This window comes from Lepidochelys olivacea (assembly GCF_965140295.1).
Source record: "Lepidochelys olivacea isolate rLepOli2 genome assembly, chromosome: 5".
Classification (NCBI taxonomy): Eukaryota; Metazoa; Chordata; order Testudines; family Cheloniidae; genus Lepidochelys; species Lepidochelys olivacea.
Window position 1 is genome coordinate 133,469,920 of NC_140415.1, and position 123,482 is coordinate 133,593,401.

Below are 123,482 nucleotides of genomic sequence, written 5' to 3' on the forward strand. Positions count from 1 at the left end.
CAATTGGATCTTTGAGCCCCAGCTCTCGGCCAGAGCAGGGCAGTACACAGCTAATGCTTCTGGCCTGCAGTCGGGCAGGGTAGCAGTAAGTCTATAGGCCTATAGCCCTCAATCGGGGTGGGACCCTAATCGGTTAATGGCTCTGGCTTGCAGTCAGGCAGAGCAGTAGTGAGTCTGTCTGTCCCGGGGCACCCAATCAGGGCCGGGCTCTGGCCTGCAGTCAGGAAGGCTAGGGGGAATTAGCTCTCTGGTGAGAGAGCCAGGAAAACCCGTCTGGCATCCTAGTTCAGGCAGGCATCAGACCAATGCAGGCCTCCTGGCCGAAAGGTGGGGAGTCTGCAACCCCGAGTGGCATGGGGACGCAGGCCCACTCCACTGCGTCCCAGCCCACTGGGTCAGCTGGGAAATCCGGCCACAACACACTGGCCAACTTGCAGTTTGTAACACAGCCAAACCTTATTCGGCTTCCCTGGGCTCCTTCCTACACTCCCAGTCAGCGGGTACCTGGTCTCCTGAGGTCTCTTCCAACCCTAATCTTCTATGATTCTATGATTCCGAGGTTGTCATTCACCTCGCCGTGGCAGCCCCAACAGCTCCTTGGTGTCCCCGGTTTCTGGCAGCTCCGGCAGTCCCTCTGGGTCTCTGGCAGTGTAGGGGCTGCCCTTGTGTCTGGGCTCCAGCAGCTGGGGGGAGACGTCCTGCTCCTCTGGCCACTCTGGCCCAATTGAGCTGGAGGGCCAGCCTTTTATAGTTCCGGTTCCTGTCCCGCTCCTCTGCTTCCAGCGGGGTGACCGCAAGTATCCCAGTTCTGCCCACCAAGGGGCGGTCATGCTTCTCTCCCCATCCGTCATGGAGGGAGACCATGCCCCCTCGCTACACATTGCTAAACTATTTAACCAACACACAGGTAAAAATCAACAAATGAACGTCAGGAAACAACATAAAGCCCCCCCTCTCCTCCCAAAAAACCCTAATTGATAAAAAACATTAAGTTATACAGTAAATACAAAATCCCTGGTAGTACCAGTCACACTTTGGGGTCAGTAACACTGCATCCTAATTAAGGCACATGTTATTCAAACCAATCATGTTCAATGTCTGGGTACTAATACTAAATCCGAACCCAGCAATATTTAATAAATTGGTTACTGTCCATTCAGTAGGTTATCTAAAACACGACATTCATAAAAAAAACAACTAACCCTATGTCAGCTACTGGTGTATCACAAAGCAGTAACCAAAGAGTGACAATCAGCAGTAAGGGTAACCCTGCAACATGAATAAGCAGTACCAAGCAGTAACTAATTACAAAACATTTATATATAAAGGCCTCATTTGTAATGTCACTCCTCCAAATTTCTGTTTTACTTCTCATAGACATAGCACAGTGCCTGCTTCAGCACTTCACAGCACTCAGACGACTGCCCGGTAATAACCCCAGGTAATAACCCCAGGTAATAACCCCAGGTGCCCTACGAAAAAGGTGTTGCTCTCTGCAAGACCACAAGGGTCGCACTACAGCAGCAAATTTAAAAAAAAATGGTTATGCTGAATATAAGATGGTGTCATATGTACATATACGTCCCATATACATATATACCCATACACACTACAAATATATACACCGTATCCATATTATTCATATATATTAACTATTTGGAAGTGCCTCTAAAGCTCAATAATAAAACGACATTCCTTAATCAAAGTCCCAGGCCTAACATTCCCAGGCCCACCATAAAAAACTGCAATCAATCTGTCCATCAGTCATAAAAAAAATGCAAAAACTAAGAAACAAATGGGGGGGCATAAACGTATAAGTGGATGGATCTAGACTGTTCTCAGTGGTAGCTGATGACAGTGTTAGGGGGCTTATTCCTTCACCCACTTACTTCCCTGGTCCTTCTCGCATGAACAGAGAGCAACAATACCCGAAGTCCAAAGGTGCAAACAATTCGATGTTTATTGGGGTGAACTTCCAGCAAGCATGATTCCAGTTTCCTTCCTTAGTATCCTCCTTCCCAGCTCTGACACCACAAAGCCTTACACCTGTGTCCCTGTTCCCATTCCTACCCTTAGCCAAACATGATTCCAACTTCCTTACTCCCATTCCCTGTTCCCATTTCCCCCTTTAGCAAAACATGATTCCAATTTTCTTATCCCCATTCCCTGTTCCCATCTCCCCCTTTAGCAAAACATGATTCCAATTTTCTTACCCCCATTCCCTGTTCCCATCTCACACACCCACATGCCCATGCCCACCCACACCCACACCCAGTCACTTCCTCATTGACTACATTAGATAGTCAATGATTACTATACTATATAGTACTATACTATACTATATATGATTACTATATAATCTATACTATAGATTATATAGTAAAACTTGAAAGTTCTGCTTAGCTATACCTTAACCAATCATTTTCCTGAAATTTAACTAACCAATCCTAACATATTGTAACATGATTATGTAACCAATTATATCCCACCACCTCAATTAGTTTACACCCAGCAAAATTAATTATACAGCAGACAGGAACAATCACAGAACCAGACAGAGATTATACAGACAAACAACAGCAAAGTGGGAACTATAATGACAAAACAATACAGAAGTGAGGATTTCACATCCCAGCTATTGATAAGTGAGTTCTTGCCAGACAGGATGCTATCAAACTAAGTTTCCTTTTACATTTTCTAGGCACTTCCCTTTCTCTGGAGGTGATAGGAATACAATCCTGTCCTGATAGTGCCTAACAGCCCAATAGCACCTTATTTCAATGTGACTAGTTTGGAATGTGAGGATGTGACCGGTCGCTTCCCAGCTTATGGCTGCCTCTGCTGCTTAGCCAAAGGCCTTAGCCTAAGAACAGGGCCTCAGACTGTCACAGTAAGAGCAGGCCCTTACACCAGCAGACAGTGATTTTGATTCTTTCTTTTATACCTCTATCACTAGCCAAGTGATAAGAATACACCTAAATTCTTAGAGTACAGGCCTTTGCAGACAGGCCTGAATATCTATATCCTAACAGACAGAACGAGGAGTAATGGTCTCAAGTTGCACTGGGGGAGGTTTAGGTTGGATATTAGGAAAAACTTTTTCACTAGGAGGGTGGTGAAACACTGGAATGCGTTACCTAGGGAGGTGGTGGAATCTCCTTCCTTAGAAGTTTTTAAGGTCAGGCTTGACAAAGCCCTGGCTGGGATGATTTAGTTGGGGATTGGTCCTGCTTTGAGCAGGGCATTGGACTAGATGACCTCCTTACGTCCCTTCCAACCCTGATATTCTGTGATTCTAGGATTCTAAGTGGTAAAGTAAGGTAACCACATAACAGTGTTTAGCCCACTGGGTCATCTTCAGTCTATGCATTATGCTTTTCTGGAACGACGGGTACACATCCTCCCCATAAAAAGAGAAAAAGTGGGGGAATGTAGTCGGGGGCGGCTCTACCAGTTTTGCTGCCCCAAGCAGCCACCGCCGAATGGCCGCCGCCAAAATAGTGGCGGATCTGCCGCGAAATTGCCGCTGCCCCCCAGAAGAGCGGCGGGGCTCCCGCCCAAAAGCCGCCACAGCGGGAAGAGTGGTGGAGCTGCCACCAAATTGCCGCCCCGGGACACGACGGCCGCCCCGTTCTCACTGCCGCCCCAGGTACCTGCTTGGAAAGCTGGTGCCTGGAGCCGGCCCTGAATGTAGTAGGAAGAGAGCCTGAAACATAAGGCCTTGTATCAGAGGCCTGGTATGAGGCCTGAGGCCTGAACTAAAGTAGCTGTCAAAACTTTGCTGCCATAAAGCAAAGTTAAGCTGTGAGCAAGGTGCTCACGGACTCTGGCAAGAACAGGGCTGATATTGCAGAAACACATATTCCTAAGGTACAAAAATATACACGCAACCACATTGCAGGAGGGTGGTACCAGAACACCTCAATACCAACACATTCCCACAAGATAAAAGGAACACACTGACCCATCCTAAAGATAAGGTCAGGATGACAGTGAGATGTACGAGGTGATGGGTGGTAACCAGCTATGTCAGAGGCTGTCAACTAACTACGTCAGAGGGGCAGTACGTAACTTGTTTTTATTAATGTATAAAATGGAGTCTCAGAGGGAGTGTCTCTGGCTGGCTGAGGGAGGAACAGAAAGTCCTGCCGTTCACTAAGCTGGTACATTGTTACAGGCATACATGTCTTAGTGGTGCGGTACGGTCTGCGGGATATTAGTACCGTGCTTCGTCGACAATAATCCCGGCTGGGTGCCTTCATACCTTAACGGATCTTGTGGTCATGGGATGGTTCACCCGAGGTCTGCTGTGCCAACTGTCTGTGCAGAGCTGGGACAGCACACAGGGCAAACACAGACACACAGCCAAACATCTTGCCACACATTTTGTTACAACATGTTAAATCCAACCTGGGCCACTCACAAACAGCCTGCAGGTCACCCCCTGAGTGTCTGTGTATAGCCCCAGCCCTGGGCCAGCAACCTGTCAGCAACACTCCAGCCACACTCTGGCTTCCCCAGCTTGATCTCCTACTTGCAGGGTGGCCCCACCAGACTCCCAGTCCCAAATTTTTACCAAAACATGTGTTCTGCATTGACCAGCCATCTCCCGGGCACTTCTGATTTTAGAAGTGCTTTGCCCCTGTAAGCGGTCAATATTCAACAGTTTGCTACTTTACTAGAGTTACCAAACAGTTCCATTTAACACAACACTGGATTAGTTTTGATTAAAAAATAAAACTAGTTTATTTAACTACAAAGAGAGATTTTAAGTGAGTACACATACACAGTATTAAAAGTCCAAAATGTTTACAAGTGAAATAAAGAGAAAACGCTTTCCAGTTGGTCAAACTTAACAAGCTAGACTTGGTTCAAGGTAAAATCCTTACCACATGTTCCCAGCAAAAGGACCAACAAAATTCTCAAGTCAGGATCTCCCCCAAAGTCAATGGGCTGGATCCTTTGTTGTCTTAGGTGAAAGAGAGAGAGAGAGAGATGCCTTGGGATGTTTTTGTCTCTCACTTTTATAGTCCAGTCTCCCTTTGAAGTGGATTCTTTTGAGGATTACCCTTCAAAGCAAAGTTTATTCAAACAGTAAAGAAGGCGATGTGGAGTCTAATGATGAAAGTGGCTCCATGCTCCTCTCCCCTCTGTGTGCTGAAATGTGGATTTGCCTTGTCTCCTGCCATTTGCCCCTCTTACTGTCTCAAGGACCCTATTTACTACTTATATGTAAGGCTACAATTTAGTCATGGGTATTTAGTCATGAGGCTGCTTCGGCCAGCGGGGGACCGCTGCCTGGGGCCACTGGAGCAGCCCCTGCTCCTGCCAGCGGGGATCGTGACTTCCGCAACCTCTGTGACAGACATGGAGCCCTACGTATATGCAAATTGAGGTAAGCAGATGTTCTTTTGTTTAGGAGAGACCTATTTAACAACTTTTGCCTAGTCAAGGCTGTGTGGGCTTGAACATGTGCTAACACCATCTTACAGGGGGAATTCATAACTTCACATATAACGTTGCTGCACACATTTCACCAGGATATTATTGACCAGCAAATTATTAGTTTTCAAATAACACCTCACAAGGAGTATTTTGTACAAGGATTATCACAATGACGCGTAGGGCGTGAATACAGAGGTGCTTTCGTTCACAGCTATAGTTTCTTCTGTAAACAGAGAAGCTACTGTTCTGTGGGATGTTTAATATCAACTTTAAAAAAAACATGGTGGAAGTGAGCTAAATGCTGAACCGTCCACTCTTGCCAAGACTAAGTTATTTTCTTAAATAAACAACTTGCTTTTTCCAAAGTGATACTAAAATCAATGGGAGGCGCTGGACATTTGAAATTCAGGCTACTTATTGATGGGGCTACAGATGGAGTTGGGCTACTACCTTAAGCCGTGGATTTAAAAAATAAATAAATCTTGGCTTTTATTCATACAATAATACTTCACATTTATTCTGAGCTCTTGGCTGACAGGCTCTCTTTACAAACCTGAATTAGTTAGGCTTCAAGCCCCTTTGACATCCATTTTAAAGATGGGTGAAGTGAAGCACAGAGATATTTAAGTCATCTGGGGAATAATCATGAGTGAGTATCTTCTGACAGCAAATCAGTGACAAGGTTGGGAATGAAACCCTGGATTTCAAAACCTTCCACAGAGTAAAAACTTCCCGCTGAAGCCATGTGGGAATTACTTTTATCCTGTGGTGTGAACTCGGGCTCCACACCACCCTTTCCTCCAACCGCTGAGCTACAGTATCTCTATACTACAGCCATGGCACTGCCATTCAAATCCCCAGGGGACTATCTGGCATGGTCACGTATTTTTAATTGAAATAACCCAAATCAGTCATGGTCTTTGGAAATCTCCTGAGATTGGAGGAAACGCCACTAAAACGAGACATCCCATCCCAAAGGCTATAAAGGAACCTGAGATAGACAATAGGCTGGAGGTTGCCTTATCTCTTTTCTCGTGTTTTGGACTGAGAGTAAGCTGCGTTTCCTAGGATGGATGCTTCCTTCCATGACATTAAAGAGTGTGGAGTGGAACAGTTTCAGAGTAGCAGCCGTGTTAGTCTGTATTCACAAAAAGAACAGGAGGACTTGTGGCACCTTAGAGACTAACCCATTTATTTGAGCATGAGCTTTGCATCCGATGAAGTGAGCTGTAGCTCACGAAAGCTTATGCTCAAATAAATGGGTTAGTCTCTAAGGTGCCACAAGTCCTCCTTTTCTTTTTGAGTGGAACAGCGTGTCCCTTCACAGCCCCTCTTCCTAAGGAAACAAATCGCAGGTCCCTTCCGTGCAGTTTTTAATACAAAGACTTTTCTCTGAGAGATTTATTGTAGCAGCTTTGCAAGAGATTTGTAGCAAGTAGTGTTCCATCTGTAGTCTTACACCCCCAATGCCACAGCCACAATTCTCCCAGAGCGAAATGATAGAAGATCACAATGGCTGCTAATGTATTATGATGACACTGTCTCCGCAGGAAAGATTGCACTTGGCTTTCAGCATCTCATTTGGACGACAGGAAACTTTCCTGTCAAACCGAAACAAACAATGCCGTCCTGGTCACGACTGTGAGATCAAGTGAAAGAACCTTAAGCAGCAGTGGCGAGTTCATTTTGAGGCGTGTTTTCTGGGGGCTCAATTTCTCAGTGCGCTGATATTGGAGTCTTCCAGTGCTAGGCTGCAGATTTGAGCAGGGCTAAGGCTGATAACGATTTAAACATCCGACAGGTGTGAAAGGAGCTGTTCTCTTAGGGCAGTTCTTCATGCACAGGAATCCGGTGCTGGAGTGAAACCCATCAGCTTTTTAACAATGCAAAGCAACACTACACAGTACTTCAATACAGGAAGGGAAGATCACCGAGCTTTGCTGAAACTGCAAGGGAGCAAGGGTGAGGTAAGGCAGCTAAATGACAGTGTCACTTCATAAAACTGGAAATGGCCCAGGATATCCACCTACTCTTTTTAAAAGTTCTGCGGGGCCTTAATGATCACAAGTGTGTAGGACCTCCAGAGTACATCTGGCCCAAAAGAAGGCACCTCCCCCAGCACAGGGCACCAAGAAATCAATTCAGAAAGGATGAAGGAAGACTTCCTCTCTGATTGCTTGCGCCACTTCTTGCAGCACCCTACCTCTTCTTTGGAGGCCTCCAATCCAAGTACTGAAATGGTCCCGTCCTGCTTAATGTGACTTGCATAATGACAGGTTTCAGAGTAGCAGCCGTGTTAGTCTGTATCCGCAAAAAAAACAGGAGGACTTGTGGCACCTGAGAGACTAATAGATTTATTTGAGCATAAGCTTTCGTGAGCTACAGTGCATCCGATGAAGTGAGCTTCACAAAAGCTTATGCTCAAATAAATCTATTAGTCTCTCAGGTGCCACAAGTCCTCCTGTTCTTTTTGCTTAATGTGAGGAGACACAGCACCATCGCAGCACTAGCTCTAGGGAATGCAACTGCAGGCTTAGTTCTGTGCCTTGGGCTCCCCAGAGTGGTCACTGGCTTGATAGTCCCCTCTGATGCCAGTCAGGCAGTGCAGAATAACTCTCAGCCCTAGGGCAAGGTCTTTGATCTCCTGACTAACCATGTGCAACTTGTTTCGTCAGAGGCGAAAAGCTTGTGGGGCTGAAGTGTAAGGAAGGTTAAAGCTCTCAGAGTTCCTAGTGAGAGGGAGACCAATTTGAACCCTTCTCCAGCTGAGTCAAATTCACCACTGGCACAGCCATTAGCAATTAGGGTGCTAGCCTGGGACCCAGGTTCAATTCCCTTCTCTGCCACATCTTCTCATGTGATCTCGGGCCCGCCACTGAGTCTGTCTCCATTCCCCATAACAGCACTTCCCTACTTTAATGGTCTGTTGTGAGAATAAACTAGAGATTATGAGCTGCACAAATACTATGGCAATGGGAGCATTAAAAGTACCTTAGATAGGTGGTGAATATGGCCTACAGTCTGATTTGCAGCATATTGACCTGACTCTCTTCTCTGGTACAAGTCTGACTTCAGTGGACTTACTCTGATTTGCAATGAACGGAGGATCAAAACCTGTTTCTTGAAAGTTCACATTATGGCATGCTGTAGGGAAGAGACTTTATAAACAAAAAACGGATGAAAACCATCAAACAGCCTGTGGTGTTTACCCCCACACCAGCCCTGAAGGGGTTAAGGTGGCCGAGAAAGAAACAATGAACCTTCACAGATGCACCTGATGGGAGGCCCATGGCTTTATAAACACTAATTGCTGGGGGAGAAGTGGGGAAAGGATTATAAAGAGAGGATGTTTGCATAGATGCCAACTTTTCCCAGCGCTGGTGGGTGCACGACCCCCTGCCCAGCCCCGCCCTGACTCCACCCCTGCTCTGCCCCCTCCTTCCCCTGCCCCATCCCCATTCCAACCCTTTCCCCAAAGTTCCTGCCCCGGCCCCGCCTCTTTCCCAAGCACGCCGCGTTCCCTCTCCGCCCCCAACCCTCCTAGCGCTTGCTGCCGTGAAACAACTGTTTTGTGGCGGGAAGCATTGGGAGCTAGGGGGAGAAGCAGGGAAGGCGCGCTCAGGGGAGAAGGTGGAGCAGAGGCGGAGGTGAGCTGGGGCAGGGGGGTGGGGAGCTGCCAGTAGCTAGAGCACCCACAGAGTCGGTGCCTATAGATGTTTGTGCAATAGGGTGTTATAGAGAGAGAGAGTCTTTAATCACTCTCTGAGAGCAGAGGAAACAAAAACAACCACCACCACAACCCTGCAACTAAGCCCTGAGATCCTAGCCTTGAAGAAGGGAGAACCCCCAAGGAGTTGTGGGATAGAAAGCCTGAGAAGGCAGGGTAGGGAGAAGCCCAGGGAAACAGCAGCAAGGAGGGGGACTGTGTAGACCTTGGCTGCTGGTTATAGGACTAGGCTGGAACCCAGTGCAGAGGCAGGGTCTGGGTTCCCCTATCAGTCACTGGGAAGTGGCACAGGACTGTTGGAGGTGCCACCCTGAGAGCTGGTCCAGTGCGACTTTGATACAAAAGGAGTGGGGGGACTACATAGTGACCTAGCCAGAGACCTGAGTTGTAAATAGAGAGCATTGTGAATTACAGCGAGACCACTGCAGTGATGGAGTGACCACCAACAGGGGGTGCTGTACAGGGGTAAAGCCTCCATGCCGCTTCTGGCGAGGTGGAGTTGCTCTTGGGGTGGGTAAACCTGTTACATGGTGGAGACTTTCCAGAGTGGATTCCTAAAGTTAGATACGTAGGGTAGGATTTTCAGAAGTGCTCAGCATTGGCCTAACCTTCAGTGGGAGCAGAGTTAAGTCACTGCTGTGCTGTCTTGAAAACTCCATCTTTAATTCTATATATTTGCACATAACTAAGGGGACTGATTTTTAAAAGGCACTGCTATCATTGAGCTGAAATGGAGCTTAGATATGGTGGTACGTGCCTAGCTCGTATAACTTGAGCTTTCTCAAATGCTTCCTTCTAATCTTCTTGTTTTCCCCCTGTGCTTCCTGGAGTGGAAACACGTTGGAAACAGGTTACATTTTTTTTAAAAAGCGCACCTCTTTGTTTAGAGATCTGGAGCTCTGAAAGGCATTTTGTCATTTAGGGCTTTCTTTCTCTGTGTTGCTGTCTCCCTTTCTCTGCACCATATGAAGCATCAATAAATTCTAAGCTGTCATTTTGAGACTAGAAATAAAATGGAAATATAGACAAAACCAGTACTGCTTTGGCTGAGGGGAAAAGGGCCAGATTTTCTCATTCATATTAAGGCCCCTTTACACCAATATAGAAGGCTTAAATAAGGTATACCTTTTTAACAGGGAGAGTAATTAACCATTGGAACAACTTACCAAGGGTTGTGGTGGATTTTCCGTCACTGGCAATTTTTTAAATCAAGGTTGGCTGTTTTTGTAAACAATCTGCTCGACGAATGATTTTGGGGCAGTTCTCTGGCCGTGCTAGACAGGAGGTCAGACTTGGGCCAGTCCCTTCTGGGCTCGGAATCTATGAACTGCTCAGGGAGTTAACGTTCATTGGGAATTTTTCAGCTGAACGGTTTTTCCATCCCAAAATGCTGATTCATCAAAACAGAAACTTTTCATGGGGAGCATACCAGTTTTGACTACACTTTAGGTGTGAAAGGTTTCTGTGGTCCAAGATATAAGAGAGACACCCATGACAAAGCCCTGGCTGGGATGATTTAGTTGGGATTGGTCCTGCTTTGAGCTGGGGGTTGGACTAGATGACCTCCTGAGGTCTCTTCCAACCCTAATCTTCTATGATTCTACGACACTGCACCCTGTATTCCTCATAGTTGTATGATTATGATATGACATAATTATGATGCATTTTGTACTAGATGTGTCACGGAAGGTGTTATTGGAAAAGTTATGATCTGTGAATATGATTATCCTATTTGTATGCATGTATCCTTTTTGGAACTGCAGTTATGAATATTGATGATGTATCCGTATTTCTAATGTGGTTACACCTGGGTAACACCCACTAGGCAAAACGCTTCCAGTCTAGACAGCTGGTTGTGAAGGCCCTATTCAAGGTAAACATAGAATCATAGAATATCAGGGTTGGAAGGGACCTCAGGAGGTCATCTAGTCCCCTCATACTGGGAATGAGGGGCGATCAACAGGTTATCTCAAGTGCCTATACACAAATGCAAGAAGCCTGGGAAACAAGCAGGGAGAACTGGAAGTCCAGGTACAGTCAAGGAATTATGATGTGATTGGAATAACAGAGACTTGGTGGGATAACTCACATGACTGGAGTACTGTCATGGATGGTTATAAACTGTTCAGGAAGGACAGGCAGGGCAGAAAAGGTGGGGGAGTAGCACTGTATGTAAGGGAGCAGTATGACTGCTCAGAGCTCCGGTACGAAACTGCAGAAAAACCTGAGTGTCTCTGGATTAAGTTTAGAAGTGTGTGCAACAAGAGTGATGTAGTGGTGGGAGTCTGCTATAGACCACCGGACCAGGGGGATGAGGTAGATGAGGCTTTCTTCCGGCAGCTCGTGGAAGCTACTAGATCGCATGCCCTGATTCTCATGGGTGACTTTAATTTTCCTGATATCTGCTGGGAGAGCAATACAGCGGTGCATAGACAATCCAGGAAGTTTTTGGAAAGCGTAGGGGACAATTTCCTGGTGCAAGTGCTAGAGGAGCCAACTAGGGGGGGCGCTTTTCTTGACCTGCTGCTCACAAACCGGGTAGAATTAGTGGGGGAAGCAAAAGTGGATGGGAATCTGGGAGGCAGTGACCATGAGTTGGTTGAGTTCAGGATCCTGACTCAGGGAAGAAAGTTAAGCAGCAGGATACGGACCCTGGACTTCAGGAAAGCAGACTTCGACTCCCTCAGGGAACGGATGGCCAGGATCCCCTGGGGGACTAACTTGAAGGGGAAAAGAGTCCAGGAGAGCTGGCTGTATTTCAAGGAATCCCTGTTGAGGTTACAGGGACAAACCATCCCAATGAGTCGAAAGAATAGTAAATATGGCAGGCGACCAGCTTGGCTTAATGGTGAAATCCTAGCGGATCTTAAACATAAAAAAGAAGCTTACAAGAAGTGGAAGGTTGGACACATGACCAGGGAAGAGTATAAAAATATTGCTCGGGCATGTAGGAATGATATCAGGAGGGCCAAATCGCACCTGCAGCTAGCCAGAGATGTTAAGAGTAACAAGAAGGGTTTCTTCAGGTATGTTGGCAACAAGAAGAAAGCCAAGGAATGTGTGGGCCCCTTACTGAGTGAGGGAGGCAACCTAGTGACAGAGGATGTGGAAAAAGCTAATGTACTCAATGCTTTTTTTGCCTCTGTTTTCACTAACAAGGTCAGCTCCCAGACTGCTGCGCTGGGCATCACAAAATGGGGAAGAGATGGCCAGCCCTCTGTGGAGATAGAGGTGGTTAGGGACTATTTAGAAAAGCTGGACGTGCACAAGTCCATGGGGCCGGACGAGTTGCATCCGAGAGTGCTGAAGGAATTGGCGGCTGTGATTGCAGAGCCATTGGCCATTATCTTTGAAAACTCGTGGCGAACGGGGGAAGTCCTGGATGACTGGAAAAAGGCTAATGTAGTGCCCATCTTTAAAAAAGGGAAGAAGGAGGATCCTGGGAACTACAGGCCAGTCAGCCTCACTTCAGTCCCTGGAAAAATCATGGAGCAGGTCCTCAAAGAATCAATCCTGAAGCACTTGCATGAGAGGAAAGTGATCAGGAACAGCCAGCATGGATTCACCAAGGGAAGGTCATGCCTGACTAATCTAATCGCCTTTTATGATGAGATTACTGGTTCTGTGGATGAAGGGAAAGAAGCGGATGTATTGTTTCTTGACTTTAGCAAAGCTTTTGACACGGTCTCCCACAGTATTCTTGTCAGCAAGTTAAGGAAGTATGGGCTGGATGAATGCACTACAAGGTGGGTAGAAAGCTGGCTAGATTGTCGGGCTCAACGGGTAGTGATCAATGGCTCCATATCTAGTTGGCAGCCGGTATCAAGTGGAGTACCCCAAGGGTCGGTCCTGGGGCCGGTTTTGTTCAATATCTTCATAAATGATCTGGAGGATGGTGTGGATTGCACCCTCAGCAAATTTGCAGATGATACTAAACTGGGAGGAGTGGTAGATACGCTGGAGGGGAGGGATAGGATACAGAAGGACCTAGACCAATTGGAGGATTGGGCCAAAAGAAATCTGATGAGGTTCAATAAGGATAAGTGCAGGGTCCTGCACTTGGGACGGAAGAACCCAATGCACAGCTACAGACTAGGGACCGAATGGCTAGGCAGCAGTTCTGCAGAAAAGGACCTAGGGGTGACAGTGGATGAGAAGCTGGATATGAGTCAGCAGTGTGCCCTTGTTGCCAAGAAGGCCAATGGCATTTTGGGATGTATAAGTAGGGGCATAGCGAGCAGATCGAGGGACGTGATCGTTCCCCTCTATTCGACATTGGTGAGGCCTCATCTGGAGTACTGTGTCCAGTTTTGGGCCCCACACTACAAGAAGGATGTGGATAAATTGGAGAGAGTCCAGTGAAGGGCAACAAAAATAATTAGGAGTCTGGAACACATGACTTATGAGGAGAGGCTGAGGGAACTGGGATTGTTTAGTCTGCAGAAGAGAAGAATGAGGGGGGATTTGATAGCTGCTTTCAACTACCTGAAAGGGGGTTCCAAAGAGGATGGCTCTAGACTGTTCTCAATGGTAGCAGATGACAGAACGAGGAGTAATGGTCTCAAGTTGCAGTGAGGGAGGTTTAGATTGGATATTAGGAAAAACTTTTTCACTATGAGGGTGGTGAAACACTGGAATGCGTTACCTAGGGAGGTGGTAGAATCTCCTTCCTTAGAGGTTTTTAAGGTCAGGCTTGACAAAGCCCTGGCTGGGATGATTTAACTGGGAATTGGTCCTGCTTTGAGCAGGGGGTTGGACTAGATGACCTTCTGGGGTCCCTTCCAACCCTGATATTCTATGATTCTATGAACCCCCTGCTCAAAGCAGGACCAAGTCCCAACTAAATCATCCCAGCAAGTCCCAACTAAATCATCCCAGCAAGGAATGATCACGTCCCTCGATCTGCTGGCAAAGCCCCTACTTATACATCCTAAAATGCCATTGGCCTTCTTGGCAACAACGGCACACTGTTGACTCATATCCAGCTTCTCATCCACTGTAACCCCTAGATCCTTTTCTGCAGAACTGCTGCCTAGCCATTCGGTCCCTAGTCTGTAGCGGTGCATGGGACTTTTCCGTCCTAAGTGCAGGACTCTGCACTTGTCCTTGTTGAACCTCATCAGATTTCTTTTGGGTCAATCTTCTAATTTATCTAGGTCCCTCTGTATCCTATCCCTACCCTCCAGCGTATCTACCTCTCCTCCCAGTTTAGTGTCATGTGCAAACTTGCTGAGGGTGCAATCCACCCCATCCTCCAGATCATTAATGAAGATATTGAATAAAACCGGCCCCAAGACTGACCCTTGGGGTACTCCACTTGATACCGGCTGCCAACTAGACATGGAGCCATTGATCACTACCTGTTGAGCCCAACAATCTAGCCAGCTTTCTATCCACCATATAGTCCATTCATCCAGCCCATACTTCTTTAACTTGCTGGCAAGAATACTGTGGGAGACTGTGTCAAAAGCTTTGCTAAAGTCAAGAAACAACATGTCCACTGCTTTCCCCTCATCCACAGAGCCAGTTATCTCGTCATAGAAGGCAATTAGTCAGGCATGACTAGATTAGTCAGGCATGACTTGCCCTTGGTGAATCCATGCTGACTGTTCCTGATCACTTTCCTCTCCTCTAAGTGCTTCAGAATTGATTCCTTGAGGACCTGCTCCATGATTTTTCCAGGGACTGAGGTGAGGCTGACTGGCTTGTAGTTCCTAGGATCCTCCTTCTTCCCTTTTTTAAAGATGGGCACTACATTAGCCTTTTTCCAGTCGTCCAGGACATCCCCCGATCGCCATGAGTTTTCAAAGATAATGGCCAATGGCTCTACAATCACATCCGCCAACTCCTTTAGCACTCTCGGATGCAGCGTATCTGGCCCCATGGACTTGTGCTCGTCCAGCTTTTCTAAATAGTCCTGAACCACTTCTTTCTCCACAGAGAGCTGGTCGTCTCCTCCCCATGCTGTGCTGCCCAGTGCAGTAGCCTGGGCGCTGACCTTGTTCGTGAAGACAGAGGCAAAAAAAGCATTGAGTACATTAGCTTTTTCCACATCCTCTGTCACTAGGTCGCCTCCCTCATTCAGTGAGGGGCCCACACTTTCCTTGACTTTCTTCTTGTTGCTAACATACCTGAAAAAACCCTTCTTGTTACTCTTAACCTCTCTTGCAAGCTGCAACTCCAGGTGTGATTTGGCCTTCCTGATTTCACTCCTGCAAGCCCGAGCAATATTTTTATAATCTTCCACTTATTTTAAGCTTATTTTTTGTGTTTAAGATCAGCAAGGATTTCACTGTTAAGCCAAGCTGGTTGCCTGCCATATTTACTATTCTTTCTACACATCGGGATGGTTTGTCCCTGTAACCTCAATAAGGATTCTTTAAAATACAGCCAGCGATCCTGGACTACTTTCCCCCTCATGTTATTCTCCCAGGGGATCCTGCCTATCAGTTTCCTGAGGTTGTCAAAGTCTGCTTTTCTGAAGTCCAGGGTCCGTATTCTGCTGCTCTCCTTTCTTCCCTGTGTCAGGATCCTGAACTCGACCATCTCATGGTCACTGCCTCCCAGGTTCCCATCCACTTTTGCTTCCCCTACCAATTCTTCCCGGTTTGTGAGCAGCAGATCAAGGAGAGCTCTGCCCCTAGTTGGTTCCTCCAGCACTTGCACCAGGAAATTGTCTCCTACACTTTCCAAAAACTTCCTGGATTGTCTGTGCACCGCTGTATTGCTCTCCCAGCAGATATCAGGGTGATTGAAGTCTCCCATGAGAACCAGGGCCTGCGATCTAGTAACTTCCGTGAGTTGCCGGAAGAAAGCCTCGTCCACCTCATCCCCCTGATCTGGTGGTCTATAGCAGACTCCCACCACGACATCACCCTTGTTGCTCACGCTTCTAAACTTAATCCAGAGACACTCAGGTTTTTCTGCAGTTTCATACCGGAGCTCTGAGCAGTCATACTGCTCGCTTACATACAATGCAACTCCCCAACCTTTTCTTCCCTGCCTGTCCTTCCTGAACAGTTTATATCCATCCATGACAGTACTCCAGTCATGTGAGTTATCCCACCAAGCCTCTGTTATTCCAATCACATCATAATTCCTTGACTGTACCTGGACTTCCAGTTCTCCCTGCTTGTTTCCCAGGCTTCTTGCATTTGTGTATAGGCACTTGAGATAACTTGCTGTTTGTCCTGCTTTCTTAGTATGAGGCAGGAGCCCTCCCCTTTCGCGTTCTCCTACTCATGCTTCCTCCCGGTATCCCACTTCCCCACTTACCTCAGGGCTTTGGTCTCCTTCCCCTGGTGAACCTAGTTTAATGCCCTCCTCACTAGGTTAGCCAGCCTGCTTGCGAAGATACTCTTCGTTAGGTGGAGCCCGTCTCTGCCTAGCACTCCTCCTTCTTGGAACACCATCCCATGCCAAAGAATCCAAAGCCTTCTCTCTGACACCACCTGCGTAGCCATTCGTTGACTTCCACGATTCAACGGTCTCTACCCCGGCCTTTTCCTTCCACAGGGAGTATGGACGAAAACACCACTTGCCCCTCAAACTCCTTTATCCTTCCCAGAGCCATGTAGTCCGCAGTGATCTGCTCAAGGTCATTCTTGGCAGTATCATTGGTGCCCATGTGGAGAAGCAGGAGGGGGTAGTGATCCAAGGCCTGATGAGTCTTGGCAGTTTCTCCATCACATCGTGAATCCTAGCACCTGGCAAGCAGCAGGCTTCTCAGTTTTCCCGGTCAGGGCAGCAGATAGATGACTCAGTCCACCTGAGGAGAGAGTCCCCGACCATTACCACCCACCTTCTGCTCTTGGGAGCGGTGGTCGTGGAACCCCCATCCCTAGGACAGTGCATCTTATGCCTTCCAATTGGCGGAGTCTCCTTCTGTTCCCTTCCCTCAGATGTATCATCTGGTCCACTCTCCGCATTAGTACCTGTGGAGAGAACATGAAAATGGTTGCTTACCTGTATCTGCACTGCTGGTACATGGACGCTCCCCTTTCTTCTTCTGGAGGTCACATGCTGCCAAATTTCTTCACTGTCCTCCTGTCCCCACTGCGCAGCCTGCTCTGAATCTCCAGAACATTGTGCTCGTAGAAGCATATCCTGACCTCTGTCCAGGAAATCTTCAGTTTCTCTTATGCAACGCAGGGTCAATACTTGTTTCTCCAGACCTTGAACCTTCTCTTCCAATATGGAGACCAGCTTGCACTTTGTACAGACAAAGTCACTTCTGTCCTGTGAAAGAAAGACAAACAATGGCACAGGAAGTGCTGGTCCCAGGTGAAAAGGATTTCTAGCCTGGCAGACTGCTTGTATCATCCAGTGCATACAAGTGTTGTGACATGCAGTGCAGGTCACAACAGCTGAACGCTCCCCATCCATATTACCTTCCTTCTACGAGCTTCCTCAGGAGTTGTAATAACTACTCAGAGAAGCCGGCAAGATATAAGCCTCAGTGGGCTCTCCCCAGGCAAACTCCCTCTGTTAGCCTCTCTGCGGTTCGCAGCTGACTGGCTTTTTATAACAGTCAGGCCCACTCAAGGCTCACCTGGAACAAAGCACTCTCAATGCACACTTTTCAAACAACCAATCAAGCACACGGTCAAACTGTCAAACTGTCCCCACAACAGACACGCAGATACTTACCAACACGTCGTTTGGCTGCCTGCTCTGTACACTGCATGTCAGATTTTGTGGAAGAGCAGTGACTTTACAAGGGAGCATTGCATAAGTTCCTCTTCTCTGCCTCCTTCCCCTCCCTCCCAGCGCTTCCCCCGCCGCCAAACAGCTGTTTGTCGGTGCTTAGGACTTTCTGGGAGGGAGCGGGAGGAGCAGGGAAGTGCTGTGTCTCCACTCCTCCTGCTCCCTTCCAGAAAGTCCTAAGCCCACCAAACAGCCGTTTGGTGGCGCTTAGGACTTTCTGGGGGCGGGGAAGGAGTGGGGATGCAGCATGCTCCGGAGAGTAGGTGAAGTGGGGGTGGGAAGAGGTGGGCCTGGAGTGGAGCGGTGATGGGAAGAGGCGGGCCTGGAGCATCCCCCACCAAAGTCGGTGCCTGTTCTTCTCCGGTTAAGCTGCTACTGCTGCTGCGAAGGTGCTTCCTAGTGTCCTTGCCTGCAGTGGACTGTGCCTGGGTGGGGTAAGCCAGGGGCACTTCCCAACCACAGTACAGTACTGTACTGTACAGTATATAATGCCTTTTGTCTGCCCCCCAAAATTTCCTTGGAACCTAACCCCCCACATTTACATTAAATCTTATGGGAAAATTGGATTTGTTTAACATTGTTTCACTTAAAGTTGCATTTTTCAGGAACATAACTACAACGTTAAGTGAGGAGTTACTGTCTAAATTGGTTTTCTAAGATTATTCCCAGGGCAAGTAACTGTGTCTAACTCTATATAATGTACATTATCAAGTGGAGTACACTTCCACAACAAATAAGCATGTAGTGGGAAGAAGATGGTGGTGGTGGTTCATTCTTTGTATTATTGTAGCATCTGGATCAGGGCCCTGTTGTGAAAGGCACTATGCAAACACTGTGACAGTCTGTAATCTTATGTTCACCCTTTTAACATGTCTCTGATCGTTTTTGTACAATGTATCTTGGGTGGAGCATTGGGGCATTACCCCCCAAACTGCAGGCCTTGGGCAGGTGGCCTGACTGGAGCTGCCCCCCACAAATACAGAAGTCAAACTGTGCCTATGCAAAGTATGCCTTGTGAGGTATCATTTGAAAACTCACAGTCTGCTGAACATTATTGTCCTGGTTAAATATGTGTGGCAACATTGTATGTAAAGTTATAAAAGTCTACTGTATAAGGCATGTTCCAAGTCTGGGAAAACAGATGCAGATCAGTACCCCAGAGGCAAAAGGCTAGCAAACACCTCAGCTATGTGTCAACATAATCAAATGGACTATTGCCTCGTTAAGTGGCCATTTTTTGGTAGGCAGAAGTGTGTGAGCAAGAAATTTACATAGTGGCAAAGAAACACCTGGGGGTTCTGTTCCCCAGACTTCCTGTCTCCTTCAAAGGGAAAAGAACTATAAGAGATGAGAAGAGAAGCCCCCCAAACCCTCCTCCCTTTCTCTCTGTTTACAGCATCAGTGGCACCTGAAGGAACACTGAAAGGGAGGAGAGGTCCTGACTGAAGGAGTTCAGCCAATAAAAGTGTGTGGTGATAAAAACCTTTTCTTTGAATTCATTTAGCTTGTTAAGTATTAGTTTGACTTTATTTCTTTGTAACCAATTCTGACTTTTATGCCTCATTACTTGTAATCGCTTAAAATCTATCTTGCTGTGGTTAATAAACTTGTTTTATTGTTTATCTAAGCCAATGTTTTTGGATTGAAGTATTTTGGCACCTCCATTTGAAATAACAGGGTTCGTGTACATTATTTTCTATTAATGAAATGATGGACTTTCTATGAGCTTGTATTGATTAGGGGGATGGGCAATACAAAATGCATGTTTCTGGGGGCAAGTCTTTGACTGGGAGTTTGCTGGTGTCACTCTGAAATATAATTCAGGAGTGGCTGGCTAGAAGCACTCATCATTCAGCTGGCAGTGATTTTGTACGCTGGAGGCTGTGTGTGAACAGAGAAGGAGCAGTAGTTCTCACAGTGAAGCAGTGTAAAAGACACCCCCGTTTGGAGAGTTGAGGGGACACAGCTGCCCATCAGTCCAGATTGTACCCTGGGTATTGTTGCAGACACACTGTAACTTCTCTGTGGGCAGGGACTTCCTCTTATGTGGGGTATGTCATATGACATACAGAGACTAGCTAGAACAGAAATATTTGCTGCTAGTCATGTTTAATCCTAACTCCACAGCAGCCTGAAGTCAATCCATGCAATAGGACTGTACTTGGTCAGATACAACTCTACACTGTCTCTGAATGTCTCTTATGTGGTGTATGCTTAAGAGTATGGAACAACTTTGGTGTGAGGAGCTGTGATGGGGTGAGCTCCCCCCACTAGCCCTGCAAGAGCTGAATTGAGCCAGGTGGACCCAGTCAACTAATTAGGCTGCAAACCAGGGAGCTTTAGGCCGCAGGCAGCTAATTGGAGAGAGGCTCACTTGTGCAGGAACAGGCAGGGCCTATAAAGCCAGGTAGCTGGTTGCTGACAGGGCTACTGGAAAAGGCCACAGGAAGGCAGGCTGCAGAAGTTACTCCCTGGGAAGAGGGAGGCCTGTTTGGGGGCTGCCGGAGATAGTCTGCAGTTACTCGCTGGGAGAAGGGTTCTTGGATCTGGTACATCCAGAGAGAGTAGGGGAACCAGAGTGGTAGGAAGCATTCCAGGGAAGGAACAGTGAGGGCCGAGAGAGGGAGCCCAGAACTGCTGAGCTGAGGGTCCCTGTCTGGAATCTGGAAAAGATGATGGGCCTGGGTTCCCCTATCAGCCACCAAGGGCATGGCATAGAACTGAGGCAGTGAATGGGAAGGCTGCCTAGGATTGCTGATGGACTGTACCCCAGAAGGGGGATCTCTGAGTGACCTAGTCAGAGGGCTAAGTCACAAAGGAGACACTGAGGCTCATGGAGCTGCAGACCAGAAGGAGAGACAGAGTAACAGCATGTACACTTAGGAAGGGGATATCTACCTCAGGTGCTAATCCCCAGAGCCACCAGCAGGAGGTGCCAACCAGCAGTGAGTGATGTGCCCTGTGAAAAGAGGGTTTCAAAACACTGGGACTTTTCAGCATGGAGAAGAGATGACTAAAGGGGTGGGGAGATATGATAGAGGTCTATAAAATCGTGACTGGTGGGGAGAAAGTGAATAGGGAAGTGTTGTTTACGCCTTCATATAACACAAGAACCACGAGCCACCCAATGAAATTAGTAGGCAGCAGATTTAAAACAAAAAAAGGAAGTACTTCTTCACACAACGCACAGACAAGCTATGGCACTCATTGCTAGGGGCTGTTGTGAAGGTCAAAACTAGCTAATACAACTAACTGTCTTCAAAAAAGAACTAAATAAGTTCCTGGAAGATGGGTCCTTCCATGGCTATTAGCCAAGATGGTCAAGGCTGCAACCCCATGCTCTGGGTTTTCCTAGCCTCTGATTTCCAGAAGCTGGGAGCAAACAGGGCATGGATCGCTTGATGATTGCTTGGTCTGTTCGTTCCCTCTGAAGTACCTGGCATTAGCCACTGTTGAAGGACAGGATACCTGGTTAGCTAGACCATTGGTCTGACCCAGGGTGGCTGTTCTTATGTAGTGTATTAAAAACTGTGGTCAAATTACAAGCTATAATTATATTATAAGGGGTTTTCTTGTCCTCCTTGAGGGAAGTATGCAATCTGAATCTTGTGCAGTAAGTCTACAAAGAGCCAACCTAGCGCCAGCAGGTGGGTTGTGCCTGTCTGCCTTAGGGAGCAGCCTGCTTTCTTCTCTTTGTGTTTTTGGTTCCTGTGCTGAATTCTAAGAAATCTAGTGCTATCTTGCAACCTTCCAGAAAGATTTGTTTATATTTTTATCTAACTTCTGTGTATAATGTGAAAATAACATCTCACTCTCTAAATAGGCAAGAGTCCTAAAGGTTGGGAAAAAGAAAGTGTTGTTCCTATTTCATAGTGGGAAATTGGGGCAAAAAGAGGATAAGTGCCTTGCCCAAAGTCAGACAAGAATTGATTCTAGGTTTCTTGATATGCAGTCTAGTGTCAACCATGAAACCAGTGCAGTGTTAACCACAAAATTATACTTCCTGCTAGAGGACTCCTCTAATAACTCAATTGTGAAAGTAACTGTGATAGTAAACTCATGACCATGATCGATGTAAATACTTAGATGAAATGAAATAAAGAATCAATGAGGATGTATATAAGTAGCGAAGAGACTTTTGTAAGCATCAGACAGAAAATAAGAATTCCTCCTTCTGAGGAGGAGACCTGGATAACTAGGGAGAAGTGATACCACTTACTATTAAACTAAGAACAGCTAAGATTTGTGACTCATGATTAAAGTTATGATTTAGACACGGAGGTCATGGCAGTCACGGATTCTGCGACTTTACTGGACCTCTGTGACTACTTCAGCTGTCAGCCACTGAAGCGGTGGCTGGAGCCATGGCTGGGGCTGGAGCCAGGGCTATGATCCCCAGATGGCCCCGTGGGGGGGCCGCTGCTGGAGCTGTGCACCTCTGGCCCCTGGTGGGGACTGCAGCTGGGGATGTGTGCCTCTGCCACAGCTTGTACGGTTATTTTTAGTAAAAGTCAGAGGCTCTGTGAATTTTTGTTTGTTTGCCTCTGATCTGTTTGTGACTTTTACTAAAAATAACCGTGACAAAATCTTAGCCTTGCTCAGGATCCATTTTCCATATGCCAACTTTTGTTGTGTGTAGGGTGGTTGTAAAATGTGTCTCGGTCTAGTCATCTGGCCTCTTTTTATTCACTAAAGGCTTGTCACCAGTGACCATGGAGCTTTCACACCAGCTACAATGGTGAGTCATTAGAACTCAACACCGGCCTATTCAGAGTGAAACTCCTTGGGCCAATGGGTTTGCTGAAGCTGGAAGAAGATTCCTCCTGCCCTTCAGACAAGAGGAGGAAGGAAGGGAGAGTGGAAATTCCCCAAGAAGGACCAAGGGACAGAAGTGACAAGGCAAGAGATTATAAAAAGACTCACAGGGAGAAGGTGCAAAGTGCCATTAACCCAAATGTCACTGCGGTGTTTTCTGACCAAGTGCATTCCTATTGCATGGATTGAATTCAAGCTGCCGTGGAGTCAGCATTAAACATGACTAGCAGCAAATGTTAGTGTTTTGGCTACTCTCACATTTACAGTTGTCACTTTAAATATATTTAACACATGTTAAAACACAACTAAAAGTCAAGAGTAGACCTAACCCTTCTGGGGCAGCTGGCTTCCCCAGAGCACTCCCCTCCATGCAGAGGGGGGCTCTTGCCCTTGTGGTCTGACACAACAATGTCAGAGCCAGCTTGCCATGGAGTCACAAAGCTTCCTTTCTCTTTCTTTAGTTGTGTGGTATCTGCTGCTCATTCCAGGCCTCAAGAACAACTTGGTTCCACCAACCATATGTTTTATACCTCCAGAGTCTGCATTGGAGTCCAGGAACTGTTCCTATCTCAGGGCCTCTGGGAACACACTCAGGGTGCAGTTCTTATGTTGGCACCCTGTCCTGTGGGTGATGGGCAGCACGGTCACAGCTCTGTCTCTGGAACCACTGCGGAGACCTTAGAGTCTCTTCCTTGCTTAGCCTTCTGGTTTACCTCTTCAAGGGGCTACATGGTAGGGGCAACATAAAATGCACAGACATTTTGCACAGGATTTAGCTCACAACTGCTCTTTCTTTACTAGCACAAGAAATACAGAGAGCTATACAAAAATAATAAACCCTACATGCATTTCCCTGCCTCAGTTTCCTCACCACTTCAAGGCATACTTTGGCTGACAGAAGTCAGGGTCCTCTGGCGCCATCCAGGGTCTTTCCATTTCAGTGCATGGCTTGGGTTCTAAAACATGGAGTCTTCTCCCCAACTTTGTCTGCTCTGCCCTTGGCTGGTCCTCCCCTTTCCTCCTCCTGCTCAAACTTCCGGTGTGATTCTCTGCACCTTCCCCCTGTGAGTCTTTTTATAATCTCTTGTCTTGTCACTTCTGTCCCTTGGTCCTTACTTTCTCCTCATGCCTGAAGGGAGGGAGGAATCTTCATCTAGCTTCAGCAAACCCAGTGGCCCAAGGAATTTCACTCTGTATAGGCCAGTGTTGAGTTCTAATGACCCTCCATTGTAGCTGGTGTGAAAGTTACATGGTTATTGGTGACAAGACTTTACTGAATATATGTAGACAGTGAGGCATTCGTGATACAGCAGTTTTTACAGCAACAGCTTCATCATATTTATCAGAATTTATAAGGTTTCCAAGATCATAGCACAGGGGCAGGGCTGCATGTAAACATAGGAATTGCCACACGAGATTCTGGCAAGCTCCATCAAGTGCTGGCCTCAGTTACTGGCTCTTCACGGGTACTGCCAGAAAACCCTCTCCCACTTCACCATAGACACCTCAGAACTGTTTTTTCAAAAGCTCCATAAATCTTTCTTGATGAGCAAGGACCCAGCACTGAACGTTCATCCTCACCTCCATTTAGAGGTGTTTGAAATTACATGGGTTTGACCTCTTTTCTCTCACAATCCCATTGGGCTCCCAGAAGCCAGTGTTTCAGGGAGCTGTGCTGGGTGAATATCTAACGTCCGGTGCAACTACAATAGTGTATTACAGAATTGGTATGGACATGGGGCAAAACTGGATTCACTACATTGTAGGTGCTTACTGTGACCGATGTGACAAATACAAGTAAATCTTGAGACTGTTGTGTAGTAGGAAGAGAGCCTGAGACATAAGCCCTTGTATTAAAGGCCTGGTATGAGGCAGGACCTGCTTACAGAATCTAGCAAGAACAGGGCTAATATTGCAGGAATACATATTTTTAAGAAGTGCTAAGCACAAAGTACTTATTCAAACACATTCTGATATCAAGTGGTACCAGAACATCCCAATATCAAGGATGGTACAAAAACATTTCCCAAGGATAACAGGAACACAGACACCTTTTAAGAGATAAGGTCAGGATGACAGTATGTAATAGAAATGTTTTGATTGAATCAATATGTACAAGGTGATGGGTGATAACTAACCACGTCAGGGGACAGTAACTGTCAGAGGCAGTATGTAATTTGTTTGTATTAGAGTATAAAGATTTATTTTAGAGGGAGTACCTGGCCTGGTGCCTTCGTACCCTAATGGATCTTGTGGTCATTGGGCAGTTCCCTCAAGGTCTGCTGTGTTGGCTGTCTGCACAGAGCTGGGGTAGCACACAGGGAGAACACACATACTCAGCCAAACATCTAACAACTTATTGTATTTAACTTTATGAATGTTAATGAATTGTTGTGGGCTAAGGATTGCATTCTACTCCATGGGGGTGCGTTATCACAGCTCCTTCAGGAACTGAAAACAGTGGTGGCTAATTACTGCAGTCCTTGGGAGCGCAAACTGCTCAGCGAAGTATCTCCCCCAGTGTAGTTTGCATATAGTTCAAGCCAGGTTTTCAAGAGATGCAGGAGACCAAAAACAAACATGAGGTAAAAAGAGCAAGCTTGATATGACAGAGAGGCCTTCTTTTTGATTTAACAAATGGACATGATGTTTTGCCTAAGGGAGGACCCCACCCTGGTGAAGGTTGGAAAGACTGGAACCTACCAGGGTCCCCATAGGATAGATGGACGACTTCTGGTACATTTAGTGGGTATTTAGACCATTGTATTGTTTTTTATATTTTTTTCTGGGTGCTTTTGTTCCTTAAATATATGTACCTTGCTTTGGAAGAGTTGTCCAGTCACTGGTAAACCACTGTCATTGTCCCTGGAGAAAAAGTGAAAATGACAGGGGCTGAACGCTAGTCAGCTCTGCGTGGGATAATTGCAGTGAGATGCAGCGTAGCTGTAGCCTAAACCTCCTGTCAGGAAGGAGAGGGATGGCTAGCGGCCTGAGATCTCCGAGGGGATTCCTTGAGATGACTGTAGAGGGGGGTCAAAGATGCAGTTACGCTGAAACTTACATTGCTGCAATCCTAAAGGCTCAGCTATGAGTAGCTCAGATCTCTAGTGTAGACATAGCTTCTCTCAGAACCCAAATGGCTTCCTGGCACAGATGTAGTTACTCTGGGAAGGATCCCAGCGAAAGGGTGATAATTGAATTCTTCTTGCCCTGAATTAAAACACATACACAAAAATCTAAAGTGTGATGCTAACCCTGGTCTACGCAGCTTGTGGAAGTGGGTCTATTTGCCCAAATAAACTATGTCAAGGGGGCCAGCAATATCCTCAGTGATGTTCTGGGTGGAAGAAAAGTATTTTCTCAACTGTGCCCCCATATCCTTGAACTTTCAGGTACATACATTAGGGGTGGGGGGGACGCGGGGGAGGTTTGAAATGTAAAGGCTATAAACCCTTCCCCCTGCTGTTGTTGTTGTTTAGTATATTCTACATACCCAGATGCTTTAGTCTGTCTCAATTACTTTCACTGATAGTATTAGACAATTACTAGAAATCCATATTTTTCCCAGCATCGAGCTTAACTTTTGGTTTTAAATCCTTCATCTTATATCTTGCTGCCTGCTCTGACCTTGTCTCAATAGCAAGTTGAGACTGGTCTGTCTGTTCCCTGGCTCGCCTGAATTGGCACTGCAGCTCTAACAGTGCCCCTTGAGTAACTGTCATTAGAAGAGCCACTTCAGCACAGCCAGCAACTGCAGATTTCACCAGCTGCAGAGACTACGTAGCGCTAGGAGGATAGAAAAGGAGGACTTGTGGCACCTTAGAGACTAACCAATTTATTTGAGCATGAGCTTTCGTGAGCTACAGCTCACTTCATCGGATGCATACCGTGGAAACTGCAGCAGACTTTATATACACACAGAGATCATGAAACAATACCTCCTCCCACCCCACTGTCCTGCTGGTAATAGCTTATCTAAAGTGATCATTAAGTTGGGCCATTTCCAGCACAAATCCAGGTTTTCTCACCCTCCACCCCCCCACACACAAACTCACTCTCCTGCTGGTAATAGCCCATCCAAAGTGACCACTCTCTTCACAATGTGTATGATAATCAAGGTGGGCCATTTCCTGCACAAATCCAGGTTCTCTCACCCCCCTCCAAAAACCACACACACAAACTCACTCTCCTGCTGGTAATAGCTCATCCAAAGTGACCACTCTCCCTACAATGTGCATGGTAATCCAGGTGAGCCATTTCCAGCACAAATCCAGGCTTTCTCACCCCCCCCCCCCTTTTTTTTCCCCCCGGGGACACACACACACAAACTCACTCTCCTGCTGGCAATAGCTCATCCAAACTGACCACTCTCCAAGTTTAAATCCAAGTTTAACCAGAACGTCTGTGAGGGGGGGTAGGAAAAAACAAGGGGAAATAGGCTACCTTGCATAATGACTTAGCCACTCCCAGTCTCTATTTAAGCCTAAATTAATAGTATCCAATTTGCAAATGAATTCCAATTCAGCAGTTTCTCGCTGGAGTCTGGATTTGAAGTTTTTTTGTTTTAAGATAGCGACCTTCATGCCTGTGATTGCGTGACCAGAGAGATTGAAGTATTCTCCGACTGGTTTATGAATAATTCTTGACATCTGATTTGTGTCCATTTATTCTTTTACGTAGAGACTGTCCAGTTTGACCAATGTAAATGGAGTAACAGTTGGTGGTACATTCATTTAGGCCTCATTGACTCTGAGGGGGCTCTGTGCAGCTACAGGGATCTCTTCATGTGGATGAACCTGCAGGAGCCAGGGTATGCATGCATGCATGCACATATGTATATAGTTTTCAAAGCAGCCACACCATGCAGTTTTCTTCCAGTGAAGGGTGTGGTTTAGAGTAGATGCCTTTAGTAGGTGGTATGAGGAAAATCTCTCCCAGAGAACCTTATGGAAAAACTTCCACCCGCTTCCCCCCTTCTCTCCCCCCCCCCCCCAAATCAGCATCACACAGACAAGAGCTGTATTAACAAGGAGAACCTTCAGTCACATTTTATCTCAGTTACAGAGGAGAGACTAGATTGGAATAATGGGGACAGGAGCGCATATACAGTGAGGGTTGTCAAAACTTGGTTTTTTATTTCTTCATATAATTTTGATGGATCTTTGTTTTAAGCACTTTTTTTATTTGTATCTAAATTTTCACAGTTGCAGGAAATTATGGGCTGGATGGATCAGACAAGGAGAGGCCAGGATAATTATTTAATGAAGTAGATGCTGTGATTCAAAAAGATAAAGCTTTATAACTGTTACAACACAAATTGTCATCACATGTCAAAATACACAAAGTATGGTTCTTTTTTCTTTCTTTGCTTATCTGTAAACTTTATCAATGGAACTATGTTTTCCATCAGTTTGTGCCTCTAGAGCAGGGGTAGGCAACCTATGGCATGCAAACTGATTTTCTGTGGCACTCACACTGCCTGGGTCCTGGCCACCGATCGGGTGGGGGGGCTCTGCATTTTAATTTAATTTTAAATGAAGCTTCTTAAACATTTTTAAAACCTTATTTACTGTACGTACAACAATAGTTTAGTTGTCTATTATAGATTTATAGAAAGAGACCTTCTAAAAACCTTAAAATGTATTACTGGCACACAAACCCTTAAATTAGAATAAACAAATGAAGACTCGGCACACCACTTCTGCAAGGTTGCTGACCCTGCTCTAGAGTGATGGTGATATTTACTAACATTTGCCAATAAAAATCTAATCCTTCCATGCCTATACATGTTTAGTACATGTTTCCTCACAAAATACACCATGGACCTGCCATTCAGAGAGGGTGTGCACTCCAGCTGAAGTGAATAGGATCGGAGGATGCCCAGCACCTTTGGTGAATGGCACCTTTGGCCAATGGCATTTTGGGATGTATAAGTAGGGGCATAGCGAGCAGATCGAGGGACGTGATCGTTCCCCTCTATTCGACATTGGTGAGGCCTCATCTGGAGTACTGTGTCCAGTTTTGGGCCCCACACTTCAAGAAGGATGTGGATAAATTGGAGAGAGTCCAGCGAAGGGCAACAAAAATGATTAGGGGACTGGAACACATGAGTTATGAGGAGAGGCTGAGGGAGCTGGGATTGTTTAGTCTGCAGAAGAGAAGAATGAGGGGGGATTTGATAGCTGCTTTCAACTACCTGAAAGGGGGTTCCAAAGAGGATGGCTCTAGACTGTTCTCAATGGTAGCAGATGACAGAACGAGGAGTAATGGTCTCAAGTTGCAGTGGGGGAGGTTTAGATTGGATATTAGGAAAAACTTTTTCACTAAGAGGGTGGTGAAACACTGGAATGCGTTACCTAGGGAGGTGGTGGAATCTCCTGCCTTAGAGGTTTTTAAGGTCAGGCTTGACAAAGCCCTGGCTGGGATGATTTAACTGGGAATTGGTCCTGCTTTGAGCAGGGGGTTGGACTAGATGACCTTCAGGGGTCCCTTCCAACCCTGATATTCTATGATTCTATGATCAGGCCCTATATATCTTCTTCACAAGGCAGTGTTGGCAACTCTTTTGCTTTTATAAAAGCCCCCGGAGGGCTGATTTTCCTGGGTCTCCCCTATACTGAAGTCCCGTGATCTACCCAAGAAGCTCAGCTTTCATTTAAAAATAGAAGTTTCTAGTCCACGTCTTGTGGAAAAGCTGGAAAATAGGGAGCTTTAGTGGCCAGGAGGCAATTTGTTTAATAAAATTCATTATTTTTTAAAAGTCCTGGGCCAGCTGGGGGCCTGACTCGGCGGGCCCGGCAACACTGAGAGGCGGGGGGCCACGCGACCAAAGCACGGACTGGGGGGTCAGGCAGGTGTGGGATTTGGGGGGCGGGGGGGGGCAAAGCAGGGGGGAGGCCGAAACGGGTCGCAGGCACGAGGGAGGGGCCAGAGACAGGCCGACGCTGAGGTGGGGGCAGACAGACGGGCCCCCAGGCACGGGGGAGACGCCCACAGCTGCCCCAGGGCAGGACACGGACACCTGCCTGGGTGGACAGCAGGCAAGCGCGGAGCCCCCCTCGGGCCGGAAGTGGACCGAGCCCTTTCTGCGGCGGACAGCAGCGCACACGCCCTATCTTCCCTCACGGAGGGCGGAAATGGCCGCGGCGCGCGCCAATCTGTGTCCGGGCGGGCGCGCTGAGCCGGCACTCGGCGCCCGCCGCACTTTGCGGTCTCGGCGCGGCCGGCGGGTTGGTGAGCGGAGCAGGCCCCGCCCCTTTCTCCTGAGCCGCCGCGTCGCGCCGCCGCCGCCGCCGGGGGAGGATGAGGAGCGCGGGGCGGCGCTGCCGAGGGACTCGAGCCGCAGCCGCGCTCCAGTGACCGACCGACCGAGCGACCCGCCCGCCTGCGCGGAGGAGCCGGGCGAGGCCGGAGCGGCGCCCCCACTGCCCTGGGGCGGGTGATCGCGGCGGTTGGATGCCCGGTGCCTAGCGGGGACCCCCGGCCCGGCTCCCCCGGGACAGAGACCCGCGCCCGCCATGGGATGCTGCAGCTCGGCCGCACACGTGAGCGGGACCCCCCCCCGCACAGAGCTCCCCCCCTCCCCCGCACTGCTCCCCCGTGCGGGGACCCGGCCCTCCCCCGTGCGGGGACCTGGGGGACACGGTCCCCCCCGTACGGCGCCACCTTCTTCCCAGATCCCCCCTTGCAAGGCGCTCCCCCCCTCCTCCCCCGCGGGTTGCGGGGCGCCCCTCCCCTCCCGGTGCCCCCCATCCCGGATTGCCGGGCGCCCCCCATTCCCTCTCCTCTCGGGGACCCAGGCGACCCTCCTCCACGCGGTGCCCCCCATCTCCTCACCCACTGGGACCTAGCCCCCCGATACGGCACCCCTTTCCCCATGGTGCCCCAGCTCACAGGACACCCCCGTCCCTGTTGCCCTGCTTCACACCCCGCCGGCTCGCCCCCTGGGTGGGCGGAAGGTGGGGACTGGGGGACACAACTTCATCACCTTGGGAGTAGCGCCATCTGTTCTGAATAACTTCTCCTTTTTCGCTTCCTAGGGCAGGGCTCTCCTCTGGGCAGAGCATCCCCACCCCTGGCCCCACTCTGCACTGGGCCTGGCCAGCCATCAGGTTCCCCAGCAGCCAGGGGAAGGGCTCCAGTCAGGCTGCAGGGCCAGGTCCTCTCCCCATAGCCTCACTGAGCCCTGTAGCTTCTTTCCTCACTCTGCCCCAGTTTGGTCTTTTTTGCCCTTGCTGCCTCTTTCTTCCTCCCCAGGGTGGTGCTGCCAGTCTCCTAGATGGGAGCCACAATGAATAGCTCCACCCCATGCTCCAGTTTGCAGCTCTGTCTCCCATTTTAACATTCCCTTTGAGCACAATGCTCAGAGTAATAACATGTTTCCAGGATAGAAATGTTGCTATGTCCTACATAAACACGGGTACCAAACTATAGCCTTACTTTTCCACAGCCCTGCATCTCTCCCCTCTTTAAAACTACATTCAATTAATAGATTTTAAAATCATGATTACATGGGGCAATTGCGATACTTTAGTTGAAGTGCTAATAACTCTAGTCTTCCTATGCCTTTGGTATTTCCCATCAGCAGGCAAAAGTCTGACCTGCTAGATGTTAGGTCATTGATTGTAGGGTTTTACAGCTACTGCCCCTGTTTGAAGGCAACATGAATGGTAGTGTGGGTGGCTCCCAAGCACTGTAGTCATAAATGTAAATTTCCTTGGTGATTTCATCTGTCTCGAGTTGACAGTCACAAAAGGGGAAGGTGTGTGTGTCTGAATATCCATTTCTTCTGCTCCTAATGACTCATCAATGGTATGAACTGAGTGTTCGTGTCCTGCCACATTCAGAAAGCTTTCTTACTAGGACTCTAAAAACACTGCTCGGAGCTTTCCAGTTGCACTAGGCTTCCCCTTTTCCAAACTGCTTTCATAACTATTTCACAGGCTCTCCTTTGCATTTTTCTTAGCCGTGGATCAAATCATCCATTCAGCATCTAGTCTGTGTACCTGGCATCATTATTACCCTCTTTGTTCTGTTCAAAATCAAAAAGGTTATCTATGTATCACCTTGGAGACCTTTCATAAAGAAGGAGAAGTAGAGAATAACTAATTGTTTCATGCTTGGTACAGTTATAGGTTTGCACTGTTTAAATTTTCCAGCTGGACTTGTATTTGTAAATCAGGGTTCAGGAGACTGTTAATACTATTCTGTTGAATCTTTCAACTGGATTTCCTTATGACTGGCAAGTTGTGTGGTAAATGAGTTTTGTGTGTCCTTTTATATTCATAAAAATCTCAAGAACAGTTGACTCTCAAATTCCTTAACCAGGGTCCTGGTGGATCTCTTCAGATAATCCAAAAGAAAGTGTCTGAATATTTTAGCAGCTGCTGTTTTACTTAATCTGTTGGTTGTTGGGTAGGATACTAGAAATTTAGTGGTGCCTCTGTCTCTACCACCCTACCTCAATACTTAGTGCCGGTCTTGGGTTCCTCTTTTCCCTTTCCTGCTGCTTCTGTAAATCATTCCTGCATTTCTACTCCATCTCCTTGTTTGAGCAAAGCTCCATCAGACTCTCTTGCTACTCCATGTTGCTGTCATCTACTGCCCCTTGACTCTTCCCCAGCCTGCTTTCTCTCAGATTTGACATGTGACTCCTTTTTCCTCTCATCACAACCTCCCACACTTATTCTTGGTGACTTCAACTTCTGAGTTGATGTCTCATTGGATTCATTAACTACACAAATCCTTGCCTTCATTCATTTGATCTTCAGCAGTGGATCAAATCATCCATTCAGTAGAAAAGCTGGTCACTTGACACTGACTTCACCAGCTATCTCTTCATCTCTGAGCTCTCATTATGCAAGTTCCCTCTTTCTAATAGCCACTTCATCTCTTTTAACGTAGATCACTTGCCCCCTTCCTCAGGCTCCACCTGTGCCTGATGTGACCTCCGTCCCTTTCAAGATGTCCATGCTCTCCCTCTAGCATTGATTTTGCTCTTCCACCATTTGTTTCCTCTGCTCCTGGTTCTATGCAGACACATCTCTGGAGAGAGTTCCTTGGCCACGTGGACTTATTTCATTGCAGTGTTTCTTTCTTCTTCTTCAGCTCTGCCATCTTTCTGGTCAAACAAACAGTCATGCATTTCATAATCCCTTTTGCTTATATGCAGTCTTTGACTCTGTCCTTAAACACTCCTCTCTCTATGCCATATCCCTCTCCATACAGGAATTTGCTGACTTCAAAGGCTAAATTGATAAAATCCTTACCTTCATTTTACCTTTCTCTACTCAACGCCTGTCATAAATATAAAGGGAAGGGTAACCACCTTTCTGTATACAGTGCTATAAAATCCCTCCTGGCCAGAGGCAACATCCTATTACCTGTAAAGGGTTAAGAAGCTCAGCTAACCTGGCTGGCACCTGACCCAAATGACCAATAAGGGAACAAGATACTTTCAAATCTTGGCGGGGGGGGGGGGGGAAGGCTTTGGTTTGTGCCCTTTGTTTACTGTGTTTCCTCTCTCTTGGGACAGAGAGAGGCCAGACAGAAATCCATCTTCTCCAACCCATTCTAATCCAAGTCTCCAATATTGCAACCAGTATGGGAAAGCCAGGCAAGGCGGATTAGTTTATCTTTTGTTTTATGTGAATTTTCCCTGTGTTAAGAGGGAGGTTTATTCCTGTTTTCTGTAACTTTAAGGTTTTTCCCAGAGGGGGATCCTCTGTGTTTTGAATCTGAATACCCTGTAAAGTATTTTCCATCCTGATTTTACAGAGGTGATTCCTGTACCTTTTCTTTAATTAAAATTCTTCTTTTAAGAACCTGATTGATTTTACATTGTTCTTAAGATCCAAGGATTCGGGTCTGTGTTCACCTGTACAAATTGGTGAGGATTATTATCAAGTCTTCCCCAGGAAAGGGGGTGTAGGTCTTGGGGGGATATTTTGGGGAAAGACGTCTCCAAGTGGGCTCTTTCCCTGTTCTTCGTTTAACACGCTTGGTGGTGGCAGCATACTGTTCAAGGCCAAGGCAAAGTTTGTACCTTGGGGAAGTTTTTAACCTAAGCTGATAAGAATAAGCTTAGGGGGTCTTTCATGCGGGTCCCCACGTCTGTACCCTAGAGTTCAGAGTGGGGAAGGAACCCTGACAACACCCCTTTCTGTATGTGTTCTGTCAGCTCTCTCCATCTCCAGCTCGTCCATCTGCCCAGTATCCCAATCCTCTTAACCATTCTAGCCCCCTGCATTCTTTCCTTCAGTCCATTGCTGTCCTCTTTCTTTTCCCTCCCAATACAATTATGGTCTAATCTCCTCTATCTTCAAAACTAACCATTAACCCCTGCTTGCCTCTCTACCTACACTACCTTCAAACTCATTGAATATGCAGTTTACAACAATTGCCTTGAATTCTCTCCTTCATCTTCATTCTAGATTCATAGAACTGGCAGGGACCTTGAGAGGTCATCTAGTCCAGTCCCTTGCACTTGTGGGAGGACTAATTATCTTAGAATCATAGAATATCAGGGTTGGAAGGGACCTCAGGAGGTCATCTAGTCCAACCCCCTGCCCAAAAGCAGGACCAATCCCCAACTAAATCATCCCAGGCAGGGCTTTGTCAAGCCTGACCTTAAAAACTTCTAAGGAAGGAGATTCCACCACCTCCCTAGGTAACGCATTCCAGTGTTTCCCCACCCTCCTAGTGAAAAAGTTTTTCCTAATATCCAACCTAAACCTCCCCCACTGCAACTTGAGACCATTACTCCTTGTCCTGTCTTCTTCCACCACTGAGAATAGTCTAGAATCATCCTCTCTGGAACCACCTCTCAGGTAGTTGAAAGCAGCTATCAAATCCCCCCTCATTCTTCTCTTCCACAGACTAAACAATCCCAGTTCCCTCAGCCTCTCCTCAGAAGTCACGTGTTCCAGACCCCTAATCATTTTTGTTGCCCTTCGCTGGACTCTCTCCAATTTATCCACATCCTTCTTGTAGTGTGGGGCCCAAAACTGGACACAGTACTCCAGATGAGGCCTCACCAATGTCGAATAGAGGGGGACGATCACGTCCCTCGATCTGCTCGCTATGCCCCTACTTATACATCCCAAAATGCCATTGGCCTTCTTGGCAACAAGGGCACACTGCTGACTCATATCCAGCTTCTCGTCCACTGTCACCCCTAGGTCCTTTTCCGCATAACTGCTGCTTAGCCATTCGGTCCCTAGTCTGTAGCTGTGCATTGGGTGCTTCCGTCCTAAGTGCAGGACCCTGCACTTATCCTTATTGAACCTCATCAGATTTCTTTTGGCCCAATCCTCCAATTTGTCTAGGTCCCTCTGTATCCTATCCCTGCCCTCCAGCGTATCTACCACTCCTTCCAGTTTAGTATCATCTGTAAATTTGCTGAGAGTGCAATCCACACCATCCTCCAGATCATTTATGAAGATATTGAACAAAACCGGCCCCAGGACTGACCCCTGGGGCACTCCACTTGACACTGGCAGCCAACTAGACATGGAGCCATTGATCACTACCCGTTGAGCCCGACAATCTAGCCAGCTTTCTACCCACCTTATAGTGCATTCATCCAGCCCATACTTCTTTAACTTGCTGACAAGAATACTGTGGAAGACCGTGTCAAAAGCTTTGCTAAAGTCAAGATACAATACATCCACTGCTTTCCCTTCATCCACAGAACCAGTAATCTCATCATAGAAGGCGATTAGATTAGTCAGGCATGACCTTCCCTTGGTGAATCCATGCTGACTGTTCCTGATCACTTTCCTCTCATGTAAGTGCTTCAGGATTGATTCTTTGAGGACCTGCTCCATGATTTTTCCGGGGACTGAAGTGAGGCTGACTGGCCTGTAGTTCCTAGGATCCTCCTTCTTCCCTTTTTTAAAGATGGGCACTACATTAGCCTTTTTCCAGTCGTCCGGGACCTCCCCCGTTTGCCACGAGTTTTCAAAGACAATGGCCAATGGCTCTGCAATCACAGCCGCCAGTTCCTTTAGCACTCTCGGATGCAACTCGTCCGGCCCCATGGACTTGTGCACGTCCAGCTTTTCTAAATAGTCCCTAACCACCTCTTTCTCCACAGAGGGCTGGCCATCTATTCCCCATGTTGTGATGCCCAGCACAGCAGTCTGGGAGCTGACCTTGTTCGTGAAGACAGAGGCTAAAAAAGCATTGAGTACATTAGCTTTTTCCACATCCTCTGTCACTAGGTTGCCTCCCTCATTCATTAAGGAGCCCACACTTTCCTTGGCTTTCTTCTTGTTGCCAACATACCTGAAGAAACCCTTCTTGTTACTCTTAACATCTCTCGCTAGCTGCAGCTCCAGGTGCGATTTGGCCCTCCTGATTTCATTCCTACATGGCCGAGCAATATTTTTATACTCTTCCCTGGTCATATGTCCAACCTTCCATTTCTTGTAAGCTTTTTTATGTTTAAGATCCACTAGGATTTCACCGTTAAGCCAAGCTGGTCGTCTGCCATATTTACTATTCTTTCGACACATCGGGATGGTTTGTCCCTGTAACCTCAACAGGGATTTCTTGACCATTTCTAACAGGTGTTTGTCTAACCTGCTCTTAAAAATCTCCAGTGATGGAGATTCCACAACCTCCCTAGGCAATTTATTCCAGTGCTTAACCACACTGACAGTTAGGAAGTTTTTCCTAATGTCCAACCTAAACCTCCCTTGCTGCAATTTAAGCCCATTGCTTCTTGTCCTAGCCTCAGAGGTTAAATAAAAAATTTTTCTTCCTCCTTTTTGTTACAACCTTTTACATACTTGAAAACTGTTACCTTGTCCTCTCTCGGTCTTCTCTTTTCCAGACTAAACAAACCCAATTTTTTCAATCTTCCCTTATAGTTCATGTTTTCTAGACTTCTGATAATTTTTGTCGCTCTTCTCGGGACTTTCTCTAGTTTGTCTATATCTTTCCTGAAATGTGGCGCCCAGAATTGGACACAATACTCCACCTGAGGCCTAATCAGAGCAGAGTAGGGCAGAAGAATTACTTGTCGTGTCTTGCTTACAACACTCCTGCTAATACATCCCAGAATGATGTTCTCTTTTTTTGTAACAGCATCACACTGTTGACTCATATTTAGCTTGTGGTCCACTAAGGCCCCCAGATCCCTTTCCGCAGTAGTCCTTCCTAGGCAGTCATTTCCCATTTTGTACGTGTGCAACTGATTGTTCCTTCCTAAATGTAGTACACCTCTACCCCGATATAACGCGAATTCGGATATAACGCGGTAAAGCAGCGCTCTGGCGGAGCGGGGCTACATGCTCCGGTGGATCAAAGCAAGTTCGATATAATGCAGTTTCACCTATATTGTGGTAAGATTTTTTGGCTCCCAAAGACAGCGTTCTATCGGGGTAGAGGAGTACTTTGCATTTGTCCTTATTGAATTTCGTCCTATTTACTTCAGATCATTTCTCCAGTTTGTCCAGATCATTTTGAATTTTAATCCTATCCTCCAAAGCACTTGCAACTCCTCCCAGCTTGGTATCGTCTGCAAAACTTTATAAGCGTTCTCTCTATGCCATTATCTAAATCATTGATGATGATATTGAACAGAACCGGACCCAGAACCGATCCCTGCGGGATCCCACTTGTTGTGCCCTTCCAGCATGACTGTGAACCACTAATAACTACTCTCTGGGAACAATTTTCCAACCAGTTATGTACCCACCTTATAATAGCTCCATCTACGTTGTATTTTCCAAGTTTGTTTATGAGACGGTCATGTGAGACAGTATCAAAAGCTTTACTAAAGTCAAGATATACCAAGTCTACCCCCCCCCCCCCCCCGCAAGGCTTGTTCTTGTTGTCAAAGAAAGCTATCAGGTTGGTTTGACTCCATTTGTTTTTGACAAATCCATGCTGACTGTTACTTATCACCTTATTATCTTCTAGATGTTTGCAAATTGATTGCTTAATTATTTGCTCTATTACCTTTCTGGGTACAGAAGTTAAGCTGACTGGTCTGTAATTCCCCAGGTTGTCCTTATTTCCCTTTTTTTATAGATGGGCACTATATTTGCCCTTTTCCAGTCTTCTGGAATCTCTCCTGTCTTCCATGACTTCTTAGAGATAATCGCTAATGTTTGAGATATCTCCTCAGTCAGCTCCTTCAGTATTCTAGGATGTATTTCATCAGGCCCTGGTGACCTCTTTAAGACCTCTAATATGTCCTAGTAATTTTTAAATTCTTCCAATCTAGCTTCCACTCTCTCTCCTCTGAAACTGCTAGCAGTTCTAAAGATCTGTTCCCGGTCAAGTCTCAAGACTTCTATTCCATTCCTACCCTCTTTGATAATATCAAAAGCAGCAGATGTCAATCATCCTGAGCACTCTCCCTGGAATTCTGCAGAACTGTCCTGTGATTGGTTTCAGAGTAGCAGCCGTGTTAGTCTGTATTCGCAAAAAGAAAAGGAGGACTTGTGGCACCTTAGGGACTAACCAGTTTATTTGAGCATAAGCTTTCGTGAGCTACAGCTCACTTCATCGGATGCATAAAGTCGAAAATACAGTGAGGAGATTTATATAGACACAGACCATGAAAAAATGTGTGTTTATCATACACATTGTAAGGAGAGTGATAACTTAAGATGAGCTATTACCAGCAGGAGAGTGGGGTGGGGGGGAGAGAGAACCTTTTGAAGTGATAATCAAGGTGGGCCATTTCCAGCACATTTCCAGGAGTTAACAAGAACGACTGAGGAACAGTTTGGGGGGTTGGGGGGGAGGGAGGAGGAATAAACAAGGGGAAATACTTTTACTTTGTATAATGACTCAACCGCTCCCAGTTTCTATTCAAGTGTAAGTTAATTGTATCCGATTTGCAAATTAATTCCAATTCAGCAGTCTCTCGTTGGACCCTGTTTTTGACGTTTTTTTGTTGAAGAATAGTCACTTTTAGGTCAGAAATCGAGTGACCAGAGAGATTGAAGTGTTCTCCAACTGGTTTATGAATGTTATAATTCTTGACATCTGATTTGTGTCCATTTATTCTTTTACGTAGAAACTGTCCAGTTTAACCAATGTACGTGGCAGAGGGGCATTGCTGGCACATGATGGCATATATCATCTGTCCTGTGATTATTCTCCTATCTCTCTGATTGTTCTCTTCGTTCTGTCCACCACCACTGTCTCTGGAATTACTTGTGAGCCCCTTCCTCTTTATTTTTTTTTTTTTACTTTACAGCTTGTTTTATCTCCTTCTATCTCAGTGGTTCTGAAACTTTTGTACTGATGACCCCTTTCACGCAGAAGACCTCTGAGTATACCCACATTATGAATTAAAAACACCTTTTTTTTATTTTTAAGACTATTATAAATGCTGGAGGTGAAGCAGCGTTTAGGGTGGAGGCTGACAGCTCATGACCTCCCACGTAATAACCTCGTGACCCCTTGAAGGGTCCCGACCCCCCGTTTGAGAACCCCTGCTCTATCTAATCCTGCACTACTGCATGCATCTCTGATATCATCTGTCCTTGCATGCCTCACCATCAGTTTAAGTTTAACATGACTAGTACTAAGCTCCTTCTGTTTTCTTTCACAACTTCTCAACTGCCCCTAGCTGTCTCTGTAGAAAACACCAACATCTTCCCTGTCACTCAAGACTTTAATTTGGGAAGTATTTTTTATTTCTCCTTCCTTACCTCACACACTTAAGCTATATGCAAATACTGTTGCTTCTTCAACCACAGTATTTCTCTGATCTGTCCTTTTGTTTTCTATCCCTTCAGCTAAATATCTCATTTGGGCCCTCATGATTGACTGACTTCATTACTGAAATGTTCTTCTTTCTGATCTTCCTGACACTCACATCACCCCTCTTCAATTCATCCAAAAGTTGCTGCTAACATAGGCTTCCTTGTCTGTTGTTCAGACCGTGTCATCCCTCCACTGATGCTCCATCCACCTAAGGTTTGAAATGGTCACTGAAGTCTTTGCATAACTGCTCTGCCCTTGTCTCATTTCTCATCAGCCCACCACCTTTGCTGCCCCATCAATGCCAACTTCATTGGCCCATTTATCAGCTTCTCATACAAATGTATCTATGCTGTCTCCTGTGCTTACATCTATGCACAAGGTTTCTTCTAAAGACCAGCTACAGTTATGATGCCATTGGGGACACTAACTTATGATGCCGAGGGGGGTGATGAGATGTAAAGAAGATTAATTAGTATAGCTTTTTTATTTACAGAAAACCTCTTAATTGTTATGCTGTGGCCCATCCCCACCTTGACCACTATACTAATTTTTACCTTTTATTTATTTGTCTGTAGAGTGTGAGCTTCTCAGGGGAAAGTACCTAGCATATTGTGAGTGCTAGGTGAAACTTTAACAAAGCCATGGGCCAGACTTGTGATATTTTTTTTTTTTTTGGTGGGCACTGTGAAGGGGGAAGGTGGTAAGAAAGGCACTTGGCTGTGGGAAAAAACACTTCATAACAGTTGTGAAAAAGTAGCTCTATGTTCAGACTACATGAAAGTATAGCAGAGTTTTGTGTAGCTTCACTGGGGTAGTAGTGGTGCCATAACAATTTCTGCTGTTCTCTGTTAAAATGGTCTTGGGGTTTATCCAAGAAAGCCCAAGCTTAAGCTGAAGGAAAATGTGGGTTTTGTGTTGTTTTATTATGAAGTTCTTTACCTTAATCAGGGAGAAAAACAGAATTTGCCGTTGAATCAACAGCTCCCTTTTTGACTCTCTGGTATTGGAGATACCACATTATTTCTTTCCACCCATTAATAGTTTTGTTTGTTACTGACTGAATTGTTGACATAATTCTGTACTTGTAAACTGGCTGATCAGAACTATGGGAAGTGTTTCCTCACAACATTATCAGAAAGAAAGCAATATATCAGAGTCTTAATATATACAGGTTTCAGAGTAGCAGCCGTGTTAGTCTGTATTCGCAAAAAGAAAAGGAGGACTTGTGTCACCTTAGACACTAACCAATTTATTTGAGCATAAGCTTTCGTGAGCTACAGCTCACTTCATTGGATGCATAGATGAAGTGAGCTGTAGCTCACAGCATCCGATGAAGTGAGCTGTAGCTCACAAAAGCTTATGCTCAAATAAATTGGTTAGAGTCTAAGGTGCCACAAGTCCTCCTTTTCTTTTTAATATATACACTGCAACTAGGAAGGTTGGAAATGTACTCTTTTCCTTATATCTTTTCATTGCATTAGATTAAGATTTGTGTGAGAAGGGCTTGGAATCTTTCAGGCAGTATAGTGCCATGAGTGGGATAAACAAAGAACATTTTATTCTATATACTTCTAGTTGTGCCCTTGGCTTTACAGATAAAAGAATACATTGCTGCAAAGGCCAGTGATGACAGGCTATGCAACAACTTCCCAGCCCCCTCAACTCTCACATGCAAGGTGTTTCAAAATAAAACGCTTGGAGTTAATCTCAAAGCAATTATTTTCATAGTCCTGTTGATAAAACTTGGTTTTCCTAATATATCTCTGAATATATGGATGATCTGTTACTTACCAGATGGAATGCTGCATAGGGAGTTACTCTATACAACGTTGACCTTAGTTACCACACAGTGGTGAGATATTTTGCAGTTATACTTGTCTGAAATGTTAAAAATAGTACAGCAGGTATATTTGTGTTCCATTGATCTTTTATCAGTTAATTCACCAGTTTATAATTAAACACAGAATTGTTTCATCTTAACTTATTAAATACAGAAAACTAAACTTAATGTAGTAATTAAAATTGCAAATTAAAATGTACATGCATCAGAAAATAAAAATACTAAAGTTCTTATTGTAGTGTTAACTTGCCCACTGTGTACATACTGGCTGCTAATGTATACATTTAACAGCCTAAATTGTAATAAAAAAGACTACAGACTTACACTGTGGCTGAATTATTGTTGATCTTCAGTTCCTTGCTTTCAGTTTAGTATAGTACATGGACCTTACAGTTGATGCGCTGTGACAACAAGTAACAGGTCCCTTCCTTAAGCAGCAGTCAGTGTGAAGGCATAGTGGTTATACACACAGCACAATACAATACTCAGCAAGTGGAACATGAAGTATAGTCGTAGCTGCAATGTATTGTTGAATAATGGATTTGAAGCATTTGTGCTGTTAGTCTTAAGATTTCAGATTTAAGTCAATTATATGTAGTCTCCCCTTTTGAGACAGAATGGGGCATGATCCTTTTAAGCGTGGCATTGTATAACTGGCGTCTGGAACTCAGCAAGTTTTATTTTCAGCCGCTTAATACATACGGCAAATAATGATCCATGGCATTCTAATTACCCTTTTGTGTGTGTGTGCATCTCAACTGCCCTGCATACGTGGGCTTGAAAAATTATGCCCATTAGTCAGTAGTAAATGGGAAGTTTTCCCTCATGAGTTTGGGGACTTATCCCATAAAATTCTGTGGAATGTACATTTTGATAAAAGTAAGTCTCCAGCCTTTTAAATGTAAAGTAGTGCAGTGATGTCCTCCAGAGTCTGCAAACCACACAACCACAGAGCCGCCGCTGCTGCTCACTTCTTCTGCAGCAGAACAAAATTAATGACTATTTTCACTGCAATTCAGTAAGCTGGGGTAATAGTAATGGCAAGAACAAAAACCTTATGCAGCAATAAGTCTTAAAATCCAGGTCTACAGACTCCGTCTCTCAGAGCTCTCTCTATGGCACTAAAAATGGCAGTTTAGATATTTGGGCTCTGATTGGGGCTCAGGTTGTGTAACCCACCCTCCTCCCCAGGCTTCAGAGCCCAAGCTCCATCTCAAACCCAGACATCTACATGGCTATTTTTAGCACCATAGCAGAACTGAGTCTGTAGACCTAGGCTCAGAGATTTTCTGTGTTGACATACCCAGTGAAACTGTCAGCAGTCAGTTTTATGCTCATGCTTGAGAAAGCTATGAGAAGCAGCAGAGGTGGGCACTACGTCTTGGAGGATGGGGACTCAAATGGATCCTGAGAATTGAGAAGAATAGCAGACTCTCTTCATAGTATTCAGAAAGTTTAGTCTCCCTTTCAACAGATAGAGGGGAGATGGTGCTTGAAACTTAGCCTCTGACTAGTAGGTGTCTGATAATATAAAAGATGGTGCCTCCAAGCAGGGTCCAGGGACAGTGGACCAGGGACCTTGCTCGAAATCCCAGTGCTGTTTGTTTTCTTAGACTATAGGTAATATTGGCTGGCCTTCTCACCAGGACATTCTGCTTCTTTTCCTCATGTATCTACCTCTGGTTAGTAAGTATCGGGTAACTTTTTTCCCCCTAAGTCCTGCTGCATGCAGTTATACAACGTATGCAAGTAACTTTTTAGTTCTGAATGCAAAGGAACGTTTTTAATGGTGGCTCTCCCCCCCCCCCCCCATTGTGACCATTTCTCACTGAGGTCTAGCCCTACGTGAAGTTTGACGTTACGGCATTCAAACCATGTCTGAATTATCTGTATCAGAAATCTTTGCAGTGTTAATTTTTTTTTAACCTTTTAGCCTTTGAGTTATCTGAGGAGGCTGTCTTCAGACTTTAAAACACAATCTGTGTATTGAGACCAGTCTTGGAAAGTCTTACCTTCAAATGAGAATTTTGCTGGAAATTATGCAAACTAGAAAAGATAGTCTTGCAACAATAACCACAAACGCTGGAATAAAAACCTATAATATGCTGTTCCCAACCTACCTTGTGTGTAAAAACATTGTGTCAACCTGTAGATTTTAAGCTTGGTGGTTTCTCAGTGCAGGTGCTGTACCCTGAAATTGTCCACTTTGGTTTGCCCCTTACGAAAAGAGGGCAAGCTTATGCTAATGGATCATGGTGCGGTGAAGATGTCAGCTGTCTTTCTACTTTTATTCCTTTCTTCTGAGGAAGTCTTCTCACTTACTATAGCTATACTTGTATAATTAGCCAAAAGGGCAAAATACACTTTCAATTAAATGCATTTCAGGGGTTACCAGTACTTTTTTGACTGACCTAATTATCTTTTGCAAGCTAACTTGAGTGCAACTATGCATCACACATCTTTTCTTCTTTGAATTTCTTCCACTTGGAGAAGCTGGTGGAAAAGGCTTCATTCTTTCCAACCTCTGCTCCTGGAAGCCAATTTTTACGAAGTGTGCTGCCATGTGTCCTTTGCCTATTGATCTGAATTTTTATTCGAACTACCAGTTCATAGTCAGTGCTTGGAAAAGTTTAATTGTACTGGTTCACCACATACTGTAGGGCACAATTCTATATTGGGGGAGGAATGAAGAAGTCCTATTAGTTCATCCAATCCATTTTTAATATCCGTGATTTTATGAAGCAGTTCTCTTCCATTGCATTTGATGTTATTGTATCAAACCTCCAGCCATCCTGGGAGTATTCGAGAGACACTGAATTTTTGACATTTTTAAAAAAAAAAAGGCAGAACTTCTTACGGATCCTTTTCAGGCTGTCTGTGTACATCATAATGGAGCAAAAAGGACACAAATCTTAACGCCTTTGTTTTTGAAGACCATCTTTAAATTTTTAAAGATTGCAAGTAGGGAAAAAAGCAAACACAGTTTCAACAGACCATACCCTATGTAGTACTAGAGCTGGAGATTTATCCTTTGCAGTATTTTGAAGCTGGGATTCCAAGCTGCTTTTCATATGGTAGTTCCTAACTGTAGCTAAAGATGATAGCTGCTAAAATAAGGGGTAGGGGGCATGTGAGCTAACCTGGTATTCAGAACGTACTGATATTACGGGCTGGTGATTTGCTGAATGCTGTGTAGCACTGGTAAGTTAAGAAGCCCAGCTTTCCAGTAATACTTGTTTCTGAGATGTTTCAGAGTACCAGCCGTGTTAGTCTGTATTCGCAAAAAGAAAAGGAGGACTTGTGGCACCTTAGAGACTAACCAATTTATTTGAGCATAAGCTTTCGTGAACTACAGCTCACTTCATCGGATGCATACTGTGGAAAGTGTAGAAGATCTTATTATATACACACAAAGCATGAAAAAATACCTCCTGTATTCAAATAAATGCAAGGTTTCAGAGTAACAGCCATGTTAGTCTGTATTCGCAAAAAGAAAAGAAAAGGAGGACTTGTGGCACCTTAGAGACTAACCAATTTATTAGAGCATAAGCTTTCGTGAGCTACAGCTCACTTCCTCAGATTCCTCAGCTGTAGCTCACGAAAGCTTATGCTCTAATAAATTGGTTAGTCTCTAAGGTGCCACAAGTCCTCCTTTTCTTTTCTTTTTGCAAATAAATGCAAATTAGTAGTATAACCCCCACATCCACCCAGCCTATATCCCTATTACAGGAAATGTGCAAACTTGTGCCTTCTTTTTTCTTTTGCAATGTTGTTTGCTGTCACTCAGATTTTGGTATTCATACAAGGCTTTCACCAAGCTTTTCTCCCTGCTTCCATATGCAGTTATATGGAACAATGCACGTGGCTAAGGCAAGCAGGATTTGGTTCATGGTGTTGAATTTGTGATAGTACATTCATTTCCAGGACAATATTTGTCTTACCACATGCTTATGCAAGATTACAACTTCACAGTAGGATCACCAGGTAGAGAAGCTCATCTTTGTTTGTGAGGGAAAGAGCTGTTCTGAAATAACTGCAAAGGCAGTATAGAAAGAAAAAGACTTTAAAGTTGCCTTTGTGTAGGTTTTCAAGACTGGATTTGTTTATCTTTAAGATGCATTGGTGAAGCTTCTAAAGAATTTGGTTTATAAATTGTTTATTAGGTGGGGGAAAATGCAGGATAGTTTCTAATGTTGGATATATAGTCTTGCTGTGGTGTCTGTATGTTCCTGTATCACCAAGATCAAACCAATGAAAACAGATTTTTAAAAAAATCTAAAATGAGTTTATGCCAAAATTGTATTGGAAATAATAGAAAATGCAAACTGTATGTTTTCCCCCTTAGAATGCTGCTGTCAAGGTTCCACGAAACTCCTTAGAACTGTTCCCTTGTCGTTTTTTTCTGCTAGAAATGTGAAATGGCTTGTTCTTTTCACTATGTTGAACTTCAAAGTCCACTCATAAATCGTCAGATTTTATTAAATGCAATTTCCCGTTGACAAACCAGTTTGAGTGAAGGACACCCTTTAAGCAATTTTATAGCAAATTGCTATAAGTGTCGATGGTGGATGGCAAGATCATTATTTCTTACAGCAGCACTGTGCAGGTTGAGGTCTTGCAATAGCTGTGATGTTTCATGTCCTCAAGTTCTAACTTTAGAAACTGTAAAAGGAGGAAAAATTTCTTTCATTTGAGACAGCTACTCATCAGACTCTAGGGGAACGCATAGGAGGAGGGGCAGCTTCCTCTGTGGAATTGTCCTAAGGTCTCTAATTTGATGGTTCTGTCTTGCTTTTTTCCCTCACCCTAATTTCACATTTTGATGAAGCTAAAAATAAATTAATTGGAACTAACTTGCAGATAACTGTTAAAGATATAATCTAATACTGTTCTAATAAGACTTCAGAATATTCTATTATTTAGGTCTTGTGATTTCAGAGCTGCAGTGGAATTCAAGGAGTCTGTGAAGTAGATTGTATTTACTGCTGATTATACAAAAATGTGAATGAAATAATTTATATTATTTCAGCTACAGAGAAAACTACTCTGAAAATAGGGTGTTTTCTTTGGTGTGAATAGGTCAGTATTAGAGATTGTGATTTGAGAACTATTGAAAAAGAGAAAAAGCATCTCAGTATTGATATTCGGATAGATTTTAAACACAAATGATTTACATGTCATGTGGAGTATCCTTACTTATGATGGATAGTTCTGTTTTCTAGCCAAATGCCTGCTATTTTCAAATAGGTGTTTGGAAGCACTTTAATTAAAACACTTTCAGTGGTGGTTAAAGGTATGGATTTTTCTCCCATAATAGGTCTATATTTGAAGCTGTCCGATATCAACAGGTATGCTGCTATACCTGTTACCGATTTGCCAGTTCTATTAGGTTTCAAGATATGTAATGGCTTTGTATGTTGTCATGGCTGCAGTGAAGGTACCTGTCTAATCCTGTGAAAACAAAGTAATCAATGAGTCTTAGAATCAACTGACTGCAAAGATGACTTAATTGTAATCCTATGGCATTGATCAATTCATAAATGGTTTGTAAACAAACTTTTTCAAGATTGTCAGTTTCATATTGCCTCATCGATAATATATTAATTCAAGTGTCAATTCATGCACTCTAAATTGCACTTAAATTATGTTGAAAATTTGCAAATACGGTGTAAGAAGTAGGGGACCACTTCATGAAGTAGTAGGTGTGGGATCATTGCATTAGTGCCTGAAGAAGAACAGAATGCAAGACATTCATTCCCCTCCATTACTGAGAATAGTTTTGTAGTGCTGTACAATCAAGACTGCTCCTTCCCTTCCTACCAGAAGTGTTGAGTTGTGTGAGCATGCAGAACAGATGCACATATGCAGTATAGAAGGTCTTATAGAAGGAAGAGAGAAGTATGGTCACCTAGTGGGTATGTCTACACTGCAATAAAACATCTTCAGCAGTCCTATGTTAGCTGACCCAGGCTTGTGGGGCTATAAAATTGCAGTGTAGATGTTTGGGCTCAGGTAGGAGCCTAGACTCTGGGACCCAGGGAGGGTCCCAGAGCCCAGGCTCCTGACTGAGCCAGAACATCTACACTGCAACTTCATAGCTGCACAGGCCAAGCCCTGCGAGCCCTAGTCAGCTGACATAGGCCAGCCATGGATGTCTTATTGCCGTGTAGACATACCCCAGTGACTCTTCCAGACTGGCTTTGTCTTCTGAGGTATTGCCTCAGGATGTGAAAGTCCTTCGGGTACAGACCCAAGCTCACAGGAGACCCTGTGCTCAAATAATAAGGACCCTATAATAGTAAGAGAATAACTTGTAAAAAAGCTCATGAGAATTCTTTGCTAATCTACAGACACAACAAAGTTACCCTAAGAAATATCATTAAGTGTTTATTGTATGTCTACACTACGAAATTAGGTCGATTTTATAGAAGTTGATTTTTAGAAAGTGATTTTATGCAGTCAATTGTGTATGTCCCCACTAAGCACATTAAGTTGTCAGAGTGCGTCCTCACTACCATGGCTAGCACTGACTCACGGAGCAGTACACTGTGGGAAGCTATCCCACAGTTCCCACAGTCTCCGCTGCCCATTGGAATTCTGGGTTATGCTCCCAATGTCTGATGGGGCAAAAACATTGTCGTGGGTGGTTTTGGGTACATGTCGTCAGTCTCTCCTCCCTCCCTCCCAGCAACTGCAGACGATCATTTCCTACCTTTTTTCCTGGGTTACCCATGCAGATGCCATAGCACGGCAAGCATGGAGCCTGCTCAGCTCACCGCTGCTGTTGCGAGCATTGTAAACACCTCGTGCATTATACTGCAGTATGTGCAGAACCTGGCTAAGAGATGGCAGCACGAGGATGATTGTGAGGAGGACATGGACACAGGCATTCCTGAAAGCATGGGATGTGGCAATTGGGACATCATGGCAGCAGTGGGGCTAGTTGATAGGGGGAGGGATAGCTCAGTGGTTTGAGCATTAGCTTGCTAAACCCAGGGTTGTGAGCTCAATCCTTGGGGGAGAGGCATTTAGGGATATGGGCCAAAAATTGGGGATTGGTCCTGCTTTGAGCGGGGGGTTGGACTAGATGGACCTCCTGAGGTCCCTTCCAACCCTGATATTCTATGATACAGTGGAATGCTGATTCTGGGCCCGACAAACAAGCAGAGACTGGTGGGACCACATAGCCTTGCATGTATGGGATGATTCCCAGTGGCTGCAAAACTTTCGCATGCATAAGGCCACTTTCCTGGAATTCTGTGAGTTGCTTTCCCCCGCCCTGAAGCACGGGAATACCAAGATGAGAGCTGCCCTGACAGTTGATAAGCAAGTGGCAATAGCCCTGTGGAAGCTTGCAACGGCTGACTGCTACTGGTCAGTTGGGAATCAATTTGAAGTGGGCAAATCTACTGTGGGGACTGCTGTGATTCAAGTAGTCAATGCAATCACTGACATTCTACTATCAAGGGCAGTGACTCTGGGAAATGTGCAGGTCATAGTGGATGGCTTTGCTGCAATGGGTATCCCTAACTGTGATGGGGCGACAGACGGAACCTATATCCCTATCTTGGCACCGGACCACTTTGCCAACCAGTACATAAACTGCAAGGGGTACTTTTCAGTGGTGCTGCAAGCACTGTTGGACCACAAGGGATATTTCACCAACATCAGCGTGGGATGGCTGGGAAAGGTGCATGACGCTCGCATTTTTAGGAACTCTGGACTGTTTGAGCAGTTGCAAGAAGGGACTTACTTCCCAGACCAGAAAGTTACTGTTGGGGATGTTGAAATGCCAATAGTTATCCTTGGGGACCCAGCCTACCCCTTGCTCGCATGGTTTATGAAGCAGTACACACGCAGCCTGGACAGTAGTAAGGAGCAGTTCAACTATAGGCTGAACAAGTGTAGAATGGTGGTAGAATGTGCCCTTGGAGGTTTAAAAGCTCACTGTTGCTGTTTGCTGACTAGGTTAGACCTCAGCGCAACAACAATATTCCCATTGTTATTGCTGCTTGCTGTGTGCTCCATAATATCTGTGAGAGTAAGGGGGAGACGTTTACGGCGGGGTGGGAGGTTGAGGCAAATCGCCTGGTTGCCGGCTTTGAACAGCCAGACACCAGGGCGATTAGAAGAGCACAGGTAGGCGCGTTGCACATCAGAGAGGCTTTGAAAACCAGTTTCATGACTGGCCAGGCTAAGGTGTGACAACTGTGTGTGTTTCTCCTTGATGCAAACTCGCCCCCTTCGTTGATTTTAATTCCCTGTAAGCCAACCACCCTCCCCCCCCTTCAATCACAGCTGGCAACGGAAATAAAGTCACTATTGTTTTGAAACCACACATTCTTTCTTTATTAATTTAAAAAAAAAAAAGGGAGATAACTGATAAGGTGTGTCCATCCCCAGACACGTTAACAGACTTTTCCAGTAGCTGTACTGGCCGCGAATGCATCCCAAGTCTTCAGAGAAAATCAAACATTAAACACTATTGCTTTTAAACCCTGTACTGTAGTTACAAATGTGCACTCACCAGAGGTGCCTTCCCCACCTTCAGGATCGGGGATCCCGCCTTGGGCGGGTATTGGCTCCAGGGTGATGAAAAGATCCTGGCTGCCGGGGAGAACGGATTCACTGCACAGTAGGCAAGCATTCTCCTCCTCCTCCTCCTCCTCTTCCTCATCCACAAAATCCTTCTCTGTGTTGCGTGAGACTCCCCCCTTGCAGGTGTCCATGGACAGTGGTGGGGTAGTGGTAGGATCCCCCCTAGAATGCCATGCAGCTGATCATAGAAGTGGCATGTATGAGGGCTTTGACCCAGAGTGACCATTTGCCTCCATTGTCTTTTGGTAGGCTTGCCTGAGCAACTTGACTTTCACACAGCACTGCTGTGTGTCCCTGTTGTAGCCTCTGTCCATCATGCCCTGTGCGATTTTGGCATATATATTAGCATTTCTTCTTTTTGATCGGAGTTTTGCCTGCACAGATTCGTCTCCCCATACAGCAATCAGATCCAGTGTCTCCTGTTCGCTCCATGCTGGAGCTCGTTTGTGATTCTAGGGGGACTGCTTGGTCACCTGTGCTGCTGAGCTCGCCACGCTGACCAAACAGGAAATGAAATTAAAAAGTTCCCGGGGCTTTTCCTGTGTACCTGGCTAGTGTGTCGGAGTTGAAAGTGCTGTCCAGAGAGGTCACGTTGGCAGGATAGCTTCCGGAGGCTAATAATGTCAGTTTGCATCTGCACTCTCCCAAATTCGACCCAGCAAGGTTGATTTTAGCGCTACTCCCCTCGCCAGGGAGGAGTACAGAAGTCAATTTTAAGAGCCCTTTAGGTTGATGGAACGGGGTTGCTTGTGTAGACACATTCGTTATAAAATCAACCTAACACGGCTAAATTCGACCTAACCCTGTAGTGTAGACCAGGGCTTAGTAATGACTTTTGATAAAAAACATGTATCGTCTTATTCACATACTAAAAGTTACTTTCTAACCTGCTGAAATAACTGACCACATGTAATGGGGTATGCTGTTTTGGGTGGGGCTGATAGGACAGCCAATATTTATTCGTCATTGCAATGTAATGAAATGTCTTAGTAAATTGGGGCGGGGGAAATCAGAGGGGCAGGGTGGAATGTTGTCTGAGGCCAGATCTACACTAAAAACTCTTGCCGATATGTCAGTTAGGGGTGCTTTTTTAATGATGTTTTTATACCAGCCGAAGCTCTGTGTAGATGCAGTTATACCAGTTGTTTGTTGCTTGCTTGTTTTTTTGTCCAGGAAACCAGTATAAGCTGTAGCAGCAGGAGAACATTTTTTGCTAGTAGAAATTGCATCTACCCTAGGTGGGTTGTCTGCCGTTTATAATTATACTGGCCAACCTTTTGTAATATAGCCTGGACCCAAGAGAGGGCCCAGAAGCCAGTAACCTCTTAGTTCTGATCTCAGTTTTGATAGCCACTGTATGGCCTAGGGCAAGTCAGTGTAACCTGTCTTTGTTATCTAGCAACTTGGGCTAATATGTCATACCTTTGTGATATAGGTGGGTATCAGGAGGTTTAATTAATGCATGTTTGTACAGTGCTTTAAAAACACAAAGCACTATGTAAGTTCAAGGTAAGGGCTGATGGATGATTTGGTGAATCATCACATGAATGGTGATTTGGCTTTCACCATTTCAGGCCGTTGCTTTGAGCACTGAAATCTTAAATCCTTGCACTGTGAATACTGTGTACTCATACACTTAAATAGTTAACCTGAGCTGCACCTTTCCCCTGTAGCACTTTCCACATAAAAGTGTATGGGTTTTTTAGGGACTGACTCATGGTATCTGCAGGGTAATGTGTGGTCCTAGAGTAATTGTTGTCTACTGAAGTACAACTGAATCACTGTTAAATATGGTAAGTCAAGTAAAGCATTGCCATTATCATTGACATGTAGCTATGAGGATCATGAAGTCCCTGTTCTAGGCCTTCCAGAAGCACTTGAACATCACCTTCATTCAGTAGTAGTCTCTGTAAATCTTTCTCACGCACGCGCGTGCACCCAGATTATCTGGTAATTATACCACACAAAAAACAACTAAAAGGCAAAGACTTTTCTCCTTGACTGGTGAGCTGCCTTTCTCATATACGACCATAATTGTCATCTGAAAATGTTGCCTTCCCCACTTCATTTCCTTATGGATGTCCAGCTGCTAGTTTAAACTCAGTGTGGCCAAAACAAAGTGCTTAAGCTTTTCTTCCCAGCTCTCCACCTCCCTCCTCTCTTAGTTGCTGTGGTCAGTAACTACCATCCTCTCTATTGCTCAGGCCCATAAACCTGTGTCTTTTTGACTCCGTCCTCTCTCTAGATACACCTATCCAGGCAGTGTCAGAATCTCCCTGCTGCTTCAGGCACAACATTTCTGTGATCTGACCTTCCACATTTTGAAAACTCTCAGCCAGGCCCTCATCAATTCATGTCTCAGATACTGCAACTTTCTCCTCTCTGATAAATGGGATCTCTGCCCCAGTTATTTTCATTCCAGACACTGCTGCAATTCAAAGCAAATTTGAAAAGACTAGAACTTCTGACAAACCCAAATCAGCCAGCTGTAATTGAGACATTGATCCCTGTTTACATTCCAAGAGCGATACCAACCTATATTGCTTATTTGTCAGATTTTTCTAACCAGCACTTTCACTCTCTCTCATGTCTCCACTTCTTCATGAGAGAAACGACCTGTAAAAAAATCTGCAAAGTCAGTGTTGTCCTTCTTCAGATCTCATCTCTGTCAGTTTGCTTACAAAACACTTGACCGTGTCTGAGAAGTTGGTGTGCTGTGACAAATGCATGTCATTTCAGTCTTAGGCCATCTTGCCCATTTGTATCGTATTTATCTGTTTTTTATGGTCTTACGCTTGGATCTGTTAGATTTGGATGGTGCCTAGAACAATAGGGGCTAGAGCCTGAAGATGCTACTGCAATAGAAATAATTAAAACTTGAACAGGATGTTAACAAATGGGGGTGGCAACTTTCTTGTCAATGTAGCACGAAATAAACAATTTGAAGAAATGATTAATTGGTCTGTCCTGGCTTTGGAATCTTTGACATCTCGTGTGACCTCTTCTAAAAGAGAGAACTTCCCCAATATATAATTCCTAGAGCAGACCTTTTAGAAAAACAGCCAATCTTGATTTAAAAATTGTTGGTGATGGAGAATGCGCCACGACCCTTGGTAAATTGTTTTAGTGGTTAATATCTCTCACCATTAAAAAATTATGCTGATTTCCAGTCTGAATTTGTCTGGCTTCAACTTCCAGCCATTGGATCATGTTATACCTTTCTCTGTTATACTGAAGAGCCCATTATTAAATGCTTATTCCCCGTGTAGGTCCTTACAGACCGTAATCATGTTGCCCCTTAACCTGCTCTTTGTTAAGCTAGATTGAGCTCCTTGAAGTTATCAGTGTAAGGCATGTTTTCTAATCCTTTAATCGCTCTTGTGGCTCTTCTCCAAATCCTCTCCAGTTTATCAACAACCTTCTTGTATTGTGAGCACCAGGACTGGACATAGTATTCCAGCAGAGATCGCATCAGTGCCAAATAAAGAGGTAAAATAACCTCTCCCAACCAAAATACCCTGTTGATGCATCCCAGGCTCGCATTAGCTCTTTCGGCCACAGCATCATATACAGAGCTCATGTTCAACCGATTATCCACCACAACCCTCAAATCTTTTTCAGAGTCACTGCTCCCCATCCTGTAAGTATGGTCTACATCCTTTGTTCCTAGATGTGTACATTTACAGTTAGACATACAAAAATGGATATTGTTTGTTTGTGTCCAGTTTTTACCAAGCCACCTTGATAACTCTGAATGAGTGACCTCTCCTCTTCAATATTTGCCACTCCCTTAATTTTTGTGTCATCAGCAAACTTCGTCAGTGATTATTTTGGTTTTTTCCAGGTCCTTGATAAAGCTGTTAAATAGCATAGGTCCCTGTGGGACCACACTGGAAACACACCTGCTTGATGATGATTCCCTGTTTACAGTTACATTTTGAGACCTATCAGTTAGCCAGTTTTTAATCCATTTAATGTGTCCCATGTTAATTTTATATCAATCTAGTTTTTTAATCAAAATGTCATGCAGTAAAAGTCAAACACCTTCCAGAAGTCTACGTATACTACATCAACACTATTACCTTATCAACCAAATGTTGATTTGTGTTAATTATATTACCTTCCTTTAATTCTTTATTAATCGAGTCCATTGCCCATTCCCTTATCTTTCCTGGGATTGATGTCAGACTGAAGCCTGTAGTTACCTGGGTCATTTTTTTTACTCCTTTAAAAAAAATTGGCACTATGTCCTGAGTGTGCACTGAATGGACCTAATTTGTAGGTCCACCACTTGATTCTGCAAGTGGGGCTAATACAAGAAAAGCATCTGTACAAAGAAAACTGTATTCCTATTTTGAATTCTGAGGTATGACTGTATCTATCTCATGCTCTAGGCACTTCTGCTATGCATTAAAAGAACAGTTAATCAAATAGCAAACCTAGCAGCTAATCCACCAGCAGTTCTCAACAAAGCTCCCACCTTACATAGATGAAGAAGACCAAGCTTTCTAGTTTACACAGAGCTCTTCTTCAAGTTACATGCTTTGTTCAGGGGCAATACCTTCTGTAAGCTAGCAGAACAAAAATAACATCATGCTATCATTTTAACAGGAAACTGTTACAGTGGGGCAAATGGCAAGGAAAAATATCAGTTTTTGCTTATCTTGTCTGTATGCTTCTTGCATCAGCAAATGCTGAAGAAATTTTAATCTGTCCATTCAGAAGGCTGAAATCAGTAGAAATGTGGATTGAGGGCTGCAGGCAAAGCTTGTCACTGCAATTTTGATGGTGCTTCAGTTATAATGTAGGCAAAAAGTGGAGGCCTACTGCAGAGGAAACACAATCTCAACATTTGTGTTAAACCTCGTGATGACCATAAAGTAAATATTTTGGACCCTTGAACATAAGTAACTAAGGCTAGTAATCATTTGCATAGAATAAGATACACTTTTCAAGATAAATACATGATCTGAATGTGTATGACATCATCTTGATATTTTTGGGAGTTGAAAATCAGGTCGTTAATTGTCACATACATTGAGTGTTCGTATTGAGAAGTCTTGCTTGACACTTTGCTTTTGTGGAGCTGTAAACCTGATTTAGCACAATTCAGGATGTAAGTAAAGATATGAAAACAGACTTAATTCATCCATGTAACCTTTTAAATGCCTGTTAAAATCATGGCTTTCATATTTCCTTTTAGAAAGATAAGGTTGGTAAGATAATATCTTTTGTTGTACCAACTTCTGTTGATGAGAAAGACAAGCTTTCAAGCTTACACAGAGCTCTTCTTCAGGTCTGGGAAATGTACTTAGAGCAATGTTTCTCAAATGCGACTGCCAGGGACTTTTCGTGGGGGCGTGCTTTGCCCCCCACCCCCATCATCAGGCTTTCATCATCCCTTCCCCCTCCCTCCTTCCCTGTTGCTTCTGGATGTGCTGCCCTGCACCACCTCTGGAGACAGATGGGGCACAGCGCTGCAGGAGCAAGGTGAGTTCTTCCCAAATCCCCTCCCCGCCAACGTGGGTCTGTAGGCTCCAGTGGCAGGACTGTGGGAGCCTGCCCATGCAGCCCCGGGCTCTGACCCCGGGGCGGTGGATACTGACCCCTCCGGCCACGTGGTCCTGGGCTCCAGCTGCGGGGCTTCAGCCTCTGGTTCTGGCTGTGTGGCAGCAGGTGCTGGCCCCTGACTCTTGTCCCTGAGTCCAGCCATGCGGTGGCGGGTGCTGGCAGCAGGCTCCAACCTCAGGGCTTCAGGCGCCAACCCCAGGTTCCAGCTGCAGGGCTTCAGTCTCTGGCCCCCAGTTCTGGCCTTGTGGTGGCAGGTGCTGGCCCCGGACTCTGGCTGTGCAGTGGCGCACGCTGGTCCCAGGTGCCGAACCCCAGTCCTGGGTGTGTGGCAGCAGGCTCCGACTGCGAGGTTTCGGGCTTTGATCCCTGTTTCCAGCCGTGCGTTGACAGGTGCTGACCCCCATCTCCGGCCGCACGGCCCCAGCCCTTAGGCGCTGATACCCTGCCCCAGCCACCCCAGCCCGACCCACAGCTCTGGTCCCGGGCTCCAGCCATGTGGTGGTGGGAACTGACCCCTGGCCTTAGCCACACAGCAGCGAGTGCTGGCTTCAGCCACACATCGGCGGGCACTGACTCCCGGCTCCAGGCTCTGGCTGTATGGCAGCAGGCTGTGGCCCCAGGCACTGACCTACAGCTCCAGCTGTACATCAGTGGGCTCCAATCCCTGGCTCCGGCCATGCGACAGCAGGGCTCATCACCCACCTCCCTGGCCCCCCGCCACCTCCTACGGCCCTATATCCATCCTGCCCCCCATCGTCCCAGGACACTGCTGCCTTCCTGGCCTCACATCCATCCCACCATTGCTTCTGGCCCCAGTTGCCTCCCCTTTCAACCCTTCTCTCCCCCCGCCCCCAATACTAGCTGTCTGGAAGGCTGTAAAAAGTGATGCTTGTATGTTGGTTAATATCACTTTTCACAGCCTCCCAGATAGCTACTAAGTTTGCTGTGAAAAGTGATATTAACAAATATACACACATCACTTTTCACAGCATTATTTTTATTATTGAATCTGGCAAAAAAAACCCTACACATCCAAATCTTTGTAATTTATATATGTATCTGTGCATATTTACTTGTTGTTCTTAAAGTGAATTAAGTATTTTAGGGGAAAGTGTCAGTGTGGCCACCAAAAAATGTGTTCGTAGAACCACTTTTAGAGCGTCACAGCTTAAATACAAGGCGGAACAATTGTTCGGCATAAGTTGTTAACACATTTCAAGAGACCATTCAAGGTGAATTGGCCCGTTAACACTCCTTCACTAATAGGGAGTAAAAGGGGTTGGAGAACAGCTGGGTGGGGTGGGGGAGGGGTATTTGTGGATTATAGATAAGGCTGCATTTTAGTTATGGGTTTTTCAGTAAAAGTCATAGACAGGTCACAGGCAGTAAACAAAAATTCATGGACTGTGACCTGTCCATGACTTGTACTATATACCCCTGACTAAATCTTGGGGGTAGGGCAGTCCAGGGGTGCCACCGGTGCTCGGGGCTGTGTGTGGTGACCCAGGGGGCACTATGGGTGCTTGGGAGGGGCTGGCTGGGGTGGGGGTGGGGGTTGGAGGGGCTGGCAGGCTCTCCTACCTGGCTCCGCACGGCTCCCCAGAGGCGGCGACATGTCTCTCCCTCAGCTCCTAGGCGGAGGTACGGCCAGGTAGCTCTGCGTGCTGCTTCCGCCCCAAGCATCGGCTCCCCAGCTCCTATTGATCAGGAACTGCGGCCAATGGGAGCTGCGGGAGCAGTGCCTCCGGGTGAAGGCAGTGCTCAGATCTGTCTGGCGGCTTCTCTGCCTAGGAGCGGAGGGAGAGACATGTCGCCGCTTCCGGGGAGCCCCCTGAGGTAAGTGCTGCCCAGAGCTCTCACGGTCTCCTGCTCCCCAGCTCCCAGCCTTGAGCCCCCTCCCAAACTCCTGCTGCTGCTGGAGAAGGAGGGCGCAGTGGCCCGAGTCTGCCCCAGCAACGGCCAGGATGGCTGGCCCAGGAGCGGTTCAGGCAGCCTCCAGACCAGCTGCTGCAGAAATCAGAGGTCCCAGAAAATCACAGAATCCATGACAAACTCACAGCTTTAATTATAGATTGTTATAATAAGCCATTAATCCAGTGTCTTTTTTTTTCAGTCCATGTTTTTTAGGGTCTGGCAAAGTTATGAATTTAAGCTCCCAGGCTTGTCTTTAGAAAGTGTTGTGTAGGTTTCCTTTGAGGATGTGGACTGAGAGGTCAGATGTAGGGTGATCATTTTGTGAAAAGTGTTTATCCACAGGTGATATGGTGCTTTTTGTCTTACTGTTTTCCTGTGAGCTCTCCTGAGAGCGTAAGGACTGTCTGGGTTCACTCACGTGGTTGTTGTTGGGGCATTTAGTGCACTGGGTGAGGTACACCGCATGTTGTGATAGGCATGCGTAGGACCCATGGATCTTGAAAGTTGTGTTGTGGGAAGTGTGTGTTTGATCATTGTAGCAGTGGAGATTTGTGTCTGCAGCTTTTGCATCTGTTGTCCTGGAAGGCTTTGGGGCTGTCCAGTAACTTAGCAAATGAAATGGATTACCTGTGGTAGCTGTGAGTAATTCCAAATTCTTGTCAACGCTCTTCCAAAGTACATCCAATGGCTTTTAAAAAATTGTATTACAAGATTTCATTTGAAACTCATCAGCTTCTTCTCTTTCTGTTAGCACTACCGGTAAATAAAAAATATTGTGAGATTTAGCAAAGCCAGAAAAGATCCCTGGAGAGAGCTTTAAAGACATTGAGCATGACATTACATGAACTTAATTTGTGCAAATATGACTTAATGCGAAAATCTCACTGCAGATGTTGTTTTAAGTGTAAGGGTCGCATCATTTGAAGACGGTTGGTTTGCATGGGTGTAGCTGAGGGCATCATTTGGCCTGCAAGCACCTCTTGTAGTGGTGATAATGAGAGAGATGAAAAGAACCCAGCTTGACTGTCGGGGCACGTCTACCTGCAGCTAGCCCATGACCCTCCTACCTCTCAGGATCCTAGCCCAAACCTGGAAGTCTACAGTACTATTAAACAGCCCTGCGGCCCGAGTCAGTTGGTATGGGCGCAGCCACAGGTGTCTAATTGCAGTGTAGACACCCTCAGAGCCCAGAGTGAGTTTGTGTGGTTGGCAGATAACTTTCCTGTGTAGACCAAATCTATGTCTGTATAGCTAAATTGGTCAGGGGTGTGAAAACCCCCCACACTCCCAACTGACATAGCTATGCCAACATAACCCCCAGTATAGACGCAGCTATGTTGGTGGCGCTTCCATCAATGTAGCTTAGTTGTTTGGGGAGGCGGTGTTCCTACACCAATGGAAAAAACCTTTGTCGGTGTATGCTACGTGTACTTTTCAGGGCTGTGCCAACATAGCTGTGCTGGAAGAGTCCCCGTAGCAGAGACATACTCCTAGGAAATGCAGCGTATTTGCAAACAGAGCTGACTTTATACAAAAGTCAATGAGGCAGTTAACAAGGAACCCCACACACTCAAAGCCATTTTTTTAGGGAGAGAACCACAAAGTGCTTGAAAGACTGACTCTTGCTCCATGTCTTACTGCCATGGTTGCAGTTGGCAGAGGCACTTGTGCTGGAGTCCATTCAGTACAAAAGAGAAGGAGCTGTTTGCAGAGTGTTTTCCCATTAGAGGCCCTCAACTTTGTAATCTATTCTCTCCCACCTCCCTGGTATGAAAACCCAAATCTCATATTGTAGGGACCATTATCAGTTACCCAGGCTATTGAGGGGAGAGGGGCACAATAGAAGCTGTTTTTGGGGAGAGGGAGAGTGTTGATCGGATTGTTTTTTATTGAGATTGGGGAGTTATGGTGGCTTGGAGATATTTAACAGCTGTTGGCTTTCGTTTTGCTGATTGTATTTTTAAATTTTGGCAGAGGCACCTAGAGCTGAGGGTAGGCACTTCTGTGTATATTGTTATAAATTGAAATAAATAATATATAGGCAAAGTACTGGAGAGCATTTCTGACTTGCCATCTGGAAGTGGTAAGAATATCTCTTTCAAACAGTTGACAGTGAAGTCTTACCCAGCTAAACACCTCATAGGCATGTTTTATGAACACTTAAAGAAAATCTTAGGAGAGATTTCTCACATTTAAAACTTCCTTTTTATTGGCAATCTGTTTGACCATGATATTGGGAACTTTGCTCATTGTTCACAGATTGCTAGGTGGCTTCTTAGTCAGGTCAGAACTTCTGCAGTAATTCAGTCTCTCCTGTGTCCTTCAGCGTGTTTCATCTGTCCACTTAGGTGGGAATGTCTCTCCTCATTCCTTCCAGTCCCACAGAATAAAGAGAAACTTACTGCTCAGTGGGAAGAGGGCTTTGCATAATTGAATAAAACTCTAGAAACTAGAAGGCAGATTTTATTCTTGTGGGGTTCCCCAGCTTGCCTTTTAAGGCTTTGTGTCATTGGGAGTGACATTATATGAAGAAGGAGAAGGTAGTGTTTGGAGTAAAGAGGTTCATGGCTCACTCCACAAGAGCAGCCTCTACCTTTTCAGCAGAGAGAGATGGGTATCCTTACAGTTTCATGGCACTAGAGTTGATGTGGGCAGCCTCTGTGGATGCTAACTTCAAAAGGCAAGTCCATGCTGCAGGATGTCCTTTATAAGGTACCTTTCTGGTTCCTGGTCTGGAGTCAAATTCCAGAGGTTGCAGTTCCCAGAGTCTGGGTCTGCTGGAGTTCTTATCTGGAAACTGAAATTTCTTCCAGGTCCATTTATGCCAGCCCAGACTGAGTGGGGTCACCCAGCCAGCTCCTCTCATGGAAGGCAGTGATTCTCCAAGAGCTGTTACTTTATTTTCGTGTCAACAGCCACTGATTAGAGGACTCAGGCACAGCCTGGACAAATGCAGAAAGACTTTAAAAATATTAACAGATACCATTGTAATGAAACTTCATTTCAAACGGGGTCTGTAGTTCGAATGCAGAGGATGAGGAAGATGCGGTTTTTCTTTCATTGTATCTAGTTTGTAGTTTTCTAATAACTTTATTTGTAAAGGGTATTTGTAAAGGGTATTTGTGTTTGCAAATCGAGCTAAAGATGAGTCTTGAATACCCCAAACCATCTTACTAACACATTTCCGCTAGTGATACAACAGCCATGTACGACAGACTTTCTGCTTTTGATCAGGCTGCAAAGCTAGGTGCTGGAGATGGCAAATGTCAGCAAAGTTTACAATAGCTCGGCTTTGGCAGTTCAGTTTCCTGTTCTGATTCTCATCTGAAACTCCAACAAACTCCAGTAATGAAAATTTAAGGTTTTGGCAGGTTGCCCTTCCTACACAAGAGGTTGGAATCTTCAGTTGTTTCTTTATATCCCAGTTTGTGCTCTCCCATAAAGGTATAGAAGGCCATTCTACACCTCTTCTGGACTACAGTCTGTGTTCTGTGATCCATGCCTTTACTGAATGGAAGAATAGCTCTCCCAAAGATCCTTTTAAATGCCTAAACTTTTGGTAGGGAGATGCTACAAGAAGTAGTTTCCTGGAAACGTACTGAAAGAGCTTTGTTGTCTCTGCAACTTTATTATTTTTAAAGTGAGGTGTACTTTTTTCAACCTTGGATCTAAATCAAAATTTTGATCTGTGAACAAAATTCTAGTGCTATACTTAATTTTGCTTTGTAGTCAATATGCATTCTTCCCCTAGCTGTCCTAGGGAAGAAACGTAGCTTAAACACCTCTTCATAATTTTTTAATTATAATGAGCCACTATAAGTAGAACAGACTTTATGAAATGTACACTTGTGGGCAGCAGGTAGCCATTTTTATAGTGCAGACGGTTAAGTCCAGCCTTTTATCCATTGAGGTATTTCTGTCATCTGAAACAGCAGCAGAGTCTCTTTCTTGAGAGTTTTAACTTAACTCCAGACTCCTTCCTTTTAATAAGTTGACACTACTTGCCTGAATTGCAGAACTCCACAGCTGCCTTTTCTAGGCAGATTTAAAAAACTGTTCCTCAGACAGCTATATTTTACGTTCTTTCTGTCTGTACTGTGCTGTTAATCCTGCCATGGAGGTGTTTAAAGCTGACAAGTTTGTGAAAAGCTTATCCTTTTATCCTTCTTGGAAAGCAGATTACTGTACATACGGTAGCTGTGGAAGGGTACAGTAACTAGTATTGTAGATCTCTTGAGTGACGATGCTTATTTCCCCTCTTCTGCTAGAGCCAGAAATATGAATAAGTGAAATGCTTTCTGAATTCAGCATTGCTCTTATCCACTCTCTTTTGCAGATTCTTATTGCACTTACCCTTGGACACATTACCTTGACTTTCTATTGAATGGTTCCATTAGCCTCACTGTAGTTTAAATAATTATTGTACATTTTACAGTATAGATGAAGTAATTTAAGGGTATGTCTTCACTACCCGCCAGATCGGCGGGCAGCGATCGATTCAGCAGGGATCGATTTATCATGTCTAGTCTAGACACGATAAATCGATCCCTGAGCGCTCTCCCGTCGACTCCTGCACTCCAGCTCCACGAGAGGCGCAGGTGGAGTCGACAGGGGAGCAGCAGCAGTCAACTCACTGCAGTGAAGACACCACGGTAAGTCGATCTAAGTACGTTGACTTCAACTACATTATTCATGTAGCTGAAGTTGTGTAACTTAGATTGATTTCCCCTCCCCTCCGTGTAGACCAGGGCTGAGTATCAAAAGATAAACCCAGATGAATATCAGTGCCCTAAAAACTACTTTTTGAAGCGCTTTATTATTAGCAGAACATATTTTATTGAATTGACTTCGTAACCATTGTCTTTATCCCTTTTTCTCACCCAAGAGCTCCAAACGAGAATGGAAGCCTCTGGAGGATCGCAGCTGCACAGATATACCATGGCTGTTGCTGTTCATCCTCTTTTGTGTTGGAATGGTGAGTAAAATAAGAAAGATTTTAAATGTTACATAGGCACAGACAGTTTTCACTCGTGAAGAAATCAGATTTTGAGATTAGAAATTTGGTAACTTCAGTCAGTGTCTAGTGTACTTTAGCATGGCAAGTATCAGTTACGGAACAAGAACTTGCTTGATTTTGATACGTTTTTGTAAGGCAGTGTCACTATGCACAGATCTAGTACTTTCACAGGGTCTCATAATTTGCTATGGACTCTGTCTTGCCACAGAATTGTGTGCATCGGAATCTAAGCTACTTTTAAAATAAGTTTCTAGCCCTCGTGGTTGTGAAGAAGTCACTCTAAACTTGGCCTATTTTTTTTTTTAAAGGCTATCATCCTAAACCTGTAGATGTCTTGAAAAAATAGCTTTGAGCATAGGGAACTGTTACCTTAATCTCAATAGGCTGCTAGTTCTGAAACTGAAACAAAAATGGCAATGTAAACCTCAAAATTGTTGATATCCCTGCTGATAACTTTAGCAGAGCCATCCAGTTAATACGCTTATTCCACAATCCAAACCTTCTTCCCAAGCTGCCCCAGGTGCCAAAGCCTTACTGTGTTTTACCCAGGTGCCAGAACACTTGGCTTCCTCCTGACAAGTGCTTGGATGCAGTTAGATGTTGTTAAATTACAAAAAAATAATTGCAGCCTAGTGAAAATTCTGTATCGTGTTTTTTGCCTTTTTTGTATGGAATTAGGGAGGATTGCTTACATTATTCTAGGTCCAACCCACCGCCAATTAGAGAATAACTCTCCCTTTCACATCCCTGGTTTGTGGGATGATGCTCTCTGCCTATGCATCTCAAACTTTTTTAATGTCTTTATTTTACAACCCTGGTGCACTGCAAGCTCATAGCTAACTTGCTCTTCACTTAGCACCCCTTTGGTATTTTTGCGATCCATTGACAAGTTTGATTTTTAACTCCAGTGCATATAACTGACTGTTTAATCCAGAAATGCCTAGTTCTATATATTTATTTGGGGTATTAGACCATACAAATTAGGTACACACAGTTGCATATGCCCCTCTTTGAAAATTAGATCCCAGATTGTGTTACGTTTCACCCTTTGCTGTTACCCGGTCTGTTGTTGGCAGTGTCCTGCTGATACAACTCCATACACACCTACAACTGCGAATTTTTCCTTTTGTATGGTGTACTATCCTACAGCTTTCTTGTCACACCAATACACTGTGCAGAGCAATTGTCATATCATCACTGCCTTGGGGAGTTGCAAATAAGTTCAGGCGGTTACATCCACCTTCCCTCACTTTGTGGCTAGATGGGAGTAGAATACTAAAATAGATGGAGGAGGATCCTGAAACTTCTCTGCTGTAGTGTAGAGTCACAGTGTGGAAACCGTTAAGAACCTGAGCATTATCCTACATAAAATTCTATTGCTTAAAAGAAACTAGAGCTTTTACATGAGTGGTGATGGATTCAAGAAATTGACAGTAGGAGCTGCAAATCAGCTTAATTATTACTAGCGATGACCTTTTACTCCTTCTTTGCTTTGATATCCAATGTTAAGTTTATGAATAAGCTAATTCACTATAAAACAGTGACCTGCACTTCATTTGGAATTTCTCTCTAATCAACTTGTCTCCTTCCGTATTGGTCCCTCCTTAGCACTGCGTTGTCTCCCCCTCCTAAGGCTTTAAAGCTGTCAATGTTTGACTTCTCCACACCCTCCTTCCAATTGCCTTTTCCTTCTCAGTTGATTCTGTTGGGTCCACTTGTAACTTCAGACGCTCTTCTGCACTTGTTTCCTTTGCCACCCGCCACTAACTCATTCTCCCACCAATCTCAAACTTTGGCTTACCCCTCTTATCTTCTTCCTCTGGCATCACTGGACACTTAGAGAGACAGCATAAGGACTATCTTTCTCTGCTCAGGATCTTGCCAGCCTAATTAGTTGTAAAGAGATAATTGATGCTTTCAGGCATGACCTCCTTACGCTGGCCTCTCTGCATTTCCCCTCCACCCCCAAACTTCCCCTTTAATATCCGATTTAAGCTCTTTGAAAAGTTAGTCAATAGCCCAGTGAGACCTGGGTCTCTCTTCTCTAAGGCCCCTTTTCCCTCTTTGCTCCACCACGTGCTCCTTTTGTGTGCTTCCACTGTTGTTTCTGTTTCTTTTTCTTCCATGTGTCCCCCATACCTGAAATGTCTTTCCTGGCCTGGTCTGCCCTGCCTCCCCTTCTGCTTAAAATGCACTTACTCCAAATAGGCCTTCTTTCCCTCAGAAGTGTTAACAAGATGTTTGAAAAATCTTACAAACAAAAATACCCTAACTATCTGGAAATTAACGAGCTGCAACCCAAACTTCACTAGTCATGCTGCATTTGTTGCGCTCCTTCCCTGCCCCCCTCTCCTTTACAGTTGTGTGCTATCTGCCTAGATTGTGAGCAGTTCACCTCAGGAACTTTGTTTTATGCCTGTCTTGTAAAAGCACCTAGCACACTGTTGAGCCTGTTCAGCTAATAAATAACTTTTAGCACATCTGAATCATATTTTTAATTAGTGTTTGCATTTAAATTCACAACCGTCTGTTATTCCCCACAGTGGTTCTTTCTTGATTGACTTAGACTTTTCCCTTTTAAATGGAAGGCATTTCAAAGAAGGGTGCAAGAAATTGGACTGCTTTCCTCTGAAATAGATGAATTACAGCTGACTCTTCCCTCATGACCAGCTCCAAGGAGAGCATTGTTAAACTGTGTTTCTGACACAGTTGCCATTGAACCTTTTATCTGTTTTTTTTCCCAGGGTTTTATTTGTGGCTTTTCAATAGCTACTGGAGCAGCTGCAAGATTGGTTTCAGGATATGACAGTTATGGAAATATCTGTGGGCAGAAGAATGTAAAGGTGGATGGAATAGTCAATAGTGGTTTAGACCTCACACAAAAGAAGTGAGTATATGCCTTTTCCAAACTAGTGGTTGATTGAACCAGAGTCTGTTCTCAGTTGGAAGTAGATTGCAATAACCTGATTGGGGGTGGGGGGGATATTCTGACTCTTTTAGTTAATGTGTTTAATTTTTCCTATCTAGTCCTTGTCTGAATTTCTCTTGCTTAAAACCTTCTCTAACAACCAGTAGCCTGCATTTGTGAATGTGCATTGTGGAATTTGTAATGTGCGTATAAACAAGGTAATCTGGAGTATCGCTTTCTTCTTGGCATCTCATTATATAGTTGTGTCCAGCCGTTTGGTACAGTTGATCATTGGGGCTTTACAGACTTACCAACATTTTCAAATGTTCCAGGGATGAATGAGGAAAGCCAAGAAACCTCTCTGAACAATTCAGAGGACTTTAGAAAGCAAAATATCCTTTAGCTTGGAAATCAACACTACTACACTGTATCGAGACGATAATTAATGAAGTCTGAAATAAGACTGCAGCAAAGGATAATGAAAAACTAAAAGACCTTATTAACTTCTGGAATAGTCTTGGTTCACCTGTCTTCACGCTAACAAACCACTCAATACATGCAGATTGTTTTGTAAGGACGCTTGACTGAAGGTTTGATTATTTGGAGGTAGTATTGGAGTTTTCTTGGCAACTTCATTTGGAAGAGTAATTTAATGTGAATAATCAGGAAAAGGATTACTCTTGTATGGCTAACAAGAACATCCGATTATGTCACATGGTTAAAAAAAATTAAGTGGTATAAATCATAATTTTTTTTTTTTTAAGAGCATAAGACCACTACTACCTGCCTGGGGATAAGAAGAAATTTTCCTTATGGCCAGATTATTCCATATCTGCACATGATAGAGTTTCTTGCACAGTCCTCTGAAGCATATGATACTGTCTGGCACACTATTCTAGATAGAGCTCTAGTCTGGTCTAGTATGGCAATTCCTATATATTAGCAAGTGATTTCCCCTGCCTCCCCCTCCCCCCGCCTTGTTTTTCACTGTCTTGAAATTGTTTCAAAAAGGGCCCCATCTGATCACCATCTGTTTCTATCCGACTGAGTTCTTGTAGTGTCAGAGGTACAATGCACGGGATTACTTCATACGCTCATCTAAATTTTATAGTAATGCTTTTTACAGTCTGGAGAAAATAAGCTTTTTCTTCCTAGCCTCTCTATCATAAACTAAGCCTTGAAGAAAGAGTTTCTTGCTCTAAACTTCCAGGGGATCCCTGAAGATATTTCCATTTGCCTCCTCTTATAGAGTAATTTTATCTTTAGCCTCCAATCAGAAGCAGACATGTTAAATTATCTGTAAAATAGCATTATCTCTTCCTGCTAAATCATAGTAACATGTAGGGAATGTAATGAGGAAGTGAAATTGACACTATTTGGGAAAACTTGAGCTATAATATGTGTTTGTGGGGGTGAGGGGTCCTCTGAGTGGAATGATTAGCTGAGTACACATCAGAGTCTGAAAGAGTATCCTGACTTAAGTTTTGTAGGGTTTTCACAGCCACATCTTTGCCTCAGAAATTGACTTTGCCTTTTCTTGATTACAAAAAGAACACAGCATAGTTTCAATATGCTTTGCGCTGGGAGACAAACCCTTGGAGTGCAGTGAGGATCTGACAGCCAGTTCCAGACCCATCTGCCTACTCTGAAGAGGTTCATTGCCTTTTAGAGCTTTGCCAGGATTATGGGGTTAAAATTATCTTGATGTGCTAGAGTAATTGGCAAACAAAATTAGGAACACATTGACAAGGTACAAGTTGTTCAAATGCCAGTCCTAACTGGTATTTGACCTGCTCAGTCTTGCTGCTTGGGCAGAATGAAGGTACTATATATCCTTCTAAAAAACTACAAGAAGAAATACCCTGCTTCAGAGAATTGTCATCCAGTGACTTTCAAATGCTAGCAAATTCTCATGATCCCCCAGAAGCAAAGACTTTAATGGGCTCTTTACTCAGTGCATGCAGGTAGCAAATGGACAAATGCGAAGTTTGCAGCGTACATGCAGAGAAAATACATGAGCTAAATTCTATATGCCCCACCCAGAATTGGTATGAATTGGGTGAACTTTTTAATTCATCTCTCCATTATTGCAATGAGATGCTTGTCGATTGCAGTGAACAGTGGTTCTGCACAGTGCTCATTTAAATGTCTAGAGATGTCTTGAGAGATGACAGGAAATCAATGAAATCTACAAAGTTAGGAACATACAAAATGCTCTAAGCCAAGACAGACTTGTATATTGTGCTAGCTTGCTGCACAGGTAAAGGTTAACTGTTTGTGGTTTTAAAATAGAAGAACACAGGATACTTGGAATGCAAAACAATATCTTTGCCTCTTCTCACTTTTATATTTAACTTCTGTTAACTATGCCATCCATGCCTGTTCAGTCATGGTGAAAAAGAATCGGGCATTTGCCCAGTAAGCCTATTGGTCATGTGAAGGAATGGTTGATTTGCTCTCCATTTCTTTCCTTGTGTGACTTCATCTTAATTTAAAAACATATATTATGGTAGCAGCTCAGATTCTTTTTTTTTTTTTAAAGTAAGACACTAAAATACACACACACCTACCCACCCACCCCCAGCCAAAAAAAAAAAAAATCAATGTTATTATGATGTAAACTTCAAAACCCACTTCATCAGATGCATGGAGTGGAAAATAGAGGCCGGTATAATACACAACACATATAAAAATGGGAGTTGCCTTACCAAGTGTGTGCTTGCTTCAGTAGCACATATACTAAAATTGGAACCATACAGAGAAGATTAGCATGGCCCCTGCGCAAGGATGACATGCAAATTCGTGAAGCGTTCCATATTTTCTTTTGGGGGGAGGGATAGCTTAGTGGTTTGAGTATTGGCCTGCTAAACCCAGGGTTGTGAGTTCAATCCCTGAGGGGGCCATTTAGGGATCTGGGGCAAAAATTGGGGATTGGTCCTGCTCCTGAGGTCCCTTCCAACCCTGATATTCTGTGATTCTAAGTGTGGGGTCAGTGCTAACGAGCCAATTCAATTAAGGTGGAAGTGGGCTATTCTCAACGGTTGACAAGAAGGGGTGACTACAAAGGGAGGAAAAATCACTTTTGTAGCGCAAATGAGGCCAACGTAATCAAGGTGGCCCAATTCAAACAGTTGACAAGAAGGTGAGAGCGTCAGCAGGGGAAATTAGTTTTTGTAGCAACCCGTCCACTCCCAGTCTTTATTCAGGCCTAATTTGATGGTGTCCAGTTGGCAAATCAGTTCTAGTTCTGCAGTTTCTTTTTGGAGTCTGTTTTTGAAGTTTTTTTGTTGAAGAACTGCCACTTTTAAGTCGGTTGGTGAGTGTCCAGGGAGATTGAAGTGTTCTCCTACTGGTTTTTGAATGTTCTAATTCTTGATGGCTGATTTGTGTCCATTTATTCTTTTGCATAGAGACTGTCCTGTTTGGCCAATGTACATGGCAGAGGGGCATTGCTGGCACATGACAGCATATATCACATTGGTAGATGTGCAGGTGAACGAGCCTCTGATAGTGTGGCTGATGTAATTAGGTCCTATGATGGTGTCCCTTAATTAGATATGTGGACAGAGTTGGCCAGGGGGTCTGTTGCAGGGGTTGGTTCCTGGGTTAGTATTTTTGTTGTGTGGTGTGTAGTTGCTGGTGAGTATTTGCTTCAGGTTGGAGGCTGTCTGTAAGCAAGGACTGACCTGTCTTCTAAGGTCTGAGAGACTCTGTCCTTGCGTCTGATGAAGTGGGTTTTAGCCCACGAAAGTTTATGCCCAAATAAATTTGTTAGTCTGTAAGGTACCACAGGGACTCCTCGTTGTTTTTGCTGATACAGACTAACACAGCTACCCCTCGGAAACCTGTCTACATTTAAACTTCTTAAATGTATGCCACAAGATATGCGCTTCAGCAGTTAACTTCGCTGTGAACTTGAACTTTCATATTCTGATTTCTGAATATTTAAACCTGTAGCTTTGATATTGCAATTTACCTTTTGAATGAAATTTAAGAAAAATTATAGATGTAGGCATAGGCACTACCGATGAAGAGTTTAAAATTCCAGATAGTTACTGGGGTTGGCCAAAAACTGGGCATGTCCACAATTACATCAATTTAATCAAGTATTTTTGCCTCTCTAAGTAATTCTCCTCCCTCTTTTCATAATCCAAAACATGTTTTAAGAATCAATAGAAAAAAATATGTTTTGGATTATGAAAACACTTGACAAAGATCTTGTAATTTCATTAATCCAGTATGTTGGCTGTTTTAAAGCATAGGTACAGTGCTACCAACTAAAAATTTACACATCTAGTATGTATAGGTTTATTATGGTACGATTAATTATTTTCCTATTCCTGTAGTGTAATCTTGAAGTAAGTTGAACCAGCCCAAGTAAGATAAATAATTACCTTTGTTTGCGTGGCTGACTTAACTAGTGTACTTTGGATTACTTGTATCCTGCATGTTTGGAACTATAATTTCACAGTTCTTTAGGCAGAACTGAAATGGGTTCTGTAGTGACTTACCATGGATCTTTATTGGTGCCAAAGGTCCCTGGATGCTTTAGATTTCTTCTGACATCTTTCACCGAGCCTTTCCAACACTGTAGCCAAACCTCACCTCAGAAAGGGAAAAGCCATGAAGAAAACAAAACTGAAACCAGCTTTGTGCTCAGTCAACTAGCTGCCATAAGTGGTCATTTAAATAATTAGAGGTGAATGAACTCTCCCGATCTGCATTGGGAACAGTCAGTTGGATTCAGGTAATCGTTTACAGGGCAATGTTAATGAGCTCACTGACCTGATTCTGCTTAGCCATTAAAAATAGCAGACCCTTCCTACCAACTCTCTCTAGCTCAAGACCTCCATGATATGAAGCATTAACAGAACACAACAGTGGGCTTGTGTACACTTACGTTTTATAGCGCTCTAACTTGCTGCCTCAGGGGGGTGAAAAATCACCCCCCTGAGTGCAGCAAGTCAGAGCTCTTTAAAGTGCTAGTGTAAACAGGCTCCCAGCACTCGGAGCTAAGCCCCTCGTGGAGTCCCAGGAACGCTGGGAGAGCTCTCTCCCAGTGCTCGCACGCGATCACACTCTCACTTCAAGGCGCTGCCTTAGGAGCGCTCCCGCGAGAGCGCTTTGAAGTTTCCAGTGTCGCCCTGCCCAGTGTTCTTAATAGGAGAATCTCTTGTGATGGCTCAGTGTAAAGAGGAAGAAGTCTGTCAAGATCCACTCAAAGCTGTGACATGTTTAAGTTGCAAAAAGAAAAGGAGGACTTGTGGCACCTTAGAGACTAACCAGTTTATTTGAGCATGAGCTTTCGTGAGCTACAGCTCACTTCATCGGATGCATACTGTGGAAACTGCAGAACACATTATATATACACAGAGACCATGAAACAATACCTCCTCCCATCCCACTCTCCTGCTGGTAATAGCTTATCTAAAGTGATCACTCTCCTTACAATGTATATGATGATCAAGTTGGGCCATTTCCAGCACAAATCCAGGTTTTCTCACCCTCCGCCGCCCACACACAAACTCACTCGCCTGCTGGTATTACCAGAGTGATCACTTTAGATAAGCTATTACCAGCAGGAGAGTGGGATGGGAGGAGGTATTGTTTCATGGTCTCTGCGTATATATAATGTCTTCTGCAGTTTCCACAGTATGCATCCGATGAAGTGAGCTGTAGCTCACGAAAGCTTATGCTCAAATAAATTGGTTGGTCTCTAAGGTGCCACAAGTACTCCTTTTCTTTTTGCGAATACAGACTAACACGGCTGTTACTCTGAAACATGTTTAAGTTGATTGGTCAAGTTATCAGACTCAAGTTCTCAGAACTGACGCCTTCTTTGTTCATTTCAACCGAGATTACTCCTGGCCACAGGAAAACTGGGATCACAGGGAAGGGAGCAGGGTCTCCAGATGATTTTTTAGACTAGAAGATAAAGAGCTCTTTTAAAAGTGGCTCCAAATCTTTCCCCATTACATTAAGGGCAATGGTTAAATTCATAATATCAGCACGTAGAGCCCTCTCAGTCACCCTACTCCATGTTTCATCCAAGAGACTCTTCAAGAGTACAGACAGGAATTCCAAGCAGCTCAGATCCATTAAATTAACTCTGGCTTTCCTGTACAAGAGCCTGTGAAATACTATCTTCTGGTCTGGATCCCTATTCTGCAGCCACCATAGCCTGCCAACAGTATGTGTCAGAGTTCTGGGATGTGCCTCCAGAAACAATCTATGCGTTCCCTTTTGATGTTAAACTATTTGGTTGCATCACCCAAAAAAGCACTTGAACAACTGAATAAAATCATCCCTAACCAGTCTCATCCAGGAACACAAAGTGACTTCAAATATTTTGTCACAATTGCAACTTCCAGTAGTATGAGAATTGCCAGTTGTTTCACTCTGCTAGGACCAGACAAGTCTTATGAAACACCAGTCAGAGAGGCAACGCTTGAATAAGTTGCTCTTCTGGACACAAGCCATGTCCGTTCATGAACTGGGGTCCCTCTTAGAGGAAGACAGAAGTATTTTACTTCAGGTAGGTTTCCTACAGAAGTCCAAGAGTCCCCCTATCTCAGGAACCCAAGAAGTGACAGTGTTAAACAGCATAGTGAACTTACGTTGCTTTTCTAATTCCAGAGTCAACTTTTCTAACTTAGGGCCTGATCGTGTGAGGTGCTGAGTATGACTCACTTAAGTCAGTGGGAGCTGAAGGGTGTTCAGCACCTCACAAGAAGCACTCAGTAACTCTCAAAAAGTATGATTTAAGGTTGTAGGCTCCACCATAGCTTCCAGTTTCATTCTGAAGCTACACTGAAAACTTTGCCTGTCAAATGTACTCTAAACCAAGGAGTACTTTAGTGTTTAGGTTATATGTGTCTATTTAATGATACATTAACAAAATGCTTCTGTCAGGAATGTAGATGACACCATAGAGCTATGCTATACCTGTAAATTACAGGACCAAGCTCAAAATTACATGATTTTCCTCATAAAATAATCTGTGTAATTTTCCCCTTCCACTGAAATTATACCTCTCTACTAATAGCAAGAACTCAAGTAAACAAAAAGAGTGGACTGTCTCTCCTAACTTGCTCTTGCCAAAGGATTCCTGATTCAGTTGTGCTGTTATTGTATTATTATTCATGGTATAGATCTGAGTGAAAGCTATCCACTTCTGGGAATAAGACTAGGATTACCACCTGTCTTGTATATTTTACTTTTCTAGTTTTTTTTTTTTTTAAATATTAGTATCTTCAATTCTAGCTACTCAAAAGTGTTTTAAATCGTGGAGATTGTGCTTTTGCTGAGAGAAATGGGGAATCAAAGGCTTAATACACGTGTATTACTATGTGTAGTTACCTTTGAAAACAGCTGCCAGATAGAATGTGAAGTTCACAGTTTCCAGTTGTGTCACAGCCCCTAATGTTTGTAGAGTATTGGATGGATATAGTATGCGGGGGAGACAGAAATTAAAAAATGATCCAAGGAGTGGAGGCTAATACCTAGGGAGACTGAAAGCACTACAGTTTCACTAGGAAAAAGAACATTCAGGGGAGAACATGAGCAGTTTATAAATACATTCAAGTTAATGTAAATGATGACAGGGATTGATTCCATTTCAGAAGGTAGGACGTGAAACTAGAAACTGAGAAATTGAGGCTAAATAGTAATAACTTTTGTACGTTGAAATTGGATAATAGAACCGACTACCCAGAGTGAGGCACCATCACTGCATATAGTCAAAATGATGTGAGAAAAGCCAGGAACAGTAGAAAGCCTATATGCAAAGGGTCAGATTGTATGACCTGTGGTATTTTCTGTCCCCACTATCTGACACTATGAATTAGACGTAGCCTGTTCTGATTATTTAACAATAAACATACATGTGGACATCTTTGCATTTCCCATAGAGGTCTATTATTAGTACTGTAGTTTCAGAAGTATTTCCTTAAGGAGTGTGGTGTAAAATTTACTGAGGATCTGACAATTTTCAGTCCCTCTTCACTTTCAGCAAAAAGTGCTTTTTATTGTCCCCTCCCCCCCCCAAGTTAATCTCAAACTATCAAAACCAGTAAAACTGTTTAAATGGTCTGTAATGGTATTTTTGCTAGTGCACTGGGCTGAGAAGCATTTCAACAGTTGGATCAACTGAAAAATGTTTTTGCTAGGGTACTTCATCGTGTACCTGTTACAAAACAATTTATAACTGTCTCCAAGTGTACTGTGAGATGAAATAGGCTTTCTGAAATCAGAAGAGATTTTTCATCGATGTTTTTAATAGAGTTCATGTTCTTAACGTTTTGAATGAATGAGACCAGCTCCAGAGTTAGGTTTTGAGATAAGACCTATATAGGAAGGAGATGTTTGCTAGGGAGTTGATAAACAATGCACATTTCACAACTTTGGGTGTTTTTTAAATCATGATGGAGTTCATGGAAAGGAGGTATTTTAAAATACTGCACTTACACGGTAGATAGATTTACCTGAAATAGCTGAACAATTTTTATGCTTCTAAATAAATACCAAAATGATCTATTCAATATTATGGACTAGTGGTGTGAAAAATCAATCTGAAACAAAAAGCTTGAGTTATTTGAGTTACGTACATTGATTAAAGCATCTTGAGCTTTCTTTTCTTTTCATTTCTTTTTATGGTATACATACAACCTTTGTGGGGGGTTTTCCACTTTGTATTTCAGGGGACAAGATTGGAGATTTTCACGTTAAGTTTCAAGCAGGAGTTAATGTTCACAACCTGTTTATAACTGTGGAAGCTCATTTATAATAGAAGTGCTGAGGCTGTACAAACAATGCCACTTGAATGTACTGAAGTCTGATCAAATGTATTAGAGTATTCCCATTGTACAATATCAGACTGTACATTCAAGGATCCCTACAGTGCATACATTCAACCTCTGATAGTTTCTTTCTGTATGTGCTTATGTCGCATTGCCCTAAAATAAGGAATCCTGAAATTATTGTTATGGTTGACATTATTTGTTGATGTCTTGGTAGAATTTTTCTGCTAGAAACAAATTTTAGTTTGTCATTTACAATATAAATAATTCAGCCACTTGTTTGTTTTTTTTCCTGTTGTAGGTATGTGTTCTTTTTGGATCCATGCAATGTAGACCTGGTACATCGGAAGATCAAATCCATTGCTCTGTGTGTAGCAGCTTGCCCAAGGAAAGAGCTAAAAACTTTGGCTGATGTTCAGAAATTTGCAGAAACTAATGGTATGAGGAAAGCACATCCGTTTTTTCCTCTGGAGCCAAATACGTTTGTTTAGTATTCATAGATATAGGAAAGATAAAGGTGTCTTAGACTTAGCAGAACTAAAACTGAATTGACAAAACATGATGGGAAATACCAAAGGGAATAATTTCTAGTATTCTTATAAAACTAAAACTAACAGTAGCCATTTCTCCTTGCCCTGTTATCTACATGAAGGTCCTTTTTAAAGTTCATTTTCTAAAAGAAGGAAAAAAGGCAAGACCTAACAGGAACTTGACCAAAGGGGTTTTACATTGAATGGACCTCTGGCCCTGCATTCTGGAAGCTGCTGCAAGCTACTGCTCCAGGTAGCCTTCCTACGCTGCTGAGTCTTCCTTGCAAGTATTGGATTGGTGAGATCAGTACCGCTATTGAACTGCACTGGAGCATAGTGTCTGCCAATGAGTGGGTAATAATCCTGTTTTCATTTAGTACTGCAGTGCAATTCCCTGTTTTTCAACATTCTTATTGTATTTTGTGTAAGGTAAGCATAAGAGAAACTATACTGTTGAATGAAACTGACTCAATTCCCTCCTCTCTCCCCTTCCCCCCACCCCCTCGGAACTGTGCTGCTTTGTTATCCATGGTGATATAGAATCATAGAATATCAGGGTTGGAAGGGACCTCAGGAGGTCATCTAGTCCAACCCCCTGCTCAAAAGCAGGACCCATCCCCAATTAAATCATCCCAGCCAGGGCTTTAGCAAGCCTGACCTTAAAAACTTCTAAGGAAGGAGATTCCACCACCTCCCTAGGCAACGCATTCCAGTGTTTCACCACCCTCCTAATGAAAAAGTTTTTCCTAATATCCAACCTAAACCTCCCCCACTGCAACTTGAGACCATTACTCCTTGTCCTGTCCTCTTCCACCACTGAGAATAGTCTAGAACCATCCTCTCTGGAACCCCCTTTCAGGTAGTTGAAAGCAGCTATCAAATCCCACCTCATTCTTCTCTTCTGCAGACTAAACAATCCCAGTTCCCTCAGCCTCTCCTCATAACTCATGTGTTCCAGACCCCTAATCATTTTTGTTGCCCTTCGCTGGACTCTTTCCAATTTATCCACATCCTTCTTGTAGTGTAGGGCCCAAAACTGGACACAGTACTCCAGATGATGCCTCACCAATGTCGAATAGAGGGGGACAATCACGTCCCTCGATCTGCTCGCTATGCCCCTACTTATACATCCCAAAATGCCATTGGCCTTCTTGGCAACAAGGGCACACTGCTGACTCATATGCAGCTTCTCGTCCACTGTCACCCCTAGGTCCTTGTCCGCGGAACTGCTGCCTCGCCATTCGGTCCCTAGTCTGTAGCTGTGCATTGGGTTCTTCCGTCCTAAGTGCAGGACCCTGCACTTATCCTTATTGAACCTCATCAGATTTCTTTTGGCCCAATCCTCTAATTTGTCTAGGTCCCTCTGTATCCTATCCCTGCCCTCCAGCGTATCTACCACTCCTCCCAGTTTAGTATCATCTGCAAATTTGCTGAGAGTGCAATCCACACCATCCTCCAGATCATTTATGAAGATATTGAACAAAACCGGCCCCAGGACCGACCCCTAGGGCACTCCACTTGATACCGGCTGCCAACTAGACATGGAGCCATTGATCACTACTGTTGAGCCCGACAATCTAGCCAACTTTCTACCCTCCTTATAGTGCATTCATCCAGCCCATACTTCTTTAACTTGCTGACAAGAATACTGTGGGAGACCACCAATATCACCACCTTAAGGCATTCTGGAATAATTATAACAGAGTTAAGCAGCAGTGTTAGAAAAGCCCTCTGATAAGTGACCAACTTTGGGACTTTAAAAGGTGAGGAAGCCAAATGTAAATATTTGGCAAAAATCCCTTCTCGTTGTTCTGTTATTCAGCTGTCATTACTATGGTTAGCGGTTTTTTCCCCTTAAACCTGGGCACTTGATCTTTTTGCATCTCATGGCAGAACACTTCTGCTCATTAGCTAATAGTGACAGTGTTACTGTTTTGAGCACAAAGCAGAGAATTGTTTGCCTGGAGCCCCTTTTGGTGAAGGCCTGGAGGTGCTGACTTCCATTAACTCTTCAATTTCAAGTATCTGAGGGTGGCTTTATTTTATTGTATTAATTTTGGCTACCTCTCATTTTTGATGTACAGTGGCCTTCTAGTGCAACTAAAGTGAAGGATTCAGTAGGAGAAATTTCTTCATCAGAGCCTCTTGAAATATTTAAACGTGGCCACTTAAGCCTAGTGTCTTTCTCTTGTCTGTGCATGACTGGTGTTGTTTTTCTGTGTAAGTCTAACTTGTGCTGGGAAATCAAAATTCCTTTATTATCCTGTGATAACTACAGTATATTCGGCATGACTGTCTTTGTTGAACTGAACCAAAGGCTACACGATTTGCTAAAATGTACTGCATCTTGTGCTAAAGGTCATCCAGGCTAACCAAAACTCCTTGGCACTTGCTGTATAAAAAACAAATGCTTGTGAAATGTTTTAAAATTGGCATTAAACGGAATTGCCTTGGTTCTTGTAAACTTAGGCCAGGGTATCTGAAGTCTAGCACTTATTGCAGGGAAGTGTCAGCCAAAAGTACTCAAGGGCTTTGATCCCTGTTTTCTAATCCATATTCGCTCAGTGTGACCTTGGGCCAGTCATTTAGGTTTGAGGTAAACTATTTTGAAGTTTCAGAGTAGCAGCCGTGTTAGTCTGTATCTGCAAAAAGAACAGGAGTACCTGTGGCACCTTAGAGACTAACAAATTTATTTGAGCATAAACTTTCGTGGGCTACAGCCCACTTCATCAGATGCATGCAGTGGAAAATACAGTAGGACAATTTTATATACACAGACAACATGAAACAATGGGTGTTACCATACACACTATAATGAGAGTGATCAGTTAAGGTGAGCTATTACCACAGGAGAGAAAAAAAACCTTTTGTAGTGATAATCAAGATGGGCCATTTCCAGCAGTTGACAAGAACGTGTGAGGAACAGTAGGGGGGAAAATAAACAAGGGGAAATAGTTTTACTTCATATAATGACACATCGACTCCCAGTCTTTATTCAAGACTAATTTAATGGTGTCCAGTTTGCAAATTAATTCCAATTCAGCAGTCTCTCGCTGGAGTCTGTTTTTGAAGTTTTTTTGTTGTAATATTGCGACTTTTAGGTCTGTAATCGAGTGACCAGAGAGATTGAAGTGTTCTCTGACTGGTTTTTGAATGTTATAATTCTTGATGTCTGATCTGTGTCCATTTATTCTTTTATGTAGAGACTGTCCGGTTTGGCCAATGTACATGGTAGAGGGGCGTTGTGAAGTTATTTTGAAGTTCTGTATTATTAACATTCTAACTGAAGTAGATGCTGAATCGAAACTGAGCTTTCATGTTGTAAATAAATTAGCACCCACAAAAAAAATGTAACCAGAGTACAAGATCACTGATGAACACTATGCAAGATGGTGAGAATAGTTATGAAATCTTGTCATCCCCTGCTGGTACTTCTGTTTAAATTATATCAACTGTTTAGGATCCAAAGCTTGATTCAGTTAAACTTGTTACTTGCGGGAAATTTACTGCCTGCATTCTAAATGTTATGATAGTGCTGGTTACAGCTCCATAGTTAAGGTTGAGTTGAGTCTGGGTTAAAGCAGATTCAACCTTTTTCTTAAGTATGAAGAATAGTGTGTCCATGCCAACATTATGGCATCCACCGAATTCAGGATATTTCTGAGAATTTGAAAGTAAATCCATTAACTAACCTAGATTGAAATTAATTCGGAATGGGGCCTTTAAGAAATTGTGTTTCTTTGGTGTCAGACCTTGTAATGTCTCAGATGATCTTCATAATGGAATCACACATTCTTCAAACTTTCTGCATTTTTTGAACTCCATTGAAATCTTGTGCATAGGCTACATCTGAATAACTGGATTGTAATTAAGCTAAATTAATGACTCTTGTATTTAGTTAGGGTTGTATAATATTCCCAGAAAAGAATTAGATTAAGGTGGAGGAACGTTGGAGTACGTATATGTACGTTAAGATAAAAAACATTACAGGGATATCGTAACTATCCCCAAACCAACTCTCAATTTCTTGGATTTATAACTTTTCAGATTAAATTGAAAATCCAAACACACTAATGTGTGAAAATGCACAGTTAAAGGACCCAAACAACTTGAACTCTGCCCTGTAGTGACTCCATGCAGTAATCGTACAGTTACCAGGGATGAACATAGTGCTTGTTGGCCAGATTGAATTAAAATAATTTTTTAAGACAATTAGATTTTTTTTTCATTTTCTTCCTCATCATGTCCCATAGTGTGTATTTAACCCTGGTCACCAAAAAGTGCCTTTATATATGCATGTGCTATGAAATCTCGGGTCAAAATTTCTGAAAGTAGGAACCTAAAATTAGCCACATGCATCTAAACAAGTGGTCTGATTTGTCAAAAGTGCTGAATGTGTGGCATCTAGCATTAACCTTGGTGGGAACTGCTGGCTGTTCAGCACTTAAAATTAGGCCACTAATGACTAAATGTGGATTTAAGAGCCTAGAATTAGGCTTCTATTTTTAAACATCTTGGCCTGGATCTCACTTGCAGAGGTCTGTAGCCAGGCCAATCCAGCAGAGGTCCAGGTGGATGCTACTCCTGGGGCAGTTACTGAAGTAAAAGACTAAAGGAGAAAAGTCTGCTGTAGGGGCTGACCCGAATGAAAATATTAAAGAAAATCAAGCTGATTAGGTCACATTCAGGCATCTTTCTGAGTTGAGGCTGAGGGTATTGCAGATTTGAGCACAAGCCAAGAGCCACCACACACTGTTTATATTACACCAGTAGGTTGAAAATTGAACTGAAATGGAAAGAGACACTGAATTAGTCGTCTTATCAGAGTTGGGTTCAGAAGGCCTAATCTGCTGACTTCATAGAGATTTCTTTGGGATGGGTCTGAAAGTAAAATGCACACAGCTATTGTGAAGAAATTGGAAGCAGCTGTAGATAGGGGAAACTATTGCCTCAGTGGTCTCTGGTCTGAGCTATAATGGCTTCTTCTTCTATACACGTAATAATCAAAGCACTGCTTTGAAGCACATCACTGGTACCTGCCCTAAAAACAGATGTGTTGGAGATAATGTGGAGTGAACTGTACATTTTTTCCATATTTTGTGGAAATGCGCAAAGGTTAGAAAATGTTGGTTTTCACTCCTGAGAACCGTTAAGAAAATCGTAGCCAAGGAATAATTATTACTGAAGCTCCTGGTTGTGCTGTTAGGTTTCCTAGTTAAAGGCATGTTGCCAAGGAGAAACTGATTTTACACCTCTTGGTTTCTGCCAGACCTCATATAGCCTAAAGCCATTATTTGAATATAAGTACAATTTTGAATGGCTGTAACAGATACAACTGATGTTTTGGTTTGATTATTTATGGTTGAGTAATACTGCACGGAGGTCTTGGGGGCACTCCTCCACAGTAGCCTAGAACTGTCTGCATCTGTCAGCACTGTCTGGTACACTTATACTGAAAACAAACAAGTCTTTAAAAAAAATCACAAAACATGTTTGTATTCTGCTCCTGGGAATGGGAGTATAACCAGTGAACCTCTCTCCCCGGATTGTGCTTGCATCAATGACTCTGTATTGCAAAGAAAGTAAGCTAAAAAGCCACACTCATTTTTAAGCTCCATTAGAAATCTGTGGGAGGAGAGAGAATTGCTGTGTACCAGGGGGCAAGGAAATCAGTAATATTTTCTTTCAAGCTTCTATCTACTGATAAAGAATGGAGAGCAGAAAAGACAAAAGGTCTTGGGCAGCATTCTGCCTTTTTTTAAATAAAGGATTGCAGCTGAATATAAAAATACATCTTTAAGGCTTCTCTGACTCACTGTAGGATAGATAAATATTTCTTAATCTCATTTTTGAATCCAGTTAGTTGCTGTGGCAACCATGATTGGATATCTCCGCTATTCCTCCTTTGCAGTCTTATAGATATTATTTATATACCTTTTATGAAGATGTAAATAATGTCTCGTTCCTTAGAACTCTCTTGTAGGCTCTAGAGAATACTCCCTTCTTTATTTGAATCCCAGAACTATTTAATAGAGAGCTTTAATTTCTCCCTTCCTCTGATGCTTCCTCTTTACTGGCGCCTACTATGTTCCTATGAGACAATTAGGAGTTCAAGAAACTCTGAATATCCAACTGCACCTATTCTCCCTCCCTTTAAAAGTGTATTTAATGTTTCTGAAAGATGCCAAGTGGCAGTGCTGGAGAATGAAGTCCACTGTATCAGTAGAGCATAGTAAGCAGTACAGTCTGTCTTATTCCACCTTGTCTGTGGCTTCAATCACTACCAGCTGGAACCAGCTGTAGTGAAAAGATAGTTCAGTGGCCGTGGCTATTTGATGGTTATCCTCTTTAATGTTGCCAGTAAAGAGTATCATTTATGATGGTGAGGTCTGTGATATTCTCATGTGTGCACCATTCCTCAGTTCACATAGGCCCCTGAATTAATGTTAGGTGAGAACTCCTGATTACCAGTGACCTGGAAGTGAAAGTCTCTGTATCTTATTACTGGACTCCTCCCCCATCTGGCCCAGCACCTCTTGATCCCATGACGGAGCATTAAAACCTGTGGCTTCTCTTTCTAGGAGTGGAAAGTCAAACTGCTTTCCTGCCTCCTCTTAAAAACACACACACAAATAGGAATCTCTGGCATAGGAGGTCTAAATTATGTGTGTTCTTAGCGCATACATTCTCGGTAAATTTGTTCCCTGTAGCAGTTTAGCATTTGACTGAGTATTATTGCAAACTGTCAGGTCCAGCAGACACAGAATGAAGAAGAGCTGGTCAGTCTCAATATGTTTCTTTTTCTGACTTTCTTAAACTTTGTGCACTTGCAAGGGCTCAAAAAAGTCGTCTTTGTGAGAACAGCCCTTGTGCTCGTCCTCCATAGGAATAATTTGTCTTAATCACATGATGATCTTCTCCTTGTCCTACAAACCTGTCTCCTTTATACAGAGAGTGGTTGGCAGTGGAACATACCTTACCATGTGAAATAAGCGCTCATGCACGTTTCTGATTTGGTGAAGTCTGGGGCAGATTCCGTAGCCATAATTTACTGCAGAACTGTGCTCTAGTATCTGAGGTTTCATTTCTTTTTAAAGTAATGTTACTAGCACTTGTATAGCTAGAGCAGGGAACTGATCCCAATTTTCTTAATTGGCTATTGACTCTGAAACCTAATGACAATGCAAATGGCACCCTGGTTAACTGTTCACTGCTGATCATTTTAGTAGACACATTGACTAGATTTAGCTGGGCACATGAATATGGGGCAAATGTGTGGATGTGGAAGGTGGTAGCTGTAAATACCTGCTGGGACGATCAAATGAATTAAACCCTGCCCAAAATTTACAAGAGCCTCCAGGCCTACCCATCCTGGGTACCAAAAGCCCAGGTTGCCACTATCCATCTGTTAATGCCTTCAGCTCCCTCCACCAACCTGTACTGTGAAGACCTGTCAAGTATCATCCATCTTGAGATTTATTCTTGCAGTTACAAGATCTGTCGTGATTTTGATGAGAGACAAACTCCCCCACAAAATAGTCTGTACTCAAGGAAGTGGGCACTGAGCTGCTTGTCTGGAGACAATCAGATGTATTCCACTTCACCTTCTGACGTACTGTTAATATTTCTGCATACTTATAACCATTATTAACCAAGGTCTCATAGACCTTTTTAGAGGCAACTGTCAGTCATTTGTTTTATGGATGAGTGACTGTGTGCCCTCTGAGTCTCACTTCAGAGAGAGCTAGGAATAGAACCCCACTCTCTAATATGACAGTTATAAATCTTTTCCTCTTTGCCACACTACCTTTCAGAAGAACTGGGCCAAATGACTTCATGTAACCCAGGCTACCAGTGTGGTTCTGTCTCCCTCTAGAGAAGAAACCATATATGGAAGGTCATGAATCTGCTATTTCCTCCATGCTCATGGTTATGGCCCTTTACTGTGTGAATTAGGGACTTGGGGTTTTAGATCCAGAGGTCCCAGATTCAGTTCTTGCAGACAATGCAAACAGGGATATCCTTACATTCCACTAGTCTGTCCAGACCACCACTAAACAATACTGTTTCCAGAGCCAGGAACAATGCTGATATACTCAACATTTTGCTATCATCTCACAGATAGTTGTATAACTCATCAGCAAAGTATACTGTGGTCCTCCAAGTGGATAGCAGCATTATTTTCCCCACTGGCTTTATTCCTATAACTCTCAGTGGTGTTACATGTTCCCAGAAAAAAATGGGAAGACCTTGTTTGCATTTTGTATAAAAATAAATGCCCCAAGGAGTACTGTACTGAAACACATCTTCATTTCTTAATTTCATTTCTCATTTCAGTCTGCTGCAGCATCATAGAAGGCAGATGGCCATGTCACATAATTTAGGTGCAGCTTCCTCCAAAGTTTACAAGGTCTTCAATATTTTGCATTCTCCACTGGAGAGAGGCTTTTCGGCACAAATGTTCCCCTTGTCCTCAAGCTTTTCCAGCATCTTTATGCAATTCATGTTAATTGTGGCAGCATTTTTAAGAGTACTGGGGTTAATAACTGCTTAGTACTTGAATGATCAATCCCAAGCAAAACAGAAGGCAGGATTTCAAAGGAAGAAATGTTTGCTTTCCAAATCAGAGTTCAAAGCTGGCGTTCTCAGTTTTTCCAGCTGTGGGCCACAGTAAAAGGGAAAGCTTGTCTCCTGGGTCACTTCCCCTCCTGATCATGGTCACATCATAGCTCTCTGGTGACTGGACCACGTGTTTATGAAGAAAAGTAATGTTAGGAAAGGTTTCAGAGTAACAGCCGTGTTAGTCTGTATTCGCAAAAAGAAAAGGAGGACTTTTGGCACCTTAGAGACTAACCAATTTATTTGAGCATAAGCTTTCGTGAGCTACAGCTCGCTTCATTGGATGCATACTGTGGAAAATACAGATGATGTTTTTATACACACAGACCATGAAAAAATGGATGTTTATCACTACAGAAGGTTTTCTCTTCTCCCCCCCCACCCCCGCTCTCCTGCTGGTAATAGCTTATCTAAAGTGATCACTCTCCTTACAATGTACATGGTACATCCATTTTCTCATGGTCTCTGTGTATAAAAACATCTTCTGTATTTTCCACAGTATGCATCCAATGAAGTGAGCTGTAGCTCACGAAAGCTTATGCTCAAATAAATTGGTTAGTCTCTAAGGTGCCACAAGTACTCCTTTTCTTAATATTAGGAAAGGAGCTAAAAATAAATGCTATATCTTCAGAATATAATTTAGTAGCAAGGAGAAAAGACAGCACCGAGAGCCATAGTCCTGTGGACCACTAGCAAGAACCCGGGACTACAGCATAAGAGAGTATTTTCATAAGCCTCAGAACAAGCAGAGCTCTCGAGTCCATCTTCTACAAGATACAGTTTGTTGGCACGCTCCTGATTACATCTCCAAATGTAGCACACCCCCTTGTGTAGGAAATAATGCATTTTGCTGCCCTTGATTATTTTTCAGTTGGCTGTTTAGATTCCAGCAGAAATGTTCCTAAACCAGTTGGAATTAATGGTGTTTCTGGTCAATGTGTTATTCCAAGTAAGGCTGATTAGGTCTAGAGAGCTTTTATCTCTTGCAGACTTGGAAGCTCATACAGTAGCTGAATCCCCAAGATGTTCAGAAAACAGCCACCAGAATAGCATCCAGTGTAGCTGCTTGTGGGACTGGGGAGAGGAAGGCAAAAAGAATAATCTCCTTTCTTCCTCCTCCTTCAAGCCACAAAGTGCATGGCCACTACTGGAACCCTCTGGCTGGTGGTTCTGTCTGTGTTTCCATCTTGCAAGGACAAGTGTTGGCAAGGACAAGTGTTGGCTCCACCTCCACTCCTCATTAGCCTTAAATGTTCATGCGCAGGGATATGGACAGAGGCCCTGCAGATATGAGTTTATGTGCAAGGGGTTCAGCCCACACTGGCTGTGCTCACTAGATCTGCTGTCATCCACTTTCGCTGTGAGATCTAGGCCATTGACGGCAGGGTGCTCTGCAGACAAAGGGAAGGGGACATGGTTTGGGCCTTTAGATATGAGAACGTGGGGTTGGGCCTTCTGTTAATACAAATATCTTATAGATCATTGCTAAAAATGAGTAACAGAGGGAAACAAAATTATTAGACTTCTAGGCTTGCTCGGATAACTACATCATAAATCAGCAAATGATTCTCCTTACTCCCTTCCCCGACCCTCATGTGCTGACTTTGGCATCCTTTAAAAGGTTCATGATATCTGAACTGAAAAAATGTTTCTTCTTTTATTTACAAAGTGTGCTGGGCATGTTGATGGCTCCTTTTCCTACTGCTAGCCCTCTTTGGCATGTCTATGACTGTTCATGCTCACGTTTAATTCAGAATTTTTATATTTCAGTACAGATGTTCAGATTAGATAGCTTTGCACTATTACAGAACCTTTCATCCAGAGAGCTCCAAGTGCATTACAAATAAGTTTTGCAACACCTCTGTGAGGTAGGCAGGTGTATTATAGCCACTTTTCAGATAGGTAAGCTGAGGCATAGTGCTTCACTTTTACTCCTGGGGCAATTTTGCGCCTCTAGAAATGCGAAGAATTTATGTTCCCCGCAGATTTCTTTGCTTGCCTGCAGAAAAATGACTTTCTGACAGGAAAGCAAAGGGAAGCCACAAGAGCGGTCATGCAACCCTTCCCAGCAGTATGTTTCAGGTACCCAGGGCAGCCACCAAAGAGGTAAACAACTGGGGGCAAGACTGGGGAAGACCCGGCTAGTGGCTCCTACCCTGAGCTGGGCTCAGCTGCTAGTCCCGGCTGGGCTGGGGAGGACAGGACTTCCTTTTTCCTGCACAGCATTCAAGGCCGAGTCAGACCCACTGCCAGATTTCTCCCCCAGCTGCAGGAAGCTCTGCAAGCTCCCTCTTCCCCCCGCCCCTGTGCACCCAGACCCCCTTATACCCAGACCCTCCCACCGAGCCTCACCCCCCCGATGAGCTCCAGTCCCCTAGCATCTGGACCCGCCCACCGAGATCCCCACACCAGACCCCCTGCAAAGCTCTGTCCCCCTCCACAGTCGGACCCCTCCCCCTGCTGAGCCCCAACCACCTTCACGTGGACCCCCCTGCAGAGTCCCATTACTCTTGCACCTAGAACCCCCCAACAAGCCCCTGTGCATCCAGATCTCCCTACTCCTGCACTTGGATCCGCCACTGAGCTGCCCGCACCCAGATTGCCCCACACAGAACCCTCTCAACCCCCACCTGGATCCCTCCACGCTAAGCCCCTCCATGCTTGGATCCTGCCTTGCTGAGCCAGGGTGTTTCTAGGCCAGTCCCGGTCTTTCCACTATGTCAGGGTTTGGTGCAGCCTCACCGCTAAGTACATGTCCCAGAGGGAGCTTCACAGCTATCTCCAACCTCTGTGCAGCCAGTGGCCTGTGCTCCCCAATTCCATGCTAGAACATCCACATTTATTTGACAAATAAAATTTGCAGAATTTTAAAATATTGTATGCAGAATTTTTTATTTTTTGGCGCAGAATACCCTCCGGAGTATTTATCTAAATGGCAGAACTGGAACAAGAACTCCTGATTCTTGATTGCCTCTTTCAGCCACCTGTCTTTCTTTAATGATCTGCTAAATACAGAGATGTTCATCTCTTCCTGAAAAATCTAATCCATACAATTGAGGCTCTTGAGACTGCATGGGATACTTTGCACTGGTACTCCCAGGCTGTGCCCCTTCTCTGTACAAATAGAGGACTCCTTTCTGCAGGGGTAGCAAATGGGAGGAAATGCTACTGTGTGGTGCAGCACCATTAAGCCCAGTTGATGCTGGCTCAGCAGTTTTAAAAACTGTGCTTACACATGGTTTGAACTTGATTGTAGCCAACCTGGTCTCCAATACTGTTTAACTGGCCAGCACGTGGAGAGGGATTCAGCTTTGTTAGAGCTGCTGAGCATCCATAGAGTTTGACAATATAAACATGAGAGCACTTCTCCGTACAGATCTTCAGCTAACTCACTCTTTAACCTCAATAGTTGGTCCTCTCTTTACTCCCTGTAAAGCACATGAATTGTAGTTTAAAAAGAAAACTGAATAATTTCTTTTCATCGTGGATAGGTTTGGCAGAATTTGATTTTTTTTTTTTGTATAATTTTGATGGATAATATCTGTTTGTATTTAAGCAGTTTTTTTCCCAGTGTTTAGCAATTTTAACTTTTCACAGTTGTGGGGAAACTAGGGGAAGGAGCGGCTCAGACTATAATTAGTTACTGACAGTAGGCGATTCAAAAAGTTAAAACTTTCTAACCATTAAACTCAAATCATCACCATCACGTCAACATATACAAAGTAAATATTCTTAAATCAAGCTGAGTTGTCAGGCAGCATTTTCTCACTTTGCCCATCTGTAAGTTTGGCCTGCTATCGATGGAATTATTTTTTTCAATTTGTGGGTGTACAGTGAAATTTATGTTTACCAATAAAAATCTGTTCCTTTGATGCCTAATCATGGATGTTGTCTCTATGCAATTTTGATGCATTAAGAAACAGTTGGGGGTGGGGGAGACTTATTTCAAGGAGTCCAGTGATTTATGTCCTCCTTCCTTTAAAAATGGACTATGAATTTAGCCTTTCTCTCTTGCATGATCAAAGGTGGTAGGAAGATGACCCAACCATGGAGAAAAGTGCCCATCTAATGCAGCGTACGGTGGGCTTGATTCAACGTTCTATTACAAAACATTTTCTCTAGTCTTTTGTAACTCTGAAGTCAATGGAGTTTTAGTAGTGGGAAAGTAATGTAATGGAGTGGAGAATCAGGACTATTATCCATTTCATAAAAAGAAAAGGAGGACTTGTGGCACGTTAAAGTCTTTAAGGTGCCACAAGTCCTCCTTTTCTTTTTGCGGATACAGACTAACACGGCTGCTACTCTGAAACCTGTCCATTTTAAGATGATTTGCTGGACAGGAACAGGAATATTAGATTTTTGATCTTGTAACATTTTTTTTCTTTCAACAGGATCAAATTTATGTAGCTATGAACTACAGTCATCTGAGTACACTACTGATCCACAGGCCTCTAAGCTTTGTCCTAAGCTCCCGGTTCCAGAGAGGTAAGTTTTAATGGCTTCTTGTCTAATTGTTCATTTGTTTGAAAAAGATTTCACAAAAACCTCACAAACCACAGTTTAGGTCTCTCTGTAACATACCTGTGTTTGTTTTTAGCATGTTAACTCTGTTGGTACAAAGCTCATCTTTAAAGAGACTCTGTCAACATAACACTAAAAAAAAAAACAAAAAAAACCACAACCTACTGTGTTACTAGTGCTATTAAAACTGGAATATTCAAACTACTATTTGATGTTCTATACTCAGTGTTGTGCAATGTGCTGCAATGTGTTTGCCACGCTGAGGGCTGGCTGCATTTTAGCGGTGCTGTTTGTACACAGCGTTATGAAGGGCTTCGAAATAAAAGGTGATATATGCACATAAAATATTACGTTTGTCATTTATGGTGTTTGCTTCTTGCACTTTACTCAGCCAGTTAAACTCGGTGGGTCTGTTTCATTTGCTGGTTCTCTGTTGTGTCTAAGTTTCCAGCACTGGGATGCTTAAACGGCAGAAAGAAGAGAAAAAGCCCAAATACCTGAAGGCACTCCTGTTCACGTATTACTACGTTTGCTCTAGTTTTAATGCTTAAAATTTCAACCAAGAGCTGCCTTGGCTGTTTTTGGTAAAGTACACGGTAGCGATTGTAACAAAGAGGATGCTGCTGGCATGGGGAGCCCAGCTGTGTGTTTGAAGATTAGAGTGCTGCCCAGAAGTAAAAGGGCAGTCAGCACTTCAGCTATACAGCAAATTTTGAGTTGTTCAGCAGTGCGATTATTTTAGGGCTCAGTCCTGCAAACACTTCTGTGAGTAGTCCCGCTGTCTTTAACAAGATTTCTACAGGGGTGTTTGCGGCTTTGGTCTTCTGTGTTTTAGCTGAAATTGAAGGGGCTTGACAATGCAAACAGTTGCGACCAGTCATAGGTCTTACTTCTTAAAGAACCTCAGTCTGATTATATCTGTTCACGGTCAGGCCATACATTCTCTGCATGGACATGAGTGTTTGTAAAGGAAAAACAGAGAAAAGTTCTGGAGAGGATATGTTGTATCCATTTTAGGACCTGTTGTTTTAAATGTCTTTTGTTGACCTCCATAACTTACCCAAGTTTTTAAATTGACTACGATAAGCAGCAACTCAAATGCTGACAATAACATACTTTTTCTGAATCTTTATTTGTGTTTTTTTTTTACTGCAGATCTGTAGCCTATGCAACAGACCTAGGCATAGATGCTGCACTACCTAACTAAAATAAATACAAATTCCAGTGTTGTTTTGCATACTCAAATGGCTTGTCAGTTTTAATTTTTGCCAGAATTGTATGTACTTTTCTTCCTAAACATTCCCATGTCATTCAATTGGATTGAATTTTGCTTAATAAGCAAGCACTCAGGTAGAATGGAGTGTCATGTCACTTTATAATACAGTGCAAATTCCTGGCAAAAATGCTTTTTAAAATAGTCAGAAGGAGCTGTTATGTCAGTGGAGGGTTTCTCCATTTTATTCTACAGTTATAAGTTAAAATAAAAATAAAAACATTCATTAAATTTTAAAGTTTCCCAAAGTTTGACTTAACCCCCCCCCCCCCAAAATGAAAGGAAATGCCCAATAGTTTGCCTTTAACTCACATTGTGTTCTAGATAAGGTGCCACAAGTACTCCTTTTCTTTGTGCTCGTGCAGTTATTGGAGAGAACAAGCACATTGTGAAGAAGAAATGAAACGGTCAGAAGGATGGAAAAATAAAATAAACTTCAGGAAGAAGGGTGTTGAGGAGGAAAACTCCCTGTTGTTCCCTTCCTGGAAGCAGCTCGTCAGCTGGTGTAAATTATATCATTCTATTGAAGTCAATTGAATAGCTCCGTTAAAGTCAGTGGAGCTATGGCAACTTACGTCAGCTGAGAACTGTCCCCTGCGGTTTCCCAGTTGATCGTTTTGGAGGTAAAGTGTTCCTCATGACCTGCAGAGGAACCCAGAGATCTTGGGGGACTCTGACATTTCAACTTTGGAACTCTGTCCTTACTCGTTTTGGCTTCCTCACAGCACTGCCAGAGATAAGCACGCCCTCCAGTAGTGCCTCCTGGAACTCTTCCCTGTGCTAGAGAGCAGTTTCACTGCATGAAGGTGGTTTTGGAGCAGGGCCTCTAGCCAGTTTTCCACTTCCTTCCTGCCTCTACCTGTTCCAGCTCTGCACAGCCCTGCAGAGGAGCTTCCATTGAGTTTGGAGAGAAAAGGAGAGCATCAGAACGCTCCATTCTGTTGGCTTAGTCTCCTCTACATGAGTTGGTATATATCAGTTATGGGGACTCTAAATATCTCACATCCACCCCTGTTTTGAGGCCCACCTAATAGAGAACTGCTCTGTTCTTAACTCTGCATTCATTTCCTCGTCTGTATCCAATTAAACTGGACTCTTAATATAATTTCAATGCAACTGTCATATTTGTGCTTTTTTATTTATTTCTCATCCCCTACTAGGCAGATTCTGCCGATGTTGATCATGATGATTAAGCAGCAGATTATTCTTAGAAGCTTATAATTTCATTTAAGTATGTAATGTCTCAAGGTATAAGCAAGGGGCCTTATCAATAGCAGAGGTCACTATGACTAGATTTATTATTTCATTTTTTGTTAAACAAGGCACATCACATGCTCATTGAGTCAGAACCACTGAAATGGAAACAGGTCTCGTGCTGCATTCTCAAGAGTCTCATTTATTCAAAAAAAGGTTGTAATAACCACTGACCTTATTTTTTATTAATTATAACAGTTTCTATTTAACTATTACACATAAAAACAGGTAACTTAATATGTACAGTATAATTGCTACAAGCAAGAGGGATATGAGGAGATTAATACAGGAATGCTGTGTGATAAAGATAAAGAGTATATATTTCTCCTCCAGGACATATTGCTTCTAATGGCTTTTTTCAGAATGTCTGTTTTCTTGTCAAGATGTAAAAAATTGATTTTTTTTTTTTGAATGTTTCAGGATAAAAACTGAGCTTTGTCAGAACGATAGCTCTAATTTTCGGTATAAGCCTGTGAAACGTTGTAAGCTTTCTTAAAATTGGACCACGTGCACGAATTAAAAGTTAAATGCAAAGCCCTCTAATTTCAAGTTTTTCAAATTTCATTGCATACATTCTGTGGAGACCTGCGAGATGCTAACACATTCCAAAACTGGCTCCATCTTATAAAAAAGCTGAGGGAATATATAGGCTGCTCTCTAAATGGGAAGGCCATTACTATGGGTTTAATTTGATTTTTAACAGCTCTGACTAAATGTGTAACTGTTCTGCTTAACTGCTGGCTTTACCACTCACTGAAAGCAGGGTATCAGCATAAGCATCTGCAACGCATTTACTTAGTCAGCACAGTTGACTTAAAACCTTAAAAAATAACATTTCTTTTTATTTAGAAATGTCTGTCAGTTTCACAAAAGCATGGGAATCTGTTAATTATCTAGTTATGAGGGTGACCATAAACTCCTCCCAATTCTGCACTGAATAATTAGACAATTGCTTTTTTAGTATATTATCTCCCTCGTCTCCTCCACCTCCCCAAAATAATAATGCATAGAGGGGATATTCTTAAAGTAGATGAGTCTAACCCTTCACATTAGAAGTGAGGGTTAAAATTTTGGTAAGACTCACAATTTAAAAAGAGGTATCTGGTACAGGAAACCTCAGGCTTCAAAATCACTACTAAAATAGGAGAATCCCAAAGGGATAGTGTGCACTGGTGCTTCATTATACTGAAATCTTGCAAATAAGTCAGTAGGAACTGATGGAGAGGAAGGAAAGAATCTGGAGGTTAAAAGAAAATTCTTCAATTTAATGTAAAAATATATTTTATTCATTGGATTCAATTACAAGCAAGAGAATATTGCTAATAAAATGGAAAAGAATAATTAAAAAATAAAATAGACAACCTTGATAGTCTGATCTAGTTTAGGGTACAAGAAGATGCAACTCCCCAGTGGGCAGCATTGGGAAAATAATGTCTCACGTTTGTGCTCTCCTGTATTATCTGCTGGTGAACTGCATCCCAATGTCTGTTTACTGGGGTGAGAAGTACACCGAACCCTCGCGAGAACGCAGGATTTAGGATCCATGTGCAGTACCGCATTAACGTGGGGACCACGTTAAAATGAATTGCAATTAAAGTAATTACATTTGGGATCCAGGGCCATGACCATGTTCTGTGCGAATTCGCGCTATATAGACGTGCGTTCTATTGAGGGTCCGGTGTGTAATGCAAAATGTCAGTACCCCTTGAGAAGGACTCTTAATACCATTCAGGGTAAAATGAATAATTAAACAATTACAGGCCTCTTTGTTGCATTTTTTATAAAACATTTAAAGACTTATTTAGCTGAGGTAATGTAAGTAATTACTGTAATTTTCCTATCCTATGACCAGAATAAACATAAGAAAGGGAACGAATAAAATATCTTTAACATGGCTGCTTGGCAACACTTGTAAATGGTGACATGTTTTAGACTAATGTATATTTTTGCAACTATAGTACAATCATTTTTAGATGACTTTTTTGCTACAAAAGTGGGTCAGTATTCCATTTTGAAGTCAGTGAAGGGCATTGTTTGAGCTGGTGTACCACATGACACTTGAATGACAGATGTTTAAGCTGAATTAAGAAAACTCTCTTTTGAGAGGCGGAGGGTAATATTCTATTGGAATATGCATGCTGCCTTCTTTACAGAAATACTTGTAAAAATTGCATCACTCCTCATTGTGACCATTGTCATTCTAGCAGCACCTCTGCATTAAACTCACAGCTCCTTGTTATGGTGTTATGAGGGTGGAGAGTATTGCATCAATTCACCTTTCATTTGTGTGTTGATGTGGCATTTATATTAAGTAGGAGTAATTTTTTTTCTGATTTTTTTTTTCTTGTGTCACCAGTGCACCTATTCCATTCTTCCATCGCTGTGCTCCTGTGAACATTTCCTGCTATGCCAAGTTTGCAGAGGCCCTGATCACCTTTGTCAGTGACAGTAGTGTCTTACACAGGCTGATTAGTGGAGTTATGACCAGCAAAGAGATTATAATGGGACTTTGCTTGTTATCACTAGGTAATTGTTTTTCTCATTATTAGCTGTTTCATAGTACTGCGATAGGAGACTTTTAACATCCTCTAGCCACAACATGAACATAAAACCTATACAGTAATAAGCCCTCAGGAAACTGTTCAAATGCTTTTTACTCAGTAGCCAAATAACTGTTTCAAAAGAAATATACATGCACATTTAGTTTTTATTTAAGATCGGGGGGAGGGGTTGGACATTCTTCAGTGCTCTTGCCACAGCTGTTTAAGTCAAGGAGAGGCAGCTGTACTTTCTAATGCTCATTTGGCCCTTTCACTCACAGTTTTGCCCACTCCCTGCACCTCCTTCTAAAAATGAGAGCAATGCATGGCATTATGCTCTCAGAAACCTGGGACTTAGGCTTCTTTTTGTGTGTGTGGCTTAGCTATTTGGGCTGGGATTTTCAAAGGAGCGAAAGGAAGCAATTGTGTTTGGCTCCTTTGAACCTCCTAACCTTGGTTTCTATGAATGTAAATGTTGCAAGTGTGTTATTAAAAGCTGGGAAATTCCCAATTCTGGGCCTTAGGTTTCTTGTCGATCACTGATATCACACCAAAGTGAAGTGATTGTTTGTTTTAAACAGACTCTATAAATGAGGGTAAATTTGGATGCACACAATTTTATTACATTTCTGATCAGCTGACTTCATTGGATTCTTAGTGTGAGGCCCTTAACCTCTTAAAAATGCCAACCCCTGCTGTTACAGCCATCTGTCAAGAGTGTGTGGTTAAAGAAAAAGAAATGACGACTGACTGTAGGGTGCCACAGAGTCTACAGCAGCAAGATTCTGCTATAGCCGATCTGTCTCTGTAGTAGAGAGAGAGAGAGATCTTGACTGAAAAAAAATAAAACGCAAAATCACTTCTTGGAACCAGCTGCAAAGAAACCCACAGAACTATTTCTTCCATTGCACTCCGTGGTAATAATAGCGGACCTGTAATAATTTGATCTAACGGTAAAAAGAAAATTAAGAATTTGCAAACTTGTAGCTCTATTAGTAGGGCCCTACCAAATTTATGGTCCATTTTGGTCAATTTCACGGTCATAGGATTTTAAAAATTGTAAATTTCATGATTTCAGCTGTTTAAATCTGAAATTTCACAGTCTTGTAATTGTAGGGGTCCTGACCCAAAAAGGAGTTGGGGGGAGGGGGGGTCGCAATGTTATTGTAAAGATTTTTTTTGTTTTTGTTTTTTTTGCGGTACTGCTAACCCTACTTCTGCGCTGCTGCTAGCAGCGATGCTGCCTTCAGAGCTGGGCAGCTGGAGAGCGGCGGCTGCTCAGGAGCCCAGTTCTGAAGGCAGAGCCGCCACCAGCAGCAGCGCAGAAGTCAGGATGGCAGGATAGGGTATTGCCACCCTTCTGCGCTGCTGCCTGCAGAGCTGGGTGCTCAGTCAGCAGCCGCCACTCTCCAGCCACCCAGCTCTGGGTAGCTGCACAGAAGTAAGGGTGGCAATACCACAGCCCCCCTAAAATAACCTTGTGACCTCCCTCCCGCAACTTCCTTTTGGGTCAAGACCCCCAATTTAAGAAACACTGGTCTCCCCTATAAAATCTGTATAGTATAAGATAAAAGCACACACAAGACCAGATTTCATGGCAGGAGACCAGATTTCACAGTCTATGGCACGTTTCTCATGGCCGTGAATTTGAAAGGGCCCTATCTATTAGCAACACTATATTTGGATTACTGCCAAATTTTACTTTATATAAAATTTTTCAATAAATAATGTAAAATTAATTTAGTCCTTTAGGTTAAAGGAGGATAAAAAATGTGATTGCTTTCAGATCAATTTTTATGCCCCCTTAATTAAAAAAAATCAGAATGTTAGATCGTTTAGTTCACAAAGACGACCACAATGCCTTTCCCTTCAAAATGTAGCTAGTGCACACACAATACATGTTAGTGAGTGACAATTTAAGGAGGATTTTAGCATGCTGTGTCTGTATGTCGGTGGGACTAATACAATGCCCATGCTGGCTCTCTGTGAGGGAAGTAGCTTCCCAAATGATAGGTGCACTATGAAAACAGATGCAGAAATATTTATGTACCAGTCCAAATGAATGAACTTTGAAGTGGCATGTTGCATATAATGCCATAATGCCAAGTGCACAAAAATGGGGATTTAAGAGATGAGAAATGGGAAAATAATAAAGATTGGAGGAGGAAATGTGAAAATTGCAAGTAAAAAATTATTGCAGAATCAATAAAACTCATTAAAGTACCCAATGTGAATTATAAAGATAAAGAACAAAGCAGTAATTTTTTCCTTGTAACAAACATGACATCTTAAATTACATACATCATAATATCTGCACTTGTTTAGCATGTGTGTTTGCATGCGAGTTCTCCTCTGCTGCTCAGAGTTGTGCAGTGTTTTCCCAACTCATAATATTAAACTCACACTTCTGTCATGTCCTCTTGTTTGTTTTGTCACTGTCTGAATACATCTGTGTGGGTAAATTATGTTTGATATATAGTGTACTATGTAAATGCACACATGCTCTTGTTACTTAGCAGAAGCAGGAATTGTAGAGGCTACCTGACTTTCCTTGTGTATTTGTATAATAAGTTTGAAAGCCATGGATGGGGGGGGACACTTCCTTTTATAAAATATTCTATTAATATGCAATAAGATTATTATTAAGATGATAATATTATCTTTAGTGTAGTGAGTTCAATTGAATTTCCTCCCCCTTGCTCGCAAAAAACAACACCTTTGTAGCATGTTCCTGTTTGAAATAATTGCTGTGCTTATTATATTTTTCTCTTTTGCAGTGCTGTCCATGATTTTGATGGTGATAATCAGGTACATTTCAAGAGTACTGGTTTGGATCTTAACAATTCTTGTCATTTTGGGATCGCTTGGTAAGTCTTGTTCATTTCCTTGTTTTTGAGAACCAAGTTCTGATCTCTCTCCCACAATCGCGAGGTTAATCAGCGTCCTACTCAGAGCCACTTCTTTTTTTCTGCTTTACGTTGACCTGTCTCAAGGTTCCATGGGGAAACTGCTATCCTTCTGGCTGAGGAGGACTGGATTAGATTAAGTCATTGCTGCTCTTTACCCAGCCAGATAATTACTGCACCTCCTGCTTGGCGGATGAGTACACACAGCCCGTGACAACCTGGAGAATGAGACACCAGGAATCTATTCAGAATCCTTACACTGCAGTATAGAGCCCTGTGGGGCAGAGCAGCCCCATTCACATTTAGGAGAGGCCCTTAGGGGGTGCCTGAGCTCTGCTCTGTACATTTAAGCAGAGGGGAACATCGGTGGTTTTCCATCACTTTTCCTCCTCTTTGCATACCTCTTCCAATCCTGGGGACTACTGGGGCAGCAGGGGGCTAGTTAGGCCCCCAGAGCAAGTAACAGTAGCCTGAAGCTGTGAGATGAGTTAGACACGCTGGCTTTAAGATGCCAGAGATTCCTCTACATAATGTGAATTCCCAGTTGTCCCATTAGGGCTGCTTTCTGGCAGCTTTGATCTACCCCATTAACTTCAAATTTTGTGGAACTGAAGTTTTATATTGTTGATCTTCAATAATGCAGCCAAAATATTGGGTATGGGCAGGAGGTTAAATTAGGTGACAGCCATGATTTAAGGTCTCGTGACCTGCCAGAGTTAGAAAAATTTCAGTGGGCCGGTAAAAATACTTTCAAGATCACTTAGCTTTTCTGAACTGCCCCACTGACATCTTATTACATGCTGAAACACAGCACCAAGTGCAAAGACCTTAAAAGTTATGTTTTGTGAGACACGCTGCTTTATTTACATTAGTTCATTGTTTTTGAAAGCCCCATATGGTCGGTAGCAAATGTGGAATTTCCTGAGTCCTACACCTATCTTTTGAAACGAATAGAATCCATCAGCTAAGATTTTGGCACTTTAGATAGGCACACCGCAGCTGAGTCTCAAACCTTGAGGAAAGGAGAGGAGAATTGGAGAGAGAAAAGAAATATCAAAAGAAAAAGGTTAATTCGTTGGAGGTGTGGAATCCCAGATCAAAGGGAAGGTTCTGTCTTGGAAAAATGGCTAGAGCCAGAGAGTGAAATTCTGGCCCTATTAAAGTCAATGGGAGTTTTGCCACTCCCATTGACTTCAGTAGGGCTGGGATTTCCACCAGAGAGTTTAACGGGAGATGCTTCCCTCTCTTCTTAGCCTTTTATTTTTATTTTTCATTTTCCCACCTCACGTGAGGTGAGCTGGCTTTTCCCTATCACTCCTGCACTTCCAGTGCCTGCATCAGCTCTTCTTCAGGCAGGAACACCTATCTGTGATTTATTTGAGGTGCTGTTTCCGGTGTCATGGATTTTCTCCCCTTTCCTCTCTCTGTCTCCTGGTTGCTTCCTTTCCTCTTTCCTGGTGGCACTTCTCTCTGAAGTGTTTACCCTTTCACTTATCCACCTTTCTTTGCTCTTCTTGTTTCTCTACATCCTCTCTGGGGCTCCCTCACTCAGTTCTTCTATTTTAATATCCCATACACATCCTACCACATCATCATCCGTTCCTGTCCTTCCCTACCCCCTTCCAGTCCTCTAATGCCTGTCATATCAGAGCAGTATCTGTCCTTACCATGCCTCCCCTGACTAGTGGCTTCACCCTGTTCTCTCTAAAACCCATGAAATGAGGAGTACTGATCCAAGGGTGCATGATTTTCGGGTGGACCTAGCAGGGTAGGAACAGTGCAGGGAGAGTACCTGTTTGATTAGCAGGCAAGTGGGAAGCCAGAGCACTCCCCCTTCAAAATCCTTCCTTTCAGAGTAGCATCCGCCCACTTGGATATTTTCTGTCAGTTTAGACTATGCTGTGTTTGGCTGATTCCATTCTTTGTGCCTCTGTTCTGTAGAGGGAAATATAGTATTTGTCCTGTTTTTAATTCAAACCATAGGAGGCACAGGAGTCCTGTGGTGGCTGTATGCTAAGCAAAGAAACTTTGTCAATGAAACTCTTACTGCTGATCAGCTTCAAGTAGCCAAAGACAATCTTCAGGCCCTCCTGGTCTATGCCATTTCAGCTACTGTCTTCACGGTAAGTGCTTTGTCACTGACAAAATTGTATTCCTTTTTTCTGTCATTCTCGCCATGTTCTTTGGCTTGTCAATGCAGGTTTTGTAATGTGTGCAGGAAAGATTGAAAACGCTTCAGAAACAATATCCCTCTATGTTTTGTTGTTTCACTTTCTACTATTAGGCACTGTTCTGGTAGACCTATTCTTCTGATGCCAGGGGAGAGTGTACTGTAGGGCCTGAACCCACAGCTGGTCTGGGCCACTCTCAGAAGTCAGCTGGGACTTCGTTGCACAGAGCAGCTTCAGGATTGGACCCTTAATTTGTATGTTCACTTGCACTTGGATCCTGTTTGTCAGATAAATCAAACATGCAATGCTGAGATGATACCTCATAATTTCATTTTAGTTAGTAAATCTTGATACAGGCATGCACTGTAATTAAACCTTTTTATAAACTTATCTGACAAGTTCTCCAGGATCTGTTTCAAAATATAGGGCAGATTCTGCCCTCAGCTACACCTGTGCCATCTCGTTGCTTTCACTGGGTTGCACAATGCAACTGAGTGATAGAATTTGTTCTATAGTCTTGTCAGTCTGAGTGTCAGTTCAGAAATGTAATTTAAAAGATAGCAGGAGTCACTAAGAATAGTTTGCATTGATAAATCAATCTCGAAATATTTGATGTAGGATTAAGTCATGTAAGCTTGCAGGGTTTACATAAACTGTGATGGAAGTGTGATTAGTTTGCTCTACTTGAAGAGCCTGTGTTGTTTACTGCACCTGATGGTCTGCTTTTCATCACCTAAAATGTCAGTTGGAAACTTCTCTCCTCAGGTTATCTTGTTCTTGATAATGTTAATTATGCGCAAGCGAGTAGCTCTCACCATTGCCTTGTTCCACGTGGCTGGCAAAGTTTTCATTCACCTGCCACTGCTAGTCTTCCAGCCCTTTTGGACTTTCTTTGCCCTCATCCTGTTTTGGAGCTACTGGATCATGGTCCTGCTTTTCCTTGGCACTACAGGTATGTGGGTACATTGCTTCTTTTAAGTAAACACTAGTACTTTCTTGTTCAGACTTTAGATGTAGTTAAAATTTGAAAATAAGAATTGTTGTGCTCTGGTATATCCCTTTGACTTTGAATACTTTGAATGAGCACAGAGAGTACTTTAGTGCTGAAAGAGATTGCTGTGTTCTTGTGCACATCTGTATTCATCATCAGGTGTGAAGTTACCCATTGTTTGGTGCCCGGGAAATGGCTTTCTACCACTATTTTGCCCCCCTTTGATGTGAGGAAGAGCAGCTGCAGGGCTGCTGTAACATGCAAGCAGTAAGTCTCCAAGGGACTGTCACGCTAGCTGGGACCTGTTCGAACACAGTGTGTTCTGGTTATGGCATATTCCATATACGGTAGCGGGGCCTAGGAAAGGAAGGTGGAGAGTTTATGATGCCAGCTTTATGCCACTCATAGATTTCCCCATGCCAGAGGAATACTTAGCTATCCTGTTAGGGTAGCTTTCAGACTGGATAGTCTCTCATTTTTGGCTGTCTCATTGATTTGCAGAGTTGCAGAAATTAAATACAAAAAAAGCATGTCAATACATCAGTAAAGATATACATGTTTTTTAAAAGTCAGGAAATGTACAACTTCAGCGGAATCCATCAATCTGGTTTTATCTTCAAAAATTAAACTCAGCACATCTTTTGAAATAATGTTCTGTTATTTCTGTTCCTTTCTGTGTTTAGAGGGTATTTTGGCTGGACCTGAGATAGACACCACCAGCCATGCTCAGGTCTGTCCCTGGTCCTTCTTCCCGCTTCTCTGTGCACACAACCAGCCACCTGCTGCTTGTAATCTATTCATTTTCAGCTCTGCTGCAGCTGTTACCAGTAAACAGTCCCCAGCCAGGGCTGGTGCAACATCAGCAACCTGATAAGGTGCTGTCAAATACACAAACTAAACAAACAATAATAGAGGGAAAGTATTCTGTCGTCTCTCTGTTATGGTGATTTTAGGGATTACTTATAACAATCGCATGCAGATAAATGTAATTTTCAGGTTGATGGTATCCTTTTTAAGGTTCCTGCAGAAATATTAATATAGTCACTTGCCATAATATTCAACATATATGCAATGTATTTAAAAAAAGTAAAAGGAATAGAAAATGCTAGAGACGTGCAATATGAATATGCTAATGTTACTGTAGGGGCCATAACTCTGCATTTCTTGACTTTTTAAATATATCTCCTGTGACATGAACATTACATTAACAGGTTTTTGCATTTAATTTTCCTCCCTTTCATTGTAGAGCAAAGGGTTAAAAAACCCAGAGACGCTCCTCTAAGGACTTATGGCAGCACAAGCCATTTAGCCACTACGTAAACTGATAAATGCACATTTCTAAAAGGACACATGCATGCACAGAGCATCGTTCAAAACGCAAATGCACAGTAGCCAATTTTCTGGTGTTTGTGGCAGGCTTAGGGCTGGTCTACACTAGATAGTTAGATCCACCCAGCTACCTTGCTCATGGGTGTGAAAAATCCACATGCCTGAGCGACATAATTAAGCCAACCTAAGTCCCTGTGTAGACAGCGCTTCCATCGACTTACCTGCTGCCTCTTGGGGAGGTGAATTTATTACAGAAATCGCTGTAGGAAGTATCTACACTGAAGTGCTAAGCTGTGTGCTGTAGCATTTTAAGTGTAGACGTAGCCTTGGCAGTGGACATGCTCCTCAGCAAAGAGGACTTTACACACCCAGTTTCAAGATAAAGGCCTAGAGATTCACCATAGAAGTTGCTGGGGTTCAGTAGAGGTACAAGGGTTTGCCTGAATAGAGGAGTTTGTAGGATTGGGGCCTAAATGTTTAGCTGATTTTAGTTAGTTCTGTACAAAACGGTGGCAGTAACTTTTCAAAATGGGAAATGTGTATTTTTCAGAAAGTTATAAGCATATGGGGGAAGAGGGTTAAATGGAACTTGAAATAGTGGGTTCACTACTTCACAGATGCTCTAATACATTATAGTAATTTTAACACTTTTTAGATCGTAAAACTGTTTCGGCCTAACTACGGGAAAATATTTGGGATTTTGGGGCCCTGTTTTTAACAAGGGACAGAGATAACAGAATTTGTTCTTGGTTTTGTTTGTTTTACTGCTATAAGTTTAATTTTAATTATGAGATGTGATGTTTGTTATCTGGGGAACAATGAGTCACACTATTTTTCTTGTGCCTGAAAATGGTTATGGTCCCAATTCTGCATTTTGAGCTGTGCAGGTAGACAGACCCCTGCACCCAATGGACCCAGTTGCATCATCAGGGCCAAAGTTTGGGCTTTAATAATAAAAAGCTTTGCTCCGTTTTAACTGTTGGTAACCTCAGCCCTGGTCCTGCACGTGCCTAATTTTATGCACTGTGAGTTGTCCCATTGATGTCAATGGGATAAAATGTTTTGCATTAAAGTTAAACAAATATTGAAGTTCTTTGCAGAAACAAGGCCATACATACTATATATCAATATTTCCCAAACTACTAAAAGCCAAAATGTATAACATTTCTAAAAATGAGTCAGAAGAAACTTGCTTTTCCAAATAGTAATTTACTAGAACAAAATTATTTTGGTATTGGAGTTTGTCTTCCAAGGTTCATACAAATCTGAAACCACTCACATAACAGATTTAGTGCAAACCTAAGTGAAAACACTAATGGCTTTCAAGTTGGATCTGTTTTATGCACCTGTTATGTCCATCCTCTGTATTTTCCTGAACCTCTTCTGCTGTTCACATCATTCTGATGGGTGAGATGGACCTCCACAGTGAGTGCTAATGCTTTTTGAAATAGAGCATCCATCGCCTGAGGAAATCCTGACACAATGTCAGTGAGCTTATATGAAAGTGCTACTTGGATCAGACAAGTCTATTGGGTTTTAAAATATGTATAAAATTCTTTGGGAAAAATCTTCTCTTCTCAAATGCTGCTAGTATTCTCGCAAATAGATTTTGTTATTCAAATATAGACAAAACACACATATAAACACTTGCACCATCAAGAAATAGAGGTGACCATTAATGTTGTTTGATCCTAACTAAAAAATACAAATTATGATCTTTAAATAAATTTCTGCAATTTTTGCAAACTATGGATATGAAGAGAGGGTGGCAGAAAATTCAGAATGACTTAGGTTTCCTTCCTTTACATTTTGGAATAAGAAATCATTCTGCTTTATTATTTTTTTCCAAATTGCCACATGGCTAACAATTTTTTTTTTTAACTTGGATGTTGAATGTGCTCTGGAGAATTTTAAAATCCTTTCTCTGCATAATTATTAAGAGTAATTAATAATTCTGCAGGCTGACCCAGCAATATTATCTCCATTATCAACTGTCCAGCTACACAGGTGTTAATGCTTTATTAGTAGACAGAGCTATCACTCTTCAAATGATTGAGAGTTATTAGCTGAATTACAAATGGTTCCTTCTTTCTAAGTTGATATTGGCTATCTGCCTTCTTTCTCTGATTTGTTTCTAGGTAGCCCTGTCCTAAATGAACAAGGGTTTGTGGAATTCCGGGTTTTGGGCCCTCTACGATACATGTGGTGGTACCATGTGGTAGGGCTGATCTGGATCAGTGAATTTATTCTAGCATGTCAACAGATGACTGTAGCTGGGGCTGTTGTGACATACTATTTCACAAGGTGAGAACTTTTCAGACAGCTTTTTCTTGAGAGACCTAGTAACTGAATCATCAAAAATAGCTGGGGCCAGAGCTTGTGGTGAAATGAGCAGATGTGTTCTGCCTGAAAGCTGAAAAGCAAAAGCAAACTCCTAAAATAAATAATATGTTTAGCTGGTTTTGTTCAATTTAAAGATGTTAAGCACTGCAGTCTTGTTTGCCCCTACGTCCCATATACACAATTAAGACCTAGATGATTCATTTTAAAAAAAAAAAAAAAAAAGTAAAAAGCACTTTGACGTTCATCTGTTGTCAGTAATAACGCCGATAAGCTCCATTTAAATTAAGAGGATTGGCACTAATTGACTGGGATTACTTAATTGAAAAATACAGTCCTTCAATTCTTTACACCCACTCATTTGTCTGTTTTCTAAGATTACAGAAAGTCCCATTAGAGCCATCATTTTCATATGAATTCAGGCAAGATTATATACTAATATTCATGTGAAGCAAAATGTATATATTAAATCTCCGTGTACTATCACTGTGCATGAGTCCTAAATTTGTAAATCAACTATACTCATATCAGCTAATGCACATGTATCTCAAATGCAAGACAGGGATGCATCCCATGTTTTTAGAATAATAACTCCTAATTGGTAGTATTGCAGTGTTCAAAAATAATGAGAATTAAAAATAAATAAATCTGAGCTTTTTTTAATTTGGTTTTTTTTAGTCTCTAGGTGCACCGAAATCATGTTTTTAAGCTTTTTTCTACACAATAAGGACTAGAAATTTTTTTTTTTTTTTAAATGGAAGCGGAGGTTCTTCAATCACAGAGCTAGGAGATAAGGCTTTAAGAAAAATTCTATCACGAGTCTTGCAATAATTTTGTGAGAATGAGCAATACTGAAGTGATATCCAGTGCTTTCGCTAACATACAACTGTTGGCAACATTTTTGATTAAGGAAAGAAATGATGATCTTATTGAACTTATTCACCTCTTCTTTTTTTTAAAGTATATCTTTCTAAAGTGAAATTTCTCAAAATGTAACCGTGATATTTTATAGTTCACTATATATTTGTTTAAAAAAAGAAATCTCTGTGCTCAACAATCTGATAATTTAAGTTACACTTCCCATTCCAAATGGTCTCAAAGTAGTATGCAAACAATAGAGATACAGCACCTCTGGAAAAACGCAGCTACTTCTGAAGCAGAGGGCATCAGCGGTGATGCACAGCAAGAGTGGTGGAGTAAGGGAGGAAAATGTCAACCCATGACAAAGCCTTTATGCCTTATTAAAATTGCCATAGGGTCATCAGTGTCCATGCAGAGCAGAGCAGACCAGGACTTTGGTTTAAATGTTCTCTCATATGAAAGATACCTTACCGTAATTTATTTTCATTGATATCCGGCAACCATTCATTTCATTGATGTCCCTGCTGTGCTGTTTTTACAAATGTACGGTTTTCAAAAATTGTACATAACTAGGAAATACACAGTAGGCAGGAATAGTCCTGCTGCGGCATGGAAGTGGGCTAGATGATTTAAGAGATCTTTTGCATCCTCAACATCTGTGAGTTTATTAACTGTATTTTACCTGAAGGTAAATGAGTTTGCTCTTACCTGCTCCCTATCCATCATCCCTTAATGGGAATTTTGAGTTATTAAATATCCATTTCCCTCTACTACTTCGTTTTCTTGCATATTAAAGTGTGGTTCTAGTCTGAAAAGTGACTGTGAAAATGGTATACTGGGGTTCCACATTGTTGTTAATGATTTCTAGATCAGATGTACATAATTTGCATACAGAAAGATTTTTGTTTAACTGCCAGCCCTGAACTCTCACCTAAGGATCTGAAAGCCAAGACGGGCTCTTTGCATTTCATGTAATGCTACCAGTCATAAATAGTCTTGGCAGCATTTGGTTTTTTTTTTTTATTATTTTGATGGATAATATCAATGTTCATTTCAAGCATTTCATTCAATATTTATTTAAATTTTCACAGTTGAGGGGAATGATGGAGAAAGGTCAGAATTATTTAACGACCGTAGACAATGAGAATCAGAAATTTAAAACTTTTATGACTGTTAAAACACAAGTTGCCAACATCCTCTGTCAAAATATACAAGGCAAGCATCCTGAAATCAAACTCAAGGAGCATTTTGCTTACTCTGCCATTGTGTGTGTGTATGCATGCATGTGGTGAAATTGACATTTATCAACATCTACTGGTAAAAACGTATGCTTCCAAGCCTCGTCATAAGGTTCTGTTGGCCAGGTTAGGCCCTCGGTTACACTTGTACAAGCCAATTGCCTTCTTTCATTTGCACAGATATAACTGGTTGGAACTAGGTAAACTGTTTTTTGCAAGAAGAAATAGAATCCAGCTCACTGAAAACTGACTTCAGAATGCTAACAGGAGCCAAAAAGTGTAAAAACATTTTTTCCTCACTGAAGTCAGCATGAATCAGTACATGCAGGGAGCAGGTCTGTGGAATTAGAAGGTGCCACTTTTTTATATTTTTCAAGTGAAACCACCCTTAAGAATAGAAAAGGAGGACTTGTGGCACCTTAGAGACTAACCAATTTATTTGAGCATAAGCTTTCGTGAGCTACAGCTCACTTCATCGGATGCAGTGAGCTGTAGCTCACGAAAGCTTATGCTCAAATAAATTGGTTAGTCTCTAAGGTGCCACAAGTACTCATTTTCTTTTTGCGAATACAGACTAACACGGCTGCTACTCTGAAACCTTAAGAATAGGTTTTCCTAAATTCAGGGGAGGCATTTTATTATTGGAACATTGGCACTTCATTAACATTAATCCTATGATACTTGTATCACTGAGTTGTTTTTTTTTAATACTTATCGGGCGCTCTTTCACTAAATGCTGAATGGACCTGCTGTAGAGAGGGAAATAGTGATGGCTTGCTTTAGAGGAAACAAATACGAATGATAAGAATACATTTCTTAAAAGCTATATCAGAAGACTGAATGTGCATTCAGCTCGTCTTATAAATACATCCCTATTTCCCCTTATAAATACATCCCAATAAATACTTGGTTACAGCACTGTATTTTGTTTTAATACTTGATTCCCTGGCTTTGTGGATAGGTATATTCAGAAATACAAATGGTCTGAAAACAGCTTTTGTGTAATGAATGTATATATGCTTTTTCCAATATATAAAATAGGGAAAATCCTAAAATAAATTTGGGGGAGAGGAGGGAAAGACTTAAAAATGTTGAATTAGACATTCATAAAAGTGTAGAGCTTAAAATATTGATTGGTTAGGTATAACTATAGTGCAGGCCAGTATCCCCACACAGCTCAGCTGATGACTCATCCTCTTCCTGTTATTACATTAAAGCTAATACTGTTCTATACCCTGCTTCTCAGTGTATCAGCAGTGTCCACTGAAGACTAGAATGAGACCACCAAATTGCTTTTCACCTATGAACTCAGTCCAAATTTGTCTGTAGGTGGTTTTTCTCATCTGAAGTCCATATTGATGTTACTGCTTTATTTTATTTCTCTGCTGATTTTCCACAGGGAGAAACGGAATCTGCCATTTACTCCTATTCTGGCATCAGTAAATCGCCTTGTCTGTTACCACCTAGGAACAGTGGCAAAAGGTTCTTTCATTATCACATTAGTGAAGATTCCACGAATGATCCTTATGTATATTCATTCCCAACTCAAAGGAAAAGTAAGGGAAACCTACTTCTTATTAAAATACTGGGTTCCAAATGCTTGAAATTTGATCCTAAGTTCTGACCAAAAAAGTAAGTGTGTTCATGAAACTTACGGGCTGATTTCAGAATATTCAGCCCTTAAAGTATAGCCCATGCATTTAAATGTAATGGTCATTCATGTTCTTTGTCCTTTGGGGTTTTTTTAATGTATTTGGGTTTTTTTCCCCTGTTGCCATGCTAGGAAAATGCCTGTGCTCGATGTATGCTGAAAGCTTGCATCTGCTGCCTTTGGTGTCTAGAAAAGTGCCTGACTTACTTAAATCAGGTAAGATTTTATATACTATGACTTTTTATATAAAGGCTGACAATTTATGTGTTTGAGGAAGGATAGTCTTAAACCAGAAGATGGAGTAATTTTTTCCTGAAGTTGACACATGTTAAATTGTACTTTGGAACTTGATTGAACCTATGTACCTCAGTCATGTCCCCATTACTGAAATTAAAGTACATTGTGATCTCACTGAGGCTCATTACATTAGTCCTCATTTACAGCGCCTGTGTGAAAAATTGTCCACATTTCTCTTTCTGGAAAAGACATTTTGTCCTTTAAAAATGACTAATCGTGTCTAAGCAATATAGCATTCGTTTAATGGCTGAGTACAACACCCCCGGCACCCGTTCTCCCCAGGTACATTTAAGTCTGAAAGTGTATTTATCATAACAGAGTGTGGAGCTTTTCTCCTTTTTAATATTTGAGCATCACATATTTGAGAAAATGTGTTTCTTTTAAGTCTCTTCCTTTAAGGCTATGTCAACACAGCAGATGGGAGGTGCAGTTCCTATCTCAGGTAGATGTATACATACTAGTTCTGCTTGAGCTCGTGTGCTAAAAATAGTAGGGTAGCTATGGCAGGTCGGGCTAGTGTCAGAGTCTAACCACGTCTGAGATCCTGAGTATGTACTCGGGTGGCTAGCCCAAGGTGCCACCTCAGCTGCCACGCTGCTATTTTTAGCATGCTAACTTGAGCAGAGCTGTCACGGGTACATCGACCTGAATTATACCTCCCAGCTTCAGTGTAGCGTTATCTAAAGAAGGAGAACAACTGTGAATTGTGATGGGTTGTTTAGTCATATCTGTTTCCTTGTGGGAGAGTTGTGCTATAGTCTGTTAATATAAATTTCTTTTTTACTATTCGATTTGTTTCTCAAATTTGAGACAAACGTTTTGTATGATGGAGCTCCTCCCTCTTTGATTTCGCAAACTATATGATTGTGAACCCAGCTACCTTTGTAAGCGAGCTCACTTTCCCCTTGGGTCAGATTAAAGTCGTTCAGAACTTGTACTCCTTGTAGAACCACAAGATACGTTTTTGGAAGCTGCCTTATTCAAAGCTTGGTTTTCAGAGTTGTGATGAAACTACCAGACAAAACCTTATAGCATACCATAAAGTTCTAGCGTGGGCATAGTCCTGGCCTGCCCTCACCAGGCCTTGTTTTTGAATTGTCTTGATGAAGATTGTTAGTGAAGTGTGTAATTATTGGAAATTGTCTTTGTTACCTATGCCTTACCTAGTCAGTGATGCTGGACAGAACTAAAAATGCTTTCTTTTCCAACATCTAGAAAGCAACTTCTCTGAAACACATGACCCTCAAACTATTGTATGTCCTGAGAGAGATTTTTTGTCCAGCTGCTTAACTAGGTAGTAATGTCATTGCTCATCTCCTACTCCTGCAGCGAGATTCCAAATGATTTTTCCACTAGCATTTTGCTGTGAAACTGATATATATGGCAAGAATAAGCAAGGCAGGTGGAAAAATGGTTATTCCTTCCTCTGTTGTTCTCTGTCTATTGAGTCAACTACTGCCCTGGGGGGACTTGGTTTTGCAGCTTCAAGGTGAGCCGTGACTGGCTCAAAAGCCAGCACAAATCCTTGCCTTTTTTGTTTATGAAATCAGCAGTGAGCACTGACTGGATTTTTCATTACACAGTTCCTTTCCTCCCTAATTCTGGGATGGAGCTGGTTGTCTTGAAAGTGAGTGTCATGTTACTGAGTCCTCATTATTTATTGATTGGATTTGTACCTTTAAAGATCTCTTATTAAATTAAGTGTCTCATGACATTGTGTTCCCTGTTGTGGAAGGGGATGGAAGGAGAAAGTCTTGTTGCCGTAGCAGATGATTTCTTGGCAGGTAGATAGATATTGGGAACACGAGCTCTGGGGAATGTTGAAGGAAAAGGGACAGTGTGTCTGTGACTAATTCTTCATTTTGCTTTCCCCCAGAATGCATATACAGCCACAGCTATCAACAGCACCAACTTCTGCACCTCAGCAAAGGATGCCTTTGTCATTCTAGTGGAGAATGCTCTGCGAGTGGCTGCCATAAACACAGTGGGAGACTTCATGCTGTTCCTGGGAAAGGTATGCCTCAGGGGTGTACTGTTACAGACCTGGAACAAGCCTGCTTGCTGTCGGAAACCTTCCCTGTACATTGTAGCTGCAGCTACAATGTGCCTCTGAGAACTTGTTTGCCCACTGCCCACTGCTGGGACCCATTCCATCCTGCTGTTTCCAGTCAGGAACATGATTTAGAGGGCCGTGAGCAGGAAAGGGAAGTGTAAAAGACTCTCCGGATGGTGGTGGGTAAGACTGGTCAGACAGTGCGCGTTGCAGGGGTTCAGCTGAAAATTCCTTTGACAACGGACAGCTGAAAAAAGTCTGACCAGAAGTTTTTGGTTTTCCATTGAAAAATCTAAAATGTAAGGAAAGCCGACAATTCCCCTAACAACTTGTTTCATCAAACCTCAGTTTTCCTTCAGAAAGAAGTTACCCTTTTTCAACCAGCCCTTGTAGTAGGGGTGGAATGGGAGGCAGCAGGACCTTGTATTGGCAGCTGGGAGTTGCCCATTGTGGGAGTAAAGAGGAAAGAGTTGGGATCAAGTATATTCCAAGGTAGAAAGATTACTAAGAACTGCTGTTGCAGCTCCATTTTCTATTTCTTCAGGAAAAACCAGAACCCAGTACGTTACTGTTCCATCTGGGCTGACTTTTTGTGTTTGTATTTACTAAATACTAGTCCAGCCGCCTCAGATGTAGCCCCACAAGTACGCATCAGCATTGGGGCCCTTCATGGAAAGAACTGTCTGTCCTCTGTATGCTCCTCTCCATGTATTAAATCAGATTACAGCGGGCTGAACTCTTAAGTGTGGTTTTCTAATCCAGTAAATAAACAAATCAATACAGAGTGATGGGAATGAGCACATAATGAAGATACAGGTGCCTTGGGGGTATTGAAGTGAGCAGTGCAGTTCCCTGGAGTACTCTAACATGACAGGAAATGTCTCCATCAAAAAATGGCTTTCAGATCATTGGGTGAACAGAAGGGTGGCAGTAATGCTTAAATAAGCGGTGCGGACTACCAAACAACAGTGTTAGCTCCATGGTGCTGCCTGACCAGCCCCGTTCTTCTTTCAGCTTAATGCAATATCTGAATAATACAGTGGAAACTGACCTATTTTGCAGTGTTTGATTTTTTTAAATGCAGAGATAATGGTGTATTGTTCATAAAAACTACATTGACACCCAATATGACGTTTCATAGGGCCACTCATGCTAATTTTTGAGAAACTACCTGAAAGAGATGTAGAAATGCCTTACACTGTTAAAATTAGTGTGAGAAATAAGGCTTATTTTACAGTGGGGACCTAATACACAAGGTAATTCTTAGCAGCCTTCCTGTTGCAAATAGGAGGGACAGGAACAAGCTGAAGGAATATTTTGTCAAAATGTGTGTTTGCAAGCAAAATTATTATAAAGCATATTAGTTGATGGATCTGGGTATACTAATTTTTATATTCTGTAAAAAGTACAGACCTAGAACTGATCCCTGACCCGAGGAGTTTATCATTTGAATAAACTGACAAAACAGCAGAGTAAGATTCTGTCTTACTAGGGTATCTTCTCCTCTTCCCCCCCCCCCCCCCCAAACAATGGGTAAGTGACAGCTTTGTATTTACTCATGTGAATTAGCTTTTAGGGCTTTGAAGAGATGGTATTCTCCTCTGCGCAGGCACAGCATTGAAAACAGCTCTGGCTGGATCCAGCGGCACCTGGGTTTTAGTCATATTTAGTGTCTTGTGGTGGAGTCAGTGACACTGTAGCATCCAGTTCTCCTACACCTGTGAGATTAAAGTCTGTGCACACGTACATGAAAAATAATCCAACGGCTTCTGCAATCATTCTTGTCTTTTTGTTTTCTTTGCTTCAGGTCCTGATCGTTTGCAGCACAGGCTTGGCAGGGGTTATGTTGCTGAACTACCAGCGGGATTACACAGTGTGGGTGCTGCCTCTCATCATCGTCTGCCTCTTTGCTTTCCTGGTTGCTCACTGCTTCCTGTCAATTTATGAAATGGTCGTGGATGTCCTCTTCTTATGTTTTGCCATTGATACAAAATACAACGATGGAAGCCCTGGTAGAGAATTCTACATGGATAAAATTCTCATGGTAGGTTAGTTTTCCTCCCCTCTGCCTTGAGTCAAAGGAACTCTACTATCTATAAAGAATTTAATGCAAGCTTCTGATGCCATTCAGCACAAAAACCCCAGGGTCAGCCTTTTTTAGAGACCTTTCTCTTGGGTACAGAGGAAAATATGACTCACGTCAATAGTGCCCAGGTTGGTGTTTCTTACCCAGACCGACAAACCAGCCTTTGCTCAGACAGTATCTCTCTGAGTCCTCAAATAGCGGCACTTACAGCCCCTCCCTGGAGTATGTGTCTGAGCCCAAGTTGCCCTCATCTGACAGGGACAAAGTAGGCCATGTTGCAGTTACACTAGATGTCTACATTAGAGACCTTACAGTGGCACAGCTGTACCAATGCAGCTGCGCCACTATAAGAGCGGCTACATCACAGATCTATGCCAACAGGTGAGAGCTTATCCGTTGACATAATTAAACCACCCCCAATGAGTGGTGATAACTATGTCGGCGGGAGAAGCTGTGCACACTATCACTTAAGCTGGCGAAACATATGTCGTAGAATCATAGAATATAAGAGTGGGAAGGGACCTCTGGAGCTCATCTAGTCCAATCCCCTGCCCAGAGCAGGACTAAATCATCCCAGCCAGGGCTTTGTCAAGCCTGACTTTAAAAACTTCTATGGAAGGGGATTCCACCACCTCCCTAGGTAACGCATTCCAGTGTTTCACCACCCTCCTAGTGAAAAAGTTTTTCCTAATATCCAACCTAAACCTCCCCCACTGCAACTTGAGACCATTACTCTTTATCCTGTCTTCTGCTATCACCGAGAATAGTCTAGATCCATCCTCTTTGGATCCACCTTTCAGGTAGTTAAAAGCAGCTATCAAATCCCCCCTCATTCTTCTCTTCCGTAGACTAAACAATCCCAGTTCCCTCAGCCTTTCCTCATAAGTCATGCGTTCCAGACCCCTAATCATTTTTGTTGCCCTTCGCTGGACTCTCTCCAATTTCTCCACATCCTTAATGTAGTGTGGGGCCCAAAACTGGACACAGTACTCCAGATGAGGCCTCACCAATGTCGAATACAGGGGAATGGTCAATTCCCTCGATCTGCTGGCAATGCCCCCACTTATACAGCCCAAAACGCCATTGGCCTTCTTGGCAACAAGGGCACACTGTTGACTCATATCCAGCTTCTCGTCCACTGTAACTCCTAGGTCCTTCTCTGCAGAACTGCTGCCTAGCCATTCGGTCCCTAGTCTGTAGCGGTGCATTGGATTCTTCCGTCCTAAGTGCAGGACTCTGCACTTGTCCTTGTTGAACCTCATCAGATTTCTTTTGGCCCAATCCTCCAATTTGTCTAGGTCGCTTTATATCCTATCCCTACCCTCCAGTGAATCAACCACTCCTCCCAGTTTAGTGTCATCCGCAAACTTGCTGAGGGTGCAATCCACACCATCCTCCAGATCATTAATGAAGATATTGAACAAAACCAGCCCCAGGACCGACCCTTGGGGCACTCCACTTGATACTGGCTGCCAACTAGACATGGAGCCATTGATCGCTACCCGTTGAGCCCGACAATCTAGCCAGCTTTCTACCCACCTTATCGTCCATTCATCCAGCCCATACTTTTTTAACTTGCTGACAAGAATACTGTGGAAGACCGTGTCAAAAGCTTTGCTAAAGTCAAGGAATAACACGTCCACTGCTTTCCCTTCATCCACAGAACCAGTTATCTCATCACAGAAGGCAATTAGATGAGTCAGGCATGACTTTCCCTTGGTGAATCCATGCTGACTGTTCCTGATCACTTTCCTCTCATCTAAGTGCTTCAGAATTGATTCCTTGAGGACATGCTCCATGATTTTTCCGGGGACTGAGGTGAGGCTGACTGGCCTGTAGTTCCCAGGATCCTCCTCATTCCCTTTTTTTAAAGATTGGCACTACATTAGCCTTTTTCCAGTCTTCCGGGACTTCCCCCGATCGCCGTGAGTTTTCAAAAATAATGGCCAATGGCTCTGCAATCACATCCGCCAATTCCTTTAGCACTCTCGGATGCAACGCATCTGGCCTCATGGACTTGTGCATGTCCAGCTTTTCTAAATGATCCCGAACCACTTCTTTCTCCACAGAGGGCTGGCCACCACCCCATGCTGTGCTGCCCAGTGCAGTAGTCTGGGAGCTGACCTTGTTCATGAAGACAGAGGCAAAAAAAGCATTGAGTACATTAGCTTTTTCCACATCCTCTGTCACTAGGTTGCCTCCCTCATTCAGTGAGGGGCCCACACTTTCCTTGGCTTTCTTCTTGTTGCCAACATACCTGAGGAACCCCTTCTTGTTACTCTTAACATCTCTCGCTAGCTGCAACTCCAGGTGTGATTTAGCCTTCCTGATTTCATTCCTACATGCCCGAACAATATTTTTATACTCATCCCTGGTCATTTGTCCAATCTTCCACTTCTTGTAAGCCTCTTTTTTGTGTTTAAGATCAGCAAGGATTTCACTGTTAAGCCAAGCTGGTCGCCTGCCATATTTACTATTCTTTCGACTCATCGGGATGGTTTGTCCTTGTAACCACAATAAGGATTCTTTAAAATACAGCCAGCTGTCCTGGACTCCTTTCCCCCTCATGTTATTCTCCCAGGGGATCCTGCCCATCAGTTCCCTGAGGGAGTCAAAGTCTGCTTTTCTGAAGTCCAGGGTCCATATTCTGCTGCTTTCCTTTCTTCCTTGTGTCAGGATCCTGAACTCGACCATCTCATGGTCACTGCCTCCCAGGTTCCCATCCACTTTTGCTTCCCCTACTAATTCTTCCCGGTTTGTGAGCAGCAGGTCAAGAAGACCTCCGCCCCTAGTTGGTTCCTCCAGCACTTGCACCAGGAAATTGTCCCCTACACTTTCCAAAAACTTCCTGGGTTGTCTGCGCACCGTTGTATTGCTCTCCCAGCAGATATCAGGGAGATTGAAGTCTCCCAGGAGAACCAGGGCCTGCGATCTAGTAGCTTCTGTGAGTTGGCGGAAGAAAGCCTCGTCCACCTCATTCCCCTGGTCTGGTGGTCTATAGCGACTCCCACCATGACATCACCCTTGTTGCTCAGGCTTCTAAACTTAATCAGGTTTTTCTGCAGTTTCATACCGGAGCTCTGAGCAGTCATACTGCTCCCTTACATACAATGCAACTCCCCTCCCCCCACCCCCTTTTCTGGCCTCCCTGTCCTTCCTGAACAGTTTATACCCATCCATGACAGTACTCCAGTCATGTGAGTTATCCCACCAAGTCTCTGTTATTCCAATCACATCATAATTCCCTGACTTTGCCAGGACCTCCAGTTCTCCCTGCTTGTTTCCCAGGCTTTGTGCATTTGTATATAGGCACTTGAGATAACCTGCTGATCGCCCCTCATTCTCAGTATGAGGCAGGAGCCCTCCCCTCTCACATGCTCCTGCTTGTGCTTCCTCCCAGTATCCCGCTTCCCCACCTACCTCAGGGCTTTGGTCTCCTTCCCCCGGTGAACCTAGTTTAAAGCCCTCCTCACTAGGTTAGCCAGCTTGCTCGCAAAGATGCTCGCAAGCATCGCGTTTTTTTCGCACCCCGAGTGACATATGTTCTGCTGACATAAGTGGTAGTGTAGACATGGTCTTAGTTTCTTTATTTAAATGTCCCTCCCCCTCCCCCCACGTACATCTGATATACTAGAAATGGGGAAGTAAAAACCCTCTTAAAGCCAACATTAGACTGAATTCAGAGAGAATTTCCTTGCTCCTATTTCTCTATCTGCTATAAGTAACCATGGAGTCCATTTCTCACTTCGCATGAAATGTTTTCTCATGCCTAAACTAGAGAGAGACTCAAATCCCAATTATTCTTAACATTCTGATTTCTGAATACTTGTTGGGAAGTGTATCAGGATTGTAACCCTAAACCTCTGTTGTGTAGTGCCATAGGTTGTATAGTAAGTAATACTAGCTGATTCCATTGATATCAAATATAGAATAATAATTGAAAATACCTTACACTCACGTAGCACAGGTAATTTAGTAAGATCACTATATATAATCTAGCACATGAAATTTAGAAAGATCACTCTGTGTGCACGGGCGTGTGCGTGTGTGCAGAGAATCAATGTTCAGATTGGCCGCAGAATTGTAAACAACAAAGGGATTCATAGATATTAAGGTCAGAAGGGACCATTATGATCATCTAGTCCGACCTCCTGCACAATGCAGGCCACAGAATCTCACCCACCCACTCCTGCAATAAACCTCTCACCTATGTCTGAGCTATTGAAGTCCTCAAATCATAGTTTAAAGACTTCAAGGAGCAGAGAATCCTCCAACAAGTGACCCGTGCCCCATGCTGCAGAGGAAGGCGAAAAACCCCCAGGGCCTCTTCCAATCTGCCCTGGAGGAAAATTCCTTCCCAACCCCAAATATGGTGATCAGCTGAACCCTGAGCATATGGGCAAGATTCACCAGCCTGGTATCCAGGAAAGAATTTGCTGTAATAACTCAGATCCCACCCCATCTATGCGATAGATATCAAAGTACTAGTGGCATGGAACTTCCTACGTGATGCTTGCACCTTTACAATAGAAAGAAGTATTGAAATACTACAGAGCTATAGCATATCTGCTGATATCTTTAATAGCAGGGTGTAATGCCTGGCTGCTTCCATTTGATGTTATAACAAATGGAAAAGGCAGTGTCCATGGGGGCAAGGAAATCTCACAAGATGAGACCCTGGATGTGGAAAAGTTTTGAGAAATTGTGTTCTGAGGGATTAGAGAAAACTAGGAAGGCATTGCTAGAAGTAAAAATGAAATCCCAGTGTATTTTTTTCTGTTACAACAGCTTGATAGAGTTGTAACACTACATACTACTTTAACTGGACAGAATATAATGGCTGGGGTCTGTATTTATTTTGTGTCATCATCAGAATGTGGATGCCAGGGATGGGTGGGGACATGGTAAATGTGATAGTTTGTACAGGCAGGATGGTTAATACTGTCTGAAGAATCTTTTGATCCTATATGGGAAATCTGAGTGCCAAAGGGGTAAGAGACAGAGGGAGGTGGTATCTCTTGTTTCTTGTTCACTTCTTGGGGCAGAACAGATTACTTTTTGTGACGTTGTCAGGGAATTTTATATGTGAGCCATCGGCTTGCACATTCCCTGGCTGTACTTCAGTATACAACCAGCGGAAGAAAGATTAAGCCACTTGATTTATTTTGCAGGAGTTTGTGGAGAACAGTAGAAAATCAATGAAAGAATCTGGCAGGGGAGGTGGAGCTGAAGGCAGAGAGCTAAAACCAATGGTAGGTGCAGATGAGGAGGTGGCCATCCTCCAAGAATTTCACTTTTACTTCCTCTCCCTCTCTGTCTTTACTGACTGCACTTCTTCAGGGGAAGTTTTTGTTCTTTGTATCACTCAAGATGTTCTGCTTTTTCTGTTTGTGAGCTTGCCTATCACCTGGATGGCAGAGTTTTTGTCACAGCTGAGACCATCTCCTGTAAAAGTAAGCTGAAAGGAACTGTATCTTGTGAAATAGAACTACAGTGGAAGAATCAGTTGAATTAGGATCAGGATTGCAGCAGTGCCCATTACACGCTAGTTGGTGCACACAGAAGACAGTCGTCTTATTTTGTAAGATCTGTGGCGCAGGGTGTATGATTAATTACTAGCATAGCCCAACTTAATCCTCTTTCCATTGGTGAACTAAATTCTGAATTTTGCATTCAGTATAAAAGCCTGAAGGACGCTTAGGAGCTGACCCCTAAAACAATGGGGCCATGCACGTCAGGGTCACACCAAATGATTTTAAAATGTGGCGAGGGATTGGATACAGCGATTCCTTTCAACCTGCTTAAAATAACATTTCTCCCAGTTGTTTGTTTTTTATTGCTAACTATTTATGTTGCTGTCTCTTGCGCTCTCTCTTTCCATCTCACATTGTCAGATACAGGGACAATGCATCACTTATGCTTCTGAAGTCTTAACCACCAGCTGTTTTCACTCACGCTGTGCCTATTTGAAAGGCATTGCATGTTTAAGTATCCTGTAATAAGGAACATCTGTAACTAATACAGATAATGGAGTTATCCATCTTGCAAGGTGAGCTTGGGACTTGGAGAACTGGGAGCCAGGCTTTCTGTGTAATAAGAGATGGGCAGGTCTGACTGAACTAGTTAGAGATGATCCTGTTAATACTGATGCTAGAACAGCGTTTCCTATTACGTCAGTACCTGCCATGGGGTATAGTGGGGTTTATGTTGATTCCTCCAAGAGTAGGTAGTAACTCTTTTAAATCATAAAAAGTAATGAAATCAAAATACATTTCCTTATAGTAGAAAATTCCTTTTTAATATGGCATATATAATGCCATGCTGTGCCAGCATTTGGACCTAGGAAGATTGAGTCCCTGCTCTCTGATCAACTCTGTAGCTGTGAGGTGTGTTACGCTACGTTATTTATACAGTCAGTTCTAGCATACCAACCTAGATTAGAAATGGTCTTTCATTATTATGGGTGCCAAGAGTTGGTTACTGTTGTCGTCTTTAGAATTGTGCAGAGTAATTCCAATGCACAACTTCCACAGCGTATAGACACTTAGTCCAGTGACAGTGGTTTGGCTCACTCATGTGTGGTTTAGTTCAAACTTCCCCTTGCACAGTCTTCTGGAGGGCCAACGTTTTAGCCATGACTGGCCTTTCTCCACCTTAAAGTATTTGTTAAAGCATAAGTGCTGTTGTATATCTAACTATAGAACAAGAAAGTTTTCATATGTATGATCTACCATTTTCTTCAAGGAGTAATTCCAACTAAGTGAACATTAGAAGCAACTGCTGGGATTTTCAAATCTATCTAAGGGTATGCACAGCTCCCATTAAAATTAGTGGGAATTAGGTGTCCAAATCTTCTAAGCAGCGTTGAAAGTCCTAACCTAAAGCTTTTTACTCCACTCCCAATTCAGAGTACTGGTTTATATCAAGTAGTGTCCTAATAACGTCCACCTTCTAGCTAGTGCACACTGCTAAAGACACTAAAAGCTGTTGGTCCAGCACTTTCAGACTTGGTTGTTTAAGCTCGGTTCCTACCTCCATTGGTAGACCCTGTGAAAAGAGAGACTGCACGTCCCCACTGACACAGCCTTCAGAGGGAGCTTTGCATGCTCAACACCCTTGGAAGTGAGGCCTCTTGTTTAGGAGCCTACCTTTAGGCCACTCAGGTTTTGAAATTTATCTTTTAGTTCCTTACAGAGGATTGCTAGAGAGATGGTGTGAGCGTGGGACAGGAAGGCAGGAACTCCTACATTATATTTCCAGTTCTGATACTAACTTGATTGTCTTGCACAAATCATCAGGCCATATTTTCTGAAGTGGCTTCCAATTTTGGGGTGCCTAATTTCAGCTGCATGGAGTCCAGAAAAGCAGGAATTGACCACTAATATGGATAATGAGAACATCCAGAGCTCTAATAGTTAATGCTGACCTTTTGGAAAGGATCTAAAACCTCATGCTTCAGGGTTGAAGCCCATCTCTAACTATTAGAGATTAGGATAAAACCTTCATGGGGCGGGGCAGATTATTACACATCTGCCTACTGTGAAATTCGTTGCATCTTTCTCTGAAGACCATTATCAGAGAGGGTACTGGATAAGATGGACCCATAGCTCTGATCTGGTCCAGCATTTCCTCTGTTCCTAAAGTGGAGTCCCCAAAAATTAAAGGCCACTTTTGGGAGTTTGGGCCTTCACTGCTTTGCCTCAGTTCCCTCATTTATAAAGTAGAGGGAATCTCTCTCAAGAGTTTCAGAGTCGCAGCCGTGTTAGTCTGTATCTGTAAAAAGAAAAGGAGTACTTGTGGCACGTTAGAGACTAACAAATTTATTAGAGCATAAGCTTTCGTGAGCTACAGCTCACTTCATCGGATGCATCAAGTACTCCTTTTCTTCTCTCAAGAGTGTGAAGGATCAGTTCAGAAATTTAAATGGCTACCTAGAATTACACTTCTTAAAAATCTGAGTGGAAACATTTAGGAGTTGTCATATCCAAAGAGACTGTGTAGGTTCAAGAACAAGTCATTTCAAACTTTACTATTTGTAGTGATCCTTTTGGATCAATTTCTTCAGTTGTCCATTGCCATGTGTCTAAGACTATCCTATATGACTTTGTTTTCTAGGCCCCTGGAGCAAGTTCATCTTGAAACTAGCCAGCCATTATGGAACCCATTGACATTCCAAAACACTATATATAACTAAGCAGCCAAAATCAGAAAAGGAACAGGGATTTAATACTTTTTTTAATGATTATTTTTGTGAAACATGTACTCTTTTCATACGGGTGGCTTTTACAAGCAACTTTATCATTGTTCCTTTTTTAATCATTGTGGTCATGGAAATGTTAAGATTCTTATCTGATTAAGATACAATCTAGAGGAGGAATCAGTTATTTAAAAAAAAATTAAATCAAAACTATTGGGTAGAGTATCAGATTTATCAGGTGTCCCTCAAAATTGCAGTGTAACCGAGAATTATGTTTAAATCGGCTCCTTTAGGATTTTATATTTAAACTCAAATGCATCAGTGACTTCTGGGGAAATGCTTCAGATTTAAAAAACAATTAAAATTGTAGGTATTTTTAAAAGGGTTTCAATGAGAGTCATAAATATAACTCATTTGTAGTCAGTCATTTGACCCACCAACCCTAATGGGGCCTAGTGGGGTTACACATTGTTTTGTTTATAAATTTCAGATATCAAAATAACCAACTCCTCAGGTATTTAGATGTTGTGGGAGCCCCTGCATTTCTATGAAAGAGAAACCAGAAAATGGGAAGGATGAGTTTTATATGCAACTGTTTTCCATTTTACTTTATTTTTCCCTTTGAGTTCAGTAGCCTCCTTTGCACTTCATAAGGCTCCTTGGAAGAGTATGGATTCTCCAAACGAGCAGTCGAACAAACTGATCATTAAAACTCAGCCTTAGCCATAGTCCTCATGATTCATTCATGACTAGATATAAGGATGCTGGACACGGGGAGAGAAACGAACTGTACAAAGAGTATTGTAAGTTGTTTTTATTTAACTCCAGAGAGATTTGGGAAGTGTAAATGTAAATGGCCAGGCCTTGGCTGTTTTCTCATTCATATTAGTATGTACTGTAGCAGGTGGGTAAAACAGGAAAGGGTAGGTAAGCATTTCTTTGGAAATGACACTGCCATGGTATCTAAAGTTATCCACTGACCATAAGAGAACTTGTTCATTTTAATTCTTAAGTGTTTAAAAATTTTCATTCCTGAAGCTTACCAGATATGAATGCTAATACTCCGTTGTTCAGCTTATTGTAATGGTAAATGCTTAGTGTATTTGCTAAGAACTCACGATCTGTTCATGCTATATACTCCTTTTTGTTACAATTTTTTAAGAAAACTATTTTTGTTAATGTAAAGTTAATATTTCAGAGCAGAATTTTTAAACTTATTGCACTAAATACGAGCTCTGTAAGAATAAATAATGCCTCAATGGTTTGTTCACTCCATACAAGAAAATCTTTTGAAGGAGAGCAGCCCTTCCAGCTAAGCTTTGCAATGGATTAAAGAGGGATGTGTGGAGAAGCATACGATTAATGCCACCAGGGTTTTATCAGCAACTGTTTGCTTATGTGCTTCCTTTCAAAGGATTGGACCTTTAAACTGCTGCTGAAGGTAAAAGGCATCCTGTATTTTTTTAATTAATGAGTGCTCTTAACAGTTCCAGTGGTAGCTAACTACTTCTGTTTCTATAAGTCATTTGATACTTCAATTTTTTCAGACTTCTTGCAATAAAGATCAGGATTAATTAAAAGGATTTACCCCTTTCATAACACAAACCAAACAGTATGAATATAAATAAACTGTAGCTGTCTGAGGGCAAAAAACTGGCTTAGGCTCTGATCCTGCAAACACTTACGCAACTGTGTAGCTTTATTCAAGGAATTAGTTCCATTGGCTTCAACAGGACTGCTCGTGTAAGTAAAGCTATGCACCTGTGTAAGCATTAACTGGATCAGGGCTTTAGTCTGGGATTTTAATTGGAGCACTGGGTAGGTCTCTCAGTGTAAATTACATGAATCTGTCAGGACGTTTGGAAGACGTTAGAGCAGCCTTCATTTGTGCACGGAAGGAGTTTCTGCTACATCAACGGCCAAAAGTGCAATAGCTCAGCTGCAGCTCTGGAGTTTGGACACTCAATACTTGCATAGATCAGTGGGGTTTGGCAGCGAGTTAAATACTGGCTCAGCAGGATCATAGAAACTGGATTCCAAAGCTAAGAAAAGGATTTGTCATATACCTAGCTACTCCACAGGGACTGCAGCTTACACCCTGTTTCTGAAGACGTCATTTGACGTGCTCTGACGGAAGCCTTGGATTCTGCTCACTTTGATGACCTAACATCAGATTCCCGCCATGAAAAGTTCCACAACTTTGGGTTCTCTGCTCCCTGGAAGCTGTGGGGGGAGGGGGTGCTTTTCAGTTAACTTACAACTGGAACTGTAATCAGAAACAAATTTTGTATTTTTGTATAACTTGCCTGTGCACCATTTTTATAACAGGGCCTGTTTTACAAATAAATTGGTTTTATTATCACAGTGTGTAGACGTTATGGACAACACTTTTGTATGGGTAGCTGTAATTTTCAAGTTATCTATCATTATGAAGTTCTTAATCAATTCAAGTGTACCATTCCTTAGTGTGTGTACAGCATGCTTTTCAGTTACAGAGTAGGGTCATGCCTTACTGAACGATCACAAATGCCCTGGCTGTTCAGAAGCATTCCTTTCCCACGCAGGCTTGTAGCGGCACTTCAGTGTTTTGGATGCTCTTTGAAACTTACTTTTGCAGCAGACTACAAGCTGTCCTCTTCCTTCCTAGTCCCTCCTTTGTGTGTGGGGAGAGAGGCGGAAAACAAGTCTCTAGAGAAAGTTGCTTGCAGAGCAAGTTTTAGACGCTCATTGCCTATCCTGATAATGAGGGTAGTGGGAATGTGATTTCTCCTGCAGTAATATCTACACGTGGCAGCTGAGACACTGGGCACTGGCAGTGATAAAGGATTTAGACATTTCTTCCTGTCTGGTTATCAAAGCTAGTGTCAGTGCTACCATTCCCTCCTGCACTGGGTGACTCTTACTGGCGAGGGGGTGGCTGAGAAGGATAAAGTTGGAGAAGCCATCTCCTTAGGATGCCCCTGATGCTTAAAAACTCTGCGTAAGCAAGCAGGATTAGCGATTCAACCAGGTCAGCTTGGATTTAAAATCCTAGCCTGGGTGAATGACAGCACATTTGGATTGTAGCACGTTATGCAACATACTCCTAGCTTTGGTCACGTGGGCTTGAAAGATCAGAAGACTTGTCCGCTACACTTCAGGTGGAGGCCGAGCAGTGTCCGGCCCTTCCTGCCTCACCCTCCTCTTTAAGGACAATGTGCTGGCCACAGGGAGAACACACCTACCTGCGGAAAAGCTCTCATTTCTATATTTCTCTTTCAGCATAGGGGCACCAAGCAGCTGTGCGCCAGGTCCCCTTTGCCCCACTGACCTCAGCATGTGACAAGGGCATCCTCGCCTCCCCAAGGCAGTGATTCAGGAGATCACCTGGACTGACTGGGTGATTTAAGGTGCTTCCCCACCGCTTTGTTCTGAGCCACTTATCTCCTGCTGAGACCATCCCCTCTTCCTCACAGCAGTTGCAGTCATTGCACTTGCCATGTTTGGGAGGACATACCGCCACCTGGGAGATCTCAGCACTGCTCAACAGCTAGCCTCTAAGCATGCGATGCGAACAACTCAAGATGCATCCCCAGCCCCTGTTCTTAGTTTGATTCCTGGGGTTGCATTCAACCCCAAGTGTGCCTGTTGGCAGGTCTGTCTTATGTACAGCTTTCATTTGGCTCTGTAGCTCAAGAGAGTCTTGTTGTTAGTGTGTGACCAAGAAGAGAGGCACCTAAGTGGGACTCACTCAACCTGGAAAATCCAGTTATGGGCCCCATTTACTCACAACTAATCTAGTGCTTCTCCAGGGCTTCTCCAGTAGTTTCTGTATAACTCCCTCTGCTGGTGATAGCTGCCTTTTGAAAGGGCTTTCCCCGCAATAAGCAACTCCCTTGCAACAAGACGCCCCCTATTGCTGAGCACACTGGCTGGTGGCTCTCCCAGTCTAGAATGGTAGAGACGAGAGTCCCAGCTGAGTCAAAAGTTCGACCAACTGATCTGCCAGGATTTGAGTTTCTTTCTAACGTGCCCTCATGACATGCACTTTAATGGCTTGCTCTGAGCAGTTAAAATGTATTCTATGAATGTATGTTGTGGATTCAGAGTAAGATGCATCTAGCAGACTTTTGTATAGTATATAATCACCAAACAGTGATCATTTTGGTCTTCATGCATATTACACATTGTGTTAAGTAATAGTCATTTAAGAAGTACTGTGGACCAGATCTAAGAGTGGGTGTCTAACTTTAAGCGCCCAGTTTTGAAAGTCTTGGCCTGTGCTTATACAGTCACTATTTTCCTAATCTAAGCATCAGTTTCATAAAGTGTTTATTAGTAATAGGTCCTGAGCTACATTATGGCTGAACAAAGCCTGTAGTTTTTCAATTTAATATTCCCAAACCCAGCTCTAAAACTAACAGATGTGTCTGAAACATTGTGCACACTCTGATAACAAAGACATTCGGTTAAGTCACTTTTAAATGTATTTTTTAAACAATGTCTTTGTGGACACTTGCTGTTTCTTATTGCCTATGGGCAGAGACTAGTAAGTTTCTATGTTTCATATGCTGTC

General features: G+C 43.2%; 1 protein-coding gene across 2 annotated transcripts; it reads left to right on the forward strand.

Annotated features, from left to right (window-relative positions):
• Positions 1–29,890: 29,890 nt before the first annotated feature.
• Positions 29,891–121,294, forward strand: SLC44A1 (solute carrier family 44 member 1). Of its 2 annotated transcripts, XM_084629222.1 has the most exons (16): positions 29,893–30,237; positions 62,233–62,322; positions 65,109–65,251; positions 74,372–74,508; positions 87,611–87,704; positions 92,624–92,793; positions 95,585–95,674; positions 97,697–97,836; positions 98,650–98,836; positions 102,343–102,508; positions 106,043–106,199; positions 106,427–106,510; positions 108,468–108,605; positions 110,452–110,688; positions 115,902–115,982; positions 118,846–121,294. In XM_084629222.1, the coding sequence occupies exons 1-16, from the start codon at positions 30,211–30,213 to the stop codon at positions 118,867–118,869; spliced, it is 1,965 nt and encodes a 654-aa protein (XP_084485348.1). In that variant the 5' UTR covers positions 29,893–30,210; the 3' UTR covers positions 118,870–121,294. The 2 variants fall into 2 exon arrangements, with proteins under 2 accessions (XP_084485347.1, XP_084485348.1); XM_084629221.1 differs by lacking the exon at positions 118,846–121,294 and having other exon boundaries at positions 29,891–30,237; positions 115,902–116,207.
• The last annotated feature ends 2,188 nt before the right edge of the window (positions 121,295–123,482 follow it).

Coding starts and splice junctions, on each gene's coding strand:
- SLC44A1 (XM_084629221.1), top strand. CDS start 30,211: ATGGGATGCTGCAGCTCGGCCGCACAC. Junction 74,509..87,610: donor GAAATTTGCAGAAACTAATG/GTATGAGGAAAG, acceptor TTCTTTCAACAG/GATCAAATTTATGTAGCTAT. Junction 87,705..92,623: donor AAGCTCCCGGTTCCAGAGAG/GTAAGTTTTAAT, acceptor TTGTGTCACCAG/TGCACCTATTCCATTCTTCC.